At 38.9% G+C, this 144,012-nt stretch overlaps 3 protein-coding genes and 1 long non-coding RNA gene across 8 annotated transcripts; 1 reads left to right on the forward strand and 3 right to left on the reverse strand.

Moving 5' to 3' along the window:
* Nucleotides 1-21,886: 21,886 nt before the first annotated feature.
* LOC116408300 lies at nucleotides 21,887-24,495 on the reverse strand. Its single transcript, XR_004220858.1, has 2 exons — nucleotides 23,793-24,495; nucleotides 21,887-22,394 (listed from the first exon to the last, which is right to left on the reverse strand). It is a non-coding gene; the product is annotated as an uncharacterized LOC116408300 (long non-coding RNA).
* A 2,003-nt stretch (nucleotides 24,496-26,498) lies between these two features.
* anapc10 (anaphase promoting complex subunit 10) lies at nucleotides 26,499-55,329 on the reverse strand. Of its 4 annotated transcripts, none has more exons than XM_012962253.2 (6): nucleotides 55,016-55,125; nucleotides 51,597-51,646; nucleotides 50,798-50,915; nucleotides 50,069-50,159; nucleotides 48,964-49,084; nucleotides 26,499-26,997 (listed from the first exon to the last, which is right to left on the reverse strand). In XM_012962253.2, the coding sequence occupies exons 3-6, from the start codon at nucleotides 50,910-50,912 to the stop codon at nucleotides 26,767-26,769; spliced, it is 558 nt and encodes a 185-aa protein (XP_012817707.1). In that variant the 5' UTR covers nucleotides 50,913-50,915; nucleotides 51,597-51,646; nucleotides 55,016-55,125; the 3' UTR covers nucleotides 26,499-26,766. The 4 variants fall into 4 exon arrangements, with proteins under 4 accessions (XP_012817707.1, XP_012817701.1, XP_012817704.1 ...); XM_012962247.3 differs by lacking the exon at nucleotides 55,016-55,125 and adding an exon at nucleotides 55,126-55,329 and having other exon boundaries at nucleotides 26,501-26,997; XM_012962250.3 differs by having other exon boundaries at nucleotides 26,501-26,997; nucleotides 55,121-55,166.
* On the forward strand, nucleotides 55,284-71,952 carry abce1 (ATP binding cassette subfamily E member 1). 2 transcript variants are annotated; one of them, XM_031897540.1, is made up of 18 exons: nucleotides 55,284-55,421; nucleotides 59,061-59,215; nucleotides 59,529-59,614; nucleotides 59,828-59,925; nucleotides 60,392-60,509; nucleotides 61,022-61,159; nucleotides 61,341-61,410; nucleotides 61,880-61,976; nucleotides 62,560-62,649; nucleotides 63,496-63,617; nucleotides 64,064-64,285; nucleotides 67,905-67,964; nucleotides 68,044-68,102; nucleotides 68,311-68,421; nucleotides 69,130-69,272; nucleotides 69,352-69,474; nucleotides 70,601-70,712; nucleotides 71,544-71,952. In XM_031897540.1, exons 2-18 carry the CDS (start codon nucleotides 59,113-59,115, stop codon nucleotides 71,589-71,591), a joined length of 1,800 nt encoding a protein of 599 aa, XP_031753400.1. In that variant the 5' UTR covers nucleotides 55,284-55,421; nucleotides 59,061-59,112; the 3' UTR covers nucleotides 71,592-71,952. The 2 variants fall into 2 exon arrangements, with proteins under 2 accessions (XP_031753400.1, NP_001005628.1); NM_001005628.1 differs by having other exon boundaries at nucleotides 55,290-55,408.
* A 6,515-nt stretch (nucleotides 71,953-78,467) lies between these two features.
* Nucleotides 78,468-121,562, reverse strand: otud4 (OTU deubiquitinase 4). Its single transcript, NM_001079130.1, is given in 20 exon segments — nucleotides 78,468-80,875; nucleotides 81,105-81,145; nucleotides 84,773-85,027; nucleotides 95,372-95,501; nucleotides 96,482-96,528; nucleotides 96,716-96,836; nucleotides 97,357-97,495; nucleotides 98,216-98,396; nucleotides 98,492-98,616; nucleotides 99,125-99,225; nucleotides 99,669-99,733; nucleotides 107,622-107,733; nucleotides 108,138-108,195; nucleotides 108,836-108,980; nucleotides 109,532-109,613; nucleotides 110,948-111,020; nucleotides 111,603-111,649; nucleotides 112,304-112,354; nucleotides 112,831-112,914; nucleotides 121,043-121,562. Coding segments are annotated over 20 exon segments (3,156 nt in total). The 5' UTR covers nucleotides 121,184-121,562; the 3' UTR covers nucleotides 78,468-79,717.
* Between the last annotated feature and the right edge of the window lie 22,450 nt (nucleotides 121,563-144,012).

Raw genomic sequence — 144,012 nt, forward strand, 5'->3', positions numbered from 1 at the left:
AGAGGACAAAATGTCACTGCCGCTTGCCTTTCTCTGTGCATGGGGCATAGGCTGATGCATAAGTGAGAGGAGCTGCATAACCTACTCAATACTATTCTGATCAACTCCCATATACAAACTCACTCAATGTACATGGCACCCTATGAGCCAATCAGCTGGATAACTGTAAGGTCAACCTATGTATTGTCATATTAACTTATTATACTCATGATAAATACTGCTCCTTAGCAGAATTTTCTACTGATCCTGTCACAACACCTATATTTAATATCTGCATTGTGAAGACAAATCTTCACACCTTTTCATAACCACTTACCAACCCCTATCTGTTCTTTTAAGGTATCATTACCCAGAGGTTTAAAGAAAGAGGCTATCCTAAGCATTTGTTGGAGGACACAGAAGGAGGTGGCAGGGTAAAATAGAGGTGAGTTATTAGAAAGGATTTGCACCTTGGTACCTGTCTGCCCCCCCCCCCCCCCCATTGTTGCCCCTAAGCAGGTGCCTCTTCTGCCTAGCCCTAGTTCTGGCCCTGCCCCAAGGTATAGATCCATGCACTCTTCCCTACACTGCACAACAGAAATCACATTACTTTTCTGGTGCTTTGGTCTTTTAGTGGTATCAACATCTGCCAAAAGGTGTTGCTTGGTAAAAAAAAAGAAAAAGACAGGAGTGTGATGTTTCTTATTTAATGTTTCTCAAATTTTACAGCCACATATATAATGAGTTCTTTGGGGATGCCAAATAAGAGCTAAGATTGGCTATTTAGTGCCCCCTGCAGACATCTGGCTTGCAGGAGGCTCAGCTTGAACTAAAACCGTGTCTCTGTGCTTCCCAAACTTGCCTCTAAGCCACATATTTAAAAATGGGCACCTACTTTGAGGCCACTGGGAGCAACATTATGGTGAGCAATATGTTACTCATGAGCCAAAGGTTGGGGATCACTGCTTTAGATGTATCTCCACTAGATACTGTATATCATGACCTGGATAAATGAAAACCTTCATAGACAATATATGCACCATGTTCCTTGCCATTTATCAAACCTACAGGGCTTAAGAAAAGTGAGAAGTATATCACTTTAGACATGGGGCATAATAGTCTAGGGACATGTGTATCTGTGATTAGATATAACATAACATAGTGTGTGAAATCATGTACTAGTTAGCCATGGTTTATATCCCACTTCCATTCCAAATTATGTAATCCCATAAAATACATTGTAATGACGGTGATGCAAATTGAACTTGAACAATCAAGGTACTTATTGAGTGTTAGCAATTGCCTGCCAGATCTCCATTATTACATATAGGCAGCACAAGTATTAAGTCATATATCTGCAGCCAAGACAAAATTAAGGTCAGTCCTATTGACTACAATGCATAGTATATTTCAGCTTGGAGGCAAAATCTCTCTTTTTTTGTTTGACAACTGTATTTTTCTTGCATGATGTTATTGGCCTGTAAATCTGGCAAAGGTTATCACACAAAGAGCCAGATTATCTGGGTCTGGAGAAGAATCATGATTCTTACATCTTGGCCCAACTTAGAAGTAAGGAGAAGCCAGCCACTCCTGTGCAGATGTGGCCATTAATTCTACTAGTCAATGAACAACATTAGTACGGGGTTCAAACAAGTCTCCACCACACTATTAGAAACAAGGATTATTTTGCGAACCCTGAATTGATATGAAATGTACCTCCTGGGGTGTAAATGCCCTGACATCTGATGAAATTTAGTTATTTTACATTAGTTGAATAGTTCACTCGTAAGTAAAATTCCTTATAAAAACTATTTATTTATGGCAGTGATAGAAATGATGCAGGTCTTTAGGACCCTGTACCTACTTTTAAGAGCCCAGTGCTTCCTCGCAGTACATACAGGGGGCAGTAGGAAACAGAAGGGCCTACAGAACCGACTCCTTCAATAAATGGTAGAAGTGTAGTATATATGTAGTATCTATGTAGAATAAACTTGTCCCTCTCATCTGTCTATTGGGTCTTATACATTTCCTTTTACTCAGCTGAAGTGCTAATTAAAATTTACTTCTGGAAAAAGCCAAAACGTGACCTTCAAAAGTTATGTATCGAATTTCATTTGTTTTTAAAATAACTCTATGTTAATTCGAGAAGCTTTGACCTTGTGTTAATTGAACTGAGAAAAATAAAACATGCAAAAAGAACACAGAGTACAAAGAAATAAGAGAGGTTATCTGTTTATGAGCAACTCTGACATTGCAGAGCACCCACATTAAATGTAATTTTCAAGATACGGGTACAGGTATGGCATCCTTTATCTTGACGTGAGCAACGTCGGATCTTGACCCGCCTTTCTCCCAACCTTAACCCTTTTCCTCTTTTACTTACCGATCCCAATAAACACACGGACACCAATTCTTGGGATAAAATGCCCGCAGAACATTTTATTAACAACAATCAAAGTTTTAATTTAAAACATATCATAAAGAACAAAATGATATACAAAATATCTCATGAACACAAAAACAAATGTTTGTATAACAAACAACCAACTTTGAATAAACATACACCATAACAAGCCAAAATAACTGCGCAGCGCAACTGGCGCTGCCAGCTGCCCTTCCGGCCCGGAACCCCCTACCCAACAAAACTCACCTCCTGCTCCACTTACTTACCCCTGAGGTTCCAGGCATGCCCCAAACAATTCTCAAACTCCCTTCCTAACCCAACCATTGTTTTCCCCCAACTCAATCACCCCGCCAACACCACTCGTTACTTCCACCTCTATAGGGAAGGAGGGTGGGCGTTTTACTATGCTGCCTAAAATGGATGAAGAGCGGGAATGGTTCCAACTATTTATACCCAATACAAAGCAACCAATCACATAAAAAATGGGAGTGGCTACATCAGCCCTAAGTCTACGTCATGCCCCTGCTTCCCTACGTTTCCCTACGGGTCATTGGGCTACTGGAAATCTGCTGCACAAATATCTCCAAATTATGGGAAGACCATCTTTAGAAAACCCTATTTACACTGTTGTAAATCTACACCTTAAGTTTCCCTACTCTCCAGTATTAATGGATAACATTGTTAGATTATGAATCTTTCTGTTGACTGTCACAGACAACAGCAACATCCAGGAGAAAGTGTAAGCACCAAGAACCAGAATAGTGAAACGTCTCCAATAATTACTCAGCAAGTCCAGTTGCTCTAGATTTACTTTACTAAATATGCCATGACCTGGATGAATGAAGACTTTCATAGACATAAGTTTTTTGTCATTGTACGGGACTGTTTGGAGAAAGTTTCTACTCTCTTTGAAGGCAACTATTCCAAGTGTCCGTCCTAGCAGTGCAATCGCCGGGGTTGGTTCTATTGCCAGAACCATTATCTTATATAATGAGCATTTAGGTGTAGGTTAGAGGCGAACCTACAGGTGAAGCTTGGACAATGTAAGGAGAGAGTCCTGGAGGCATCGTTGAGAAACACTGTTTGTGAGAAGCAGAGGGAGAGAATCTGCAGATGTATTGTGCATTGTATAGCTATCGTCTTTGAGTTGGCAATCAGTGCCCTGGTCTGTAACCTGGCTCCCTGCAAGAAGTAGTTTACTATAGTGTGCCTGGTTCATACAGCTGCCACCCCCCCCCCCCCACCCTATTTTATCGGGAGCCACCCAATTCACTATTTTGACATTTTGATTATAAAAATCTTATATCTATTTATGTGTGAATTTTCTTTCTTTCATTTTTTTTAATTTACCTGTGTTGGAGTTTTCCTATAAACTGTCGATTTATTTTAATGCACAGAATTCGCTCTCTGGTAAATATCTTAATAATGGGAAGAATATATTTCCTTTATATTATCATTGAGACCCTGTACATTCTTCCCCATTTTGCTATGAAATCACCAAATTTAATTGTGTTTATACTATGAATTGGCTCCATAGTATCACAGTGCCACACAAGAACCTGCTTTTCTTTCAATGCCACCCTGTGGTAAAGACTGGTGGCACATGTATTTATTTAGATACAACATATTTATACTCTAACCATGTGTAGGTTTGCCCAGGGGCAGTAACCCATAGCAATTAATAAGATGCTTTTAAACAGATGACCAGTAAATGCTACCTGCTGATTGGTTGCTATGGGTTACTGCTCATGATGTACTTCCTAACCACAGTACCGTATATACTCGAGTATAAGCCGATCCGAATATAAGCCGAGGTACCTAATTTTACCTAAGAAAACTGGAAAAATGTATTGACTCGAGTATAAGCCTAGGCTGATACCTGATCAGTATTGCTAATAATGGGAAATACTGTACTTAAAGGAACAGTAACACCAAAAAATAAAAGAGCTTTACAGTAATAAAAATATAATGCACTGTTGCCCTGCAATGGTAAAATTGGTGTGTTTGCTACAGTAACCCTACTATAATTTATATAATAAGCTGCTGTGTAGCCACGGGGGCAGCCATTCAAGCTGGAAAAAAGGAGAAAAGGCACAGGTTACATAGAAGATAACAGATAAGTTCTGTAGAATACAATAGTGTTTTATCTGTTATCTGCTATGTGCCTGTGCCTTTTCTCCTTTGAATGGCTGCCCCCATGGCTACACAGCAGCTTATTTATATACATTATAGTGACTTTCTGAAGTAAACACACAACTTTTACCAGTGCAGGGCAGCAGCACATTATATTTTAGTTAGTTTTATACACTTTCATTTTTTGGTGTTACTGTTCCTTTAAGTACTAATTATAGGTAATTATTGATTGACTGAAGTTAAACAAATGATATGTGTTTAACTTCAGTCAATTATGATTAACTATAATTAGGATCTATAGGAAATATATACTACAGTATTATATATATGTAATGTACTGTATGTAATATGTCACATGTAAAGTAATGAGAACAGTTATATACTGCCCCCGCCAACCCTATAGCGATTCCCGCAGCTCCCACCATCTCTATAGCCCACAAGCACAGCACAGACAGTCTCTCAAAACGAAACAAGTCAGTCTTACACAGTGGCGATTTAAAGCTCCTTCAGTCCCGGATAATGTCGCTCTCAGCATGCCTATGTCGGCTTCCCACAGAAGTGTAGCGCTGCGATAGGAACACAAGACCTTCTACAATAGCCTGCTACCTGTTGGTGCGTTCCACAGTGGCGCCTGGGGCGGAAGTGACGTCACGCGCCCCTTCAGGTTGTCATGGTGTCACGCGCCCCTTCAGGTTGTCATGTCTTCCACACGGACACGGATACTGTCTATCGGCATGCTGAGAGCAACATTAAACGGGACTGAAGGAGCTTTAAATCGCCACTGTGTAAGACTGACTTGTTTCGTTTTGAGAGACTGTCTGTGCTGTGCGTGTGGGCTATAGAGATGGTGGGGGCTGCGGGAATCGCTATAGGGTTGGCGGGGGCAGCAGGATTTGCTAGCATGGGGTCTGGGACTCGAGTATAAGCCGAGGGCACATTTTTCAGCACATTTTGTGTGCTGAAAAACTCGGCTTATACTCGAGTATATACGGTATATTAAAAAAGGCAATATATAAATATATACATATTAATATATACATGGAAACCCCATAACTCATAAATAGGCCCTGCTGGTGGGTTGCTATGGCTTACAAGAACTGGAGCAGATAATGCCTTTGCTATTACATGGTTCCTTATACAAAAAGAAGCAAACAAGTACATGCCCTCTGTTTCCTGTACAATATACTAAATGTGCCGATACTGTCTTTAGACACAAAGCTGGCTTAAACACAAAACCCACAAATCTATATATTAATTGAAAGAAAGATGAATAAAAAAATAAACAGTACAAATGCTAAATTTAAAACTCTAGCTAAAAAAACAGAAAGAAAAAGAATTTGGATAGGAACTAAGGGTAAGTATACAGTGTGCCTTGTATTACATTACCAGTATGATCTGTTAATGCTGGCAAATGCCACAGGGGCTGCTGTAAGATGCCATAGACAGTCACTAATTAGTGGGCCTATGGGGGCTGTTTTGGCCTCTGTGTACTTGAAATTCCAGGGCCTATTTTGAATCCCAGTCCGGACCTGTTTCATAAAAAAATAAGAAATGTGATATAGATCCATGTGCAAATAAATTAGAGTTATATTTTTTTATTTCTTATGGAATCCTTTGTACCTAGGAATACTCGTATACCCCCTGTGACAGCTCTGACTATCTGTTCCCATCTTTAGCACCTGGGTTGCCATTACCTTAAGTCAGAAGAAAACCTGAAAGATTTAGTCCCCCAAACCTAAGCTATATTGGATATGTTTGGCCCTCTATGTGGAAAACATTAGACAGAACTGAGCTAAGAGAAACATGGAGGGAGGTTTCCCTATTCCCCAAATTACCACATAGTACTGAAATGCATTGTATCTTGGCTGCAAGAAGCTTTCAGTGCCTTGATATTTTAGGTGTGTTTTGGCTAAGCATAAGCCACCTCTTGTGATCACTCACTCCAAATGTCTATACACCATTACACACAGAGGGAAATCATATTTCATTCATTAAACTAATTTATTACATCATTAGATTTGGATCTTGCATTTTTTCACCCTGCTTTCTAAGGAACATTTTTTCAGCACCTCTTTTAAAAATGACTGAAAGCCCTTTTCCATGCAGTTTTGATTGATGAGATAAAACAAGTATGTCTTGTTGGTGAATCTTCCAGCAAATAATTTGCATCCTTTGCTCCCAAACAAACAATCAGTTATCACTTAACTGAGTTCATCCACTATGAGTAATGGAGAACACTGAGGCTGCTTTGGGGTCCAAAGCATTTAAGAAATAGACTTCATGAGCGTTAAAGAGATACTAACACCAGCTATTAAACAGTTTTTTTTAAATATATCACAACATTGTCTTTGCATGATATTTATAATTTTGCTATAAAAGTATTTGCCTGATGTTTTTATATCATGTTCCTCTATGAGGGGGCGGCCATATTTATGCACCAGGAGTCCATTAGCATTAGACGCTATAACTGACAGGCTGAGAAGGGACAGTCAGGCTGGCAAAACAATCAGGTTTAGAAATTTTATGTAACAATTACTTACAAAAGAAGACCTGTCGGTGAAAAATGATCAACATGAATTATATGTAACTTTTTATGTACATTAATATTTTGAAAAGTAGTTTTTTCATGTCAGTATCACTTAAAGCACCAGGTTATTCTTATACCTCTATCTAAACACATAAAGTTACCTTGCTCTGGAAGTCTAATAGGTCACCTAAAGTAAAGTTATCACAATATTTCCTTTAGTTCAGTCCATGCACTAGGACTATATATTAACAAATAGGAAGAGGTGCAGCCAAGTTTGGGTGCAAAAGTGGAAATAGCCATGCAAGGTAAGGCACATCTTTAACTATTCATTTAAACAGATTATGCAAAAGAATAACTCCTCATCTTAGATTTATAAGACTACCTATAGGTTATTTAAATCCATTGCAAGGTACAAGTTCTAGAATGGTGGGATCAAACAAATGGACCAGGAAGTATATAATGTTGGCTGTTTTTTTCTCTATGGAGGTTATTGGCAACCAATACTGGTGGTTCAGGCTTGGACACTCTAAACTGGATTCTAGCTAGTGGCTTCCCCATATAGGCTGCAGTGGATATATTTACTAGGTGACTACAAAGTATACAGGCAATAAATCCAGAACCTTGTACTGACAACAATAATATCCAGGAAGCTCCACAAACTTAAATCAAACGACAAAAACAATGGTATAAATTATCATTAATGATGAATTTGCCTTTATTTTCATTTGTTCTTATGAAACATTGTTGCTATAGGTATAAGAACCTTTTATCCAGAATAATCTGGACCTAGGGTTTTCCAAAGGGGTCTTTCCGTAATATGGATCACCATAGTAAAAAAGAATGTAAACATTTATCAATGGTCGTTTTTTGTTTTTTTTCATTTGGCGTAATGGTGTAATTTACTAATTAATCCAGACCTTGAAAACATCAATATTTTTTAAGCGTAATAACCACAAAAAACTGTCATGTAAAACTTCTCCATCTAAAAGCTGGGAGTTTTTATTTCATAAGGGGTTTTAGAAGTTTCCAGGTTTTTTTCCATTTGTGAAATTCTTACAAAACAAGGATTTTGAGGTTTTCGTATTCTTATTAGATTTTGTTTAGCATTTATATTCATTCATGCTTTTTATATTCAGATTTTGTAATAAATAAGCAGACATTCATGCTTTTTTTAAAAAGTGAGTTTAAATGTGGTAGAAAAAATCTCTAAAATGATACAAATCTGAATTTTAATACATAGGCCTCTAAATAAACCCAATATAATTGATTTATTTCAATATGGATTCATGCAGCTTAGTTGGGATCAAGTACAAGGTACTGTTTTATTATTACAGAGAAAAAGGAAATCATTTTTAAAAATATGAATTATTTGATTACAATGGAGTCTATGGGAGACGGGCTTTCCCGTAAATCTGAGCTTTCTTGATAACAAGTTATCGAATAATGGATCCCATACTTTTATATACCGTATATACTCGAGTATAAGCCGATCCGAATATAAGCCGAGGTACCTAATTTTACCTAAGAAAACTGGAAAAACTTATTGACTCGAGTATAAGCCTAGGGTGGGAAATGCAGCAGCTACTGCTAAGTTTTAATAATCAAAATAAATACCAATACAATTGCATTAAATGAGGCATGAGTGGGGTATATGTTTTTAAATATTTATTTCAAAGAAAAACAGTAAATTAGCTCTGTAAGTGGAGAAGAGGGTCAACAAAAACAATATGGCATCAATAATGATACCTTAAGAGTACTACCCCCTTAGCTCAAGCTGCAACCCAGCTAAAACACAAAGAGTTAAAATCCTTCAAAACTATATATAGATTATATAGAATATAAAGTGCAATGTATAGTGCAGAATGGGACAGGTGAGGATGGTAGATGAAGATGAATTTGGGAGTGGGCCAGGGCACTGGAGGGTCTGGTTGCAGGTGGCCTAATTTGCACACAAAAGCAGAGGGTGCTAGTCTGGAGGGACCCATGGCACCCAACTCAAGTATAAACCGAGGGTGACTTTTTCAGCACATTTTGCGTGCTGAAAAACTAGGCTTATACTTGAGTATATACAGTAAGTAGTGAGTAGTGAATAGCTTGTAAATCATATTACCTTTTCAGGCAGGCCTAGGAGAGGAGAATTCCTTCAGGGCATAGGTGATATATTTGGCTATTATCCCCTCTTTCTATCTATAGAATGAGGAGGGAGTGAATATTTTCCAGAGAACTGTTCCTTTTTTATTTGTCCCAGATATTTAAACTGTAAGTTAGGAAAGTGGAGTATTTGGCTTTTTAAAAGTTTTTTTTTGTAGTGTTATGCACAGAAAGAATTTTAAAGGACATGATCTGACTGTTCTAGTGTCACCCTTTTGATGTGTGGTAATAGGTCCAGTGTGAGATTCTCAGAAGAGTGCAGGCATTATGGTAAAATAATCCAATATCATATTGTCTATTGTTAACTTCTGCTCTGCTGATGTTGGGATTATTATGTACTGAATTCAGCGGTGGGACAGCACAAACGCAGTGCATATAGCATTATTTCAGAGGCTACATGGCAACCCTAGCACCACCTCACTATGGCATTCTTTAAGTGGTTCTTTATTATAACCTAGGGATGGAAACATCTGGTATATTTTTTATATATACCTATGCCACCCTCTACATATTCTTCTTTTTTACACTAAATTTTACTGAGCTTTTTTTTTTTTATTAGTGTACTGTATAACACGTACATAGTAAAAGCTATGGAAATGAAGCCTGTATACTTTCTACACATATACGTCATGGCAGAATTACAGCGGTATTAGCCAATCTCTGATTTGTTTGTTGAAGTGGGAAATAAACAGAAAACCAGATACTGCAACAATGCCATATATTTTAAAGCATTTCCTATGTAATATCCATCTCTTCCCATTCTTACAATTCCTGTAGGTCAGTGTTTCTCAAACTGTAAGGCCAGACCTACAATCCAAGGCTGATGGCACTGAGACTTGTTGGATTCCTTTCTCCCCACACATGGCAATAGCTGCTGCTTTTTTTCTCTAATGCTCCAACTACAAGCCCTTGTTGCTTGTTTATTACATACTTGTTTATTAAATATTTATATAGCAGTGTTTAGATGCCTGCAATTACCTGCAGTGATGATTCAAATAGGTATGGCCGGAATATGCAGAATCCATGCACTACTGCTGGAAGATTTAGTGTGAACTCCCAGAAGAATTAGGGATTATCAAAAACTTCACCTCACACTCGATCCTTATTTTCACCATCTCTTCATCAGTTCTATTCTGATACTAAAATATATATATGTAATGCTTCTCTGGGCTGTGCAATACCCAACCATTTATTCCTAAAAACTTTTGTTATACAGCGCCCCCTAGTGGTATCAAAGCACGTATTTGTCAATAATGTTCTATTTAAGAGCTTGGATGTGAAAAATGGATATATTTTTATTTATATAGTGCTATTTGTGCATGCTGTGAAGAAGAATACATTAAGAGAACAGATAGAGGTCAATACAATAGTAATACACAAATAAATGCAAATTTACATTAGCATTCAAGGGTTCTAGAGAGAGCTCTAGAAAGAGCTTACAATTTAAGATGTTAGAAACAATAAAAAAATAATATAATAACTTACACAGACAATGAGAAGGAATAAGTAGCAATTAAAGGCTTAAATAACTACTTTTCAAATGAAATAGTTCAGCAAATAGAAAATAGTTTAGAAAACTAAAAAAGCTAAAGAATGTATAGGTATTAGATTCCTTATACAGAAACCCCTTATCTAGAAGGTTTCAAATTATAGGAAGGCCATCTTCCATAGACCCCATTCTAATAAATTTTAAATTTTGAAGGTAATCAAAGAATAATAAAAAGGCCAGTAACCTTGTTATAGATCTACCATGTTCCAATGTGACTAGAACATGCAGGTAAAAGGAACATAATAATCTTTGTTTTACCTGCATGTTCTAGTCATATTGGAACATGGCAGATCTATAACAAAGCTCAATGCCCATTATTTTCCACTGTTAAATGTTTTTGCATATCACTGATTTAATGTTTCATGCACTGTTTCATTACAAAGCATAAAGGGAATCATTCTGCATTGGGGAGATCAGCAGGAGGGTCAACAGAAATATATGGATGTGAGTGATAGTAAAAGGCTGAACAGAGTGATGCTGCCTATGCTCTGCAAGTACATTTCGATCAACAGATCCCATTTAGCAGAGGAAACAAAGGACTTTCTTCTGTCGAATGGTTATTATTTATTGATGACATGTTTAATTGAAATCCACCATTGCCAAGAGCATAATTTCGTCATGGCTTAGTTGTCCTTAATTTACAGCATTTCATATGCTAACAATGTTTTGGTCTAAGGATGACCAAGAAAGAGGCTTACGCCTAGATTTAGGCCACCCTTGCTCCTGACACTAAATCAAAACTGTCTTCAGGGTGGTAATAGATGGCTATCCTCCAGCAATGGATTCCAGAACAGGCTTGTAATATGATTTGTGATTTTAAGCTAATCCATATGAGCAGGCCAGATGATATGCTACATCATATAAAGTCCTAGCAATTAACAACAAAGTCTGAAGCAGAAATGAAAAATCGTTAAGGGCAAATCAAGCTTTCACAATGATAACACAGGCATACAGCCAAATGGGCAATACAGAACATTCTTACATAAAAGACTATTTTGTTTATAATAAATATATATATATTAGCCCAGGAGTTGCACCTTGTCTCCTACAGTACAAAAGAAGATCTTATTGTGCCAGTTAAGCCAGCTTATCACTAGTAATTGCAAGGTTCTGCTGGATCTTGAACCAGGCACCTTCTGGTTGCCCTCCCTAGTCACTACACCATGAGAGCAGCCGTTAAGTGCTCATCTTCCTTTCTATCTCCTATTCTTTTTCCCTCTTGTTCTTTTACCTGTTTATGTTTTGTCTCTCCTGCAGCCCTATTGATGGTTTCAGCTCAGCCAATCAGGTCTGACCCCACCCTTCTCTCACTCCTTGCCTGAGCATTAATTTACTTGGAGCACTGTGGCATTGTTCCTAGCTCCCAGTTCCCTCTTCTGGCTCCTGGTCCTACTCTGATTCTGCTCTAGCTCTGTCCTTGTTAAGTTCCTGTTCTTGCTCCTGTCCTGTTCTTGCTCCTGTCCTGTTCTTCCTCCTGCCCTGTTCCTGTTCTTGCTCCATTCCTGTTCCTGTTCTCGCTCCAGCCTTCGTTCGTTCCTTGTTAAGTTCCTGTTCTTGCTCCAGCCTTTGCCCACTCCATCTTGTTCCTGTCAGCCTTTGCCTGCTCTGTCCTGCTCTTGCCCCTTTCCTTGTCTGCACTGTTGCAGTTCTTGCCTGAAGACTTCCCTTTTCCTTCTCCTCTTTAGTGCCCCCTACCTTTCCTTTACAGTAATGTCTTGAGTTTTGGAATTTATCCATAGTCTTTTATCCATAAGAAAACTTGTTTTAGCATAAATGGATTTTTAAAGAACCCGGACACTAAGGACATGATACAGAACTAATAGTAATTTTTACTGTCCAATTTCATGATAAATTATACCTTATTTCAGTGTTTTGGAAAAGCAGTAGCCAGTAACTGTACATCTACTTAAAGGAGAATGCAAGTCAAAATTTAAAAAGCATACTGCCCAATAGTCCTCCTATTGTTTAGTAAAAACGCCACACTTTTGGCTCACCTAATCAAATATTTACTCAGTCACACTTACTTCACATTTTCTAGAACAGGCAGCCATCTTCCTTCCCTTCCTTGCTTCATACTGCACATGTGTTTCATTCCCTCCCCCCCTCCCCTCTGCCAGATCCGCTTTTGATTGGCTGGTGGGCATGTGTAGCTCAGAACAGGAGACAGGATCAAGTTACACACATGCTCAGAGAATAGGAAGGCTGCCGCTGGCAGCCTACAGGAAGGGAAGAGAGATTTCAGTGATGTCACTGTAGTCTTCACACTGCTGTAGGCTGCCAGCACCATATCTCAGAGAAGCAAGCAGGGATCTGGGAATTTAGATATGCAGTAAGTACTTAAAAAGAATGCCTTTAGACTTACTTTTAATTTATATTAACCTTTCCTTGTACTTTAAAAAAGTAGTCGGCCTAGTACTGTATGAATGCTTTTACTCATCCCTAGGTTTCTCTTCCATCCAATAGTATAACTAAAAGTTACTGGGGTTATTTTTAAATTTGCACCTGGGCAGAAACTCTTGGCAACCAATGAAATGATTGCTTTCTGTGTTCAACCTGTAGCTGGCTGGAAAAATCTAACCACTGACTGGTTGCTATGGGTTACTGCCCAATAGTAAAATGATTTTTGCCCCCCCCCCCCAAACTGTGGTAAAAAGATATTTTCCTTAAACATACACTGAAACTGTTTATCAGTCAGTGTCCCACAGGGCCTACTATTCCTTCTACAGATAAACAGGTTCCGCATCCTCTATAGTTACACCCTGCTTCCATCCTCTTCCTTGCTCCAACTTATCTGTGCCCCCATAGCATGTCCAGAATTACAGGGCTGCCTGACAGCATTGGCCCCACCTTTAGCTGTTCCCCTTCTGTTCCCAGCCGCCATCTTAGTAAGCAGCACATGCACACTGGCACCCAAACTGGGATATTGGGGTACAAGGTTGGACCGGCCCCCAACAGGGCACTGGATAAAAACCTGGTGGTCCCTAGTCCTGTTGGGCCCCTTTTTGCCAGGCATGTTGGTGAGTGGGCCGGATTGCTGCTGACCAGTAATGAGTAGGGGCTAGAGAAGAAGGTATTTAGACCCTTAATTACACAGAAATATAAAAAACATTAGAAAGCCCAGATGTCCTGAAAAAAATGATGTATAGTTTTCCTAGGCAAACTAAATATACCCTTCAGGAAATGCCCCAAAGTGAAATGACAAATGGCATATGAAATGCAAAATCCTGCTGGTAAAATCCTTATCCCAAGGCTCCTGTAGCTGAGGGACTGGGTTTGGTGGCACCGACAGATTTACTAAGAGCTAAAGGCAAATTCATAAAAAATTGTCGGTAAAATGACAAAATCTGAAAATTGTCTGTTTAAAAGACAAAGTCACAAAAGTGGAGACAGAGATTTGTGAATTAGGTAGTAAATCCGACAAATCTATCTCCACTTTTATTTTGTCTCAATATCATCACTTTTATCACTTTTATTTTGTCTCAATAACACCACTTTTGTTAATTCCCCCCATCAATGTGTTTAATTTGCTCTCAGTTTAACCCTGCAATGCCCAGGGCTGCCCTGCACTATTAGGAATGAATGGGAATAAATGTATTTAACATTTGCCCAGTTTGTGTTGCGACCACTGACTGGACAGTGTTTTGGCAAATAAAACCTGACCACTTTATTATTCCTTTTGTATAAAGACGAAAAGGCAATTCGCTGCTCAGAGTTCATTAGTAATCCATTTAGATTTGTCTCGATATCATCACTTTTGTGAATTCCCCCCCTATGAGCCTTGGTGCTATTCCCCCATGCTTGTAATTCCAACTGTGTACAGGTATGGGATCTGTTATCTGGAAACCCGATATACAAAAAGCTCCAAATAATGGAAAGCCTGTCTCCCATAGACTCCATTTTAATAAAATAATTCAGATTTTTAAAATTGATTTCCTTTTTCTCTGTAAAAATAAAACAGTGCTTTGATTTTGATTGATTGATTGATTTGATTTGATTGATTGATTGATTTTTATTTGATCCCAACTAAGATATAATTAATCATTACTGGATGCAAAATAATCCTATTGGGTTTAATTAATGTTTTGTTGATTTTTTAATAGACTTAAGGTATGAAGATCCAAATTACAGAAAGACCCCTTATCCGGAATACCCTTGGTCACGCGCATTCTGGATCACGGGTCCTATATCTGTACTCCAAATCCATGTATACAACCAATTCCATCAGGTACCAAAAGATCTGGAGATTTTCAAAGATTTTACACCAAAAAGGCATTGAATTTTACAGATGGGAAAGGGGCTAATGGGGAAAGGATAATAGAGAGGGAATATCTACTTTGCATGTTTGGGGTAGGAGCAACTGGCGGCATAAATATATCCGTATGCTATTGTGAGAGGGCCTACATCTTACTTGTATTACAGCATTATCCAAACACATTGGGGATACTATAAGGTAGTTTAATAGTATTTAGTAGAATTATGTTTAAAGAACTGGACTTTCTGATTTTTCTTGAAAGCATTTCACCACATCCGAGTGGCTTCTTCATTTAATCTGAGTGATAGGAAATTCCCTGGAATTTAAACCCTTAAGAGTAGTGCAGTCACAGACATCCAGTCAGGATGGTTCCATTGAACTTATTCAGTTAGATGTTAGCAAGCGAGAAAACATTTAAAAATTAAATAATCCCAACTGGATTGCATTGCCACCAGTAGGAATTCATACAGCTTAGGCACCATGTAGTACAAGGTACTGGTTTACTACTGCAGAGAGTTTTTTTTTTAATTAGAATTATTTGTCAAAATGGTCTTTATGGGAGATGGCATTGGTAATTTTAAGCTCTCTTGATAAAGGGATATCATTTCTCAAACAAATGTTTTTAGAATTCACCACCATTCGTGGAAATGGTTCCCTTTAAGAAAAATCTATGTTATTTGTTTTTTCCTGCAAAAAATGTCAGTTAATAATTTTTGGATGAATACAGTCAGAATGTATTAATTCCACACTGGTTTACTGGTAGTCTGACATGGGGGTGGGGAAGGGGGAGATACCAACATTTAGCACAGTAAGTGTGGTCCAAGATCAGTCACTTCATAGCAATATCAGGGAAAAATAATTACTAGTTGTCAAATATACAATTCATGAAACAAGTGTGTTAGCTGAAATAACTCCAGCCCAAGCTGAAATTTTATTAAGTGTAAGGGCAGTTTCTTGGCTGGAGGCTTGTGGAAGGCAATTATGTACAATGGCAAAGCAGTGGCGCAGTCTGACTTCAGCGGTCAGCATGTCTAACATGAAAAATCACATATTCAGAGACAATAAAAATAAAGCTTTCTGTAATTATTTGTCCTATAGAACTGACAAATGGAAAATAAGTCAGGTTAATTAATTGTATTGTAATTATTGCTGGAGATGCAATATCCCAACCCTGCAGTATTTTAAGGTGGGGTCTCCTAGAATGGAGCAGACAACTGAATAATACCCTACCTGAACTATGTTACCTGCAAGATTCTCTTACTGAAATGCTGCACTTATAGAAATTGTACTAACAAGGTTTCTTAACAATTCTAGCTGATTATTTAAAGGAGAAGGAAAGGCAAAGTCACTTGGGGGTGCCAAAATGTTAGGCCCCCCCAAGTGACTTCAATCGCTTACCTTTTACCCCAGGCTGGTGCCCCTGTACGGAAAGAACAGCACCAGCCCGGGGTAGCAGCGAGCGCTTCCTTCTTCCTGGTTTGCCGCGCGCGCATGCGCAGTAGAGTGAATAGTGGAACTTTAACAGAGAAGTCGGCTCTTCACTCTTCACATACTGCGCATGCGTTTGTCCGGGTCATTCGGCTGCAGCACGAGTAAGGAAGCGCTGCAGCTACCTCAGGCTGGTATTGTTCTCTCCTAACAGGGGCACCAGCCCGGGGTACAAGGTAAGCGATTTAAGTCACTTGGGGGTGCCTAACATTTTGGCACCCCCAAGTGACTTTGCCTTTCCTTCTCCTTTAAGAGATATCTGGGACTTACACAACATAGAATTCTTCACATCTAAGCACATATTGGGTCGTATTTATCAAAGGGCAAAAATAGAGTTCACCACAGCCTGCCAGAAGGGGGAATGAAAAATTCTCTATATGCGATTTTTTTAGGGGCATTTTTCTGAAAGTGAAGCAGTAAGGCATGATGGAATTCCTAGGTTATCTAATGGTCAAACCCTGGTGTGCGACTGTGTAGACTACAAAAAGTATACTATGCATTTACTGTAAAAAATAACATCAATAAGAGTTTAACAGAGGCAAAGCTATGCAAAGGAAAGCATTTTGGGATTATTGTGTTAATTAATAATCCAATCCTGATTTGGCTCCTAAAATATCTACTTTTGTGGCATATCCTAAGACTAAAAATCACACACAGGGTTTTAAAGCACAGCCAGGGCAGTTAATAATCAGAATAGATGTATTCGTTGTATTGGGGCTCAATATAATATGGTGTTTTAATCAGTATAGGAGAAGCCTGGAACAAGCTGTCTCAATAAGAACCTCGATAGTCTGTAGAAATCCAGGGGCACCTGATTAGGTCTTTCTGTAAATGATCCCAGGTTCCTTTGTATAAGACATGAATAAAATATAACCTCTGCAATCTTCCCACCAGTCTGGACATAATAATGACAAAACATGCCCTTAATAAGAGGGTGAAACTAATCTAGTTTATAGGATACACATTTTAGATTGGTGGGTGGGATTTGTAAAAAGATCATGAGAATTGTAGGACCAAGAAACAACTAATGGTTCTCTGGAAATATTCAGTCAAAAACACAAATCACAGTACAGCAAAAGCAATGGTGTATGAAGAGGTACTGAGATATTAGCCTGTTCTTTCTGTATATTATCCAAACACTAAAAGAAAGTTTTACCAATAACTGCTGTTGAGATTTTGCCACAAATCATGCATAATCACAGCAAAATAATTTTGCCCTATTTATAAAAACAAATGTATTTCTTTCAACGAAAAACCTGTTGAGATGCCATAGAGTCAATGAGAAGTGCATCTTTAGCATTAAACTAAGTTGCAAATAGAGGGTTTTTTGTGATTTTCTTAATCATGGTCACTATTTGTGTGATTTTTGATAGCTGCCCCTAACAGTAGGATATGAGCATTCCTTGGAAGAGCCCAATGAAAGTTGTGTTATTCTTGGCAAATAAACTAATTTGGTGACATTCCTTACTTAGCATAGCATTCACGCACACTCAATATTATCAATAACACAAATGCATATGAATGGTTATTGAGTAAAACATGTATTTAGGAATATTCGGCTAAAGCTTAGAGGAGGGCTTCTTGCTTACTAAAATCAGATATAAAAATAAATCCTAAATCTCTCTTAATCCAGCATAAAAATGCACTTTAAAGCCATTAAAAACAGTTATGCTTCCCAGGGTATAGGAAAGCATGTATAAAGTTTTATTGTATGTGTAAAATGTGACATGAACTTGGCACATTATAACGCAGCAGCAAAGGGCCACACGAGGATGCTGTCAAAAGTTTTTTAAGGTTACTGGTAGAGGTGAATTAAGGTTTGTAGAGATAGTGGAATAAGCGAGCTCTAACTAATCCTAGGCATGTATTTCACACGGGCAGGACAACTTTAGGCACTATTTCTTCACTTCATAATTCTTCATGCTTTATTTATTGGCAGGGAAGTTGACAAAGCCAGCACTTATTTCATTTTACTGTATGTGGAATTGATTTTGCTTTCTCTACAGTTAGTGCCAGAAGAATAACGTCTCTCAGCAAGGGCTATTTTCAGTAGGTGTAACTGAGGTACAGACAAGCTATCTTCACATCCTACTAAACAAGTAAACAAAAATGTCCTTTGAAAATGTTGTATTTTTGGAACCTCTTATTGATATGTTTTTCCAAGGGCCTAAGCCACCCATGCACATTTAAAGAGGTAAAATAAAAGATTTATTTTAGTATTGTAAATAGTTGGGCAATGTGCAGGTTCAGCCAGCAGGTGGTGCTAAGCCCCCTTGCCGTAGCGTATATATGAGAGTGCTTTAGGTGGGCACTTCCTCTCTTTGGCCTGGAAACATCTACAGAGAAACAGACCAGGTAGGTACCAGATCCTTACTAGGCTAGAGAGAGAGGTAGGAGATTGTAACTAGCTCCTTCTAGGAGAGAGAGTTAGATAGGATAGCTAGCAAGGGTAGTTTGAGACAGTGTTAGTGCTCGGAGTAGAGCCCCAAGGCGATAGTGCGCAAGATAGGAAATGAGAACATGTAGAACTAGGATAGAGTATGTCAGTGGAGCTGTAAAGAGACAGCTTGGGTGAAGCCTGGGCACTGTAAGGAGACTGGGGCCTTGGAGGATTCAGAGAAGACATGCTACATGTATGTGTGTGTGATAGAGAGAATCCTATGAAACTGCAGATTCCTGGTCAACTCCAGTCTGCCTGCTAGAAGCCTACAATGAAGTCTGTTCAGTGCAATATTTGTGTCATGACTACCTCTCACAGTAAAGGCCTTTGTTGGTCCCAGGCTGAGGACATACCAGTCCCAGGTACTAACTTTACACACAGCATTCTGTATGTCTCACTATTATCACTGTTCCCAATCACTTTTTGGATGATCTGAAAGCCCCTTGCTATTATGATCCTCATAGGAGTTCTGAATTCTCCCCTCTGCCAGCCACTCTTGTGTTATGCCTGTTGTGTTTGCGCTGCGTCTATGTTCAGGTAGCGTTTAATTCTCTGTAGCAACTGTGCAGTGATTGTCAGACAACAAAATATAATGGGCAAGTCAAATTATAGATCACTATTTGTGCTGTATTGTTTTAGCTCTTTCTTCGGCTGTTCCTCATCAGCTATTAGACTTATTACCCTTAAACAAAGAGGGCTTTACTCAGGAGTTAGAATTTGCACCATTTCTGGGTTAAGGTCAAGTATCAGACTTCCCTTTACAATAATAAAGTTGTAAAATACTGGAGCCTTATTTCTCCTGTGGCACTCATGGATCATGTTCACGATCTTGGGAAGAAATTTTATTATTTATTTTAGACCGTAGATCTGATAATTTGGGGCTGATTTACTAACAATATTGTGGTCACTTATTTAATGAATTAAAACTGCACCTGTGCTGCAGCTCACTGTGTCTAAATCTGTGTCCCCCGGTGTCTGCTCTGCATTATGGTTGGACCCTTTACACGTCTTTGCAGATTTTTGTATATTGTTTATTTTATCAAAAACGTTTCTTTTTTTACTGTTCATTAATTTCAGTGTTCCTTGTCATACCTGGGAAGAGCTGCTCCTCTCGCTTATATCTTTTCTTTATTTTTCCCAGTGCAAAACATAAATAGTGCGCACAATGTTTCGGGGTGCTGCCTCTATTACTCAGAAATGTTTGAGCCCTGAAACACTTGTAATAAATATACAAATTAGGGGTGTCCCCGGTATTTTCTTGGTAGTGCATGCCTTGTGTATACTATACTAGTGGCATAAATAAGGCCCCTGCAGTGCTGCTGGGCGCTGGATCCTGAAGGGCCACTGCCATCGCGATGGTCTGAAGGGACCCTACAGTGCCTTCCCCACCTGCGAACCAATGCATGGCCATCTTTTACAGATTTTTTTACAGGTGCAGCTATGCAGAGTAGGCAGAGCGAGATAAGCAGCATTGGGACAGAAGAAACATTTGTGGTACTTTGTTTGGGTGAGGTAATGCTTTCATTACCATTTATGGAGTGTCCTTACTGGCATGTCTTGGGTTAAAGGAGTGCTCAATTGCCATCCATACAGTAATCATACTGGCATGAAATGCATGCCCCACATTGTGTTGTGGGGTGCTTAGGGCCACAATATGTCATGAAATGGTTGGGGTGCAATTAATGCTTCTGATGCTGCCATTCCAAACATGGAAAGTGTGGGTTTTTGTAAAATGAACATGGTATTTGGGGTTGTGGCCAACATTTTTTGCGAAGCTATGCACACACCATTATTCCTCTCTTTTTATTTTTAAGTGTTGGGAGGTATACATCTGCCAGCCAGAGTTTGCTTCATTGGTCCTCTAAAGGGGGAATGGGCACCCAAACTCTAGTTATGCCACTGTGCTATAATCTATGCAAACTGACAGTTGGGAAATGAGCCTAGGCGGCTCTGGGCAATAGTCAAATAGGACTCTAAACCAGGTCAAAGGGGTTCATAATAATCTTGCATGTACTGCTTGGAGGTCAGGAGGTAAACAACCTCTGTTCTGTACTGCATGCCAAAAAATGCCGTTGCTATGTAATGTACTTGCTGTAACCATGTTGATTAACAGTTTATGTGCTGCTGGGAAGATAAACACACCCATAAACAACTAGGTTTGTCTCTGTCCGATTCCTTCTTGCAGCAAAGGCTTACATGAATGCAATGGCTCCTTACAACTGTAAGGGGCACATTTACTAACCCACGAATCCGAATTGGAAAAATTCAGATTGGAAAACAAACATTTTGCGACTTTTTCATATTTTTTGCGATTTTTTCGGCGCCTTTACGACTTTTCGGAAATTGACGAGACTTTTTCGTTACCAATACGATTTGCGAGAAAAAACGCGAGTTTTTCGTAGCCATTACGATGCGCTCGTATCTTGTCGCGACTTTTTCGTATTGAGCGCTCGTAAGCGGCGGGCGAAACTTTCAGACTTAGCATGATTTTGGAAGCCTCCCATACGACTCAATGGCACTCTGCAGCTCCAACCTGGCCCAAGAAAAGTCACCATACTGAAGCTTGAATGAACCCGAATCTTTCGTACTCGGCGCGAAGGCTACGAAAAAGTCGTGACTTTTCGTGCAAGTAGAAAAAATCGCCAGATTTTGCGCAACATTCGAAATGGCAATGAAAAAGTCGCGACAATTTTCAGAAAAATCGTCAAATACCGATCATTCAAAAAAAAAAACGCTTTCGGACGCATTCGGCCCGTTCGTGAGTAAGTAAATGTGCCCCTAAGTCTGCTCAGGGTTCATACCAACATGGGTAGATGAGTATGATGGAAGGAGGAAAATGAATGTCGGGCAGCACCAATAACCAGCCCTTGCTCTCCTTCAGCATGTACTAAAGAAAACTCCAAACTGATATGGCGGCTACAAATACTTGAGCTAATCTTTGGAAATCATGGAAAAAAACACAATTCATTAAATGTGTATTTTAAGGATACACAGGGGATGAAAGAAAAGCAAAACTGTTTGTTCCATCTGCTGTAATCTCCCTTGTACATATTTTGTGGCTTTCCAAAAGAATGTTTTACTGCTTCTTCAACTCCACAAAATAAATTAAAAATTCCCATTCCATGGACTATTTTTTTTTTTTTTTACTAGTTTTTGAATCACCAGAGGAAGGATAAAATATCAGCTTGGCTTAAGTGGGAGAATTCTGCATCATCATTCAACACAGGTGGCCTCTCTTCTGTCGTCTGCGCTGCCACTAGAATGAATAGGGGCACAGACATGTGATGCTTACATGGTTAGTAACATGGAAAAACCACACAACTGGCTGGACTTCCAGAACAGTTTCTGCTGGGTGCACAATCAGATTTCGATACTGTTACGGTAATTACAGGAAATGATCTGCTATAACTGCGTTCTCCAGATGTTGATGAGCACCATTGTTGAACGATAGATCTGTTCTTATATTTAAATCTGTGAAAACAATTTTGGAAATTTTAATAGGTCTTCAGAGAAGGGCTGGCAACGGGAGCTCAACAGGAGTCATTTTAATGCACCGTGTATTTGAATTCTAAACTAGCAGCTGTTAAAGAGAATGGTAAACTACTGAAAACATTTAAGTATCATGGGCCCATCCAGCTGTCAGTTTAGTAAAATTGCCACTTAGAATAGAATTTAAACTAAAATGACATCACAGGGAAAGAACAAGCAGGTGGTGTCTATAAGCATGCGTGCTTCCTGCAATCACACTTAATATAATTGTATAGAATATGTTATAAAGCCTTCTTGAGGCCATATATTAAGGGGCTACAGTCTGCCACACTACTCTTTCCTTTTTACCTATTTCATGTGTTACTAAACATACACATGACTCTTTACATACTGTAAAGGCAATTTTCTGTTAAATAAATACAAATATGGGCATGGTGGGAACCCTAGTGCTACCACTAGGACAGGGGTGGCCCCTAAGGAGCCCAATGAAGTCTAAAATATTGTCATATTGGGTAGCCATTTTCTTTACTATATAAGCTGTTGACCCCTGGTGGGTTGGTTCTATACATTGCTTGGTACGTAGCACCCACTGAGTTTGGATATACTTGCAGGAATAATTAGCAGTTTTTGAGTTTGTGAATTCGAGTTTGCTTTTCTAAATTGAATAAACTTGCATGTTGAATGTTTGCTTATTTTTTAATGTGGTAAACTCATTTGAATCTTGAATACCTTGAATTTGAGTTTACAAACTCAAATAAAACTCTGAAACTCAAATATCTTGTATGAAAAATATGGCTGGACTTCACCTAGGACAACTCCCATTGACTTCTATGGAAACTCATAAGCTTTTACAATCATAATTTAAATTTGAGGTTTTTTTTAGCACACAAAAACTCAAATCATAAAAAAGAATCAAACTTGAACATCAATCACCCCATTGGACAATAATGTATTTCAATGCACCATAATGGAGAGCTCAATGTTCCGTGTTGGGTGCTTAACCAGAAGAGCTCTTCCTTGCATGGGGTCAATACATCAATGTATAAAAGTTATTTTTTCGATTTTCCTTTTGATGTGCTATCTGCCACTGTTAAAATAAACCTACCATTGAAATGATACTGTTCTGAGACTTTTCATTTCTTTGTCATTGGACAAACTTACAAAATCAGTGAGGGGTCAAATAATTATTTCCTCCACTGTACATACAAAAAAACAAAGGGCCCTCTGGGCCCTTTATCAAGCCCCTTGGACAGTAAGGTAAGGCAAAATTATTAATTTATGTTTTATTTTTTACGGAGAGTAAAAGATTTAGCATGTGTTTCCCACATTTTCAAAACAACATTTAAACCACTACAAATAATGAAATAATAAAATACTCACTGGCTATTGTATCTGGCATGAGAAAGAAGGGTCTCTACATTTTCCTCCAATGTATTCTGCATCTGTTTTACTGGTTTAACTGCAGATTGTGTGTACAAGGAAGGCTGTTTGTTTAGAGAGGATGGGGATATAATGCTGCCTGTTACCTTAAGCTGCAAAATATAATTACATTATTATGCATGGAGCAGATTTAGAATCTTGGCACTCTCTACTTGGATCAAATGTTCTCTAAACTCAAATTTCAAAACTCCCCAACACTTGGTTTAATATAATCCCCCAATTTAGTACAACTGGTTTAACATTTCTCTAGCACTGATTGATCGGTCTGAGTCCATTTTATCATATGCTTAAAAACTGGAATTCTTGAACTTTACAGTCTTTCCAAGCATCACATGCAAGCCTTAGAATGAAATTATAGTATTGTGTAGGCAGTAGTTGTCTAGAAAAAATGCACTTTGTCTTTTATATTTGGGGTGTTTTGATTTTGACTTTTTTCGGTGGCTCACGACTGGCAATTTAGACTGGTACCTGGTTGCCAGAGCTTAATAGCCCTAGTAAGCAGATAGCAGCTTGGAAGTCAAAATGAAAAAATTAATAGGGCCCAAACAGAAATATAAGCAAACACTGCAATATAGTTAAAGCCTCACGGTTTGTGATTTCTGGAGTCAGTGACCTTGACAAACAAAGTATTTTAAAGGAAAACTATACCCTCAGAATGAATACTTAACCAATATACAGTATATATCATATTGAGTGGCCTATTAACTTAACAAACTGGAATATATATATATATATATATATCAATAAATACTGCCCCTTTTACATCTTTTCCCTTGAGCCACCATTTTGCTTTGCTCACTGTGCTCTCTTAGAGATCACCTGACTGGAAATAATGCAGCTCTAACCGTAACAGGAAAAAGTGTAGGAGTTAAAGACAGAACTTTGTCCATTAATTGGTTCATGTGACTTAAAGGAGAAGGAAAGGCTAGTAAAGAGTTAATCTCAGGCTGCAGGCATACCTTCAGATGTCTCAATAGTGCCCTTAAGTCTCCCCATATTTCTCCTGTTCAGATCATCAGAAGCCAAACAGGGAAAAAAAACACTGAGCTGTGTAAAGAAAGTTCCCATGCGCATTAACTTACACAGCGCCATGTTGGACTAATTTAAATATCCAACATGGCGGCCACAATACATGATAAAGAGCACTTCGGCAAGTGCTCTGAAAATACTTACAGAAAAGATAAAAAAAAATGTAGTGATCAGCTACAGGGACATGAGGCCTATGTATGGGGTTGCACTTTTAACCCTTTCCTTCTCCTTTAACATTAGTGAGTAAGCACCCTGCAGGCTTGCACCCATGGGCACCCTAAAGCATAGGAAATGTGGACTATAGTGATGCATATAAACAGTTTCATTTATTTAAATGTAAATGATTTTTAATTATCAGGTAACAAATAAGCATTTACAACTAGATTAGCGCTCCTTTGATTTTGCTTTTGTTTGTTTAGGGATGAATCACTCCATCCTTGATTATTGGAGCTACAGCCATCACAAATAACACTTTAATAACTCCATATACCTACTATGTGTTAAAATTTCAGTTCTTAGGGAAAGAGATGTTGATATACAATATTTGCATTTATTGGGATCTCAATATGTTTCCAGGGTTATTTCCCTTCCTCAATTGTTCTAGAACACTGGAAAATAGAAAGATAACCCCTGAACCTGAAACATTGTGCTAAAAATCCCAATAAATGCCACATTGCTCATTGGTGTAAGCTATTTCTATTTTTTATATGGTATTCCATGATGAATCTGCTGGCATACAAGCGAACTGCCCATGCACATACGTCCCTCTAAACCAGTGGTTCTCAAACTTTACAGTACAGTACATGTTAATCCCAATCTCACCCTTACTGATCTTGAAGCTCGGTTTCAGGTGTATCTAGGAGAGCCGGCATCCCCAGCTCTAACTCTAACTGGCCTTTATGTTGAACCATCCCCCCACGTTGCCCTTGCTCCAAGCTCTCCCTATAAGGAGCCATGCCTACAGTTTGGCAACCACTGCTCTAAACAAAAGATGTGTAATTAGATAAAGCCTGTGTCAGATTTTATGTTTGAGCATTGACAATACAGGTTACTGGATTAGTCCTAACTAAATGGGCCATAAATGGGCCCAGGCCAAAACATGAAGATGAAGAAGTACAGGTATAGGACCCATTATCCAGAATGCTCGGGACCAAGGGTATTCCGGATAAGGGGTCTTTCCGTAATTTGGATCTCCATACCTTAAGTCTACTAAAAATTACAAGGTACTGATTTTTTTTCTACATAGAAAAAGGAAATCAGTTTTAAAATTCTGAATTATTTGATTAAAATGGAGTCTATGGGAGACGGGCTTTCCGTAATTCGGAGCTTTCTGGATAATGGGTTTCCGGATAAGGGGTCCGATACCTGTAGTAGTAGTAGTAGTAGTTCAGTTACTGCTGGAATTCTCTTACCTTGTAATTGTTTAGATGGCTTGTACAACAATCACACACACACAAAACAGTTTTGCTGTAGTAAAAATGAATACTACACAATTAAAATTTCTTTAAAGACACCAGGATGGCAGAAAATACTCCATTACCATAAATGCAATATTTCTAATGTCAGGAAACAAACTTAAATTGAACTAGAATTGCTTCTGATGGAACTACACACCTGAAAATGTAAATATTTAACTTTTATTATTTTTTTAAAAAAATGGTAAAAGATTTATTAAACACAAACATAACATTAAAGTGTGGGCTGATTTAAAATACACATTATCACATTCTCCATTAATATTTCTTAACAGAAAACTGTGATGTTGAGAATTAAAAATAACAGGTAATAACAAAGTAAAATATTTCTTAAATAAAAATCAAAATGCTAAAAGTGTTCACAATTGAGCAAATGATCTGAAAGCCTTTTATTGATCCTGATAAGGCTTTCACCTGATGAAGCGGTGCATCATAAAATCAATGGTTGTACATCTGGGAAACCTGCCAATTGAGCTTTCTTCTACTGGTGTAAACACTTTGATTTGCCTCATGTGAGTATCTCTCCCATTCTGATGGTTCGCCAAAACAGCAATCTGAATCATAAAGGTCCGAATTGGCTTTTTATGGGCATCAGTTAAAGGGACATGTATCCATCCACTAGGTTCCACCAGTTCAAGTTGCTGGAGAGTAAAAGGGAATAAAAAAATAAATGATAAAATAGTGGTAAGATTGAAGATAAATATATAAATTAAACAAAGCTAATAATATTAATTTTAAAGGAGAAAGAAAGGTAAAAACTAAGTAAACTTTATCAGAAAGGTCTATGTAAATACAGCTATAAGCACTCACAGAAACGCTGCACTGACTTCTCTGTCAAAAGATTTGTTGTCTCTGTTTTGCTGTGCCAGAGACACGCAGCTCTCTCCCCTCTCCTGCTCCCCCCTCCCTCAAGAATGCTAAGACCTCACTCCCCCCCTTAGGAATGTGGATCTGAGCCAATCAGCAGGAAGCTGACTCTCAGGGGCACATTTACTAATCCTCGAATCCGAATCCCGAATGGGAAAAACACAGATTGGAAACGAAAATTGTGCGACTTTTTCGTCGCTGTCGCGATTTTCCATATTTGTCACTACCTTTTCGGCGCGACTTTATGGTATTTTGCTATAGTAAACGGCGGAAAAACCAATCCGAATTTTTCGCGATGGCGCCGAAAAAGTCGCAGAAAATATACGATAAAGTCGTAACGGCGACGAAAAAGCCACGCAGAATACTAAACAATTGCGACAGCGACGGAAAAAATCGCAAAAATACCGATCATTACGAAAAAAACGCATTCAGGCGCTTTTGGACGTTCGTGGATTAGTAAATGTGCCCCATAGTCTTAAAAACTGAGCATGTTCACTTGGTCTGGGTGTCTGTGCAGGAGCGAGGCATTATGGGAACTTTCTTTACCCAGCTCAGCGTTTTTTCTTCCTGTTTGGCTTCTGATCATCTGAACAGGTGAAATATGGGGAGACTTAAGGGCACTATTGAGACAACTGAAGGTATGCTTGCAGCCTGAGATTAACTCTATTAGCCTTTCCTTCTCCTTTAATGTTCAAATATGCAGAAATCATAACACTCGGATAAAGCTTTTAGCACCTTTGCAATCCATAGTGTTTTAACATGAAAGCAAGATATTAAATACATTTTTACTGAAGGTAGTGATTGGGTCATAAAATATTGGATTAGAGAATCTGAACTTTTCTTAAAACTGTGGTGTGCTCATTGCCAAGTGTCAGTAATTAATTTTATCATGGACTACTTTGCACACAAGGATTCCTGGACAAGTAGGGACAATAGTTAGTGCTTTAGTCATAAAGTAGGCATACCGTGCGGGTAATCCATTTTGCTAATGTTCTTTTATTGTTTTATTATATAGTGTTATTTTCAAGTGTACTTTATAAATAAAAGAATTTCTTATGGTGGAATCCTGGAGAGTGTTGAATTAAAGCTCTATTTGGGCTCTATGTTTCTATTTTGGCCTTAAGTAAAGGATTTTGAATACTGAATTGCACTCTACTTCTGTTAAGGTGCCCAAACAGGCCCATCCTGTCAAGATCGAGAGACTGAATCAGCCAGTATTCCCTGCTTATTCAACACTGGATTTGGCACATTCAGATATGTTTTGGTCGCGTAAAAAGAAACTATTAGCCAAGAACATCATTGAACTGTAGAAATGGTTTTGAGTGGGCCATCCATGTGATCTTATTGTTGGCCGGAGGGCCAATTATCCAAATGGTGGTTTGGCCCCACCATGGCAAGATTAGCTCATCTTCCTTTGTATGGCTGGCTTTAATTGGTCATTATTTTTATAGTCTTGTCGTTTTCCATTTTTAGCAGTTATCAGCCTGTTGCTTTTGGGTTACTGTGGTCAATGTCCACTATGTCAATTTTACCATTATAATTGATTTTAAGTTAATTAAATTTTTTTCTATAAATTGCTATTCACTTTCCATTTTCATATTTTTGCCTGTTGCCAAATTGTTCGATGGCCAAGATGGAGATGTGTAGAAAAAAAAAAGATTTTTTTTTTTAATAATTATATATGAATGCCCCAGTTGAAGGATCATTTATTAAGATTTTTTTACAGGTACAGTTTCGCACATTCTGACATAATGGTGCTTTCTCACTTAATGAAGACGCAATTCAACATACAGGTCAATATTTAAAGCGGACCTGTCACCCAGACATAAAAAGCTGAATAATAAAAGTACTTTTCAAGTTAAACATGATACCCAAATTCCTTTTTTTTTTAATAACACATCCATACCCATTATAAAGGCATTTAAAAATCCTAGCTGTCAATCATATATTGCCTGCCCCGCCTCTATGCCTTAGGCATAGAGGTGGGACAGACAATACCTTTAGCTTTCCATTCAGCAATTCCTAGATGTCACTGCACTTCTCACTTTCCCCCTTCCTCTTCATCACCTAATTATGTAGCCAGTGCATGGGCACCTGGCCCTCCAGCAAGATTTCCGTGTGATACAAAGCTTGCCTTACTAACAGTGTCCACAAAATGGCAGCTGCCTGCTTGCTGTGATTGAATAGTTCCAAGACTAAAGGAAACAAGATTCATACTATCTGTATAGGGTAAATGAAGTTTATTTTGCTCAACAAACATGATAGAAAAGAATTTGGAGTTTTTTCTTAGGATGACAGGTCCCTTTTAAAGCTTTTGGCAACCTTTACTTTTGACTAACATGGTGCCAAAAGGGTGCAACAGCAAGCACTGCATATAAAATATAATTAACAGCATATAATTTGGGGGGATAAGTCAAAAGGACAAATGAGTAAGCTTTAAAATACTGCCTAACCCTTAGCAATGACATTCTATTGTTCTGATGTTTGATATAACTTTATGCTGCTACCATCTTTGCACCATCCTGCTTTGTTTGCTGGTAAAGGTATTTGTCATATTAGACTAGTAATTTTGTTATGGTTATTCCAACCTGTGACTTCTGCATCCACATTAACCTTACTTGTTGCTGTATTATATTAGTTGTGCACAAGTTGTGTCAGATTTTTCAAAAATTAAATGTGTAATTCTGAAGGAATCCTTATCATTTAATCTTTGTGGGACTGATCAAATGTCCTACAGATTTCTGTGTCATTATGTGTCATTGTGCAAGATTCATCAGACCTCCAAAACAACACGTGGTCTGTGGTACAGAATTCCATAGGCGGCTACGGAGAAGTTTTTCAATGGGATTGGATCAATACTGATTGAATCTAATTTTCTGGAAAAGTGAATGTGCTTTCAGTGATAAAACTTGTGTGTTTCCTACAGTAACACTACTATAGCATATAAATAAGCTGCTGTGTAGCCATGGGGGCATCTATTCAAGCAGGAAAAAAGAAAAGGCACAGGTTACACATCAGATGAGCCCTGTAGAATACAATAGTGTTTTACAGAGTTATCTACTATGTAGCCTGAACAATTTAGCCCTATTTCAGTTTGAATAGCTGCCCCCATGGCTACACAGCAGTTTGTTTATATAAAATATAGCAGTCCTTTTAAAGCAAATACATCATTTTTACCAATGCAGGACAACAGCACATTATCTTTGGTGTTATTGTTTTTTTAATAAAATTAAGCTGAATCAGAATAAGTAATTCTGAAACTATATTTAGATCAAAATGTAAATTAAAAAAAAACACAGCTATTACATACATATAAAGAAGCATTAACACCATTCCAAAATCTATTATACCCTTACTTTTCTAAAGATATCATTGATCTGTGGCATAGAAGAAACTATTTTAAATGTTTATGAAACAAAAATATATAAAAAAAAAAAACCCACTAAAGAAGGGCAAGTTATCATAAGTGTTATTGTTTATTTGACCTCCAGTATCTCGTGTGTATGTTATACTATGTAGCTACCTACATATTTGGCAAGTTTACTTATTAAAAAAAGACAACCTCAATAAGTAAATTCATTTAATGGGATCTATAAGAGGTGGACATAAGTAATCATATGTCTATAGTGACAGTATTTAGAGGCAAAGTAACAGACGTTTCTAATACAGGTATGGAATCCCTTATCCGGAAACCCATTATCCAGAAAGTTTCAAATTACAGAAAGCCTGTCTGCCATAGACTCCATTTTAATCAAATATTTCAGAATTTTAAAACTGATTTCCTTTTTCTCTGTAATAATAAAACAGTGCCTTGTACTTGATCCCAACTTAAATATAATTAATCCTTATTGGATGCAAAACAATCCTATTGGGTTTAATTATTTTTTTTTTATTTTTTAGTAGACTTAAGGTATGGAGATCCAAATTACAGAAAGACCCCTTATCTGGAATACCCTTGGTCCCGAGCATTCTGGATAACAGGTCCTATACCTGTAATGTGATGCTGCACTGTATCTCAATGAGAGAGAAAGCTTGAATCTGCAATGTGACTGCGCTTCTGGGAAAGCGGAAAGAAACTGCTATTTCACTTTTAGGAAACATCATATTATTGGCTAAGATTCAACATTTATAACTTCACATTGGTTTTAGTCAAAGGCAAAAGAAACAGTCTATATCAGTTAAAACCATTAAAGGCAGCAAAGAACTTTGTTTAATGAAAAAGTGCCTTTATGTGGAAAAATCTGAGAGAAAGGGTTAGTTTAGGAAAAACAAAATCACCATGCCAGAAGATCTACATGTACGTTTTCCTGTCTGGAAGCTAGTCAGTCTAACAAGTGTCTAAGACACACACAAAAAAATATGAAACAAACATTACAGGTTAAATCTAGTGACTTGTCCTTTAACAGATACCGTGGCTGAGCCACCGAACTATACCTGTCAACACTTTAAGTGTTACAGTCTGGCCAGCAGCCACCCTTTTTTATGTAGGAAGAAGACAAACTTGTAGAAGTGAGGCAGTAGTTCCAAAAAGGGAGATGATATCTGATCCAAAAGAAACTTCCAAAGTTCCAACCAAGTTAAAAGGAGAGCCCCTACAAGAGACGCTTTAAGGAAAAACCCAAACAAAAACAAGCAGAATGGATTCTACTGAAAGAGTCAATTGTAGGAAGAAAGCACTCTTATGGCAGCAAACAGTTATGAGACATTAAGACCACCAAGTAAGAAGATGACTTGTGCATCTTTGGCAGTTTCCTGTACTAGATCAAACGCTTTGATTTTTACTTGAAATAGCTATAGAAGGTAAAGTGAAGAAGGATGTGCAACACTGACTTAACAAGCTTGGTGGCAGACACGAGGTAAACAAGATCTTCATGAAAAGCAAGTTATATAACAAACCTTAAAAGTAAGACTAAAGGGAGATGCTAAGAAAACTTTTAAATAAATTGTATTTGGGGCAATATATATATACAGTGGAGGAAATAATTATTTGACCCCTCACTGGTTTTGTAAGTTTGTCCAATGACAAAGAAATGAAAAGTCTCAGAACAGTATCATTTCAATGGTAGGTTTATTTTAACAGTGGCAGATAGCACATCAAAAGGAAAATCGAAAAAATAACTTTAAATAAAAGATAGCAACTGATTTGCATTTCATTGAGTGAAATAAGTTTTTGAACCCCTACCAACCATTAAGAGTTCTGGCTCCCACAGAGTGGTTAGACACTTCTACTCAATTAGTCAACCTCATTAAGGACACCTGTCTTAACTAGTCACCTGTATAAAAGACACCTGTCCACAGAATCAATCAATCAAGCAGACTCCAAACTCTCCAACATGGGAAAGACCAAAGAGCTGTCCAAGGATGTCAGAGACAAAATTGTAGACCTGCACAAGGCTGGAATGGGCTACAAAACCATTAGCAAGAAGCTGGGAGAGAAGGTGACAACTGTTGGTGCGATTGTTCGAAAATGGAAGGAGCACAAAATGACCATCAATCGACCTCGCTCTGGGGCTCCACGCAAGATCTCACCTCGTGGGGTGTCAATGATTCTGAGAAAGGTGAAAAAGCATCCTAGAACTACACGGGAGGAGTTAGTTAATGACCTCAAATTAGCAGGGACCACAGTCACCAAGAAAACCATTGGAAACACATTACACCGCAATGGATTAAAATCCTGCAGGGCTCGCAAGGTCCCCCTGCTCAAGAAGGCACATGTGCAGGCCCGTCTGAAGTTTGCCAATGAACACCTGAATGATTCTGTGAGTGACTGGGAGAAGGTGCTGTGGTCTGATGAGACCAAAATAGAGCTCTTTGGCATTAACTCAACTCGCTGTGTTTGGAGGAAGAAAAATGCTGCCTATGACCCCCAAAACACCGTCCCCACCGTCAAGCATGGGGGTGGAAACATTTTGCTTTGGGGGTGTTTTTCTGCTAAGGGCACAGGACAACTTATTCGCATTAACGGGAAAATGGACGGAGCCATGTATCGTGAAATCCTGAACGACAACCTCCTTCCCTCTGCCAGGAAACTGAAAATGGGTCGTGGATGGGTGTTCCAGCACGACAATGACCCAAAACATACAGCAAAGGCAACAAAGGAGTGGCTCAAGAAGAAGCACATTAAGGTCATGGAGTGGCCTAGTCAGTCTCCGGACCTTAATCCAATAGAAAACCTATGGAGGGAGCTCAAGCTCAGAGTTGCACAGAGACAGCCTCGAAACCTTAGGGATTTAGAGATGATCTGCAAAGAGGAGTGGACCAACATTCCTCCTAAAATGTGCGCAAACTTGGTCATCAATTACAAGAAACGTTTGACCTCTGTGCTTGCAAACAAGGGTTTTTCCACTAAGTATTAAGTCTTTTTTTGTTAGAGGGTTCAAAAACTTATTTCACTCAATGAAATGCAAATCAGTTGCTATCTTTTATTTAAAGTTATTTTTTCGATTTTCCTTTTGATGTGCTATCTGCCACTGTTAAAATAAACCTACCATTGAAATGATACTGTTCTGAGACTTTTCATTTCTTTGTCATTGGACAAACTTACAAAATCAGTGAGGGGTCAAATAATTATTTCCTCCACTGTATGTGTGTGTGTGTGTGTGTTGTTTTGATGATTTGTGTAATAAATTGAATGTAATGTATTAGGAGACTAGAGATAGTGCTTCTTCCATCCTTCTAAACTTGTGTGTATTTTATGGTAGTATGCAATTGACAACTGGGAAATAGTAGCATGCCTTCTTTTCTAAAGTAGATGGAAACAATAGTGTTTTTTATACACAATGTACCTTGCAAACCCCAAATTGTGTCTTGTGACGGGAAGGCATTGCTGCCATGAGGTGAGTTGAGCCACTTGCCTCAAGTGGCAGCGCCCAGCAAAAAGAGCCTAAATTCCAATTTTCTAATAATTCGGCTCTTCTAGTACAGAGTACAATAGCGCCCTCTCTGCTCAGTGATCTGTCATACAAAAGATAAAGGCAAATATAGTGCCTCAAATTATTATATATTATATAACTGATTAAGCTAATGTTCTAACTGCAAGCTGTTTGCTCCTGGCTCTCTGCTAACCTGGATATCTCAGGTCAAAACCTGAGACCACTGGATGAAGGAGGATAGGTAAAAAGCTTTATCAGAAAGTTCTATGTAAATACAGCCATAAACACTTACAGAACTGCTGCTCTGAGACCTCAGTGAAAAAAGAACAACACATTTCTTTCCTTATATTCTGTATATATGATCTGTATTAGACTTCCTACTCTCCTACTCCTACTTCCTCTCCCTTCTGCTCTCTCCCCCTCCCCTCACTGCTGTAATCTGAGCTGAGAGCTGTTCCCTGCCTGCATGCTGCTGCCAAGGTAAAATGGCAGCTGTTATCTTAAATAGAGAGAGCTTCTATGGCTGTTTACTTAGGCATAGTAAAGCATTCTGCGGAATAAATATGGTGTTATAGCTTGCACTATTGGGACTAATCTATTGCCAATAAAACACCAAAATGCCTTTCCTGCTCCATTGACAAGAAAGTCTCCTGAATAACATACACATCTTTCTTGCTAACCTTGAAGAGAATACTCATTTCCGAGACAAAAGTTTACATTTCTGAACTTTATGATGTCATGTGATTATGATTAGAGTTCAGACGTATACTGGTTGGTTGGTGACAGAAGTATAAGGAAGAAGGGAAGGGCCAATGTATTAAAGGTTAATCATACCTCTAAAAGCATCATACCATGCTTCTTGAAACGTTGGGCAATGCTTTTGGTAATGGGATCATAAACAGGTGCTTTGTTGCCAGCCCAACTGCTTACAGATATTGGCTGCTTAGGAAAGACTAAACCGCAAATATTACTCAGCGACACCTTCTTAGCTTTAGAAAATAATGCAAATGAAAAATAAATACTTTCAGCTTTTAATCCATATAGAAAAATATAAAAATACCCTTTCAAATATAAGGCGACACTGGCTTATTGCGCTTATATTTTATGGATTAATTTAAATCAATTCCTGAGAGATAACAGATTCCTATTAACATTACTGTAAACTGTAAAGAAAAACACCAAAGCAAACAAGACATCTATGAGCTAGAACTGCAAATCATTATTTTGACATATTCTTTCTAAGCTGGTACTACCCTGTGTCTTACATGAAAAGCACGACTTTCCAACGTCTTACAGCAACTGATTCATAAGGCATCACTGATGTCAACATGGGAAGTAATTAAGGGAACTGCCCTCTTGGCTGTATTGCAAGTGCCACACACAACGATACATGAAGTGTCTGTGTATGCAGACACATTAAACATATCCTCAGGGTAGACTGTAAATGCATATGGGAACACTGTCAGGCAATAGTACTTGCATTATCTTTTATGGCTTCGGCAAGAAATGTCTGTTGGCATGCTGCCCTTATGCTTGGCTGTGAACAACAAGCTTACTTGACAGGTACTGGTGTCATGCTTGGACTGCATGGTCCATTTACTTGATTTCTACTACAGCAAAGGCACTGCTAAGAAAAATAAAAAAACACAAAACATGACTAAATTATGTTTGAAATTTAGAGGTGAAAAAAAAATGATGAAATACTTTTAGCACGTGCCAAAACTGCATAATGATTTATATGCAGGACAAATGACTGTCCAACCTTACACGGGGAAAAATTGATTTTTGGTGCAACTGTTCCCAATTCAGGGAACAAAAGTACCATATATATGTGAACATATAGTAAGCTATAAACTGGCTATACACTGAAAGATCTGCTCATTCGTCAACCTCGGCAAATCAGATGGGCAATATCAGATTCATCTAATAGTTTGGCCCTATGTCCAAATGACTGGATTACAACAATGGGGATACAGGCCGCCGAAGTGAGGATCACATCAACAAGCCAATGCAGTCATTGTGCCAACAAGATTTTTAAATGTGCCTAGATTCTGGCCTGATATATTGGTTGGGTAGGCCCGACAGAGTGCCACAAAACACAGGCAGATAAACTGACAACTCGGACCGAAGGAGCCAAATCAGCAGCTAAAATCCACCCATGTATGGGCACCTTAACATCAACTAAACTATGCAGCCTGGAGACTTACTAGGGTTCTTTAATTCATTGCTTATTCAACCGATTTCATGTTATTGTGTCAAACACCACAGTGTAAAAAATAAAGAGCATATAGGTATCTAATCACCCACAGCAAACAATGAGCAGTTAGCATTAATGATACCCTGCTTAAAAGCAAACATCCTATTGGTTGCTATGGGTTACTGCATCTGGGCAAACATTGGCCTTTTATTGCATATAGGGGTTAGCGTACTACTTGAAAGGACTCCCAGCAGTTTGGTCTATTTTACAACATAATAACACTTTCCTGTCAGGAACATCTCTCTTACCAACAGGACCAGCTGTAATAAACGGACACATTTATTAAAGCTGTTACCAGTGTTAGTTTGTATGCATATTTGCATGGTGTACTGTATATGGGCACATGGAGGGTGGAAGCTGCTTCAACATTTGGACAATTAATATTCAAGGCTTTTTTTGCCTGTGCATATTATGCTAAGACTAACGGTCCTCATCTTATTTTAACCCAACATGTTTACATTTGCTTACGAATCAGTTACTTACATCAGCCCTCCGTGATTCTCCTTTATACTAAACACGCAAAGATGTTAACATTATAAGAGACAGCGCGTGTAAAGTAATTGTACAAGTTGTAGTATATATAGCACATGGCTGCCATGCAATAGAGGAAAGATAGATTTCATGCTGCAGGAAAGGTATAGGCAGAAGGTCAACTGTTGCTAACACTATTAATAAAGAGAATAACACTAGTAAAATAACTATAACTTACAGATCTTTGACAAGACATTAATTCTATATAGCATAAAAGCACAGATCAAAGAAAGACTCTCGACCTCAACTTGTGCTTTATAGAAAATGATGAGGTCATTGGTGCACTGTATATATGTCTCATCAGTTACAATAGATCTGTGCTGAAATACAAAATAGCTTGGTCCCCAATATGTGCAGAACACAGGATTAATTGCTGTTCATTTCTAAAAACAAGGGGTACATGGATGTACTATGGCATCAGACACTACTCAGTGGTAATTGATCTATATACATACTGTAGTTACATAGTTAAGCTGGTTTAAAAAAAAGTCCATCATGTTCAACCCCTCCAAATGAACCCTAGTGCATATATACACACTCATACATACTGACCTATCACACTCATATATAAACTATATAAACTAAAATCTACACTAATTTTAGATTTTAGTATCACAATAGCCTTGGATATTATCATCCAAGCCCCTTTTAACAGAATTTGCCATCACCCAGAAGGGCATTCCCCAACCTCAATGCCTTCACCGTGAAGAACAACTTACGCTGCTTCAACTGAAAGTTCTGCTCCACTAATCTAAAGGGTTGGCCTCTGGTGCGCTGATCGTTTTTAAGGGAAAAAAGATTCCCTACTATGTGCCTATTCCAGAGACAATCACCCTGACAGACTACCCTTACAGTTTAAACCTTCCATCCCTTTATTAGTTGCACCAGTTTTCGGATAGCATTTTTTTTTGGTCAGGAAGGAGCATACTGGTATAGTTGCCTGCATCAAAATCTATGGGTTTAGCAAAGGCTTCAAGGCTTTTCACAGTATCAGTGCAAACAGCAATGGGCAGTGGGGGGGATAACCAAGGGAAATAGGGGTGCAATTGTGCTTGGTGAACACCAGAATGCTGCAGCACACTGTTTACCTAATTATCGGTAAGGATAATGAGGGGAAGGGGCCTTTAAGGCTATTGTTACATTACTGGCAGTGAGGTAGTTAACAATACTGACTGACCAGACAGGTGATAGCCAGTAGTAACACAGAGGTTCCCTCATACACTAGGGGAGATATGCCAGGGGCTCCACACTTTACTTCCTATATGCCTCCAAAATACTACTTAATGCAGCTTGCACTTCACTAAATCAAATTATGGCACTCAGATTCACAACTAAAGGCAATCACCAAAGGGACTCTAACAAACAGTTTTGGTGTAATATGCCATTTTCTACTTATTCATGAGTTAAACCTTCAGCAGCAAGTTAAACAAAATTCACTGCAAACTATTAAGTAAAAATTTAATTTTCAGAACAATACTTGACTTTTTCTTTACTATTCTAAAAGTATGTTGACACACAAGCAGTGGATTTGCGTAGGGTCCATAAATGATAAATCAACAGAAAATGAAGGCAGGCTTTCAGCTAATAAGAAGCAATTGCAATGAAAAGTTAAATGCAGTAAAAAAAAATAAATGAAACTGCTGCCTTCACAAACACAGAACAACAAGTGTCCCATTGCCCTTCAGTAACACAGAGCCTTTATTCCAAGAGGAACATTCTGTGAAAAATGATGTGTGAACAGCAAGCACTGATGTTCACACAAGCGTTCTGCATACAGCCCAGCAGGCTAGATTTTTGGACTGTGCCCTTGAGACGCTGGCACAATGGAATTTAAATACCATAATTGCTTGTTTCTGTGGATGCCAGTCTCTGAAATAGCAGGTACAAAATCCATGTAAATGATGACCATGGTAAAATAAAATGCATTCAGCTGTTCCGCTCAAAAGATGTATTTTTTAATCATAGCACATCAAGGACAGAAATAAAATAAAGAAGTGCAGAGAAACGCAACCGTCCAGAGGTTCATTTTACAAGGACCTCACACAAAGTGTTTTTTTTTTCTTCTTCGTCTTATGCAACTCTTACTAGAAACAGCATTATTTGCTAAAAATGTTATTGCTGCCAAAAACGAAAATCCATCAAAAGAAAAAGCACTTTTGAGATGAAAACAGAATGTAAATTAAGAAATTGAGAATTATGTGGCTCCCCCCTCCTCCAAAAAAAAAGTAAGTACTGAATTAAATCACTATCTATAGACTTTGCAGTGGTCATGCTAATATCTAGTATGAGGGCATTCCTATAATTGCTGTAGCAAAATGACTATATTTACTAGTTATTTTAATACATTCTAATTAAACTGTTCTCATGGGGTTTTGCAGCACCTTAAAAAAAGGCTTTGGTTCACATGATAGAACAATGGGAAAATTTTACGAATGGCTGCACACTAACCCTGACAAGTGTGCAGAGCCAACTACAATACATTATATAGTAGCAGGAGCAGCCACCCACGTTGTTGAGAGAACAGCTTTCGAGGACATGCACTGAGCTGTAAAACCACACAATCCCTTATTACACATTGTATTTCTCAGTTTAGGTAAAATACACCATTTTGTTTCCATTGGCAAATTAATGTTTATTTTTAGTTTGCATAATTTTGGGATCTATTAAAAAAAAAAAAAAAGAAGAAAAGCAATTGGCCTTTATTTCAGATGTATTATTTTTCCAAAGGAGGAAAACAAAAGTAGAAACATATTGTGGTTTGACATCTCCTACCTAGCTCTCCTCAGATTTACTATAACACTTCATTTCCTACAAATCAGGAAGTATAAACAAGTATCATTTATACTCACTCAACACTGTTCATTTTCACCTAAACCTTCACTCTACAAGCCAAAGCCTTCACAGACAACAGAAATACAGAAAAAACATCCTGTCTTTGCACTATGTACAAACAACTGATACACTTGCATTTTGGGCAAGTTAAGCCATATCGCAAGCACTGAACCTGTCCCTGCCACGTGCAAATAACTATAATATTTTATCTGCAGGATCTGCTTTATGCTTTGCTTGTGAGCCAGCAAGTGTGTTCAGCATTCAGATAAGCCCTACATTCAGTGCACATTCAACATGTGGTGGACACACTGTGCAAACACACCTCACCTTGGGTGGATCTAAAAAAAAAAAAAAAAAAAAAAAAAAAAAAAAAGAAATACAATACTTCCCCTAAAGTATGTTAAATTAAACTGATGTTATACAGAAACAATAGATATTATAAGGTTCTATACATAAACTAAAATACCTATATATTCTAACCAGTCAATTGAGAATGCTGTCCAGGACACTAAAGGATGCTACACTTACTACAATCTACCCAGAGGCCAGCTGTAAGAGTTGGCCTTATTTACTAATTATTTAACTTCTTATCCAGAAATTTGATTTTAGGTTATTAAAGGAAAATTACCTGTACAGGCCCTCTCTCAATTATCCCATATACTTATCAAATAAAGGGTTGGGCATTGCTGCTTTATGACACATTCTACTAACCTCATACACAGAGATGACGCTGCACTTAGTCTGTCATTGGCTGCCATCTACATACATAACTCGGAAGACAGGCAGCTTGTTTTGTGTATAGAAATAAGACTGGGATAGATTTAGGGTCTAGCTGTGCTAAAAAAGCACACCAAGCGGATGATATTATGATGTTGATTAATGTTTGTTCTTTTCAAGAAATGTTTGGTGAAAATGAGTTTTCCCACAAATTATATCAAGAGACAGAACAATTCCCCCTGGAAAAGGTAAACAAAAAATTCCTTTGTGGTCTAATGATACACAACATGGCCAGACATATTGTGCATTGTCTGGATTTGTATTATGCTTCACAGGGCAATTCTGTTTAAATGATTTACTCTTACTTTTCAGACTGACACAATAATAAACTTTAAATGTGTTAAGGTCAATTTCTGAATGTAGTTCTGAAAATAAATATTTACATATAAGCTTCTCTGTAAAGTCATATTTATATTTCTTAATCGTTGTGCCCAAGGCAAGTCAATTAAAGCAGGTCAGTCATACATATAAGATTTATTTTACCATACCCATTTATAAAGTTCAGAATTCAAAAATATACATTTTATACAACAAAATATTGGGGACCTCTCCTATTTATAGTTTGGTTTTCTCATGCAAAACATATTTAGATTTGCTGAATTATTAAACCCCAGATTACTCAGATTTATCAAACTTTCAGAGTTTTCAAACTGGAATGACAGATAATATATCTAAATATCTGCATACCCTGGAGTCTGCTGTAATCTTTGGTACTACCAATTGTTCTGCTTGTGAGTGTTTATATTGTTAGTAGTTTGCAGCACAGAAAAAAAACTCCCCAATAATTGTGATTTTGTGAAACGGATACATCTTCCAATATATTTTGCTAGATTTTTAATAAATCCACAGTTGCCCTCAAATATTGGATTTTCAATTATAAAAAGGCCAGCCTGTGTAAGTGTCCTGTAAGCTTCATAAAAAGCATGTGCCTCTGCAAAGTATACAACATTTGAAGTCAACAAGCAATCGGTTAAGTGGATATGACTATAGTGCTCATCTCTAGCAATTTAGACTGATAAACCTTTAATACTGGAGGACAGAAATTTTACGTCAGCTGAAAGTGAAGAGATTCCTTGAATTTCTTGGCAAAAGTGATGTGGTCACTAAACTGGGTAAAACACCATGCCAAACGAACAATAAAAATGTTTTAAATTGTTCCCCAGAAGTGTAAATAAAAGCCCGTTTTAATAAAATGTATATAATTAGTCTCAATAACCCTTTCTCTACAGCAGATTCCCAAGTATTTTCCTTTTCTTGTCATTTCACTCACCTTTCAGTCTTATGATCACTATTCACATTTTCCCTCCTTCGCTGATCTCAGTACCCACACCCTGTACCTTCCCTGATGTGCTATAACCCTTTCTTTGTCCATCATTGATCTCTAAGCCCCCCTTCTCTGTTTCTTCATTTATCTCTGCACAGGTATCAATAAGAGAAGAAGTGAGTATACACACTCTCCCAGCTCATTGCCCAAGCTGTGTGCTTTCCTCTGCTCCATCCATGATCTTCACACACTTCTCTCTCTCCAGTGTATGTGCCTTTCCCTATATGATTTCTGCAAGCCTTCATCACTGATCCCCTGCTCCTTAATGGATCTCTTTGCATGCTCACCTGCTTCCCCATGTTGATTTTTCTTAGCTACCCCAACCTGCTATTTCTTCCGTTATGGTTTGTTGTCCCATCCTTCTGAATAAGAAATTCAGTTACGTATTGATTTCTAAAGATAAAAATTGTTCGCATAGAAAAAGAAGGGAAGTAGGTATGAATTAAAGAGAAAGAAAGTTTGCCAGCGCTTAGTTTGCCTTTAAAAATAATTTTTACAAAAAATGAGGTGTTAGTACCACACTTTGGCCAAAATATGTAAGCTCACGTGCCACGTCAAGGCCCCTCATTGTCCTACACTGTCTAATGACTTTGAGTTTGTGATGCAATTAAAATAAAGTCCCCCAGAAAACAATGTGACTGAGTAGTAAGACCTATTGCACCTACCTTTAGCTCAAAAAGGCTCTAGTGGGAAAGCAGGGAGCTTTTAAGTCCCAGCTCATTAGCACACACATGAAAGTGATTCATTGGTTTAAAGGCTACATAGCAGCTAGAAGCAAAATTTGGCTACAATTTGTACACAAAACACAGAAAGAAATCGCTAGCGCTCGGTCTAACCCGGTTGTCCCATCCTTCTGAATAAGAAATTCAGTTACGTATTGATTTCTAAAGATAAAAATTGTTCGCATAGAAAAAGAAGAAGTGAAGTAGGTATGAATTAAAGACAGAAACACAACTGTGGAAAGCTCCAGGTCCAGCTATAAAATGAATGAGTAAAAATTGTTTTTATAAAAGTGGTTTGAAAATTTTAATCTGAATAGTAGCAGGACAAACTTTCTCAGATCTAATAGCCCCGAGCAACTAAAATTTGCTTTCGTTATTCGGACAGTACTATACCATAAAAAGTTAACGAATGATTGGTTGCTGCTTACTTAAACCTGGGCAAGCTGTGCTCTGTTATCAAGTTGTTCAGTACAATCCCTTAGTAAACGATATGTGCAATTTTCAGTTTATGACAAGTAATACGTATTAAACCGTGAGTAGGGAAATTAATATATGTATAATACTGTATATGTTATTTGTTAAACACAAAAACAGTCATTACAAACTGAAATTCAAAATTAAACTAACATTTGCTATTTTAGTACATAGTAACATAAAATAGTAAGGATCAAAAGAATGAAAATGAGTTTCTCTCTTAGCCAGGTAAGCAGCTGATCTGATCTCACGGTTGTTCTTTAAAACCCAGCAGAAAGCAGCAGTCTTTAGAGTATTCTAAGAAAACAAAGTTTAGGAGAGGAATATGGTTTCCTTTCCAGGATTCCTGCTGATTTCCTTACCTACTTACCTTAAATGTCCTGAAATAAAACAGGCATTTAAGAGGAATATATTACTTCTAAAAGGAAGAAAAAAAATTACTACTATTTTATGTTAAGCAGTCAACTACAGCATGTAAACCAAAGCAACCCTGACACCTAGTGGAGCTAACAGGACAGACTACTGTTTCATAAATCAATCTGAATATTGTTGGAAATCCCTACCATAATAGATACAGCTTCAGGCGTTCCTTAACTTCCATTACTGCCAGGCTGTCTGCACACATCCTTCCTTATCAATGTTTTTAGCCCTTTAGCAGTCTTATAATTGCCTTACAAGAAGCAGGTAGGGGGCAAAGCCAGACACCATTTAGGACATTTAGCCAATTTTTTTTTTTTTTTAATTATAGTAGGAACAACTACCTAAGCTTGTCCATATCCCTTTACATTTGATATATAATACATAATTACTTGAAAGTTCAGATGCACTTGAACATAAATATATTCCATCAAAGGGGTCTAGAGCAAAATGTATACATTTTTTTTTTTTGCACCTTGGCAAATATAGTTATTGGCTTAGGCACACACATATTGCCAGGCTTATTGCCTAGGTGCAAACAGAAAATTTATACAAAACTGCAAGAAAGGCTGATGCACACTTTTATTGGATAAATGTTTTGTCCTCACCTGGGACCTTTAAAAGGACACATGACTAAAGCAAATGGAAGTTTCTGCATATCATGGTGACCAAGTAATGAACAGAAAGCAGATTGGAAAAAACATTAATGAAATTTGTTATTACTAATAAATTGGCTGTACTGACTTCATAACCTGGCGAGTTTTGTGTTTAATATATATATATATATATATATATATATATATATATATATATATATATATATATATACTCAATATTTTGACCTGTAAATCATTTCTACTCACCTGTCTTATGTATATTTTTTTTATTTTGGTGGATTTAGTATATTCACTTTCTCTCTGAGCAGATTTATTGGATAGTGGTACAATACTGTGATACAACACTTTAATTGCACATTTATGTAAAATTAGCAGCTCTATATTAGAATTTACCACTACACTATAAAGGCAATACTTGGGAGTTTTTGTTTTTCTATGGTGTACTTTAGCAGTTTCCTTCTGCTTATTGTCCCCTTTTGGAGTTCCATTCTGTGCCCACTTGGATTACTAAATGAATTCCTATACATCTGCTAGATTTCTTTATATGTTAAAAAAAACTTAAAAGTAAAAGTTACCTGCACACATGATCATAAAAGTGTGGATCCATCATATTCCTGTGCCTATATACAACCCACAGGGTCAGTTATTTGAGATACTTGTCCAAGGCCCCACCCATGGACCACTGGCCATCCAGTTAAGCTGCAACAGACTTATTGGGGTGGCTCACCTAACTTTAAGTATGATGTAGATATTTGCATTCTAAAACTACTTTCAATTAGTTTTCAAAAATAATTTTGTAGTTTTAGTTATTTATTTTTCTGTTCAGCAGCTCTCTAGTTTGGAATTTCAGCAGCTAGTTGATAGGGTGCAGGATAGCTTAGCAAGCAGGCAGTGGTTTAAAGGAAAAGTAACGCTAAAGATTTTTAACTAAAAATCTATTCTACCCTCCCCCAATAATTGCCCTATCCTGAAAACTATTTGTTATTTATAATGCTTTAGAAGAAAATACCTGTAAAAAACTTGGCTTCCGGTCATTTCAACAAAGGCGATATGGCGACACAGGGAAAGTTTCAGGGGAAGCGTTCACTATGCGACGATCGACTGATCGAGTCTAGCCTTACTTTTGTATAGGAAGGAGTCAGGCTAGACTCGATCAATCGATCACCGCATAGTTAAACTTCACCCGATACTTTCTCCTGCATGGCCATTTGCTTTGTGAAATGACCGGAAGCCAAGTTTTTTACAGGTATTTTCTTCTAAAGCATTATAAATAACAAATAGTTTTCAGGATAGGGTAATTATTGGGGGAGGGTAGAATAGATTTTTTAGTTAAAAATTTTTAGCGTTACTTTTCCTTTAAATGAGAGACTAAAATATGAATAGAAGAGGGCCTGGATAGAAAGAAAAGTAATGAAAAGTAGCAATAACAATAACATTGTGTCTTCACATAGCAATAGTGTTTTGACAGCTAGTGTCAGTGACCCCCATTTTACAGATGCAAAAAAGTAGAAGATGAAAAATAGTTTAAAAATTATAAGGATTAAAAAATGAAGACCAAAAAGCTGCTATGAATAGGACACTCTATAACATACTAAAAGTTAACTTGAAGGTGAACCTTAATTAGATAGCATGGTTGATACATGTGGCCAGCTGAAGAAATACTTAGTATGGTTTTGGTATAACCAGCTATGTAAAATTCCAGTAACATATGCTTGTATATTGTGTACTGTGGTTTAAGTCCATTTGAGTGGTGATATCTATGTCATTGCAAAATATGTATGAATATTGAAATGAACCAACAAAGGATCCTTAGCCGGACCTCATCCATGTGTACAGACACACAGCTGTGTGTACCAAGCTTCGGTTTTATAATTTATTTTCATATTCAACCTACTCAGGAAAAGTCCACATCTCCAAAGGAAAATGCATGTAAAATAAATCCCTAGAGAGCTAGAAATATCAGAGAATTGAGCATGGTTCCATATTCATAAACTGAAATTCAGATCCTTTGCTACCCTTAAGCAAATTTTAGTAGAAAATTTCAAAATGCTTCTTGATTTTAGTAATCCGAATGCAAAATACTGTATAGACCTTGACTATACAAGAGACCCGGACTGGCAATCTGTGCATTTTGGCAAATGCCAGAGGGACTACTGTAAGATGCCATAGACAGGCACTACTTATCGTGCTAGTGGGGAGCTGTGTACTTGAAATGCCAGGGCTTTTTTTTTTTTTAATCCCAGTCCAGACCTGCTTGGCATAATATATAAAAAAGAAGGGTGCCAGCAAAAAGGTGGAATTTGTATATAGAAAAGGCTTCAGCCTTCTCGCAAAACAAAAACAATGTTTTCATAGCTGAAGCAATATGCACAAAATTGGAAACTATTTTAGTGAACCATTAAAATACTATAACACTTGCACTTAAAACCTACCTAATGGCATATAGAAACAATTATGTTGTGAAGGAACAACACGAAAAAAGTAGGAGCAAATCAGGACAGTTAGCAAAAGATACAGGATTAAAAAGCTATTGACATTAAAGATAACCACTCCAATAACCCATTACATATTAACCATGTGAACAAGTATAAAAGAAAGAAAGACACAAAATAAAAACTGTATAGTACATAACCATTTCATTGCTATGCAGATTGCATTCTAACATGCAACAATCCTTTTACATGCAATTAATCCTAATAAGTAAAAGTGCTTTATGGGTTACTGCCTTTTACATATTACTGTTTTATCTGCTGATACGTGAATAGGACAGATTATATCATGCAACTATGTCTGATTAAAGTATCTTGCTTTGAAAGTCACATAACTCATGTCACATGACAAAAAAACCTTAAAAATATATATTCCAGCTGCATGGTAACAAACAAATTCTAAGCCTGGGATATTGCTTTTGATGTATATGTTACTATTTATACATTAATGTAAGAATTACTGTGCAACAGTGCAATATATTAAACATTGCACAATGTCATATTTCTAAAGAAGCTGCATATATATTGTATAGCTTATTGATATCTGCTGCCCAATTCCCCCACCCTATCTGTGATCTTAAATTAAAATGTCCAAGTAACACCCATTTAAATATCAAGGAACTCAAGTCACAGCTGTATTCCAGGTTCCACCCAGTATTACTGCAGACCTGGAGTCCCCAACCTTTTTGACCTGTGAGCAACATTCAAATGTAAATGGAATTGGGGAGCAACACAAGCATGAAAAATGTTCCTGGGGAATGCCAAATAAGGCCCATAACTGGCTAGGTGGCTGGCAGCCTACAGGTGACTCTGTTTGGCAGCATCCCTGGTTCTTATGCAACCAAAAATCTCCAAGCCAGAAATTCAAAAATAAGCACCTGAGTCCACTGAGAGCAACAGCCAGTGGGTTAGTGAGCAACCACTGATTGTGGATCACTGCAGTAAACATTATATAAGTACATTCAATAAATAGAGCAAATATTAAAAATGTGTTCTGTTCATATTTTTTAGTAAATAATACATATGTAAAGAGAATATCTGAACCTGTGTCCAACACAAGTGAACCGTAATTTTATATGCAAAATATATAATGAAAAAAATCCCAACATTTGTCAATGTAATATTAAAAAAAGGAATAGGTATTTTACCTATTTTCACCCTTTCAACAATAACATAAGCCAATTATTATAGGAAATTACGATTTGCACTGCAAGTGCCCCTACCATTGCTACATACATTTGAAGGGTCAAACAAAAATTAAACCCAGCTAAAAGCACCTGGGAAGAACAGTGACACAACATAACTGATCTCAAGAAATTACTTGATGACATAGGCATGGTGTGCATTGGTGGAATTAGACACCCACCGGCCCAAAGCAAAATTTGTACCATGCTTCCTTGCACCCTCTGCCCCACCCTCTGTCCCCTCCCCCCCAGTAAACAGTGATAGAGGCACAGAAGACTATTTTTATCTAGGATATAAGCAGGCCTAACCTGCAAAACTTGAATAAATGGCCCTAATTTTCCAGTGGTAGGCAAACAAAAATGTCAAGCAAGTTACATGGTCTTTCACTAAAATCATGAGTTTTCAGTTTACTAAATATGATGAACTATATATGCTTTCATGTGCCCAATATCTACAGTTAGCATTAATGTTTGTATATATAGTTTATGTATGTGAGTGTATAGATTGGCAAGTTGAACTTGATGGACTCTGGTCTTTTTTAAACCCTATGTAACTATGTAATACAGGGGATTTTTTTTACATATGCTATAGCAGTGATGGGCAACAACAATGACAATAATAGAACTGGAGAATATGCCATTGCAAAATGGCCACTGTACTCATATCTCCCAGCTCAAAATTGGCAGGCCATCCATTAATTGATCATGAATATCTCAGCAAGTGAAACTATATAGTTGTTTCTGCTGTTTGAACTTAGTCAAAAGTCTGTAACACTGCTTGTAAGTGATGTGTCAAATTGCTCTTAGCATGCACTGCTCAGTAACGCGTCCTTATGAAAGTTTTACTTACATACAGTCAGCTGCCCCTCAGACAGGTGTTCTGGTTTTAAAAGTGGTTTTAATTGTGAATTGTAGTCTGCAGTGCATAGCTTTGTATTAATTATGTTAACTGTTTTGTCATGTAAACTGTTTTGACATGTCAACAAGGGTTACTTTAAATTCATATTTCAGTGGTGATTAGCTCAGCAGTGACTGTGAAGTTTTATCCTTTGGCCCACACTGTCACTTATTATAACAAAGCCAGTCCATCAAAACCACGAGTTCAGTACTGGAGTGGAAAGGGTTAAAATGTGTTCAAAAAAAAGATTACAACGACCTTCAAACCAGCCAGCTTTTCTTTTGATTAAAACTTAAAGGTGAAGAGTCTTTTCGGAAATAAAAATATTGCAAGTAAATAAGCCTACCCGAATCTCTTGGAGGTTGTGAAAGTTGTTTCCCACTCTGACCGATATTTTACTAGGAGTATAGCTCTCGTCTGATTTGTAATCAGCATAAATGCACAAAGCCTTAACAGTTGTCTTCCTTCTACAAGAGAAATAGAAAATATCATTATGACACCCAGTATTAAAAGTCTTTCCCCAGGGTCTGACCAGCTAAAATGGACACAGGATACTGGAGAGTTCTATCTGTCATTGATGTTAGGCTAGAGGTTGCGTGATCTTGTAGCAGGCAGAGTACGAGAGTAAACAGTACTCCAGCCTGCCAGAGGAACACATTACCCCAGCCTAGGGTGAATGACAGATGATTGAAACATTGACCAGCTAAACTGTACAAGACACAATCACTGGCTCTTTGTATTTATCTGTAATTAGATCATATCACTGATAGGAACGTGGCTATAATATTGAACTGAATGCCTATCTTATTATTAACAAAGCAACGGTAATGCATGTATGCAAACCTGTATCTTTTTTAAATTCCCTATAGCACAACAAAAATCAACAATATAAATACATGTCACCCTACCGGGGACTGTTGTGCCTAGTTCCAAAAGCTAAACCCTATTTCTTTTTGCTAAATATACCCCTTATTCAGAAACTTTATCCTTTTTATACTACTTTATTCTCCTTCAAAATATGCAGAGAAGTTAATCAATCTTCCTATGCCTTAGGAAATTAATTTAAGGGTTACCTTAGAAACATAGGCACAATTTGTTCTGGTTGTGTCACCCATACAAACCAATGAATAGCTAGCAATAGTTTGTGCACCCAACCAGTATATGAATTTGTGTGTGTTTACAGAACGTTTATGCCCTTTTTCCTTTGTGGTTAGTTATAGAAATGAGTAGGATGTAACCACTGATACTATATAAAAGGTACTGGATAGATTATTGGAAAAACCTAATATAAAGAAATTCTGATTCAAAATTTTTTTTCCATTTTTGGCTCTTTGGACTTAATACATGGTGGTCCACACTGTGGAAAGATCTCTTTTTCTGGAATCTACGGTGTCCAAAGTTGTGATAACAGAGCCTGTGACTTGTATAACAACCATATATTATGCATTTACCGAAACTGTATGTTGACTAAATGAGGCTGCGATCCATCTGACTGCCAGTAGGTTTCTAAATTGTCATCTCTTAATTGGTCAACTCCAAACCCTTGAAAAAAAGAAAGGAATAGGAATTAAAGAAAAATGGATATAGGAAATAGACTCTTTCACAATTAATATTAATGATACCTTACAAGCTACTCTTCTGCTGTGGGTGCCTCCAAGTAATACCTAGTTGATGGCCTTCATTTTTTGTTTCTTTATTCTGTGTTTCTGACAAAGACCCCTATTTTGAGGTAAAAAAATACTGGGAGCATGTTGCATGTTTTGATGCTATCTTAGGCCAATATAATTTTTCTCTCATTATTTGCACTATGATGTGTGTTTTTCTGTAATCCCACCACCATATTCTGAGTTATCATAGTTATGATCAAAACTTGGTATAAGATTCCCTGTCAAATTACTCTGTCTAGATTCCTAGAAGCTTGAGTGTAGACAATTACATTTTTCATTCATTTATTTCTTCAGTTATTACTTTATAACTGAAAAGTAGTTGTTCTTAGTCTTAGGCCACCACTAACTGACTGGACACTGGTTAGGTGCATACTGAATTTGGTTAGTGATCATTTATTGGTCATTGATTATCATCACAGAGGTGCACTACCTTGAAATATGTAAAGAGAAATAAGCTTCAGGTATGGGTCTGCTGACCAATTAAAATAAACAAAATAAGCACAGTAAAGGTACCTGGTTTACAGGACGATAAAGACCAAACAGCTTGTGAGCCTATTTCTCGAACAGTGCCAGTCCTTTTTAGCTGGTTGGGATCAGCACCAGGGGGAGTTTTGTTAGGTGTTGTCATTTCCTGTAAGAAAAAATAAGAGTGAAAAGGGTAGGAGTAGAAGGAAACATTTTTACCACAACTCTGTATAGTGACATAGAATGTATAACTATTTATCTAGGTAACTGTGCACTGGTTCTAAAGTTTTTAAATCTATCTGAATACAAAATTCATTCATTCAACACTGCAGTAATTATGAACTAAAATTTGCATATCTGAATTTGAGAATAATCCATATAGCTGCATTACCTGCAACTATCACCTTACATTGTTTATAGCTTTATAGTCACATGATATTAAAGGAGAAGGAAAGGTAAAAACTAAGTAAGCTTTAGTCGATCAGGTTAGAAAATTTTGGTCAGATAACGATAAAATCTGTGCATGTATTGTGTATCTGATTATATCCTTGGGGGAACCTACAATGCATTTCCAGGAAGTCGCTTTTGTACGACTGGTGCCAACTATTTCATGTTCAGAATGATTTCTTGTTTTTAGGGCTTTATTCTACAATTTCAGTTTGAATGGTAGTTTCAGATTGTTGCATTAAATTGTATGATCAATATCCGAACAGCAGTAGCAAAATTGCATTGTATAAGCCTGTTTAATTAAAAGGGTAGAAAAAGAATTTAAAAAAAAATCACATGCATACACATACAGTGAGAAGGACATTGGTACGTTAATAGTTATAATATAAAAATCCCACACCTGGTTCTTTTTGGAAAAAGGCAGTCAGATGTAGCTTTGAGTTGTTGAACCTGAGAAAGAAAAAATAATAACATTTCTATTTAAATGGATGTTTAATCTATTAGAGATTTATTTGCCTAACTCAGTGCTGTCCAACTTCTGTGGTACCGAGGGCCGGAATTTTTCCGGCCTACGTGTTGGAGGGCCGGTAATGGAAGCCAGTTTTGACCACTCCCCCTTTTTAAACCACACCCACTTGAAACCACAACCATGTTATCACATGACCATACTCAATGGTACAGCAAAAGCCTGCCATACTCTGCCTGCCCTACCCTGCCTGTGTGTGCCAAACTCTGCCTGCCCTACCCTGCCTGTGTGTGCCAAACTCTGCCTGCCCTACCCTGCCTGTGTGTGCCATACTCAGCCTGCCCTACCTTGCCTGTGTGTGCCATACTCTGCCTGCCCTACCCTGCCTGTGTGTGCCAAACTCTGCCTGCCCTACCCTGCCTGTGTGTGCCAAACTCTGCCTTCCCTACCCTGCCTGTGTGTGTCATACTCTGCCTTCCCTACCCTGCCTGTGTGTGCCATACTCTTCCTGCCCTATGATGCCTGTGTGTGCCATACTCAGCCTGCCCTACCTTGCCTGTGTGTGCCATACTCTGCCTGCCCTACCCTGCCTGTGTGTGCCATACTCTGCCTTCCCTACCTTGCCTGTGTGTGCCATACTCTGCCTGTCCTATGCTGCCTGTGTGTGCCATACTCTGCCCTCCCTACCTTGCCTGTGTGTGCCATACTCTGCCTGTCCTATGCTGCCTGTGCATGCCATACTCTGCCCTACCCTGCCCAGTGATGGCACACACAGGCAGCCTACAGTGACACAATGCTGGCACTGCTCCTACAGTCTGCACAATAACTATATATTAAAAAAAACTTTTTAATTGCTGTACCACCTCAGTATATGTTCTTTTTGTAGTGTGCAGGGTTTATTTGTGGGTTTCTACTGCTCTGAGGTGTGAATAGGTGAACAATTTGGGTGATTACAGCCTGAGCCTGAGGTGTGAACACTGCAAGGGGTAAACAATGCAGAGATTAAAAGGTGTGAACACCACAGGGGATTACATTTTTAAACAATACAGGGGGATTACAGCCTGATCTGAGGTGTGAAACATGCAGGGGTGGCAGTTAATCACAGTACTGATACCATTTAAAGCTTACACAAGAGTAAGCCATCAAAGCAGCCAGACAGGTGGGGGGCCACACAGAGGGGGGTTGCGGGCCGCCAGTTGGACAGCACTGGCCTAACTAATGGAGTAAATTTTAAGTAATGTTGGTAGAACTCTGTGTGTTATCATTTTGTGTAGCTATATCAGTGCTGCACCTAATTTAGAATTGTCTTCTTTGGGACAACTATGCAGTAAAGGGAAAAGAAAAAACAAATGTATAAATGCATCCCAAAAAAGCAAAATAAAACAAACAACAAATGAACAGTTCTTGAGTCAAGTGGGTGAATACTTATTAAAGCTTAAGTAAATAACAGATAGCCCCTAGGATGCGAATACAGTACAGTTTCAATTTTGTTTTTTTCAGGGGACTAGAAAAAAAATATGTAAAAAAAATGTAAAATTAGGAAAATGTGTTTAAGCAATGTAATCTTCAAAGTACTCAAAGGCTATAAGCACAGGAGTTAGTTTTACTTAGAAATGAAATATTTACTGTGTTAATAACAAGGGTTAAGCAGTTCAGCATTAATGTTAAACTATGGGGGGGATTATGGGCAAGAATACTCAGATGCACAACCTAAAGCAAGAAGTGATTTGTGTATGACTGTATGAGGTGCAGACTAAGTGGAACTGACTACAGACAATACAATGGAAAAGTATTCATCTCAACTTCACAGAGGACATATTCACAGATATGAAAAAATTTAAATGTAAAATCTTGGAAAACATTATGTAAAATCAGGGAAAAGTACTCATTGAAATTCATTATAAATTGATGGGACCACAAAAAACAATGTTAAATGTTAAATTTAAAACCAGGGTACTTAAAATTGAGGTTTTACGGTTTATTAGGTGATGCATCTGTCTATTATTTTACACTCTCTTTAAAATGGTCCATAAATTAAACCCTTACTAGGAATATCATTTAGATTTGTCTTGTGATAATAGAAAGTAAATATATGTAATGATATAGCACTGAAGTGATTGAAATGCTAGCCATACACAAACAGACACTGACTGCAAGCTTGCTGGTCCATGTATATGATCAGGGCTTCAGTTATTGGGTCATGAATGTTGGAAAACCCTGTTGGTTGAGGATTACATTAGGCTATGGATGTGGTTCTCCTACTGATGTTCGGCCAACTGCTGGATTAGCTTCATAGGGCCCACCACCAGACAGCATGTCTGGAGGAGTGGATTGCACTGAGGGGATTAGAAGGTGGGGGTAAAAGTATTGCCAGCACCCAATTTATAACAGGCACTGCCCTAGGCATAGGCCTTAGACTGTCCTCTCATCTACAAGACTGATGTATGCACAGGGCAGTCTGTGGAAAGAAGATGGGCACCCCTCCCCCAGCTCCAACACTTGATTTAACTGCAAGTGTCCTGCAGCTGGATTGGGGTTATTTGATTTAGAAAACTGATTTTATTTTTATTTTTTTATTAATATTGTGGGTTTTATGCATACAATGTCAGTGCCACACTGCCAAGCCTTCTGCCATTCTCTGCACATTTCAGATTCTATTGTTAGTAAGAAGGTTGATAGCATGTAATCAACTACGTCATGCACAGTCCACTGGCAGCATTCATTAATCCAGGATTTTGTGGCAGATTTTTTATGAAAACCCAGATAGCAACAAGGCATGAAACACTCTGATTTTAAAGGGGATACAAATCCAAAAATGTTATTTTGCTGAATGGTGAAAATTTTAAAGTTTAAAATATATGATTAATTAGATGTCAGTTCTATTTTCTGCCCTGGTGGTTATGACTTGAAACATATCAGCCAGCTTATTAACACAAGGGTGAAGAGGCATGTAAGACCGAATTCTATTACACTGTTTTGAACGACAAAACCAGCAGTGTAGCAAGGGCCAGGCGGCTTTCAATGGAAATAACAAAAGTAACTGAATTTATTTAATGAATTTATATTGGTAAGTTGCTTAGAATTACATTTTATTTCATTAGGCAAATTTGTCTTTAAAGTTTACATCTCCTTTAATGAGTGGCAAACACTGGGAGCACAGAGCCAGTCAGATTCCCAGACAGTGTAAGCAACGTAAGGTCACGTACACAGCAAGCACTGCCAGAGACTAAGTGAAACCCATACGGACCGAACCAGTGATTCTGACAGGGGGCCCCTGGGTGAGCAGATATGGGGAACAATAACGTAACAAATGGCAAAATGCTAAAAAAAAAAAAGCAACGAATCAAGCTAACCTAAAAGGCAATGGAACTAACAAAGAAAGCATGAGAAATGACTACAGCGCTTCTGGCTGTGCCCTTGAAAATAACAGCAGCCCACAAGCCAAATTCAAAACCAACCCTACCAGACCGCCACTCCTCTGTTCTTTCCGCGCTTCTCGATGACGTTAGACAGGCGATGTTAGAAGGAGCCGCGTCGTGCGTTTCACACTGGCACGCAACGCTTTCCTACGCCGGGCTAGCGCGAGAAGGAAAGGGGCGCCGGCCATTTTGGCCGGTTTCTCATCGTGTGGCTTCCACGCTGCTGGCCGGGGAGAAGAGGGGAGGTGGTAGGCCGCTTTATCTCCCTCCTTCCCCCCAGTGTTTAACATTTCCGCCGTCACCCATAGCTGAATATCTTTTCCTGCGGTAAGTGGCCCGGGTGGGTATTACAGTAAATGGTTGCGTCTAGCTAAATGAGTAGGTGTAGACACAACGTGAGGCCGCAGTCAGCTGTGAGTCCGTCTAAGCCGGCTCTTTTGCAATGGCTAGTTATTTTGCGGGGGATTCGCTTTTTTAATTAACTGCGTGAAAATTCTAATAGGGTGAGTTGCCGTCGGGGGTATCGTATGAAGAGGTTTAGTTTAATGGAATGGCGTTTGTTATAACCCATGCAGCAGCGAGTGTGAGTCAGGGCATCCATGCAACAGTGAGTGTGAGTCAGGGCATCCATGCAGCAGTGAGTGTGAGTCAGGGCATCCATGCAGCAGCGAGTGTGAGTCAGGGCATCCATGCAGCAGCGAGTGTGAGTCAGGGCATCCATGCAGCAGCGAGTGTGAGTCAGGGCATCCATGCAGCAGCGAGTGTGAGTCAGGGCATCCATGCAGCAGCGAGTGTGAGTCAGGGCATCCATGCAGCAGCGAGTGTGAGTCAGGGCATCCATGCAGCAGCGAGTGTGAGTCAGGGCATCCATGCAGCAGCGAGTGTGAGTCAGGGCATCCATGCAGCAGCGAGTGTGAGTCAGGGCATCCATGCAGCAGCGAGTGTGAGTCAGGGCATCCATGCAGCAGCGAGTGTGAGTCAGGGCATCCATGCAGCAGCGAGTGTGAGTCAGGGCATCCATGCAGCAGCGAGTGTGAGTCAGGGCATCCATGCAGCAGCGAGTGTGAGTCAGGGCATCCATGCAGCAGCGAGTGTGAGTCAGGGCATCCATGCAGCAGCGAGTGTGAGTCAGGGCATCCATGCAGCAGCGAGTGTGAGTCAGGGCATCCATGCAGCAGCGAGTGTGAGTCAGGGCATCCATGCAGCAGCGAGTGTGAGTCAGGGCATCCATGCAGCAGCGAGTGTGAGTCAGGGCATCCATGCAGCAGCGAGTGTGAGTCAGGGCACCCATGCAGCAGCGAGTGTGAGTCAGGGCACCCATGCAACAGCGAGTGTGAGTCAGGGCATCCATGCAGCAGCGAGTGTGAGTCAGGGCACCCATGCAGCAGCGAGTGTGAGTCAGGGCACCCATGCAGCAGCGAGTGTGAGTCAGGGCACCCATGCAGCAGCGAGTGTGAGTCAGGGCACCCATGCAGCAGCGAGTGTGAGTCAGGGCACCCATGCAGCAGCGAGTGTGAGTCAGGGCACCCATGCAGCAGCGAGTGTGAGTCAGGGCACCCATGCAGCAGCGAGTGTGAGTCAGGGCACCCATGCAGCAGCGAGTGTGAGTCAGGGCACCCATGCAGCAGCGAGTGTGAGTCAGGGCACCCATGCAGCAGCGAGTGTGAGTCAGGGCACCCATGCAGCAGCGAGTGTGAGTCAGGGCACCCATGCAGCAGCGAGTGTGAGTCAGGGCATCCATGCAGCTTACCAATTATACACAGCCCCTGCCCCAGGCATGTTTCACTCTAACATTTGGGCACTGCTACGAGCCAGCCTCCCTCCATAGGGGCGAGCGGCAGCTCCCAGCTCTACAGGCTCATCTCATTCTGTACCAGCTGCACAGCCGCAGGGGAATTGTGCCTTCATACACTTACTCTTTCTCAATGTGCCCAACATTCCATGCCCAGCCTGTACTGCAGAACATTGCTAGGCTGAATAGGGCCTCTTTTATTGGAATAATAGTGTTTTGGGCATGACAGCTGTGAATGAGAGGAGTGTGTGCTTGCATCAGCATGTGTGGCTTTGGGAGATAAGGCTGCAGAACAGTCTCGCTTGGTGCTGGCTAATGAGTGCTTACCTTTGGCAGATATACTCACTAGATCTTATTTGTGGAAGTCATTATTCCCATATCCAAACGTCTTTATGTAGAGAAGTAGTAAACTCTAAAACTGTTGCTTTTTAAATGTTATTTATGCAAATTAGAAATGAATTCACTTTCTAGTACTAAACATGTGCTCTGCTATATGTTTCCACTGAGTAGGTATCATATGTAATGGTAAATGTGACATGCCTGGATTACTTTTCATTCTGCCAAAGTTCCTTTTCCTGGCCATTCCGCCTTGAGCTTCACACCCCTGTATAGGAAAATACTTGTGTTTTGAGGCTAGCTTGTCAGACCGAATACCTGCTGATCATTTGTCATTAAGTGGAATGATATGCAGCTTATAGAGGCGGCAGATAATTGGAAAGTGACTTGTTTTAGTGATGCAGGTAAGGGAGGTAGATGGTGAAGAAGCACAGTGCCTTGGTAATTATGATGGTCTGTGTATTTACATGATTCAGTGTTACTGGATAAAGTAGATAGCATTTTACACAACTGCCAGCTTGCTATTGCTTGAAGGATCTTATCTGGGTCTGCATGGAGAGAGTAATAACACGGGAACTAGCAGAATTCTGAGAATTGATTTAGTAGAGCTATAAACAGAATATTATACAGGTATAGGATCCGTTATCCAGAATGCTCGGGGCTTGGTGTTTTCCATATAAGGATATTTCTGTAATTTGGATGACCATACCTGTACCAGACCTAAGTCTGCTATAAAAGTGATTTAAACATTAATAAACCCAACAGGAATGTTTTGCCTTAAATGAGCATTAAATATATATTACACAAGTACCAGGTACTATTTTATTACAGAGAAAAGGAAATCATTTAAAAAAAAAAAAAAAAATTGATTTTTTTTTTTTTTTTATTAAAATGGTCTTTATGGGAGATGGCATCCCTGTAATTTGGGGCTTTCTGGATAAAAGGTTTCAAATAACTAATCCCATACCTGTACTGTTCTTATTACAGCTTTGTGGAATATGTTTATGCTAACAAAAAACACAGGTATATAGAGATCAAACTGTTAGATACAATCTGTATCCTTTTGTACTGATTATTTACAATTAATTACTCTGACAGTATGGGAGCCAAGAATCTCCAGATTGTTCCTTTCCAACCATACCAGACTAATGAGGTGCCATGAGTTGTAGCAACTTGTTGCTGATTCTTGTCTTAGAACAATACATTTGTTGACATGCACTAAACCATCTACCCCTCTCTGTCTGCTGATTCAGATCAGTGTGAATTGCACTTGGGTTTGCAAACATACTTTGATTCATATATTTTTTGACAGCTAACTTAAAATGGGGTCCATAAATTGCTTAATTTCTGTAAAATGTAGAAGGCCTACTTTATAAACATAGGTGCTAAATTACTTAAGTGTAGTTACCTGTAGCAACCTTGCCTTATCTGTTCCATTGCACATCAGATGGGTGCTATGGCATCCCATTCACTGAAGTCACTCTGAGGAAGTCAGCCTTAGGGCTCTGGCACACGGGGAGATTAGTCGCCCGCGAACAGGGAGTTTTGCCGCGGGCGACTAATCTCCCCGTGTGCCAGAGCCCTTAGATCCATCTACCTTCTGTGTTAGAAGTTCCGGAATGTAATAAAAGCATTTACTAGTGTAACAGAAAACTCCATTTACCTGATGGTTCACAGTTTACCTCACTGGCACAATGCCCTCCACCACAACATGATTTTTCTTTTTCCTCTGATTTTCTCTTTTAAACATTTTGTTTCAATAAAAGCACTTGAAATTAAATGGTGCTTTTTTTGTGGCAGTTTACCCTAAATGCAGTTCTGACCCAAAATTTTACTATTTTGTTTTCCCAGGTGTTAAAGTTGGTGTCCATTGAAAAACAAAGCTACAGTTATACCAGACAATATGGCAGACAAACTAACGAGAATAGCTATTGTCAATCATGACAAATGCAAGCCAAAGAAATGTCGTCAAGAATGCAAAAAGAGTTGCCCTGTTGTAAGGATGGGTAAGTGACGTTTCAGTTCGGTTATGATTCAGATTTAGATTTAATTAAGAATTTAAAAAATGTAAATTAGTGTGCAGCTCTTTGGGGACTGGCAGCATCCATATTAATTGTGTATTTGTGTAATGTCTTTTAAAAAACTTTTTTATAAGCTGTGATATTATTTTTGATAAATTGTTGTTGGTCATAAAGTAGCACAGAAAAATAGAATATATAGAATCAGTATTCTGTATATTCTATTTTTCTGTGCTGCTTTATGCCCAACAACAATTGAAGTGCTTAGTTTGTAATTAGTGCATTTATTTTTTTTTTGTAGGAAAATTGTGCATTGAAGTGACTCCACAAAGTAAAATTGTATGGATATCCGAAACCTTGTGCATTGGATGTGGTATCTGTATCAAGGTAAACAATTTTTTAATTTTAACATTTACAGTAGCTAGGGACAGCTGATATTGGCAGCAGACATTTTTTTTCAGATGTGTATGTATGCTAGTTGATTTTGTGGAGCAGGGCTGTTGCTTAAGTTGAGCCTCAAGTGTGAATATTGGTAAAATAGAGTAAACGATTGCAAGTAGTTAAACCAGTTGTGTAATATATTATTCTGTTTTCTTACAGAAATGTCCCTTTGTAGCATTGTCAATTGTCAACTTGCCGAGCAATCTGGAGAAGGAAACAACCCACAGATATTGTGCCAATGCCTTTAAACTTCACAGGTGAGTGATTCTTGAATATTTGAGTTAGATGCTGCAAATTACAGAATTGAATTAAGGTGGAAAAATAGAAACATTTCATTTGTCTCTTCCTGAATTATACTGTGTACATAGGAAGTACCACTCTGTGGATGCTATGAGCTAGGTTCTTTTTAAAGGGGCATATCTATCAAACATGAAAGAGTTCACCAGCAGTACTTCTGGTGCTTAGATCTTTACTGTCCTCATGGAGGACCCTGGACTTGGTGTACCACTGCAAGGCATTTTTATTTCTCCCCGCTTGCCTGTGGGCTCCTTAGTTTGCTCTGTATGACACTATCTGTTTATATAATCTGGCCCATGAGCAAGTACTATGTCACTACCTGGAAATAGTTGGACAGTGCTGACTTTTTTAATTTTTTTAATTTAATCTGCAGCCATGAGGATTACAAACTGTATATATTTTAACAAATGATTTGGTTGTATAAAGGTTGCCTATTCCCCGACCTGGAGAAGTACTTGGGTTGGTTGGTACAAATGGTATCGGAAAATCTACAGCATTGAAAATTTTGGCTGGAAAGCAGAAGCCAAACCTTGGAAAGCATGATGTAAGTATAGGCTGCCAAATTTCAATGACAGCTGAATAATATAATTGGTATGCTGGTTGACTGATTTCATTCAGTCTATGGCGGTGTTGAACTCTTCTGTTTTCAAAGATAGAATGTGTTTTTTTTTTTTTTAATGTGATTTTTAGAGAGATCTTAAAGGACAAGAAAACCATAATTCATTGGAGCTGTGCCACTGTATGCTCCTTCAGTGAATTAAATCAGTCACTTTCCCCATGGGCTGGCATTTTTCCTGGGGAAAAAATATACCAAGAAGGCGGAGCATTGTGTCGCAGGGTAGTGCCACCTTCTTACCTGTTTTTTGGGGGGTTTTTTGGAATTTGTTTTTTGCCCACAGTTTAAGTTTCTGAATAGCATTTAAATTGATGCGAAGAGCTTGTTTAGTAATTTGCTTGTAGTGCTTGTTTTCCATTCTGTGTGTTTTTTTTTTTTTTTTCCTCTCTAAAGAGAACTATAATATAAATAGTTTCCTCATTATTGTATTTATTTTCAAGGATCCTCCAGACTGGCAGGAGATCTTGACCTATTTCAGGGGGTCAGAGTTGCAGAATTACTTCACCAAAATTTTGGAGGATGACCTGAAGGCCATCATTAAACCTCAGTATGTGGACCAAATTCCAAAAGCTGCAAAGGTAATTGCACTTTTTATTTTCTAGAATCTGTTAACTACATTTTAGTTTGGTATGAATTGCTTGCTTAATTATTACTATAGTGCATTTACAAAATTTACAGAGATTTCCTATAACTGTAGGATGCACTGTTAACATTTATGTAATAAAAAAACTTTTTGTTTTCTTTTAATTATGTACACAGGGACCTGTGGGTACCATATTGGATAGAAAAGATGAGACAAAGACACAGAAATCTGTATGTGATCAACTAGGTGAGTATAAAATCTTTAATATAGGCTGTACATTAATGTATGGTCATGTATTATTTCCCCTGCTTTTACCGCTAGAAGGTTCAGTGCAGCTCTCATAAATCCAGCAAAAAACCTTCTAGCACTTGGTGGGCTCTGAATAACTTATTGATATAATGGCTCACTTGAGAACTTACACTATAATAACCTATAGAGAAGTGCTCAGCCTGTGGCCTCATAACTGGTTGTATGATGCTTAAATGCCCTTTACCATGGATGTTTACATATTTTGTATATATGAGCCACATCAGACTTTTGACTGGCATAATGACAGAGCAGCCTTTGATATTGTTTCTTTGTATTGTCACAGAACTTTTTAGTGTTTACTTAATTCAATGTAATTCCTAAATTTTCCAGCACTTGTTCTCTTGTCGAAAGATACAGTATGCACAGACTTGGAGGAGATTACTGCTAATAAACACATGTTTTACAGACCTTACTCATCTGAGAGACAGAAACGTGGAGGATCTTTCTGGGGGAGAGCTACAGAGGTTTGCTTGTGCGGTTGTCTGTATCCAGAGAGCAGACATGTAAGATTTATTCTTATGAGTTATTTGGCTGCTTAAATAATTATACAGTAAACTTGTGGTTTGTAGATTGGGAAGAATGACAAAAAACAGTTCTGGAACTCATAGCTCATGATAAAAGACTTGCATATTTAACTCACTAAATTATTTAAGGAAGAAAATATCCATCCAGTGTGATGGGGAAATAAGAAATCAAATACTTAAACATCGCTATACACACAATATTGAAAAAATACATCTGTCTTTTCTGTAAAAAGTAAGAGAATGTAGTTATAGGTTCTTAAATTAATTTTTAAATGTAGCTTTAATATACTGTAGATTAACCTGCTTTATTTATGAATTTTCAACAATAATCAAAAGAAATAGCTTTTATGTAACTGAATCGTGTAATGCCAATGATATCTCATGTTAAAAGGGAAGTATTTGCAAATGGATAACTAATGTTAACCAAACACAGTTTCCTGTGTATTAACTACTAGGATCAATGATTATTCAAGTATAAGATTCTATCTCTTTATACTTACCAGATTTACTCATGTAAGTTTTACATGTATGATTTGGTGATGTTTCTATTTTCTTATCATAGTTTTATGTTTGACGAGCCATCTAGTTATTTAGATGTCAAGCAACGCCTCAAGGCTGCTATTACCATCAGATCTCTGATTAATCCAGATCGGTAAGACTATTTTATGTTTTGCATTTATATTTACAAGATATTATAAACTATTTACACACAAAGCACATCTGTTTAATACATGTTTTAGTTCATTCTGTATGGAATATTTTATGTTATATATGAAATAGACCACAGACAATAAGCTTCTTTAAACCAGGCTTTATCTGCACATTCTTAGTGTAAGTGATTGCTTCAAAAGATTAATTGTCACTGTGCTGCTTTTTATTTCCAGCGCAGGTAGGCCAAATGGGTCTTTATTGGGGGTGCATTGGTGTGGTTTTATACTTTTTGTTTTCTTTAAATCTAAAGTCACATTAAGCATTGACTTTCACTTCTCTCCGTCTGTGTTGTGGATGCAGATGGAATGAAATAGACCCGCTCTCTTCTGTAGCTTCTTGTAGTTGCACTGACGGACACAGCTTTGTTCAGCTACATGGAGCGTAGATTGGGCCGAAAAATGCGAAAGCAGTCTGTTCTGTGTAGCTGCGCTCAGGCCAAAACTGTGCCTGTCGGTGCAGCTGCATGGAGCGGAGAGAAGCAGAACCAAGACTTAATATTCCTATACTCACAATATACATATAGTTGCTGGGTAAATAGCTATTTATAATGTCAGCACTATAGACAAATATAGTTTGCATGCTCCATGTCTGTTTGAGCCTGCCTGTAATCTCAGCAAATATCTTGTAATTTAAGATGAAGTACAAGCTACTAAAGCCTAAGTAACATACTGCTTAATGTGTCACCCTATATTTTTTCCAGTTTGCTTCTTCATTATGTTTTCATGTATATATAATTGATGTGCATAAGCACCCTTACCCTCGACTGTGTTCTTTTCCTTTCCTTAAGCTACATCATTGTTGTGGAACATGACCTCAGTGTGTTGGATTATCTCTCCGACTTTATTTGCTGCTTGTATGGCGTCCCAAGTGCATATGGTGTGGTAACCATGCCGTTCAGTGTCAGAGAAGGTATTTTTTTTTTTTTTTTTATCTTTTAACATAAAAATTTACCTGCAAAATAAACATGCCCTAAATTAAAAACTTAGTAGCTGTGGTTTAACATTGATGCCAAACCCTGACTAAACTGGTCTCTCTGCATCAACCCCCACCACATGATTTTCACCATGATTTGGTTTATCCAAACATCACTTTTAGGGAGCAGGCTGTGACCATCGTTAAAACAGACAACAGGCCCTCACTGGTGAGCATGTGGTCTCCTCTAGTCTCCCCAATTGCCATCGCCTATCCTAGGGCTGTGGTAATAGCTGCTGAGATAATCGGCAAGTAGGTGCATTGCTACTTGTGGTAATGCAGTGTATTCATAGGTGAATGTCTATTGTATATTATACCTGTAACGTTTGCTACAGTCTCTCTAAATGGCATTTTATAACAGGTTTGTGTGTATTTCTCAACAGGCATAAACATTTTCTTGGATGGCTACGTTCCTACTGAAAACTTAAGGTTCAGAGACACTTCTCTGGTTTTTAAAGTGGCTGAGACTGCCAATGAAGAAGATATCAAGAAAATGTGCATGTACAAGTACCCCTCCATGAGGAAGTTGTTGGGAGAGTTCCAACTGAGGATTGTCGCTGGGGAGTTTACAGACTCTGAAATCATGGTCATGCTTGGAGAGAATGGTAGGCTTTTTTTTTTTTTTTTTTAAATCAACACTATGCTGTAATTTACTGTTTTTCTGAAAATTTCAATGTAGTTTAAAGAGATGAAAAGTTGTCCATGATCTAATTCCGTCTTTCTGTAGAAGTGGTGAAATACTGCACCTTTTGATAAAAACTCATTCTGTTTGTTTGAATAATAGAGAGAGAGGTAGATAGGTAAAGTTATATAGATAGAGATCATACAGCATAAACTTTTTACACAGATGTGCATAATTTATAAATGAGAGAAGTCATCATAATCTGCCTTTGACTTGCATAGAACGTTTGTCCTCACCTCTAGAGGCTATACGTTATTCATCCCCTGCCCTCATGTTTCCCATATTGAATTGATGGATTGTGAGACAATAGGGGGGATTCACAAAAGTGGTGATATTGAGACAAAATAAAAGGAGATAGATTTGTCGGATTTACCACCTAATTCACAAACCCCTACCGTGTTTCCCCCGAAAATAGGGCATCCTCCGAAAGTAAGGCCCCCCCCCCCCGAAAATAAGACACCCACCGATGGAAGCCATCTAGCGATGCGACCGCTGTGCGCTGCCTGCGTGGTCTCTGTCGCGCCGTCACAGCACATTGAGTGGTGACGGTGCAACGGCGCGAGAGAGACCATGCAGGCAGCGCACAGCGGTCGCATCCACACTGCTTCCACACAGGCAGTGCACAGGAGAGAGAAGGCAGGAGTAGACGAGGGGCAGGTACCGGTAAGAATGAGAATGTGACACAGGAGGATTGGGGGCCACAGAAAGAGGATCAGAGGACACAGAAAGAACAGAGGGGGCAATGGAAAAGGCACATGAGGATCAAGGGGGCATTCAAAGGGCACATGAGGATCAAAGGGGGCAATGAAAGGGCACATGAGGATCAAAGGGGGCAATCAAAGGGCACATGAGGATCAAAGGGGGCAATGAAAAAGGCACATGAGGATAAATTTCCTTTTTTTTTTCAACAACAAATGTGTACTGTATTCTTCATGGAAAAATAAAACATCCCCTGAAAATAAGACCTAGTGCATATTTTGGAGCTTAAAAAAATATAAGACAGTTGTCGTTATGACTTTTTCAATGGCTATATTTACATTTTCCGACAAATCCTCTTTTTTCCCACTTTTAAGGGCAGCTCACGATTTATGATACAAGTATCATGAATTTTATCCAGAATGCTTGGGACCTGGAGTTTTCTGGATTAGGGATCTTTCTGTAATTTGGATCTCTATACCTTAAGTCAACTAAAAATAATTTAAACATTAATGAAACCCAATAGGATTATTTTGCCTCCAATATGGATTAATGATATCTTAGTTGGGATCAAGTACAAACTCACTGTTTTATTGATACAGAGATAAAGGAAATTATTTAAAAAAATTAGAATAATTTGCTTATAATGGAGTCTATAGGAGATAGCCTTCACGTAATTTGGAACTTTCTGGATAATGGGTTTCCGGATAATGGATCCCATACCTGTACCAGCTATCAAATTGCCCACCATAAGCATGCCTGCTTGCCCCTGTCACGGCGAGTGGAATCGTGCTGTCTATGGCAGCTGAAAGCTACTGTCATGGGAAAAAAAATACGTTTCTTATCACTGGCAATAATAAGCCAATTGATAGGTGAGCTGAGCTATAGCACAGGGACAATGGGGACACCAATGCCGCTAAAATCAGCAAGTGCATTTTAGGGTTATTTTTGGGAATTTGATTAGGATATATGGAAATAATCATAGAACAGAATCTACACTGGGGAGCCGATAGGAGATATTCTCTGATGGAGATATTCTCTGAGCCATATAATAGTGCCCAGATGGTATGTAATACAGGAGATATCCTGTGAGCGCTATCTGTTATCCCCTGCTGGTATATGGTACAGGAGATTCACCCTACTTCTATGCATTATCAGTAACTCTTCAGCCAGTATATAATTCAGCAGGGGGTACGCTAACCATTTTGTCCAGACAACTGCCCCAGTATTGAGTATGTTGCAGACTACACTGATTCCCAAGCAGCCACGGCTCATGTATCTAAATTGATTACTAATAAACTCTGAGTAGCGAATTGCCTTTGCGTCTTTATACAAAAGGAATAATAAAGTGGTCAGGTTCCATTTGCCAAAAAACTGTCCAGCCAAGTAAGGATTTTACCAGCAGGATTTTGCATTTCATTTTGTCATTTCACTTTAGGGGCATTTCCTGAAGGATTATTTTACTTTGCCTAGGAAAACTATACATCACATTTTTTAGGACAAGCCGGGCTTTCTAATGTTTTCTAAATTTCTTCAACAAGATGTAAGGGTCTAAATACCTTCTTAGTGGGGAAAAGTGAATCAAGGGCCCACCCCCTGCACTAGTCTGCCACCGCACTACTTCTCTAGCCCCTACTGGTTACTGGTCAACCCACATGCCCAGTGAAAAGGGGCCCAACAGGACTAGGGCCCACCAGGTCTTTATCCAATGCCCTGTTGGGCCAGTCCAACCTTGAACCCCAGTATCCCAGTTTGGGTACCAGTGTGTATGTGCTGTTTGCTGATCACCAATATGGCTACTGGAAACAGAAGGGGCACAGTTAAAGGTGGGGGCAATGCTGTCAGGCAACTCTGTAGTTCTGAACATGCTATGGGGGCACAGATAAGTTGGGGCAAATTTCAGTGAAGTGATTAAAGAGGGGGGCACTGCTGCTAAAACTAAAAATTTGCCAGGGAAGCTTTACTTTTCCTTTAAATAAAATGTATACAATATATTTGCTCAAAATGTTATTGCCTCATTTATTAAACTAAAACTAGCATTACAATGCAAATGTGAGGTAAAAATGTTTAACATATAGGATATAGATTAAACTTTTGTAAATCAGTTTTTTTTACTTGTTTCTAAAATGTTAATGCGGCTTTTTGCACCTATTGTTGTAGGGTTAGAAAGAAACTTGTCCCCTAACAATGAGTCTGATAATCCCCATTTATATGTTCATGATCCCCTAATGGGACCCCTACCAGAGGTGTGTAATGGAGACTGGTGAAACAAAACAAAACAGGAGAGCTTAGAATTGGTCTGACAGAGAGTTACACTGAGCTTTACTCCATTTTGAAAATGTTGGGAAAAATTTCGGGAAAAAATGTCGTTAAAATGTGGTATAAATGCCGTTTAAAGGACAAAGTGTTTTCCACCAGTTCCACCAGTTTTACTCCAAAAAAGGGCTACCTCCACTTTTGTGAAATCCCCCCATTGAGTCTCAAGTTTTTCAGAGAACATATGCTTTGCTCACCATAGAAAGGCGCAGAGAGACTAAGTACTAAGCTTTCTGTTTAGCCGTTTTTGTCTTCGCTGTTCTTTCATTTTACCTTTAAGTTTAATGTCATACACAGTGGTTTCTGTGCTGGTGGATAAATCACGGATTCTGCTTTATATATGTCCTTTATATCTGCAGTGACGAGAATGCAATTTGCTTGTCACTGCATCACGGAGGCAGATTTCAGCCCAAACATGTGCATGTCTAGCTGTGCGCACATACACTGGCCACTAGTAGATTAGCAATTTCTCTATTGGCAGAAAATCCGCTGTGCGTGATATCAGATAAAGAGTGTACCTCTATTTCTAGGGACCGGAAAAACCACCTTTATCCGAATGCTTGCTGGGAGGCTAAAACCTGATGAAGGGGGTAAGGAGAAATACTATATTAATTGCTTGCCCAATATGCGTGTTAGACCTTCTTTAACTTTTATGTTTACTATTTTCAGGTGAAGTGCCCGTTCTTAATGTGAGTTATAAACCGCAGAAGATCAGCCCCAAATCATCAGTAAGTTCTCTATTCCATATTTCTTTTTAAGTTGTTTAACATATTATGGGGCAGTTCATATTGGTATCTGTCAGATATATCTGCACCAGGTTGTGAACATGATCTTTATTGTACTGCGTTTTGTACTATAGATAATCTGTAAGGATTGAGGAAACCACAGTTATATCAATATAAATGCAAGCGTCACTGTACATTTCTGTTCAATTAGGGAACTGTTCGCCAGTTGCTGCATGAGAAGATCAGAGATGCCTACACTCATCCACAGTTTGTGACAGATGTGATGAAGCCAATGCAGATTGAAAGTATAATAGATCAAGAGGTAATCTGGTGCACATTGCATCCTTTATTTGTCATTATACAGCAAAGATTCACAAAATATGATTTGTATTTCTAAGATAGACTGTGATATTAGATTTTTATGTTGCCATGTTAAATCACGCCACAAATCATGCGTTAGAAATGCAGTTCCGAGACGTTTCAAAATCACACTGTTCAGTCAGCTTTTGGATTGAGTCAGTAGGGATTCTTTTCCTATTTTCACATTATTTGTAACCGAACCAAAGTGAAAAATAGTGTATGATTATCTGTATGTAGGTATTAAATATATTTTCCATTTAGTAGGATTGAGTGCAGACACAGTTCTATATTTGCCTTTGCAAACCACATCCCTGGTCAGATTTGATGTGCTTTTGAGGCATATAGCTTTGCAGCTTTGTCACATATTCAGAAAACATGTTCGGGACTGTTCGTGGAAACTCTTTACTGGTACTTTGTTCTATTACGTGGGTGGGTGTTTATAGAACCAAATGATCTTCATTTACTATTATTGAGGTAGTGAGTTTTAATCATCCTGCTTAATTTAGACTAATTAAACAAATTGCTGCACCAATGAAACTTTACACTTGTAAAGAGCTGCGCATTTTAAAGTTCCATGCTAAGGGCCAGACAGACCTGGAAAATTAAAGAACCAGTACCAGTATATTTTATTAGTTAAATAAAACCTAAAATCTTCTCCTGTCCTAAATAGGTGCAGTCTTTGTCCGGTGGTGAGTTACAGAGGGTGGCCTTAACTCTATGTTTAGGTAAAGCTGCGGATGTGTATCTAATTGACGAGCCATCAGCATATCTGGATTCTGAACAGCGTCTCACAGCCGCCAGAGTAATCAAAAGGTAATGTTTCTCATGGCTTAAATGTAGTTTGGCATATCTGCATTTCTGTTCTTATCAGTAACACTCCGTTTCCTTTCAGATTCATTCTCCACGCCAAGAGGACGGCTTTTATTGTTGAGCACGATTTTATAATGGCGACTTATCTTGCTGACAGAGTCATTGTGTTTGATGGTATACCTTCCAAAGATACTGTTGCTAACAGGTAACACACAAATGCCTTTGCTCTCATCTTCTACATAATGGGCATCGCTGTATTAACTGGTGCTAAAACAACACCACCCTATCTTTGGCTTATTTAGCTTAATTATATTCTTAATTAAAATAGAATATAACTGGTATACCCTTTAACAATGGTTTAATATATAGGGCTTGTGCTGAACATAAATATTATTTTCCTAATTATTTCCCAATTTTATTGCACAAGAAGACAAAATTGTATTAATTGCTTTTTAAAAAGATAACAGGCTGTAGCTGGGTGAAGGGAGGGGTTATTTATAAAGGGGGCTTCATTGTGGGCTGCTACCCTATTCAATGAACTAATGTTGAAAAGGGGGTGTACCGGCCCTTTAAAGGTATTGCGATTTCATGGGAAAAAACTTTTAAAATTGTTGGCTTTAAAACGTTTTGTTTTCCTGTTTAAAAAAAATCAAGCATTTGGCTGCAATTTTTTTGGAATCTAATGGTAAAGAGTATGTTTTAAGTACATTTTATGGAATTATGTTTTTATGTGGATTTCCATTTTTTATCCATAGTTATGAGTAAGCATGTGGAATTGAGTTACCCAGTGTAGCCAGCCCATGCAGTGGCTCTCTGATTGTACTAACTAATTAAAAATATTTAGCAAATGACTGAAAGCATAATGATTCTGAAAAAAATTCATACTTCCTAACATTTATGTGTAAAATAGCATATTTTGGCCTCGCCTATTAACAATCATGAACGTGTCCCAAGTCAGTCTCCCTATTTTTTGTCTAAAAAGTGGGAGTGTCCGAAAAAAAAAAATAGGACTGGTCGGAGGCTCTGTCATTGTTTTTATTTAAGATTTGAACTGTGCCTTAGGATCCTCCAGATGTTTAACTTCTTTTTTTTTTCAATACTAAAATAATCTACTGAATGTAAAACTAACACAGTTACTACTTCACTAGCATCAAAGGACCTGCTGAACACAGTTGATACTTCTCATTTCATGGTGCTTATTAATAGCCCCTCATCTTTAACAGTGATTGATTAATAACTTGTTTATAATAACTTCTTTATCAGCAAAGAAAAAAAAATACTGCAAAGAATTATGCAGGGTTGCTGAAAATGTTGTGTTTATCTATTTACAGCCCTCAAACACTATTGGCTGGCATGAACAAGTTCTTGTCACAGCTGGAAATCACGTTTAGGAGAGATCCTAACAACTACAGACCAAGAATAAACAAAATGAATTCTATTAAGGTAAGAAAATTGCACGTGTGTATTATACTGATTCATCTATTACCAAACACAGCAGAGAAGTTACTCTGGTGTTCATCTAGGCTACTAGTGCAACAGAAAAGAGTTGTCTTGACAGCTTTTTTTTTTTTCAAAAAATGTTTTATGAAATTAATTTTCATTTCTTGTTAAGTAGATAGTAGGTGTCTCATAGCCTAGTGACTGGGGGATATGACCTGCTAGCCCTTGGCCATTAACTCTTTGCTCTAGTGCCATACATTTCAGACTCTATGGTGCTGGCTCCAGAGGGCCATAGTTCCCATTACCATAGATTGTGCTTCCAGTTGGCGCTTTGATTTATGCTACGCCAAACTTCAAGTTGCAACACACAGCAGACCCACTAAAAGGGTTTACAAAACTTTTATAAGGCAGTAGATCTTTATACCTTTTCCAATAAGCTTTACAAAAAGAAAGAGAATAAACCTGTGCCAGGATGCCAGTGCCTTACCAAAAGCAAGAGAAAATATAAGCTATACAAGGAGCTGTGCCTACTGTTGCTTAGAACCCTGTCCAATAGCTGTGGGGCATTTTTTCACTTTGCTGTAGACTGTTCTGATCTCTACCACTAATGTAGACTATTAGCATACCTCTGTATTGAACATATCTACCTCCATATTCTCTGTATTAACTTTTAAACCCACAACAACATTGGAAATTAAAAAAATCTCTTAAATTCGTCAAAAGGGAGATAGCAGGGTTCACAGAAGAGGAGCGAGAAAGCTCAAAAGCTGCTTCCATAGTGAATGGCAAGTGATTTCATATGGATGGTGTTTTAACTTGTGTTTTACTTCTTAGGATGTGGATCAGAAGAAGAGTGGCAACTACTTTTTCTTAGACGACTAAGCTAAAACCCACACCTTTCTACAACCGAAGAAATCAAGCCTCTCTGATGTATGAAACATTGTTTCATACAACCTTCTGCATTATGTTGCAGGATAAAGTAAAACTGACCAAGAACTGTTGTGATTGGCCACATAAGAAAAGTTCATAAAAAGTGCAAAGTACAATTTATTGTATGGATTGAGAACCTGGCAATCTAATTTATTCACTTTTCAATATTCAGATTAATTGTCCCCAATTTTAGACCTTTGTAAACTGGATTTCTTTGATGGTTTACATACAATGCTGCCATAAAGAACATGATCTTATTTTAAAGAGAGCCTAAACTTCAAGGTTTTGAAAAATAAATATTACCTAAAGTGAATCTGTGTTGATGAGCCTTTTTCATTTTACTTGCAAATAGTAATTCAAAAGGTATGCTTTAGCAAGCTGCATGAGAAACATTTTGGTGGGGGAAACTTACCGTACACTTGGGGTGCAACATAATTAGACCTCCATGCTTACCCCAACAGCTAAGCATTTACTAAGAAGCAAAAAGGGGTAGTAACTGAGTAGAATGTGTCCTTTCAACCAGTGCTGGACCAGAAAAGCCTAAATAAGTTCAGTCCCTTGTGTATGTTATCAGTATCTGCCCCACTTACTCAACACCAGTTAGCGCATCAATACCAGGCAATGGTATACTCTCATGGATTTATCCATAGTTTCTTAGCCCTATTTCACATGCAACCCATTCAGCTAGAATTCATCCCAAAGTAGGACAAAGTCTCCTAAAAGGACAATAAATAATGGTTCAGCCAGATAATGCAAATTGTATATCATCCAACAACCTGTGCTCACAGAAGAGCAATCTGGATTGTTTTGTACTAGCATTGCCCGGAGTCCAGCAGTTCCTTGTGCCCACCCAACTCTCCTCCATGCATGTACAGTTACCTAAGCACTATAGAGTTGGTGCGTGGGAGATTTAAACAGCTGTCAAATCTCCTGCACACCCAGTCACCCAAGTGCTCCCCGAATGTATGCAGAAGCAGCTGGGCTGCATGCCGCCCCTACAGTGGACAAACTGCTGCCACCTAGTGCCAGCACTCTACATTCCAAGATAGTTGAATTGGTAGCGGAACTATTGGAAGTTGCAACTTTCCTTTCCTTCTGCATGGCAGTGGGCACTAATGGGTTAACCCCCTCACAGTGCAGGACAGGAAGACATTAAAAGTAAAACCCTGCCCCTTTACCTCTTCTTTTTCTCTTTCTGTCCCTCAAAGAAGACTGGATTTTCCCCTGTGTTTTCCAACATGGATCTTGTCTCTCTGCGCTGTAAGGCTGCTGGCAGGTGATAAGCTTGGAGGGACCCTTGATAGCCAGGGGTCAGGTGCAGAAACACAATAAGCTGCCATTATGGGCAATGGAAGATGCAAGTGCGCATGTAAGACTGAGACCATTTGGTGCAAAGGTTAAAAAAATACTTGGAATTACTTTGTTTGCCCAGTACTGCACCCTACTGCCATGCTGCTACTTCTGTAAATTATTTATTGCCTTATTTGTGTTTTTTTTTATAACTTGCATAATGAGCTCCAGGAGCCATAGGTCTCGCTCATCTAAAGTATTGTCTTAAGTGGGTGAGCTAATTTAATTCAACGAGTCACCCAGAAGGTATAGAGAAAATCAACACTTAAGCAAATTAATTGAATATGAGTGGTGCTATAGAGGTTTAAGAGCTGGATGGGGATAGCCCTTTTGATGTTGATCTAGTGGAGCTGTTTATTTAAGAATTGTTGTCAGGGTCTTCCAGCTTCAAGGTCGTCTTCATGCCCTTAATTAAGAAGACAGCAGCACAGTTTCTGAATAAGCGTCTGTTTCTTCACATTTATTTACTGGAATTTGCTTTATTGTGGGACCTGAAGCTAAGGAAACAGACACCATCATTGTATATCCACAACCACAACAGGTGAAATTCCTTTTAATAGGCCATTTAATATAATATACACTAAGCTGGAATATGAAAATATATATATATATTCATATATCAGTAAATATTGCCCTTGTATATTCTTTTTTTTTTGATCCCCCATTTAGTGATGGGCTGTGTGCTCCCTCAGAGATCACCTGACCAGAAATAATGCAGCTCTAACTGTAACAGGAAGTAGTGTGGGAGCAAAAGGCAGAACTCTGTCCATTTATTGTTTGTGTGCACTGTGAATCCTATGATCCCAGGAGGCGGCCCTTAATTCCTAAAATGGCAATTTTTTTTATTTAGTAATAACAGTACATACTATGAGAAAAATATTTTTATGAAAATGGTTTATTTAGATGAAGCAGAGTTTTACATATGAGCTTTTTTTATGCAATATATTTTTTATAAAGACCTACATTGTTGGGGGGGGGTAATAGCTTTACTTTAAGTGTGTGCCTACTCACCCTACACTGCCTCTGCCTGCCCTATGCTCCATGTGTGTACCATCCCCTATGCTGCTTGTGTGTGCCATACTCTGCCTGCCCTACCCTACACTGTCTGTGCCATACTCTGCCTGCCCTATGCTGCCTGTGTGTCACATAGTCAGCTTGCCCTATGCTGCCTGTGTGTGTGCCATACTCTGCCTGTCCTATTAAAGGAGAAGGAAAGTCTAAAAACAACATGAGCTTAATTTCTTTCACATATGAATGATGTTAAGTGAGCATCAACTGATTGTCTTTTTGGTCTGCTACCGCCATTAATATGGATATGGTATTAAAACGGTTTATGTTAATATGGGGTTTTTTTTTGTTTTTTAAAAAAAAAAAAAAAAAAGGGTGGGGTGAGTGGCCAAAACTGGCTTCCATTATCTGCCCTCCACCATGTAGGCCAGAAAAATTCTGGCCCTTGGTACCAAAGAAGTTGGACAGCACTATCCTAGGTCATACCATAGATCCTGAATCTTTGTTCTTTCCCCACCTAACTAGAATAGTTGGTTGGTTGGAGGCTAATTTGGAACATATTGCAATGCTTTTTGAAATTTCTAAAGTGACCCCAGCAGCCAAAAATATATTACTCTGTGAGACTTCAATTTCATTGTAATTGTTACTTTTTTACAAGTTATTTTTCTATTCAGGTCTTCTCCCACTTATATACTAGTCTTTCATTCAAGCCACTGCCTAGTTAAGGACCCTAGCAACCAGATAGCTGCTAAAATGCCAAACTGGAGAGCTGCTGAACAAAAATGATGATAATTGAAATTCTTTTTATATGTGCTTTTTTAATGGAGATTGACTCAGAATACTACTCTCCACATCATACTGAAAGTTAATTTAAAAAACCTGTTTAAGGGGAACTGTTAAAGCCAAGGCAACTGCTTGTATGCTGCCCAGAAAGGCAAACGCTCATATGACTGCAGGGTTGGCCAGCACAGTAGTGGTGTTGCACGTTCCATCAGGAGGAAGCCTTACCTGTGGCCTCTTACCAAACACCCCCAACCTGAGGTATACAGAACAGCATCTATACAAACCAGCTGCCTTTTTGGAAACATGGACTGTGGACTGGTTAAGTTGAAATAGAACTATTTGTACAGGGTTACCAAAGGTTTGTTTGATGAAAACACCTAGCCAACTCTTAACCATGGGCATGCGTATATTGTGTTTTGGAGTTGTGTGGCAGCCAGTGGAACAGGAAATGTACATATAGATGGAAGAAAAGATTCCACCAAATAAAAGCTTAAAGGAAAAGGAAAGTCATTTTGGCATTTTATTGCCAATAGATTTGCCACATTAGTGCCACCTAGAACAATATATTTATTCTGCAGAAACCATTACCATACCTGAGTAAACCGCTTTAGAAGCTTTTTCCAGTTTGCTTTAGATAGCAGCTGCCATTTAAAGTAGCTTCCTGCCTGCAGTCTAGCCGTTATAGCTCAGATCACACATTCCTAACGTAGTTATTAGCATTCTGGTGGGAGGGGGGAGCAGGAAAGGGGAGACAGGAGAGAACTGAGCAGACTCTGGCCCCAGGAATTAAGGTTGTTTCTGAGAGAGGACTCAGACACTGGAACATCATGTTTAAAAAAAAAAAAAAAAAAAAAAAAAAAAAAGAAATCCTTTTTCTGTTGATAGAGGACTCAGTGCAGCATTACTGGAAGTGCTTATGGCTGTATTTACATAGACCTTTCTGATAAAGCTTACCTAGTTTTTACCTTTCCTTCTCCTTTCAGTGACAATCCCCAATTCTACAATTTCCATAAAGAAAGTGGTGCTTGAAAGACCTGGAATTGTTTTGGCTTAAGGTTCCCTCTAACTTCCACCTGGGCTAAAAGAGCGGATCTTAGCATGTATGGCCACCTTTACACATTAGAAATGCTTTCAGCTAACCTATTCTTTCTCCTACTCCCATGTAACTGGAGGAGTCCCAAGCCAGACTTAGATTTCTTACAATTAAAGGAGAATGCAAGTCAAAATTTAAAAAGCATACTGCCCAATAGTCCTCCTATTGTTGAGTAAAAACGCCACACTTTTTGGCTCACCTAATCAAATATTTACTCAGTCACACTTACTTCACATTTTCTAGAACAGGCAGCCATCTCTAAAAAGGTATTCTCCCTTCCTTGCCCTCCTTGCTTCATACTGCACATGTGTTTCATTCCCTCCCCCCCTCCCCTCTGCCAGATCCGCTTCTGATTGGCTGGTGGGCATGTGTAGCTCAGAACAGGAGACACACATGCTCAGAGAATAGGAAGGCTGCCGCTGGCACCTACAGGAAGGGAAGAGATATTTCAGTGATATCACTGTAGTCTTCACACTGCTGTAGGCTGCCAGCACCATATCTCAGAGAAGCAAGCAGGGATCTGGGAATTTAGATATGCAGTAAGTACTTAAAAAGAATGCCTTTAGACTTACTTTTAATTTATATTAACCTTTCATTGTCCTATTCTGATATCTACTGGGAGCTGCTGTCTTGCTCCCTTCCCATTGTTCTGCTGATCGGCTGCTGGGAGGGAAAGGGAGGGGGTAATACCACTCCAACTTGCAGCACAGAAGCTGAGGGCACCTGGGAAACAAACACGACTAGCCCCACATGAAATTTCAAAACGAGATATAAAAAAAAAAAAAAATTGCTCTTTTAAATACCGGATTTCAGATCAGAATTCTGCTTGAGCAGCACTATTGACGGATTTTGAAAAATTTGTGTTTTTCCCATGACATAACATCTTTAATAAACCCAACAGATTGTTTGTCTACAATATGGATTCATTACATCTTAGCTGGGATCAAGTGAAAGCTACTGTTTTAAGATAACAGAGAAAAAGCAAATTAATTTTAAAACTTTGGATTATTTGATTAAAATGGAGTCAATGGAGCTTTCTGGGTAATAGATCCAATGCCTGTATTGTATTATCCCTCAGATCAGTGATCCCCAACCAGCTCAGGGGCAACATGTTGCTCCCCAACCCCTTGGATGTTGCTCTCAGTGCCCCCAAACCAGGGAGTTATTGTTGAATTTCTGACTTGGGGGCAAGTTTTGGTTGAATAAAAACAAGATTTCCTACCAAATAAAGCCCCCTGTAAGCTGATAGTGTGCATAGAGGCCCCTAATAGCCAATCTTAGCCCTTATTTGGCACCTCCATGAACTTTTATGGTGCTTGTGTTGCTCCCCAATCTTTTTATATTTGACTTTGGCTCACAAGTAAAAAAGGTTGGGGATCCCTGCCTTAGATATTCCAGTTTGACTTTTTATACCTATTACATGTGTAATTGACTATTATATGAGAAGTAGGGCCTGTGTTGGAAGCATATTCTGACTTTAAAGAGGTTGTTCACCTTTGTACAACATTCACAAATCTAACAGTTCACATTAATAGAATAATCTGTACCATATACATATTTAACAAAAAAAAAAAATGGACATTGAAGGTGAACAACCCCTTTAAAAATTCCAACTCATTACCTGTTTTTCTGCCCCGCCCTACAGAAAACTGAATGAACTCCAATTAGATATTGATTGGGAAAAAGCTTACTGTAGCGCCTACATATGGAAAAATAAGTTGCCAATGCAGTGAAGAAAATCAGCAGCCAATATCAGTCCGTGTTCTTGTGAGAGTCTCTCATTAGATATAATATACATTTACACACACTGTTTCCTGGGGATGTTTACCTCAAAAACAATCTTTTTACCTTTAGCGGAAAAGGAAAGCCCTCACTTGGGGGTGATAAAATGTTATGCACCCCCCCAGAGAATAAAACACTAGGTTTGTTTCCCAGGTCAGTGCTCCTGTTAGTAAAAAACTGCACCAGCCTGAGAAATCTTAACAGGTTCCCCGTCAGCCCTAGACATGCACAGTAGCACAAAGTGAATTGAGCTTTCCTTGTCCTTCAATAAAAAGGAATTTTTGTATTGGGCTCATGACAAACTTACAGTATGTGTATGTTGGCCACTTGCTGATCCAATATCCCTCTGTTTTCATCCGTGGGTTCTGCCACTGCATGGCGTATATGCAAGTCACCATGAATACACATATGTCAGGTCAATGGATGGATGTCTATTTTTTTTAATCCGTATGCATTAATGAGATAAAAACAAACAAAAGAATCTGTAAACATAACGGTGCAACAGGCTTTTTCCCTATATACACTGCACTCAAGAGAAATGATTTAAAATGACAACACATTACAACTTCTGAAAAACATCTGTTGGACAAAAGATCCATCAAGTATCAAGTGCTTCATACATTTTGCAGTGATAAGGATAACATTCAAGAGTCCACCACAAGGCAAAAAAAAAAAACAAGATTAAGAAGAGGTAACAACTAAAACATCAATTAAATAAATCACCAACAAAAATGTTATGTTAAACTCTGCAGCTTAAAAGGTTTGTAACAGAGATGTTCAACATTGGACCTTACATAAAGTTTTTTTTTCTCTTTTTCTTAAAAAAAGGGGGTGGCGAGACCAATGTTTTCTATCCCTGTTGTAGAACTTGAAAAGCAAAACAATGACGTGTGTCTTTACCAGCACGGCTGTTAATAAAAAACATGGGTGGTGTGCTTGCACGCCTTGTTGAAAAGTCTGTAAGGTATGTCAGTGCAAAATGTAGCATCGTTCATATCAACTCTTGCTTTGCGCAGGAACAAGAATGGTCACTCAATCCTGAATCTTAGTTATTGCTAGCAGCTATCTCTTTCAGTCTAAAGTTGCCCTTTCAAGGAAAGCGCTTTTCAAGGTGCTTGCAAAAGCCTTGCATAAAATACTTGCGACACAACTGTAACTACCATTTCTAATAGCCCAATTTCTCAACTAGTCACCTCAAGAGTTCCCAACCTGCAGTCATTCGATCTGTCCCCAAACTGCAACTTCAATTATGCCCAGTCAGGAAGGAGCCAATAGCTGACTGGGAATGAAGAGAGTTCAACAGTAACAGGTTGGATATACTTGAGTTATTAAGTATAAAGAATATTGATTGACAAAGACATTAAAACAATATGTAATTTGGGAGAAACAAATTAGCTGGAGCCTCAGGTTTTAGATTTTTTCTTCAGTAAACTATTGGCAATTTACAGCATATCACAAGAAGTAATGATGTCCATTTTTTGAGTTCTGTGTTACCAGAGTCTGAAGATCCCAAGGTTAAAGGCCTTTGGAATGGAAGCACAATCCAGAGTTAGATGGTCCTGTAGAAAAGAACCCCAATATAACTCTAAGGCATTTATACACTCAATTGAACACATATTTTTGGTGTCCCAGTAGAGTTTCCACGGCAATAATATCATGAGAAAGGTCAGTGCCCCAAGAGTAGCAGACAGCCGCCTCCTCTGCAGCAGAAATGTATTCTCAACACCCTACACTTCCAACAAGGACTACGTATGATATCTCTACTCCTAGTTAAAGAAAGAAGCATGACCCAGTGGTCATATCTTTATTCGAAACATTTCTCAAATATCAAAGTCTATTAACTGTAATAGCATCACTTTTAAAGAAAAAAAAAAAAAAACAAACACAGTACAAACTAGTCAAAATGTCCAAAAATATAAATTGGGGTTTTACAACCTCCCCAATACTCAAACCTTTCCCTTTCCTTGAACTCAATCAAAAAAAAAAAGCATTTTACTTTTTAAATTTCTTTTAAACATACTTTTCAGTGAAATAGAACAAAATAAATCCACCCCCTCAATTGCTATTCTTGCTGTGCTCTGTAACTGTCCCCCATAGGCCGTCTCCTATAAGGCCGTCCCCTGTAACTCCGATGATGCTGAAAACCATCATCTCTACCTCTCTGTCCTCTCCAGCCCTCTTCACCTCTGGGATGTTGGTAACCACCTCGGTTGGGCTGATAATACTTTTCACTTCTAGGCCTCCTAGTACTGTAAGACTGACTATAAAAATTCTTTGATCTGCCACTGCTCAACATGTTTGACACTTCCCTCTCATCCTCCGAGCTCTCTTCCCTGGCTCTAAGTGCTTTCTCTTCAGAAACATTTGCCTGTGTACTTCCTAAAGCCACTGCATTAACTTCTGACCGTTCTTTGTCTTCTGATGATCCATAAGCAGTTTCCTTGGTTTCTATTGGTGTTGAAGCCAAGGGGGGCACCAGGTTATCCTTCATCTTAGATGGAAGGCTCTTGTGACCAGTGAGCACTTGTGGAATGTTCACATTCATCCTTTGCTCTGACTGGACTGTGGAGGCATTAGAAATAAGCTCACTACCCGTGCCACCAGTAGAAGAAGCAAGAGGCAGGTCAGGTTTGCATTGTTCTTGTAAATCCAGAGATTGCCTTATTGCTATTTGATTTGATGAATTATTTTCCACAGCCTCTGAAGAAAGGTTTTCTGGCAGATCTCTGTCCTGAGGGGGTATATAGACATTATGTCTTATCACAGGACTTTCGATATACCCTTGGTATGGGTATCCATACCAAAAGTGAGGGAAATAAGGAGTGGCAATTGGGACAGCGCCCATGTACGAGCTTTGCGCAAATGGAGGTTGTGGAAAAATGGTCTTGCTTGTTGCTGGATCTTCAAAATCAACATTTGTGTGTAAGGCTTGGTTAATTACCCCAGATTCACTCTGATTTGGTATTTGACCCACAATGCCAGGGACCTGGACAGGTGAAGATGATACAGTTAAAGGCTGTGAACCCTGACTTTCCATTCTGACTTCGCTGGGATGGGAAAGGAGTGAAGGGTCTACTTCACTTTGGTTTTCAGATGTTTCCTGGACCCAAGAGCCTTGCGGATATACAGGAATGTTTGGATACATCCTGCACATATTTAAATAAGCTTGATGAAGAGGGTACAGATGAGTATGTGGTGGCCACATAGGATATGTGTATGCCTGCAGAAATAAATCATTTAAAAATAATTTTTATGGTAGCTTTCCCAAAATATAAAACCAAACTAAAATTATGCCTTATTAAAATAAATGTAATCCTAAGCTATCGTCAATTATACAATCATTAAAAATAATGGTTTCTAAGGTCAAGCACAACTATAGAGCTGTTTGTCAGATTGACACATAATATTCTGACATATAAGGAAAATTACAATACTGTTACCACACTAACCTTTAGACCAAGGTTGAAGAAGAAGCGAAGGATGCTTTTATCTAAAGGATAAAGAAAATGAAAATGCATGTCATTCATGACCAATTATATTAGGAGATATATTATTTCCATCTAAAGGATGTTAACATTCTTTGCATGAGAATCACACAGAATACGGAGAATTTAGAAATACAGTAATCACAATAATGACAGAATCAAATGAAAAACTGAGTTTTAAAAGAAATATTTATCTGTAACAACCTCCATGGTTCATTAATACATGTAAGGGCATATACAGTGGAGGAAATAATTATTTGACCCCTCACTGATTTTGTAAGTTTGTCCAATGACAAAGAAATGAAAAGTCTCAGAACAGTATCATTTCAATGGTAGGTTTATTTTAACAGTGGCAGATAGCACATCAAAAGGAAAATCGAAAAAATAACTTTAAATAAAAGATAGCAACTGATTTGCATTTCATTGAGTGAAATAAGTTTTTGAACCCCTACCAACCATTAAGAGTTCTGGCTCCCACAGAGTGGTTAGACACTTCTACTCAATTAGTCAACCTCATTAAGGACACCTGTCTTAACTAGTCACCTGTAGAAAAGACACCTGTCCACAGAATCAATCAATCAAGCAGACTCCAAACTCTCCAACATGGGAAAGACCAAAGAGCTGTCCAAGGATGTCAGAGACAAAATTGTAGACCTGCACAAGGCTGGAATGGGCTACAAAACCATTAGCAAGAAGCTGGGAGAGAAGGTGACAACTGTTGGTGCGATTGTTCGAAAATGGAAGGAGCACAAAATGACCATCAATCGACCTCGCTGTGGGGCTCCACGCAAGATCTCACCTCGTGGGGTGTCAATGATTCTGAGAAAGGTCAAAAAGCATCCTAGAACTACACGGGAGGAGTTAGTTAATGACCTCAAATTAGCAGGGACCACAGTCACCAAGAAAACCATTGGAAACACATTACACCGCAATGGATTAAAATCCTGCAGGGCTCGCAAGGTCCCCCTGCTCAAGAAGGCACATGTGCAGGCCCATCTGAAGTTTGCCAATGAACACCTGAATGATTCTGTGAGTGACTGGGAGAAGGTGCTGTGGTCTGATGAGACCAAAATAGAGCTCTTTGGCATTAACTCAACTCGCTGTGTTTGGAGGAAGAAAAATGCTGCCTATGACCCCCAAAACACTGTCCCCACCGTCAAGCATGGGGGTGGAAACATTTTGCTTTGGGGGTGTTTTTCTGCTAAGGGCACAGGACAACTTATTCGCATTAACGGGAAAATGGACGGAGCCATGTATCGTGAAATCCTGAACGACAACCTCCTTCTCTCTGCCAGGAAACTGAAAATGGGTCATGGATGGGAGTTCCAGCACGACAATGACCCAAAACATACAGCAAAGGCAACAAAGGAGTGGCTCAAGAAGAAGCACATTAAGGTCATGGAGTGGCCTAGTCAGTCTCCGGACCTTAATCCAATAGAAAACCTATGGAGGGAGCTCAAGCTCAGAGTTGCACAGAGACAGCCTCGAAACCTTAGGGATTTAGAGATGATCTGCAAAGAGGAGTGGGACCAACATTCCTCCTAAAATGTGCGCAAACTTGGTCATCAATTACAAGAAACGTTTGACCTCTGTGCTTGCAAACAAGGGATTTTCCACTAAGTATTAAGTCTTTTTTTGTTAGAGGGTTCAAAAACTTATTTCACTCAATGAAATGCAAATCAGTTGCTATCTTTTATTTAAAGTTATTTTTTCGATTTTCCTTTTGATGTGCTATCTGCCACTGTTAAAATAAACCTACCATTGAAACGATACTGTTCTGAGACTTTTCATTTCTTTGTCATTGGACAAACTTACAAAATCAGTGAGGGGTCAAATAATTATTTCCTCCACTGTATACTGTTGTGTGAAGCACAATGGAAAACAATGACATAATGAAAAAAAGTTATGCACTTTGGCAGAAATAATATAAACGCAAGTTATATGCTAAATTGTAGCATGTTGGGGGGAACCTTAATTGAGAAGGATCTCAGGGGTTTTTGTAGATAACAAGTTGTCTAATTCCAGGCAGTGTCATTCTGTGGCTGCTAAAGCAAATAAAGTGCTGTCTTGTATAAAAAAGGGCATTGACTCAAGGGATGAAAACATAATTTTGCCCCTTTATAGGTCCCTGATAAGGCCTCACCTTGAGTATGCAGTGCAGTTTTGGGCTCCAGTCCTTAAGAAAGATATTAATGAGCTGGAGAGAGTGCAGAGACGTGCAACTAAACTGGTAAAGGGGATGGAAGATTTAAACTATGAGGGGAGACTGTCAAGGTTGGGGTTGTTTTCTCTGGAAAAAAAGGCGCTTGCGAGGGAACATGATTACTCTGTACAAATCATTAGAGGGGATTATAGGTAGGATAGGGGATGTCCTTTTTCCTCATAAAAATGATCAGCACAGCAGAAGTCCCCCTTTAGAGGAACAGAACTTTCATTTGAAGCAGTGTAGGTGTTTTTTTATGGTGAGGGCAGTGAGGTTGTGGAATGCTTTTCCTAGTGATGTTGTAATGGCAGATTCTGTTAATGCCTATAAAAAGAAGCTTGGGTGATTTCTTAAACAAGCATAATATCCAAGGCTATTATGATACTAAAATCTACAATTGTTACTGATGTTGGTATATATAGTTTATGTGTGTGAGTGTATACATAGGTTGGTATGGGTCTGTGTGTCTTTTTTTAATCCATCTTAACTATGTATCTATGTAAGTGCAAGAATACTATGAGAGCATTTAACCATATTTTGGAGCATATCTAACCATATTTTATCATCAAAGCATATTTGTAAATATTGCTCCAACTGTTTAATGAATTTAAATTTTTTCAGAGGGACTTTATAAATTAACAATCATATTTCCCCTGGTTACTCCATAAAAACGACCCCCAACTATTCATGGCTATAAGAACTTAACCACTGTAACATACCTTCAAACACAGAAACTGGCAAAAAGCATAAGAGGAATATAACCCCACTCTGCCAAAACAATAGGGCCCAACCGCTACAATACTGTGTTTCATTGTTATTTGTTATTGTATTTTATTTTCCTTATTTACCTTTTTTTTTAAAATTTTTTTTATCTATTTCTTTTTATTTCTATATCTGTATCATTACTCATGATGCCACCTAATAACAGTTTTGATAACGCAGACTACTGCCAAAGTTGTAATGCACAATGACTAGCAAAACCAATAAAAATTGTCAGTTTAATAAAAAAAAAAAAACATAACAATATTTCCTGGAGATTACGCTGTGTGCGCTGGAGTTTGCTTGAAAGGGCTGAATGTTGCCCATTATTGGAATGAAGCAGGAGTTAAGCTTCTATATACAATATATGGGTCACATATTTTTGTAAAAGTATTATATCTGCCAGTGGCAATACTGATGAGCCATTCCATAATTAGGTAGTTGTCTAATCTAGTTTTGATATCAAGTAAAGGTCCAGGCCTTCGCTATAGATTGTTTGGCTGCAGAAAAAATATATTTGACTAGTGCCCGTGAATCTTTATTTCCTCCTATAATTCTCCTTTAAAGCAAAGCTTCTGTTGGGGATTTCCTATGTATGAAGCCCATTGTAACCATTATATAAATCCTGGTCCAAAATCTGATTGCTTTTGGACATTGCCACCATACTTACCATCAGGAAGATCGCCTCCATTCTTACAGAATGAATAAGACGGTACAGTGGCTCTTTCCCCCTTTTCATTTAAAGGGAAGCCAGGATAGAGAGGGTCCTGAAGAGCACTCAGCGTCTGAGGTAAAGGCAGTAAGGGCTGGTTAACTGCTGGCACTGAAACTGGAAGTGGTGGGTATGGAGAGGATGTCACCTGAGGTTGGAGCACGCTAGAATCAGACCCCGTTGCAGACATAGAAGGTATCTGTGCTGGAATACCTGAGGAATGTTAAAAAAAATGTCAGCCATTGCCTTCTACTACAAAACTTCAAAGTACTATTTCATTATTTTATACAACATGTGATAATGCATGTTAACCTGGCCGCTCTTATTAAATGCATTATTGAACTGAATTCTTTAGGTGCTTTGTCTAATGACTGCTGTGAGGACCCTTAAGCTACAGCCACATTTAAGGTGGCAGTACCTCCTAGGTTCCCCAGCATTAATAGGTGCAATTCGCACAATTTGCAAGAAGAGGTGGGATGGACACAGCTGGGCTATGCACAACTAAGTGGAAGAAACTTTGAATTTGAGGACCTTTAATAAATGGTATTGTTTGTGCTCAACCATAACTGCAGTTGCAGCTGTAAATGAGCCCTGTGGCGTCTCATAGCCCAGGAAATACTAAAAGTGCAAAGTGAGCGAACATGGAACTTGACTGGTGGTGGCCTGCGCCTAAAGTAGTAGGCCATGAGTGGAATGAATCCACTTTGCAATGGTCGCTTTTGACACCTTTTGGCCCTGTTGTTGTTAGCCAAGACAGTAATATACTTAACTGCCAGCCATAAAACATGCACAGTCCTTGTGGTTGCTCTGGTGGCTTAGCCGCAGCACACCTCGGTGGACCGAAAACCATTAGTCCTAGAGGATAGGTGCTGATGCCTGTAGGACTACGTAGAGTGGAAAGGGACTGTCCAAGTCAGATCAAATGTGCTTCATAGAAACAGAAGCCAATTCTGTGGCTGGAGGGGCTCTGGAACAAGTTTATGGCCCCTAGGTGGCATGACCTTTGGACCATGGTCCTGCCCACTGCACCCAGAGCCGCACTAGGGGACCGATTCATTAAAACAAAAGTTCGAATCCCGAATGGGAAAAATTCGGATTGGATACGATAATTTCTGAAGATCACAAATATCACGAAAATGCTTACGAATAAATCGTATTAGTCACGATAATATCGTATTGGCGATCCGAAAGTCCCGAAATTTTCGTACCAAACGATTGTAAACAGCGGCAGAACCTTTCCGAATTTTTCGCGCTAGCATACGAAAAAGTCACGCAAGCGTACGAAAAAGTTGCGCAGGCGTACGAAAAGGAGATTTTGTGATACTCACCGTTAAATCCTTTTTTCTCAGGAAGTCTGTGGGACACAGGGACCATGGGGTATAGTAGGTACCAGCAGGAGGCAGGACACTAGAATAGGAAGAAGAGGCCTAACCCCTCCTCCCTGCTGATATACCCCCTTGTACTTCCTGTCTTAGCCAGTTTTGTCAACAAGAACCATCAAGGTAACGAATAACTAGTAACTATATACATGTAGGCAGAGAGAAGTTCAGGTGATTTCCGCTTCCAGGGGGGGAAGCCCTGTATCCCACAGACTTCCTGAGAGAAAAGGATTTAACGGTGAGTATCACTAAATCTCCTTTTCTCTAGCAGTCGTCTGTGGGACACAGGGACCATGGGGACATACCAGAGCTGTCCCGTAATTCAGGGTGGGAGAAGCGGTCTGATAGGTTAAGGTTTAATTGACTGCCGCTTGTAGAACTTTTCTACCAAAGTGCGCGTCAGATGCTGCAAATACCTCAAATTGGTAGAATTTAGTGAAGGAATGGATGGAGGACCAAGTAGCGGCCCTGCAAACCTGTTCGGCTGAGGCTCTGTTGCTGAAGGCCCAGGAGGTGCCTATGCCCCTGGTGGAGTGCGCCGTGATTTGTATGGGGGGAGATCTCCCTACGGGTGATGCAGGCTCTTCGTATGGTTTCCCGTATCCAGCGAGATATGGTGGTCTTAGATGCCTGGTGACCTTTTCGTTTTCCTGAATGAAGGATAAATAGAGAGGTCGTCGCTCATATGTCCTGGGTGCGGTGCAAGTAGAATTTGAGGGCCCTCACCGGGTCCAGGGAGTGCAAGGCCACCTCTTTGGGAGATGCTGGATGAGGACAGAACGAAGGAATGGTGATGTCCTGATTGATGTGGAAGGTCGAAACAACCTTGGGAACGAAGGATTGGAGGGTTCGTAGAACTGCTCGATCCGCGTGAAATATCAGAAATGGATGCTGACTGGAGAGTGCGCTAATTTCCGACACTCTGCGAGCTGAAGCAATGGCCAGTAGGAAAACAGTCTTCCAGGTCAACCAGGCTAGTGGAATGGTGGCTAGTGGCTCGAATGGAGGAACTTGCAGTGCTGATAGGACCAGGTTGAGATCCCATGGCGGCAGGGGTTCTCGGTAGGGGGGGCAAATGTGTGATACCCCTTGGATGAATGTGGCAACGTCGGGAAGGATGGCGAGCCGTTGTTGGAAAAGGATGGAGAGAGCGGAGATTTGAGATTTTAAGGAGCTCAGTGAGAGGCCCTTGTCCAGGCCTGACTGCAGAAAGGATAGTAGTCGGGGGACTGATAGGTCCTGGAAGGAGTTTCCTGTCAGACTGAACCAGTCACTGTACGTTTTCCATACGCAATGGTAGGTCTTAGATGAGACGGGCTTTCTTGCCGCCATAAGGGTGCATATGACATCTTGGGAAAACCCTTTTCGGGCAAGGACTAACGACTCAATCGCCACGCCGTCAAATTCAGGAAGGCTAGATCGGGGTGGAGGATTGGCCCTTGAGTGAGAAGGTCGGGAGTGAGAGGTAGAGGCAACGGATCTGCTCTGCTGAGGGCCACCAGCTCGGTGAACCAGGCTCTTCTGGGCCAATGTGGAGCTATGAGTATGACTGTGCATCTTTCGGATCTGATTTTTCGGAGAAGAAGACGTAAGCCAGGTCGAAGTCCCACGTGGCCGTCAGAGCATCCGCTGCTAATGCTAGAGGGTCTCGACATCTGGACATGAATCGTGTCACCTTCCGGTTCTGACGAGAGGCCATGAGGTCTACTTCCGGAAGACCCCATAGGTCCACGATGTCTTGGAAGATCTTGGGCTTCAGGGCCCATTCCCCTGGATCGATCCTTTAACGGCCGAGATAGTCTGCCTGCCAGTTCTCGAGTCCCGGAATGTAGATTGCGGTTAGCCGGACGTCTCTTGCTTCTGCCCATGTTAGGATGCGACTGACCTCTTTGAGGGCTTGCCGACTTCTTGGGTCCCCCCTGGTGGTTTAGGTATGCAACCGTGGTTGTGTTGTCCGATTGTATCTTGATGTCGCGCCCTGTGAGTCGGTTCTGCCAATGGCATAGAGCTAGGTGTACCGCTCTGATTTCCAAAATATTGATTGGAAGTCGGGATTCTGCTGCTGTCCAGGTTCCCTGGGCTGAGAGTTGTCCCAGTACTGCGCCCCAACCCTGGAGGCTGGCGTCCGTGGTTAGGATAATCCACTGTGGTTCCTGTAGGGAGCGTCCCTTCTCCAGGTGAGTCGGGTTGAGCCACCAAGACAGGGCCCACTCTTGTACTGGGTAACAGTTTGATTGGCTGGGAGAGGGAGTTGCGGTTCCATTGATCCAGAATGTTCCACTGTAGAGTCCTTAGGTGGAACTGGGAGAAGGGAACTGCTTCTATAGAGACCCCAGCACTTGCATGGCAAACCTGATGGAGGGCTGAGGGGTGTGGATGAGCTGGCGGACTAGGCTCTGGATTCTGCCAATCTTTTCCGGCGGGAGGTAGACCCTCTGCTGCGCCGTGTCGAAGAGCATCCCTAGGAAGGGCATGCGTTGGGCTGGCGTTAGCCGGGATTTTGGTATGTTGATCTTCCATCCCAGGGTGGTCAGGGTGTCCATGACTAGTGAGAGCTGGGATGTGGCTGCTGGACGAGAGGGAGCTTTGAGCAGTAAATCGTCCAGGTAGGGAGTGATGGAGACTCCCCTGGATCTCAGAGAGGCTGCCGACATGATCTTGGTGAATATTCGGGGGGCCGAAGGGAAGTGCGGTGAACTGGAAGTGTTTGTTTTTGACCGCAAAGCGCAAAAACTTCCAATGGGGAGGGAAAATGGGCACATGCAGGTATGCGTCTTTGATGTCCAGGGCCACCAGGAATTCGTAGGGGTTCATGACTGCAATCACTGACCGTAGGGATTCCATCTTGAACCGCGAGGCACGAATGAAGACGTTTAGATGCTTCAGGTCCAGGACGGGTCGGAAGGATCCGTCCTTTTTTGGGACAATGAAAAGGTTGGAATAGAAGCCGCGAAACTTGTCGCTGGGTGGAACCGGAACAATGACTCTTTCCTCCAACAGGTCCTGGATGATAGAAAGAAGAAATGATTCGGTGGTCCGGACATGAATTCGAGACGATAACCTGAGGTGATTATGTCGTGTGCCCACGTGTCTGTGGTGAGGCGAAGCCACTCGTCTCGGAAAAGGCGAAGCCTGCCTCCGACCGGTGTGTGATCTTCTAGTGGAAGGTAGTCATGCTGTGGAGGACTTATCGGAGGGTTTGGCTTGAGGCTTTTTGTTTTGCTATGAGTACTTGGGACGGCCTTGGAATCTGGGCTTGCTCGAATTCTGGGATTGGTAATCCCTAGAGGGTGGTGCCTTGGATGGCCTTGTGCGAAAGAAGCGTCCTCGACGAAAGGAGGTACGGGTCCTTGGTTGCAGAAGTAGAGTGCTCTTTCCCCCGGTAGCCTGACTGATAATTTTGTCCAGATCTGGGCCAAACAGGAGTTTACCCTTGAATGGAATGGTGGTAAGCGATTTCTTGGACGAGAGGTCGGCCGACCACAGTTTGAGCCACAGGGAACGGCGTGCCGCCACCGATAGTGCCGATGTTCGACTGATGGCTTGGACCGCATCAAGGGATGCTTCGCAGAGGTATTCGTGGCGTCCTTGATTTGGGATGCCAGGGTTGCCAGTTCTTGTCTAGGGGCACCAGAGTTTATGCCATCAATTAAAGAGGTAGACCAGGATTGGATGGCCCTTGCTACCCCCGCCGATGCGAAGACGGGTCTCAGACTTTCCCCGGACGCTGTGTATGCGGCTCTGAGGAACCCTTCCGTCTTTTTGTCCATGGAGTCCTTGAAAGAGGAGGAGTCGGGGACCGGAAGGGCAGTGTTCTTGGAGAGGCGTGAGACAGGTGCATCCACAGATGGTGGAGTGGACCACTTGTGAAGAGATTCCTGAGGAAACGGATATGAGCCCTGAAACCGCCTAGTGGCTTGGAAGCGCTTCTCTGGGTGATCCCACTCTGACTGGATGATACTATCCAACTGTTCGTGAGTGGGAAACGTGGATAAGAGCTTCTTCTGGCGCTTGAATAGGGATTGCGCCGAAGTCTGAGCCTCTGGCGCCTTGAGGTCAAGGCAGGATATGACTGCCGCAATAAGGGAGTCTACTGCTTCCAATGGGGTTTTAGACGTTTCCTCAGCTTCGGCAAGGTCATCTTCATCTGAAATTTCCCCTTCGCTTAGGGATTCCCAAGTGGCCGAGGGCTGAGGTGAATCAGAATCAATGTATTCTTCAGTGTGAGTCGGCACGTGACGTTTAAGGGATTTGGTTCGGGGGTCTGCGTCCTCCCGATCCAACTTGTCCAACAGTTTGTCCAGGCATGCTGCCAATTTGGGAATGCCTGTAGAAAGAGAGACAGCCCATGATGGAGGTTCCTGGTTGGAAACCGTTGGCTGTGGCTGTATTGCGTGTGTTTCCGCGGGAGAAGGCCCGTCCCTTGGTTCCTCGGTTTGGACTGGAGGCGTAGGTTCCTGGGCCTGGGAAGTAGTCTCAGCTGGAATTTTGGAAAACAAACGGTGGCAGGCTGGCAGAGTTAGGTAGGGCAGTAGAGATCCTGTCTCCTTGTGGGGCACTAGAAAAAAAACTGGCTAAGGCAGGAAGTACAAGGGGGTATATCAGCAGGGAGGAGGGGTTAGACCTCTTCTTCCTATTCTAGTGTCCTGCCTCCTGCTGGTACCTACTATACCCCATGGTCCCTGTGTCCCACAGACGACTGCTAGAGAAAAAGTCGCGCAAGCGCAAAAAAATCGGCAGGAATACGTTTGTGTCTTCATAAATCTCCCCCTAGGTGTCCATCTTTCTTCAAAGGACACTAAAAGGAAACTGAGGATTAAAATTAGGGCAGGAGGTGGAGTTAAATTTAGGTGTTCATTCTTCAGTTAACCTCATGGTTACTGTGTATTTCCAGAAAGATTACTTCCCACTAACATATAGTGTATATCTGCATAGATGAAACAACATTATTCCTTTGTTTTGCTTCAGACAACAAAACTTAGATAGGACATTCTACAAGATAAGATGTCAGGGCTCAAAAGGCTGTCTGTGCGATTTGAGTGTTGTAGTTCAACAAGTTACCCATGCTGTCACTAGAAAATTAGAGTGTATCCCATGGGTATCAGATAGAACTAGTGGGGTCAGATAGTAGGGGGGGAGGGGAACAGCAAAAGGATGATAGGGCAGTAAGCTGGGTGACAGTTAGAAAATCTAGTGTGGGGAAAAGGAAAAGGGAGGCTGCTCCAGGGTTTGCGCATCCCAACAGATTTGCCAGATTGTGTGAAGAAGATGGGAGTGTGAACTCTGGATTGGCGGTTCTAGGTGAGGCTGATCTCTCTAACAGCCGGGAGACCAGTTTCACTAGTAGTGGTGGGGAGGAGAGCAGAGCTAGGCCTAAACAGATGGTGGTTATAGGGGATTCGATCATTAGGAAAGTGGACAGGGTAATCTGTCAAGCGGATCGCTTCAACCGGACAGTTTGCTGTCTTCCTGGTGCCAGGGTTCGGCATGTGGTTGATCGGGTTGACACATTATTGGGAGGGGCTGGGCATGACCCGGCTGTCTTGGTACATATCGGTACTAACGACAAAATGAACGGTAGGTGGGGGACTTTAAAGAGTGAGTTCAGGGATCTAGGCTCTAAGATTAGGCAAAGGTCCTCCAATGTCATTTTTTCGGAAATTTTGCCGGTGCCACGTGCAAGTTTAGGGAGACAGCGGGAGCTTAGGGAGCTAAATGCGTGGCTAAAGTCTTGGTGTAGGAAGGAAGGGTTTGGGTTCCTAGAGCACTGGGCTGACTTTTCCTTGGGGTACAATCTATACAGCCCTGACGGATTGCAACTCAATGGAAGGGGGTCTGCTGTGCTAGGGGAGAGAATGGTTAAGAGGTTGGAGGAGTGTTTAAACTAGACAAGGGGGGGGTGGGTGAGCTAGAATTCCATGGGAAAATTAGTGTAGACGGGGTAGGGGGACTAGCAAAGGGTTGTGGGGGAGGAGTGAGGGGGGCATATAGTTTATCAGATAAGGAGCTTCCGTTACAAGGAAAGCAGTCTCAAAATTGCCTTAGCTCTAATTCTCCCTTAGCTAATGTAAACATCAGAGGGAGAAGTAAAAATCTCCGCTGCATGCTGGCTAATGCGCGTAGCTTGTCGGGTAAATTAGGGGAGCTGCAAGCTATTGCATGTATTGAAAATTATGATTTAATAGGTATCACTGAGACCTGGTGGGATGATAAATGCGACTGGGCTGCGAATTTAAATGGTTATACACTTTTTAGGAGGGACAGAGAGATTAAAAAGGGTGGAGGGGTTTGTCTTTACGTAAAGTCAGACTTAAAGCCATGTAATAAAGACATTACCAATGAAAACGTCGAATCTCTTTGGGTAGAAATTTCTGTAGGGCTGAAGGTCACAAAGAAAATGATCATTGGTGTATGCTATAAACCACCCCGTATAGATGAGGGGGATGAGGCCCAGCTATTGTTGCAAATGGAGGAGGCTTCAAAACTAGGTCAAGTTGTTGTTATGGGGGACTTTAATTATCCGGACATTGACTGGAGTAATGGGGTGGCTAAGTCAGAAAAAGCTAGTAGGTTTGTAAATATGCTAAATGACAACTTTTTATTTCAGGCAGTTCAAGAACCCACTAGGAATGACGCTATTTTGGACCTGGTGATTTCTAATAATAATGAACTCATCTCTAACATTTGTGTGGGTGAGCATTTGGGGAACAGTGATCACAACATGGTCTCCTTTGAGATAATGCTGCAGAGACAGCGCTATAAGGGAGTAACTAATACGCTCAATTTTAGACGTGCAGACTTTGCCAGTATAAGGGCATCTCTGCAATGTGTCAACTGGGAAAGGCTTTTCATGGGGTTAGACACAGAAGGAAAATGGAACATCTTTAAAACATTGCTTTGTAGGTATACACAACAGTATATCCCCCTTGTAAGCAAGGAGAGGCATCGCAAAGCAAAACCTTTATGGCTGAATAAAAGTGTTATTGTCGAGGTTGGTAAGAAAAAAACGTGCTTTTAGGGCATTCAAGTTAGCTGGGACAGCAGAAACTTTCATCAGGTACAAGGAAGCAAATAAAGCATGCAAAAAAGCTATCAAGCAAGCTAAAATAGAAATGGAAAGGGATATTGCTGCTAGGAGTAAAAAGAATCCTAAATTATTTTTTAATTATGTGAATAGTAAAAAAATGAAGCAAGAAGGGGTGGGAACTTTATTATCACGGGGGGGTAAGTTGGTTGATGAGAATGGGGAAAAAGCTGAAATTTTGAACTCTTATTTTTCATCTGTCTATACATCTGAGGAGCCAGATAATGAAGGCTTCCCTTTAAATATGCCCAGTTCTAGTAATTTAGCTACTGACGCGTGGGTCACTCGGGAGGAAATTCAAAAGAGACTTGAACATGTAAAGGTAAACAAAGGTCCAGGGCCGGATGGGATTCATCCCAGGGTATTAAATGAGCTGAGCGCTGTGATTGCCAAACCTCTTCACTTAATTTTTCAGGATTCATTGAGGTCGGGCATGGTGCCAAGAGACTGGCGGATTGCTAATGTGGTGCCGTTATTTAAAAAGGGATCCCGTTCTCAGCCTGAAAACTATAGGCCTGTTAGTCTGACATCAGTAGTAGGAAAACTTTTGGAAGGGGTAATAAGGGATAGGGTACTTGAATACATTGCAGTTCACAATACTATTAGTTTGTGCCAGCATGGTTTTATGCGTAACAGATCTTGCCAGACTAATTTAGTCGCCTTTTATGAGGAGGTGAGCAGGAACCTCGATGCTGGAATGGCAGTTGATGTCATCTACTTGGACTTTGCTAAAGCGTTTGATACAGTACCTCACAGAAGGTTAATGATCAAATTAAGGAATATTGGCCTAGAACATAATATTTGTAATTGGATAGAGAACTGGCTGAAGGATAGATTACAAAGAGTGGTTGTAAATGGAACATTTTCTAATTGGACCAGTGTGGTTAGTGGAGTACCGCAGGGGTCAGTCCTTGGGCCTTTGCTTTTTAACTTGTTTATTAATGACCTGGAGGTGGGCATAGACAGTACTGTTTCTATTTTTGCTGATGACACTAAATTGTGCAAAACTATAAGTTCCATGCAGGATGCTGCTGCTTTGCAGAGCGATTTGACAAAATTAGAGAACTGGGCAGCAAACTGGAAAATGAGGTTCAATGTTGATAAGTGCAAAGTTATGCACTTTGGTAGAAATAATATAAATGCAAACTATCTACTGAATGGTAGTGTGTTGGGGGTTTCCTTAATGGAGAAGGATCTAGGGGTTTTTGTTGATAACAAGTTGTCTAATGCCAGGCAGTGTCATTCTGTGGCTACTAAAGCAAATAAAGTGCTGTCTTGTATAAAAAAGGGCATTGACTCAAGGGATGAGAACATAATTTTGCCCCTTTATAGGACCCTGGTAAGGCCTCACCTTGAGTATGCAGTGCAGTTTTGGGCTCCAGTCCTTAAGAAGGATATTAATGAGCTGGAGAGAGTGCAGAGACGTGCAACTAAACTGGTTAAGGGGATGGAAGATTTTAACTATGAGGTGAGACTGTCAAGGTTGGGGTTGTTTTCTCTGGAAAAGAGGCGCTTGCGAGGGGACATGATTACTCTGTACAAGTACATTAGAGGGGATTATAGGCAGTTGGGGGATGTTCTTTTTTCCCATAAAAACAATCAGCGCACCAGAGGTCACCCCTTTAGATTAGAGGAAAGGAGCTTCCATTTGAAGCAGCGTAGGTGGTTTTTCACGGTGAGGGCAGTGATGTTATGGAATGCCCTTCCTAGTGATGTGGTAATGGCAGATTCTGTTAATGCCTTTAAGAGGGGCCTGGATGAGTTCTTGATCAATCAGAATATCCAAGGCTATTGTGATACTAATATCTACAGTTAGTACTAGTGGTTGTATATATAGTGTATGTATGTGAGTGTATAGATTGGTAGGTGTGGGTTAAGTGTGCTGGGTTTACTTGGATGGGTTGAACTTGATGGACACTGGTCTTTTTTCAACCCTATGTAACTATGTAACTATCAACCAGATATATCTTATCTTTGTTTTTTTCCTAGGTCATTTTGATTCTCAGTAAATTTGTAAAGGTTGGAAAAAAAAAAAAACACTGCAAAAACCAAATAACAATATCCTTTAATGAGACACCATATGACTGGACTAACCTGGCCAGGATGTTACAACTGAGGGAGTAGAAGGCACTATGGGTGAAGCCTGGTGCTCAGCAGATGTTCGAAGAACAGGCGTACTGGGCAAATCATCTGCATCTGAGGAAGTTAACTGCTTAACTGTTTCCTGTGAAATAAAAAGATAAATCAGCATTCCGCTACAAAACAGATCTACACAAAAAATTTTTTTTTTTCGTTTTTTTTTTTTTTAAAAAAATGTAATAAGTAACTTTCCAGTATATATTAATTAAATGGTTTTAAAGGAGAAGGAAAGGCTAAAAGAGAGTTAATCCCAAGCTGCAGGCATACCTTCAATTGTCTCAATAGTGCCCTTAAGTCTCCCCATACTTCACCCGTTCAGAAGATCAGAAGCCAAACAGAAAAAAAAAAACGCTGAGCTGGGTAGAGAAGATTCCCATAATGCATCGCTCCTTCAAGACTTGGCGACTTGTTACTGCAGGCGGCGCATGCGCACAGGGCAGGAGCGTCCACTTGCCATGGCGACATAGCGTCCTGACAAGCAGGTGGGGGAAGCGGGGGGGCAGGTGCTGCGAGCAGCGGAGGGTTTGTGGCAGGAGCGGGGGGGTTTGTGGAGCTTGAGGGGGTTTGTGGCAGGAGCGGGGAGCTGCAGCATCTTTGTGACAGGAGCGGGGAGCGGAGGGGGGGCTGGCTTGTGCTTTTCAGCCCATACAGACACGCTGGACAAGATGGCGGCGCCGTTCACTGAAACAAGTATGTAAGTTCTAGTATGTATATCTCTGTAAATCTTTCATTAGGCAAGCCAGGAATATAGCGTTTTTACACAGCAATAGTAGTACTATTTAATAGTGTGCTTAATAGATTTTGACTTTCCTTCTCCTTTAAATGTATTTGTAAAACAGAATTACAATTGAAAGCAGTATCTTTTGTTTTGACTATTAAGGCAGTATAGCAAAAGTCAATCCTTCAGTTCTCTATCAGAAGGATCCTACTACACTTTTCAAGAGCCAGAACCAGTAGTTTTTCATTATGCAAAAATATAATTTGGGAGTCATTCTCCCTAAAAAAAAAAAAAAAAAAAATAGAAAAAAAAATTAAATACAAATCTCCATTCGGAATTTTACTTACATCACAACATTTTTGATCTCTGCCTTTTGTTGCTTGAGCTGTAGAAGCTGAAATTAAATGAATGAATATAATTACATATATCATCAATTTTTCCTAACCAAAAAATATTTTTATACTTAAAGACAGCATACCAACATGTTACACAGTAACACTGAGCTAGATCTATGCAACTGATGTGCTATAATGCATGTTATTTTTATTAAAGTAGCCCTAAAACATGGTTAGAAATAAAACCTTTATCTCTCTGATCTTCTCCTTCTGACTTTCTCCTGGTGTTCTCAGTGATCACATTTGGTATCCTTTTCACAGGGAAGACCTCAGTTTTTTGAACCGCTCGCTCACCTATAGGCAAAGACTAAGAAAAAATGCAAAAGAACCGATTAATAAATCTGCATTTGTGAAGCTGTCAATAAAACTGGATAACAAATTGCTGGGGGCTTTAAAGAACAAGTAAAGGCTTAATCACTTGGGGTGTCAATGTTAGGAAAATCCTAGTGATTATCATAAAAATACTGAGAGTTATGTATCAAAAAGGTGCAAAGTTTGCTATAGCTCTAGTTACCTATAGCAACCAATGAATACCATTTACTGGTATACCTTTTGAAGCAATTATCGGATCAGTTGGCTGTGTGTAACTAGACCTTGGAAAATATGCCTTTTATTACATTAATTACAAACATAGCAACACAACACATCTAACATTTATTTGTGTACACCATTCTTAAACCATAAAACATCATATCATACTAAGCACAAATGGTCTCTCAGTGTTTAATTTTTCCAAAGATCCTTCTTAATGGGTTTTATATCACTTCACCTCCTCTAACGAAGCACCCCATGTCATAACATAGGACATTAAATAAAGTATTACTCACTGAAAGGGCAGGGAACGCATCCTTGTCCATGCTCTGCATCTCATACAAAGACTTGGATTCCTCAATGGCCTCTTTCTCCTTGCGTTCTTCCACTGTCAAACCAAAGGTGACATTCTCACTTCGCTCCCGCTCCACTTTCCTGATTAAACAAAACGCAGGTCTATAAAATCAGTTGATAGCACAGGTGGGCGAGCACTGAAACCAGCTGAACAAGAGAAACATCTCAACACAGCCCATACAGAAGAACTAGATCAAGTCTAAGACTAAACTCACTGTATTAAATAGGGTTATGCAAGCTATTACTAAACAGCTTGGAGACCTATTTCTCAGTCATGACCATTAGCATAAAATGCCTTTTCTAGAATATGGTATCCTATTCGACTCTTGACTGTACCAGGGCAACCTGACATGATTGTTAACTGAATTATCTGTTTAAATTAAAAAATTGGTGATGTGAATTCATTTCAACACAGATTCCCATTGTGTATACCCTATAAAATAAGCATAGAAAATATTAACTACAATAATCTGTGCCACAGACCTCACCATTTACAGTGGAGCTTTAAATAAGTTTCTAATTAGGATGTGTGTGACAATATTTGGAAGTACATGGACCTGAAGCAATTTATAAGGGAGGGATAAAGTCTTTCTAAGCAAATATGTTTTTGTAGCATACGGATGAGACAATGTTTACATATTCTTGTTTCAGAAGCTGGGTTCAAATGATGACTGTTCTAGTCTACTAGGCTTCTTATACAATTCTCTGTTCTCATCACACTGACTCTGAAGCCTGACAATTTCTTATAATGCAAGAAACAACCTAGCACTTAGCATTTCTCTCTCTCTAAGGTGTGTTTACCTTCCAGGCACTTTTGGGGGAGTTTTGCTTCTTCCCTTATTCTCAGATTGGGGTGCTTGATCGGACAACTGAGAAGAAAGCCCATACTGCTTGTTTCCAGCTGCCTGCTGTTGTCGAAGAGGTTGGGCAGCCTGCTGTTTCACTGGTTTGCCAAAGCCCTTTTGTCCTCTGTAATCCTTCTCTAAAAACATTAATAAGGTATAGATCATTTTATAATGAACTTGTTGAAGCAGATGCTGACCTTATTGATGAGAAGAACAGAGGCAAGTTTCTTACCAGTTTGTGCATTTGTCCCACTTGGAAGAGCCTTTTTCTGCTTTTTCCCTGCTACTGTGTTCCAGCCTTCTGTACTAATGATTGTCTGAGGAATGGGCTTAAGGTGTTTCAGTTGAACAGCGTGTCTTTAAAAAGATAAAATGTTTCACTCGATAATTAATAGTTCTTCAGTCAAAACATGCCAGTTACCAGAGTTATATTGCCATTTTAATACCTTGACAACACTGAGATATTTTTGTGTGCATGTATATACATATATGTATATACATATACATATATATATATATATATATATATATATATATATATATATATATATATATATATATATATATATATATATATATATATATATATATATATATACACACACATACATACATACATACATATACACACACACACACACACAAGTAGGAATAGTACACTCTAGTTTACATCCAATATTTCAGTCCTTATTAGGACCTTTATTTGTCATACATATATACATACGCACACATAGATCGATCTTATTTTTGCTTATGTCTGCACTATGCTTACTTGACAATATATTGTTTCTGAATTTAGCACCCTTTGCGAAAGAACATGCCCATGAGTTAATTATAGTATATTGTAAACTGAAAATCAACCTACTTTTCTCCAAGCTCTTCGACAAACACAATAACTGGTCCAGTTTCTGTACCAACTTCTTGTATGTGGGCATTATAAAACTTCCCACCTGGCTCCACACGAACCTGCAATCGTCACACAAGCAATTTAAATTATTATACAAATATATACAAAGTTAATAGCTACAATTAACTACATTTTTAAGGGCTTTTGTTGTCTGAAGTCAATGATATTTGGTCAAAATCCCCTAAACCTGCCCTCTATACCAATTGCCTAAACGTTCTAGTGCAAGCAATAGCTTGGAAACTTTCACATTCTATCTGTCTTACATTTTGGACCCCCAGCCCTCAGCAAATTCACGTAGGCACTGACATTCTCTGTTGGTGCATGAAACACAGCACATTTGATGGCATGCTTTTAGTCTGATAACAAAAGTGGACTAAACCAAATAATTTGTGGCAACTTCAGCACTGTAACACACTCTTAATGCCCCCAAAGAAGACCACAGCAAGTTACCAAAACAAAAAGGCATAACCAGCAAAGTACAAAACCATTATATAAGTCTTACCTGGCATTTGTCACCGACAGAATACTGCATGCCGGCAGCAATAGAGAAATCAAGTTTCTGCTGATCTGAAGGGGAAAAAAAGTTGACAAAACTGAAAATGCAAAAATGAACAAAACAACAGACATTTTAAATAGCAGTATTAACCATGTCAAATATTTTGTTGCATTGTCAGAAGCATTTGCATACACCTGAAACATTGTGTCAGAGAGTCAAATTCTGCATTTGACTTAAGGCTTGTGAGGCATTCCCAAAAGATATCAGTAAAACTTCATCCTATGTGTCTCTAGTAAGACAAACCAAGCAGCCCCTATGCTGTCATATTTTTATAGTGTATTGAAAGGGAAGTATAAAGAAACCCTTTAATAGTTAATTAGGACAATATCTGAAGGCACTAGATAATGCACACAGCACATGGCCAGACTGGCTTAAGCTAATGAATAAAAAGGGCTAGAATTTCTCTAAAAACCATTCCTTTCAGTTGCATGCAGTGTTCCCTTTAATTGCTTCTTGGCTATGTGCACAAAAAAATTATTTTGTGCCCACATTTTAAAACCGGGTACTCGCACAAAATTTGCAGTGTGCAGTGGCCTCAACATAAGTGTGCATGGACAGCTTAGAGGAAACATTTGTGCCAGGAGAACACTGCCTGCATGCATAATGCAAAATTTCACCAAAAAGAGTAACGGGGCATTCATCAACATTTGGATTTTGTGGTTTTAGAGTTTTTTTGAAACCACAACTAAACTCATTTCTACAAAATCAGGAATGTCTAGTAATCCAAATTAAAAAAACAAACAAAAAAGACATGAAAAAATGACGAAAACTGCAACTTTTTCTTATTCACCCACAAATTAGCACATTAAAAACCTCCAAAAGCATTTAAACCACAAAGCAAAGACAGATCTTCCAGTTGTAAAAAGAACACCTGTCGTTGACTTCTACATGATCTCGACAGTATTTAGGTGATGTATTTTTACTTTCACATTTTTGTTTTCCATGACAAAATCATATTTTTGTACAAAGAAATACAAATCACGGAAAAGAAAAACCAAGTAAATGCCCCCCCCCTATTTGTATGGGACTGTTTCCCATTCTTTGGGACAGAGCTCCTGGTTCCATTTAAGGTTTTAACCTTAAAGGAGAAGGAAAGGCTAATAAAATGTTAATCTCAGGCTGCAGGCATACCTTCAGTTTTCTCAATAGTGCCCCTAAGTCTCACTATATTTCTCCTTTTCAGATGATCAGAAGCCTCATAGGAAAAAAATTAAATAAAATTGCAATCAGGGCAGCATTTCTTTAGCTCAGCTCAGTTCATCGCTAGGTAATGTCTTGCTGTTTGTCCCAATCTGCTGCTTCATAGGCAAATAGGACAGAGTTAGGAGCCTGTCTGAGACAGCTGACAACTGGTGATCTCTTCGACAACTCAGTAGTAGAGCATGGACTGTAAAGGTCAATAGCATCCTGAGGACATACAGTGGATACAAAAAGTCTACACACCCCTGATAAAATGTCATGTTCCTGTGCTGTACAAAAATGAGACAAAGATAAATCATTTCAGAACTTTTTCCACCTTTAACCCTTTAAGTGCCAGCCGAATTCGTCATTTCGGTTCCCCCCGTGCCAGATGTTTTTTAAGCATTTTGTACTCATTCACTTTAACAATGTTTTTTGGTAGGAAAACCTCCACGAAACTAGGGAAATTATATATCGTTTTTTTCGTCACAAATTGGGCTTCGACATACATACCAAATTTTATAACTTTTCTGGAGATATGATGTGTATTTTGGGTGAAATATGTAAAAAAAAAAAAAAAAATAATGAAAAATTTCTGTATATTTTGAGTTTTTTTTCCATAGAAAAGTTAATTTTACACACTTTTTTTTGTTGTTTGTAAAAGCCCTGATACTCCCAAGTCCAACGATACCAAATATGTGGTGGTACCCCACAGTTCCTGTCCAGAAGTAACCCCCAAACTAAAGCAATACTTAGTACAATATCACACCAGAACAAAGCGGAAAAGCGCTTTTAACAGTTGATGCAGCATAACTTATATGTAAATCTAAAATATCCCCTCATGTTTGGTATCTTTTGAAACTACAGACCTTCAGGTTTCTAGGTGCAATGTAGTTTTCACTCAAAAGCCAAATACCTTTTGTCAGTGCATTGTGAAATTTGGAACTTTTTTTGACATTTTTTTTTTTTTTCTAAAACGTAAACTTGGACGCATGATCAAATGTGGATTTGACAAAAAAATCTCATAAAAATTTTCTAACAAAGGCAAATTTGAAAGACAAACTTCTACTGAATAAAATGATGCCCCATATGTATGGGTGCACATAAAGACATGGGCACCAAACACTCCAAAGCAGGGGCAATGCACAAGGGCAATTACAGCTAAAAATGTGGGTGCTGTGCTCTATGTGCACTACCTGCAGTTTTTCAGTGTTAACCCCCCCCTACTTGTGAAATAACCCCCACAAACTATATATTTCTGAAAAGTGCACACCATCAGCTATTCAGAGACACCACTCTTCTCTTTCTACATAGAAAATTGTGGCCGCAGTCCCTTGCAGAAGTCAGCGCTTTGGTCAGAAATCGAGGAAAAACCAGATACAAACCTAGATTTCTCCCCAAAATCTCCATGGCAACTACCAAAAACTTACTAAACATCAATCTGCAAGTTCCCCTGAATAAAACGATACCCCATATGTATGGGTGCACATAAAGATGTGGCCACCAAATGCCCCAAAACAGGGGCAATGCATAAGGGCAATTTCAGTTGAAATTTTGGGGGCTGCGCTCTATGTGCACTTCCTGCAGTTCTTCAGTGTTAACCCCCCCTACCTGTAAAATAACCCCCACAAACTATATATTTCTGAAAAGTGCACACCTTCAGCTATTCAGAGACACCACTCTTCTCTTTCTACATGGAAAATTGTGGCCGCAGTCACTTGCAGAAGTAAGCGCATTGGTCAGAAATCAAGGAAAAACCAGATACAAACCTAGATTTCTCCCCCAAAATCTCCATGGCAACTACCAAAAACTTACTAAACTTCAATCTGCAAGTTCCCCTGAATAAAACGATACCCCATATGTATGGGTACACATAAAGACGTGGCCACCAAATGCCCAAAAACAGGGGCAATGCATAATAATGGGGCTGCAATTTATGTGCACATCTCAAAGCTTTTCAGACAAAATTGCCCCTTACCTGTGAAAAAAACCATATAAACTGTATATTGATTAAAAATAGACAACTTCAGCTATTTAGAGACACCACTCTTCTCTTTCTACATGGAAAATTGTAGCCGCAGTCCCTTGCAGAAGTCAGCGCTTTGGTCAGAAATCAAGGAAAAACCAGATACAAACCTAGATTTTGGTCAGAAATCAAGGAAAAAACAGATAAAAAACCTAGATTTCACCCCAAAATCTCCATGGCAACTACCAAAAATTTACTAAACCTCAATTTGCAAGTTCCCCTGAATAAAACGATACCCCATATGTATGGGTGCACATAAAGACGTGGCCACCAAATGCCCCAAAACAGGGGCAATGCATAAGGGGGGGCTTTGCTCTACCTGCAGTTATTTAGTCTAAACACCCCCATACCTGTGAAATAACCCCCGGAAACTACATATTTCCAAAAAGTGCACACCTTCAGCTATTCAGAGACACCACTCTTTTCTTTCTACATGGAAAATTGTGGCCGCAGTCCCTTGCAGAAGTCAGCGCTTTGGTCAGAAATCAAGGAAAAACCAGATACAAACCTAGATTTCTCCCCAAAATCTCCATGGCAACTACCAAAAACTTACTAAACATCAATCTGCAAGTTCCCCTGAATAAAACGATACCTATGTCTTGTTGCACATAAGTACATGGCCGCCAAACCTGAAAATGCAAAATATTGGGGCTGCACTCTATGCACCCTTTTTTTTTTTGCCTGCACCCGAATGAATGGAATACGCTCGGGTGCAGGCACATGTAGCCGATATACGCATGAAAACGCGTGAGAATGCAAAGTCTCGCGTTTTCATGCGTATATCGGCTACATTTGCCTGCACCCGAGCGTATTCCATTCATTCGGGTGCAGGCACAAGTAGCAGACGTAGGGCTGAATTTTCGGCAAGCGTTTTTCCACTTGCTGAAAAAATCAGCCCTACGCCATGTGTGGCATCAGCCTAACCCTTGGCAATAGAAACTACCAGAACAATCTTAGCACCTGTGGACCTTTCTAGAACAACTGAAATCAAATGAAGTTAAAATGGAATAAAACCACTAAAAGCAATCAAAGAACAATAATTGCAATGAAATCGGTGGTAAGAGCCCTGGATCCACCAATGTCACTGCAAAAGCAACCTTTTTGGGGGCACTAAACACACAATAAAGAACAATGCAAAGATAAAACACCATAAAATCAGTAAAATCCAATAAAACCACCTAAACCAACAGAAGAACAATAATTGCAATGAAATCGGTGGTCAGAGCCCTGGATCCACCAACGTCACTGCAAATTCAGCACCCAATAGCAATACAAAAGTTACAATACAATAAAATAATAAAAAAACAGAAATCAATTAGGAAAATGCCAAAAAAAACACTAAAATGCAACCAAATAAATCAGATAATTATAGAGCAAGATCAGAAATAAAGTTTTAGTAAAAAAAAAAAGACTGCCAAAGAAAGCAAAGAAAGAAAGAAATAAAAAAAAGTGTAAGTGTGTGTGTAAGTGTCTGTGTGTGCTTGGGAAAGTTGTAAATAAGTGTGTATGTGTGCAAAAGTGTAATAATGACAAAGATAGAAGAAAAAATGGAAAAAAAAAATTTTTTTTAGACAGTTGAGATAGAAATAAGCAAAATAAACAGTGGTAGAGAGTTGTAGTTCAGCTTACCCAAGGCAGGCAGGCGATCAGGGGCGATCAATCCAGCAGGAAGGCAGCAGGGGAGCTCCACCATGTCCAACGTGCGCAGCAGGAGTGAGGAGCCGACAGTAGGCGGCGACTTTTAAAGGGACAGCAGTGGACACGTCATCAATGCGTGTCCACTGCTGTCATTGGCTGGAGCGACGATCGGTGCGGCTGGGGGACCCGGATCGGTGAGTATGTGCTGCTCTGCTCGTTGCCTAGGGGGATCTGAGGGGTTTACAAGCGCTGCGCTGCTTTAAAAGCGAGCGCAGCGCTTGTAAACCCGATAGTGCCATTGGACGTAGATTCTACGTTCTATGGCACTTTGGTCCCTTGGTACCTAGGACGTAGAATCTACGTCCTATGGCACTAAAAAGGTTAATGTTAACTATAAACTGTACCACTCAATTGAAAAACAAACTGAAATCTTTTAGGTGGAGGGGAAAAAAACCAAAACAAAAAAAAAAATAATGTATTTGCATAAGTGTGCACACCCTTAAACTAATACTTTGTTGAAGCACATTTTGATTTTATTACAGCACTCAGCCTTTTTGGGTATGAGTCTATCAGCATGGCACATTTTGACTTTACTAGAGTTGCCCACTCTTCTTTGCAGAAACACTCCAAATCTGTCAGATTGTGAGGGCATCTCCTGTGCACAGCCCTCTTCAGATCACCCCACAGGTTTTCAATCGGATTCAGGTCTGGGCTCTGGCTGGGCCATTCCAAAACTTTAATCTTCTTCCGGTGAATCCATTCCTTTGTTGATTTGGATGTATGCTTTGGGTCATTGTCATGCTGAAAGATGAAGTTCCTCCTCATGTTCAGCTTTCTAGCAGAAGCCTGAAGGTTTTGTGCAAATATTGACTGGTATTTGGAAATGTTCATAATTCCCTCTTTCTAAGGCCCCAGTTCCAGCTGAAGAAAAACAGCCCCAAAGCATGATGCTACCACCACCATGCTTCACTGTGGGTGTGGTGTTCTTTTGGTGATGTGGAATATTGTTTTTGCGCCAAACATATTTTTTGGAATTATGGCCAAGAAGTTCAACCTTGCTTTCATCAGACCATAACACCTTTTCCCACATGCTTTTGGGAGACTTCAGATGTGTTTTTGCAAAATGTAGCCTGGCTTGGATGTTATTCTTTGTAAGAAAAGGCTTTCGCCACTCTACCCCATAGCCCAGACATATGAAGAATACGGGAGATTGTTGTCACATGTACCACACAGCCAGTACTTGCCAGATATTCCTGCAGCTCCTTTAATGTTGCTGTAGGCCTCTTGGTAGCCTCCCTGACCAGTTTTCTTCTCGTCTTTTCATCAATTTTGGAGGGATGTCCAGTTCTTGGTAATGTCACTGTTGTGCCATATTTTCTCCACTTGATGACGACTGTTCCATGGTATATCTAATGCCTTGGAAATTTTTTTGTACCCTTCTTCTGACTGATATCTTTTAACAATGAGATCCCTCTGATGCTTTGGAAGCTCTCTGGGGAACATGGCTTTTGCTGTGGGATGCGACTAAAAAAATGTCAGGAAAGACCAACTAGAGCAGCTGAACTTTATTTGGGGTTACTCAGAGGCACTTTAAATGAGGGCATGTGTATGCTGACTCCTATTTAACAAGATTTTGAATGTGATTGCTTAATTCTGAACACAGCTACATCCCCAGTTAGAAGAGGGTGTGCACACTTATGCAACCACATTATTTTAGTTTTTTTGTTTTTCTTCCCTCCACCTAAAAGTTTTCAGTTTGTTTTTCAATTGAATGGTACAGTTTATAGGTCACATTAAAGGTGGAAAAAGTTCTGAAATGATTTATCTTTGTCTCATTTTTGTACATTTTATCAGGGGTATGTAGACTTTTTATATCCACTGTAGTTCCAATTCAACCTCGATAGCAATCTGCCTTTTTTTCACTGGGTGAAAAAATAATGCCAACCCAGCCCATAAAAAGATGCTTGATTGTAATCTTAGTAGTAGAGAGCAAAGATGAAAAATATATGAAGGCTGGCTTTTTTTCCCGAAAAGGTAGCAACCCTAGACCTTACATGTGTGTTTGTATCTGCATTTGGCAGCTGGTGGATTCTTTTATGTTGGAGCTATGAGCTGATTTGTGTATCTCCAAGGGTCTGTACCCAAGAACACTGTCAATGCAGATGTAATTGCCTATGTTGCCACATGATGGAACACATATAAAATCTACCACAGCAAACACAAATGCACATAGGGCACATTGAGGTAGGTGATTTGTTCTCTACTCACCCATCAGTGGGTCCTGTGGCACTGAATTATAGGGTTGCCACTAGTGATGAGCAAAACTGCCACATTTTGGTTGCCAAAAAATCTGCAAAACCATGGCAAAATTTGCGAAATGGAAAACTTTTGCCGTATGTTTTGATGTCAGTGGGTGTTTTTTTCGAACACCAAATGCACTAGAGTCAATGGGTGTTTTTCCATGTGTTTTTTCTCGTGCCAAATACATTAAAGTCAGTGGGTGTTTATCAAATTTTATTCCCTATGCATTAGCATAAATGGTGTTTTATACTCATGTTTTCTTTTAAGAGTGAAAAAAACCCGATTTAGCAAAATAAAACGTATAGTGAAATTATAGCACAGATTTATGAAAATTTTCACCCCTCGCAAAATTGCTAAATTTTGCCACAAACCTATATTAAAAGGTGACTAAAGAGGAGTTGGGAGTTAAGTAGGAGGAATGAGTATTAAAATGTAAATATCTTCAAAGTGGAAACGTTTCAAAGCAAAACAAACCAATATATCTTTGGTAAGTTTTACTTTCCCTTGAAATCTATGTGTATCTGGCAGCTTTCACAGCAAATAGCAGATGCAGCAGTTATGTGAAGACAGATGTTGGAAAACTTTTCTATGAAACCAAGTATCTAGCTTGCAGCCTGAAGCAGTACCTGTTTGTCACTACATTTTTTAGATTAATACAGTACATACAGCACCAAAACTGCCCTGCATATACAACAAATATATAACACAGCTTAGAGTTAACATTGGTTGCATGCAATGCCTCTTAATGTTCTTACCTCTTTGAGTCTTCAGCCAAACCTCATACTCTACATTTCTATACTGTGTTGTGTGAAGTGACCGAAGAACACTTGGCAACATAGTGGGTTCTTCTTTTTTTTTTTGTGGACACTGCAGTAGAAGACAGTTTGAAACACATAAAGACATTGGGCTAGAACAAAAATGCAGTGGGCAAAACACCTGATATCTCCAAATGCCCCTAATGATTTAATTTCCTATTTGTGTCTATCTCACTTGCTGTCTAGGATAAAGGACTCCCTATATGCTACAGGTCACACAGTACACAATATAAATTTTGTAAAACATTTATACAAATACATAAAGAAAATTCTAGACATAGCTTAAGCTACAAATAGCCTCTTCATATAAGGGTAATCTGAATTTTTGCTATTTAATTCAATTTTTTTTATTAAATTAAATTGTTTAAAACACAGAAAATGTAGTTAAAAAAAATAAACTCTTAAGTCGGGTTACTGGTTGAGTTTACTTAAATAATGTGTATATATTTTGCATACCTTATCATCTTTGTGAGGTTTAAATCCATTCATATCTGCAAAATTTGTTTTAATGTTCCTGCAGGAAATGAAAAGCATTAACATTACTTTTTGCACACATACTAAATTTGTTACACAAAAGCCACAAATAACTTGTAAAATGTATCTTTATAGATGGGGATAAATTTATCATCAATTATAACAGGAGCTTAGTGGGTCACTGAATCGTATGTAGTATTAAAAAAAAACAAAAAACTATTTAATAAACAAGGATATAATTGACCTTAAAATTCCATGACAAGCACTTGGTGGGTAACAATATGCCTTTATGTCCATTTAACAGTAATGGGTATATTATTACATCCATATATTGTTTCCAGAATGATTAGTCCCAGTAGGTCTTTGTACCCTCTGTTGGCCAAACACACCAACAACATGAAACACAAGAAAGATGACCCCCAGCTTCACAGATACAATACTTGTCCTTAGAGGACTTGATACTTACACCATTGCTAGAATACATTTGGCCAAAACCTTGTATGGTCATGACTTTCTAAACAGTTAATTAGAAGCTACTAATACAGGAGCCAAACTACTACAGTCAAACAGAAATCACCATGCATTAGGTAAAAGAAAGAAACAGAGCAAAACAAAAACAAACAACAATATTAAATTCTTCTGAATAAATTGATAAAGTTTTATAATGGAAACATACTTACTTGGAAACATCTTCCCCTTCAGATCCTGACCCATCACTGCAATATACCTCTCCTGTAGCATTGGGGCCACAAGTGTCCTCTTCTACCGTGTATTTTCCAACATTTACTCCCATTACTTTTTCATACAGCAGTTCATAAATAATAGCTGAATACAAAGCAAGAAAACCATGGCATTACCGAGTATAAACACTTGGGTTATAAAAAATCCATTGAGATGACAAGGAGTTAGGGGCCATCAGAAAAGGCACAACTGCCAATCACCTAGTGAACATGGGAATGTATTGGTAAATAGTAATTAAAAGTATGTCATTACAAATTTAGGCAATCCTGTTAAGTTTAATGTGATATAAGATTAGCTGCTTCTGCAAATGCAGGAGACTGTGTGTGTAAAATAAAAATAGAACTACATTAACCAGATGTACAAATTGCCTGATTTATCAGTCTTTGCAGAATTGCAGGGGTATTTGAAAAAGTTGAAAAATGGGCACGTAACTGGAAGTTGTAATTCAACCTATTCTATTAAACATATTATATATATATATATATATATATATTTGTTTAGAGAGGAATCTGCTTTATCACTTGGGCCAGAATATTACACATATTCTGGCAGAATATTCTAAAATATTTACAGAAAATTATTATTTGTAATATATTATTCAATATTATTTAAAAAAATAAATAAATAATACTCACATTGGCACATAGCGGCACTTTCAGCAAAACCAATAGGGTAAATTATGTCATAATGATTCCCATTAGAAAAACACAGCATTATCTACAAAAGGAAAGTTACAAAAGCATCAGAATTCATTCTTTATGATATATGCTAGGATAGAAGTTAACAGTTAATAGTAAAACTGTTAATTCTTTTACCCATTTCCACAAAAGGACACACCAAAACAGAAACATCTGTAAACTCTTTACCAAGACCAATCAAAAAAGATATCTTGATAAATGATGCACAAACCATTTATTTATAACAATATTATGTAAAATATTAATGATAGACCTGCACACTGGGAAAAGGCTATCTGCCTGATATGTTTTTATAGAATTATACTGGAGAGCAGTGTTTTATTGAACAAAAGATTTTTTAAATGTTTTTATAAACCATTATAGGCATTCGCTAGTTGTTTTCCTTTTTTTTTTCCTGTTTGAGAGGTGTCCAGAAAGGCTGAGCTGCCTGAGATAAAAACTCAAGGGTGGAATTTGAATATACAGACAGAGATGGAAATAATACTCTCTGTCCTTATTCAACAAAACCTAGAAAAGCACCTAATAAGAAGTAAGAACAACTTTTTAATTGGACCATTTAATTTGGAAAGCACTTATATCCAAGGCCAATGCACAAACAGTAGCCCTGCTACAAATTTAAACTCGGTAAACATACCCCACCTACCCAGTTAATAAGACTGGATCATAGATGTACTGGCAAAATTTTGTCATGGCAGCTTATATGATTAAGCAGAAGGAAACCAAAAATAACTGTGATTTAGGCACCCCACAGTGACTTTAATTGTCACTCTCTTATCCGTGCCAGCATTCTATTCTTTACATCATGTCCTGGGGTACTTTCGTATATACTGCACAACTTCTGCCTTGGCAGTTCCCATGAATTCCCTTTACAAATGCATACACACTGCAGAACTTCAGCAATTACATTACAGTTTGTGCCCAGGTTGAATTAGTAATGTACAGCCCATGACCAGCTTGAATCGGTACAAAAGATGTGGTGTCTGCATGCTCTGCAGAAAAGTACCCCAGGCCTGAGCACCTGACTGAGACTTGCAAAAACTGTTCCAGTTTGCCACTGTATTAGGTTTGCATTTTGGCATATTTGTTTTGCAAATTTAATATTGTTCAGTTTTTGTGACCAATCGAATTGCAACTCAGGCACTAACACTACTACAGCTGACTAATACTGCTTACTGGCATTGAGCCTAACATGACGCACCAGGATTGAGGATATATTTGTGATTACTTTATTATTTTTTCTGTATGGGAGGGGCAGAGGTATATGAAAACTGTATTGTGCTTCAGTATCCATCTCACTACAAACTGCGCTAACATGATTTTAGTTAGACAAACTGTACATCCTTCATTACTTACCTTTTCTGAAAAGCCATTCTCAGTGACACAAGCAGGGGGAACATTAGGCTCTTGATAAATAATAAAATCTTTCCTAAAAAAAAAAAAAAAAAAAAAATGAACTCAAGTAAAGTAAAATTCAAAACTGTTACTCAATTGCATACTTGCATAGGCGCAAGTCTAAAGGTGGCCATACATGGGCAATAAGTAATTTAAATTAAAATGGTGGGTATATGGGCCATCAGACTGCATCAACAAGCTGATGCGGTCCCCGATTCGATGGGAAAATCAAACCTGCCCAATCGAGTTCTGGATAATTTAGCTAGGCTAAATATCGGTCAGGTATACACAAGCAGATAAACTGCCGAATCAGTCTGAAGGACTTGAATCAGCAGCTGAAATATGGCTGTGTATGGCCACTTTTAGTCTGCCTAGGGACATCTAGATAAGACAGCAGTGCAGCACTGTACTAGAAAGATCCCCGGGTCTCTGCATTTTTTTTTCCAAAAAGGAGCCCAAAACAATTTAACTCAGTGGAGGGTTGAGAATCTATTGGCACCCCCCCCCCCAAGTGTATTTTGCAACCAAACACCAATATGTTACTATGTTAAAATGTCATGCTAATAAAAATATCAGAATGTGTTTATATACCCATGTATACACATAAACATCTTACTTGAACATAAGAGAAAGGGCACTTATTTCCACTTGGCCAACCCACTCCTGTACAAAAGGAATACAAATGGTTTTAAAATTTTGCAAACATACAAACGCCTAGCATATATGAATTTAAAAAAAAAAATATTATATATATATATATATATATATATTATATATATATATATATATATATATATAAATGTTAAATATGCATGTGCATAAGTACAAGAAAAACATATCTCACTCACAGGACAGGTGTAAAAATTCAAAGAAAATGTATTTTAGTATCCCAATGTTTTGGTCACATTTCTCAAGGGAGAACATATATATATTATTATCCATTATATCCATTCTCTTGCAAATAAAAAGTACAGAGCAGACAGTACTGCTTATCAAATATTTGCTTTAACTACTATGCAGACACTGAGAGGACTGTTAGCAAGGATGACTGTAAGGGGACATTGCCAACTGCTTGTCTGTGTAAATAAAAACTAGAACTTCAACAACCATGGCTGCAATAGGTATGGAGCTCCATTACTTAAAAATAAGGTGCAACTCTTAAAACTATAAAAATAAATACTGGTAGCCAAAAAACAATTCTAAACACATTTTATTTGTCCTGGAAAATCTACTGGTGTAAAAATATTCCTCTCAAACTATATTAAGTACCTTATTATTATTATCAGGTTAGGTATGGGATAAACAATTGCAACATACCTGTGGATTTTCTAAACTTTTTAGATAGTCTTCAAATGATCCCTCAATAAACTGTAAAAAAAGAAAACAAGTCAGAATTTCTTTTTTTACCAATCAGTAGTCAGCACTACTTGACCATTCAATAAAACCAGGGATAACCTACAGTCCGTTATAAATAATATAAAAAAAAAAACAAGTAGTTTAGTGCAAAAACAACTGGAGGATGGCAGGTAGGATATGAATAATGTTGTTTTCTGTCAGACAAGGCTATTATATGCACAGAATATTTATGTCTTCCCATGCCACAAAAATGTACAGGCAAGTTAAAGGATAAGGAAAGGCAAATTTTAACTCAAGCAAGAGAGCCAGTGCTCCAGGGCACCCAGGGCTGCCCCTCCTTTATGGTTACTTGGCCAAAACAATAATATTGGGAGTTAATAGTACAGGTCATGGAGAAATTGATGGAACTGTAGTAAATATCTATGCATTTATGGGCAGCCTACATTTTAGTAAAAATTCTGAAGAAAAAAATTGTAATCTGTAATTACCGCTTCATATTGTCCACGATTTTTACGTAAATAATTTATACAGGATTTTCTTATCTTAAGATGTTCTGATTGTGAGTGCATAACCTACAAGAAAAAGGTATATATCAGAAAACATAAACATTTATATGAAATATTCTCACAATGAGGACATTGTTTTTGACCTAGGACACGTTCCCAATTAATTAGGCACAGCACCCAACCTGGAACCAATTTCAAAGTTACACATGTTCATATATTATTTTTGAACTCTATTAAGTGTCTAGGGCACAAAGGACACTTTAAAAATCCAATGTAATAGTAAGAATACTGGGCCAGTTGCACTTGGGTCAGATACATGCCCTGGGTCAAATCTATACAGCCTGGCTTTAATTACAGAGCACTTTCACTTAGTGCGCTCACATACAGTTTTCTTTTTAACATTAGTTTAATAAATAGGGCTTGTCCATAAAACTTTTTGTCTATTGTTTTAAATAAATAACAACTACTGTTTTTTATTACTGTAAACAAGTACTACTTCCTGTTCTTATGAGCACAGCAAAGCAAATCACTGGTCCACTGAGAAGCTCAATGTTTAATGAGTTATTACTTATCGCAAAGCCTAAGGCTCATGCCACACCAGGCGTAGGGCTGATTTTTTCGGCAAGCGGAAAAACGCTTGCCGAAAATTCAGCCCTACGCCTGCTACTTGTGCCTGCACCCGAATTAATGGGATACGCTCGGGTGAAGGCACAAGTAGCCGATATACGCAAGAAAACGCGAGACTTTGCATTCTCTCGCGTTTTCATGCGTATATCGGCTACTTGTGCCTTCACCCGAGCGTATCCCATTAATTCGGGTGCAGGCACAAGTAGCAGGCGTAGGGCTGAATTTTCGGCAAGCGTTTTTCCGCTTGCCGAAAAAATCAGCCCTACGCCTGGTGTGGCATCAGCCTAACAGCAGCAGTGTTGAAGGAAAGACAGGGTTTTTTTTTTTTTTTTTTTATACAGATGGTTTTCCTGTGATCTGCTGCTCTGTTTTGACTGATTGTAAGAACCAGGAAATTGGAATAGAACTTGCTTCATTTTTAGCATGAAAAAATATCTAGTGCAAGCCCTGTTCATTGAACTTGTGTTGAAAAGGGGGGATACTGTTACTGTAACAATACAGTATGCCATTATTGTACTAAGGTCAAATGCTCTGCAATGTGTATATAATTCAAGGCAGGAAGAAAAAAAAATTGCACAGTACTATACAAATAGTTGCTAAGTATTCATACCAGGGGAAAACAAGAAACTGCATGTTACATAAATACAAATCATGCAGTTACCATTAACTGTATATCTTATAATAACAGATGCTTAATTGCACCAGTTCCATCATCTAGGTGAAGCCAAGTCCTATTGCACAAGAAAATATGACATTCCCAGGTCAGAGCTGGTAAAGACTTGGCAAAGACTAAAGTATAGGTATGGGACCTGTTATCCAGACTACTAGGGACCTGGAGTTTTCCAGGTAATAATATAATATTAATTAATGTGAAATAATATTAAATAAACCCAATAGGATTGCTTTGCCTCCAATAAGAATTAAGTATCAATCTCAATTATCAATATTAGTCAATCTTAGTTGGGATCAAATACAAGGCACTGTTTATTATTACAGAAAAAGAGGAATTAATTTTCAAAAATGTTAATTATTTAAATATGGGAGATGACCTTCCCGTAATTCAAAACTTTCTGGATAATGGGTTTCGGTATAACGGATCTCATACCTGTACAAATGTCATTGTTGAAAAAAACTTTGCACAGCAGCCAACTGGTAATGTGCACTTATCTGAATTCAGTGACGTGATTGGAAAGTCTGCAATTAAACTCAAACTGCTGCAGTAAAAGTGTTTGATAAGGAGATTGCAGGTCATGATTTACAGGGAGACTTGATTCAATGCAGGTATCATCACTGAAAATGTTATCCAGTATCCCCATTAACTACCAATGATTAACATTAAAATTACATTCAGGATAACATTTTTTGGGCTAGGTTTAACTGATCAAAACACCCCCCCCCCCCCCAACCACACAAGTAGGAAACATTGGTTGAGTACCTCCAGACTAAAACTGCATTGCATGTTGAATATAGACAGATCAAGACCTACTAACTAGAACAGAAGCTAGGGCAGATGGGGGATAGAAGAGGGGCTTGCTGGATGCATGTGCAAGACAGGCAGAATACAAATAAAAGGTAGCCTATATAAGGAAAGGATGTATACTGAAAGTTGTTAGCAAACAGAACTACAGGAGTCTTAGGCACCAAAAAGGCTGAAGCCAAAGAAACAGCCGAAGCAGGACAGGTAGGACCAAAAAAGAGCTTGTCATGGAAACAAAGATCATTATATGAATCAATAGGAGGAAAATGTCCTCGTCTTTAGTAAACCCTTAGCAGAAGGGATTAAAGACGAGTATAATGTCTAGCAGGTCATGGTTCTGAACTGCACTGATGAAACGCATATGTATAAATAAAGCAGTTGACTTGTGACTTCTGCTGCATAAAATCAGACAGACACTGTTGGGTGACTATCTACAAAGATGACAGGGAAAGCAAAGACAATTCTATGTTGCAGTTGCTGCTGTCTGTACAAGCATGTTAGGACAAGTAACAATATTGCATGTATATATAACTATATATATCATAATCAGTTAACAAATCTAAGGCCTTCTTTCTGCTGACTATATCTAATTCCCAACAACCACAGAAATACCTGGAGGAAGCTGACAAAGATTACTGTAATGCAATGCATAGACCAGCCAGAGCATTCTGAGGCTGTGACGTCAGTAAGACTTGCTCTGCATTTTAAATAATTATGCCTTAGGAAAACACAGACATGCTGGTACAAGAGTTAAGAGATATTCCACAGCTGGACTAATTTTTATGATGCCGCTGGCAACAAAAATACATACAGCTGAAGCCGCTCAGACTGGTCATCTGCTGTCAGAGGGGTTCTAAAGGCAAAATGTTTTAACTGACTATTGCCTTCTGTATGGCCTTCAACTACTTGGCAACATATAACTGTTAAAAATTCTGTACTAGTTTTAAGTATGAAGCATTCATAATTCACATTTCATTAATGTCCTCTGGCTTGTGGTCTGCATGGATGCCCAGTACAATCAGGTGGTCATCGGCTGTGCCTTTCTCCTGCTTGTCCCACCCGCTGATAATCCCACTGATAATGTTAATGCAGGAATGTTTACTATGTCTCCCATGTGTGCTGTGTGGACAAGCCTTTATTAAAATTATTAGCAGCATTATCTGTGGTTGGGACAAGCAGGAGAAAGACACAGCCACTCGCTGTCTAAAGGTGCAGAGCGGACCTTTGTGAAATGTGAACTTAACAGTAGAAAATTTTTACAAATATTGCAAAATAGTTGCATATGCCATGCAGAAAGCATATATCAATCAAAATATTTTGCTTTTGGAACCCCTTTAATAAGACGAAACATTGGAAATTAGAACCAAGATTTCAGATTAATGTCTAATTTTCCCAGAATTCAAGGCTATGATTAGAAGACAGGAAGTATGCAAATCAATGTGAATACCACCTTTAGGCATCAAAATGTGCAGAGCAAGTTACTGTGAAGAATAAAACATATATGCATTTTTGCTACCTGAAATTAAACACAAATAAATCTAAATGTGGGAGAAATACATGTGTAGTTAGACCCTTTAATAGTCACATTCAGGTAATACAGTAAAGGATTAGTGACTATTAAAAATAAAAAGTACAGGTATGGGATCCCATATCTGGAAACCCATTATCCATAAAGTTCCGAATTACGGGAAGGCCTTATCCCATAGACTCCATTATAAGCAAATAATTCTAATTTTTAAAAATGATTTCCTTTTTCTATGTAATAATAAAACAGTACCTTGTACTTGATCCCATATAATTAATCCTTATTGGAGGCCATACAAGCCTATTGGGTTTCTTCAATTCCTAAATGATTTTTAACAGACTTATGGAGTTATGGACATTCAAATTACAGAAAGACCCTTATCCGAAAAACTCCAGGTCCCAAACATTCTGGATAATGGATCCTCTTATTTAAAAAAAAAAAAAAAAAAAAAAAAAAAAAAACTACTTTTACTTAGGGCCCAATTCATATTCCATAGTGTACACAGAGCAAGGAGGACACAAACTGGCACCTGGTGTAGGACATTTGGCGGAAGCAGAACCCTATAAGATGGTTCTGCTTTTTTATTATAGTCAATATGTTTCTGTTTTAAGAACTGGTCTGTGCCCAAAATAAGTGAACCTGAAGAGCTAAAGAAGGCAAATATAAAATGCTCTACAAAAAACAATAAGCATATATAATATCGTAACAATTAACTGTTGCATAACTCCCACCAACAAACTGTGTTTAAGTTTGTGATTATTGCTGAACTACACACCACAGTGCTGATGAATTGATGCTGGCTTATTTCAAATAACAAATAGCAATATTATGAACTTGAAATGAATTGACAGACTGATTTATTTATACAGGTATGGGATCCGTTATCCAGAATGCTCGGGACCAAGGGTAATATGGATCTCCATACCTTAAGTCTACTAAAAAATCAATAAAACATTAATTAAACCCAATAGGTTTGTTTTACGTCCAATAAAGATTAATTATTTCTTAGTTGGGATCAGTTACAAGGTACTGTTTTATTACTACAGAGAAAAAGGAAATCAGTTTTAAAATTCTGAATTATTTGATTAAAATGGAGTCTATGGGAGACGGGTTTTCCGTAATTTGGAGCTTTCTGGATAACAGGTTTGCGGATAAGGGATCCCATACCTATACTATGAAGTATGAATTGTCCATTATTAATTTTTTTTTTTTTTTAAATATAAGGGTTATTTTCTATATATATTTTTAATATTTAATTATTTATTGGATGGTATATAGCACACTGGCAACTAATCATTGAATGTATTATGTGAATGTTAATGTGATCCAATTACACATATATTTCTATCATTGTATTATTCCCTTGAGGGAATTATATTTTTGCGATTGATATTATAATAGCAAAGGTACTGAGAATACAGTATTGCGTGTTTCAGATCTAAATGTGTTGTCTGGTGTTTAATATAAACGCAATATGCAATTATACAACAATATATTTTATCTAGGAACACCTAACAACGAGGGTGCCATATAATAAAGAAAACCCTAATCCTAAAGGTGGGTCAAACTGACAAGAAGTGGTTTGCTCTCAAGATAAAGGAATGTATCACAAGAATCCTCAGAAGTCCAGCATTCAGACCAGCAACCAAGATGTTGGCTGACTGGATTATTACCAAAAAATGGCAGGGCCGTACAGAGGTTAGTGAAGGTTGACAGGCCATGCAAGGCTAGTGAAGGGTGACACGGCCAGCAGAAGCTAGAGAAAGGTGACAGGGCCACACAGAAGGCAGAGAGGGGACAGGGCCAGAGGCAAAGTGTGAGGGAAAATATAAGAAGCTGGTAAGGAGCAAAGTGGGGGTAAGTAAGAGGCTGATGAAGTAACAGGAAGGGCAATGGGCCAGCTGAGTAGTGATGCGCAGTGCAAGGGCACAGGCAGAGCAAGAGGCTGGGTGAAGAGTGATGGTGTACCAAGAAAATAGCAACGAGCGAAAGGTGTGTTACGGAGATGGGGGGAAAACTGTGGGTATGATTCCAGGGAACACCAAAACATTATGGATGTAAGCTCTTGTGAGCAGGGTCCTCTGATACCAACATTTTTATTTAGCCCTTGATTGTTACATTTTTGTAAGTCCCCTGTTTGTAAAATAATGTAAAGCCCAATTTGCTAATGCTGTATAAATAAATGAGGATGTGCAGAAAAGATAAGGTCAAACAAGGGGTGTGAAAAGAGGTTTAAAGAGGTGTCTTAACTAGTATTGGGTGTTCACAGTGATCTGAAAACACCAAATATTGTAATAGTGTCTGGGAAAAAGAGAATTCTAGGAACAAGGACAGATGTAAGAGCAGTGCATATAGGTACATGTGTGCGCAGTACATATAGAGATGTAACAAGAACATAGGAACTGGTTATAGATGTGACAAAAAAATTTGTAACATTGACAGGTTTGCTAAGAATCTGGGAAGAGTGACCAGTGAAAGAAGTTGTCTCATTACAGAATCTGGAGTCAAGGGTGTTGAGAATGAGGGTGTTGATAATGAGAATCAGTCTAAGGATAGTCATGAAGTCCTAACACAGAGGGGAAGGGTAGAAGGGGTAACAATAAAGTCAGGAACAGAGAGCAGCAGGAGTTGGGACAGTATCTGTGAATGCTATGGGGAACAGAAGTATAAGGAGAGTACAACATCTAAAGTAGAACACAGACAGACTTCTAGCTAGAAGACAGACTTCTAGCTAGAAGACAGACTTCTAGCTAGAAGACAGACTTCTAGCTAGAAGACAGACTTCTAGCTAGAAGACAGACTTCTAGCTAGAAGACAGACTTCTAGCTAGAAGACAGACTTCTAGCTAGAAGACAGACTTCTAGCTAGAAGACAGACTTCTAGCTAGAAGTCTGTCTTCTAGCTAGAAGACAGACTTCTAGCTAGAAGTCTGTCTTCTAGCTAGAAGTCTGTCTTCTAGCTAGAAGTCTGTCTTCTAGCTAGAAGTCTGTCTTCTAGCTAGAAGTCTGTCTTCTAGCTAGAAGTCTGTCTTCTAGCTAGAAGACAGACTTCTAGCTAGAAGACAGACTTCTAGCTAGAAGACAGACTTCTAGCTAGAAGACAGACTTCTAGCTAGAAGACAGACTTCTAGCTAGAAGACAGACTTCTAGCTAGAAGACAGACTTCTAGCTAGAAGACAGACTTCTAGCTAGAAGACAGACTTCTAGCTAGAAGACAGACTTCTAGCTAGAAGACAGACTTCTAGCTAGAAGACAGACTTCTAGCTAGAAGACAGACTTCTAGCTAGAAGACAGACTTCTAGCTAGAAGACAGACTTCTAGCTAGAAGACAGACTTCTAGCTAGAAGACAGACTTCTAGCTAGAAGACAGACTTCTAGCTAGAAGACAGACTTCTAGCTAGAAGACAGACTTCTAGCTAGAAGACAGACTTCTAGCTAGAAGACAGACTTCTAGCTAGAAGACAGACTTCTAGCTAGAAGACAGACTTCTAGCTAGAAGACAGACTTCTAGCTAGAAGACAGACTTCTAGCTAGAAGACAGACTTCTAGCTAGAAGACAGACTTCTAGCTAGAACACAGACTTCTAGCTAGAAGACAGACTTCTAGCTAGAAGACAGACTTCTAGCTAGAAGACAGACTTCTAGCTAGAACACAGACTTCTAGCTAGAACACAGACTTCTAGCTAGAACACAGACTTCTAGCTAGAACACAGACTTCTAGCTAGAACACAGACAACACAGACTTCTAGCTAGAACACAGACTTCTAGGTAGAACACAGACTTCTAGGTAGAACACAGACAGTGCAGACCAGGAATAGTACCAGGCGCATAGAAATGCCTAGAAACTGTGGCAGGAACAAGAAGAAGCCACAGAACTGTGCCAGGTGTGTGTGGGACAGTGTGGGAATAGGCACAGATTTAAAGAGAACTGGATAATAGTGGCAGGTGAGGGGTGTGAGCAGCAGTCTGAGACTAAGCATAGATGCCAGCAGCAGTCTGGGAACAGTGACAGGTGGGAGGAGAGGTCCCAAGACTGTGGCAGCTGTGAGGAAAAAGAGACAGGTGAGAAAAGCAGTCACAGATGTTAGGAGCAGTCAGAAAAAAAGAGACAGTGACAGATGTCTAGTGCACAAGTCTGAGATGATATATTTAGGCTATGTATTAAGGGTATGTACAGGAACAATGCATGCCTTTGTTTTGCAGCTCTGGCCAGCACACAATGATAAAGTACACACAAAGGCTGGTAAGTGTAAATGCTAAGTTTGTGGAGTTTATGAGAGTATGGGGATGGTGGAGAGGTGAACATAATAATTGCAAGCAACAGTACAACAAATCCAAAAAAGGGGAATATTTAACGGTGTAGACAAGTTTCACAAGATTTGACACAGTCTGGTCACTTTTACACACCAAGCACTCACAATCTCATGCACTAGTGCCCAGCCTTTGGCCTACATCTACAGTATAACTAGAATTCCCACAACACACCCTTAGGTGCAGCAGCATGAGGGCCGCAGGCTGAACATGTGACTCGGTATTATAAGGGGGACGTTGGGAGATTATACATTACCTGCTCGGCCACAGCCCTGAACAGACATGAGCCATCCTTAGCTATCTTCTTCCTGTACAGCCCTTCAGATCTCAGATAGGAGTCCATGGCAGCTTCATCCTTACTGTGGGCAACGGTGCCCTTTCCTCCCTGCCCATCCATGGCTGCCCACCTCCCGTAAAGCAAACAGTGAAGCTAAAGCACAGACTAGCAGGCTGCTGCTGCTGCCCCTTATCTAGCCCGCATGGCAGAGGGACAGAGTGGTAGGAGGAGAGGGGCTGTCTGGCATGGAATCTGGCTATGGGGGGCATGGGACGGCACCGGGGGGCACGCACGGCTCTCCACGTGTAACAGCACAGCGCCAGAGGAAAGTGACAGACAGGGCCCCCTGCTACTGTACCGCCGCCAGCAACACTCTCCCGGGCATATCTCCTGCCTGCGCTACTAGCTACGGCCGCCCATTGAAAGGCAAGGCAATCAAAGCAGGCGCAATGACACAACAGACCTGAAACGAAAGTGCTCCCAGAAAAAAAGTTTTGTTTTCAGTTCAGTAGAGTGTGGGGCAGGGCGCTGAGAGGGATGTGTGTGTGCGCGGAGGGGGCGGGGCAGGGCGCTCAGAGGGCTGTGTGTGTGCGGGAGGGGGCGGGGCAGGGCGCTGAGATGCTGTGTGTGTGCGGGAGGGGGCGGGGCAGGAAGTGCCGCGATCACCTTGGACAGGCGCACAGTCTCACTCAGTCAGGACTACAAGTCCCAGGCGCACACTCTGTAGAGCGCGCTTATTACTTGTCAACGGCGCCATCAGAACATAGCTCTCATATTTCTGGCCCGTTGGGTCACACCTTATTGCTCTTTCACCCGTCTATTAAATGCACAATCCATAACAATTTCCTGACGTACTTTTTGAAAGAAATGTAATCCTAAAATCTTTGAAACGCTCATACAAGTCATGTACTGTAAACACTACAACTAACGTTACAGTATTTATTAGAACGTATCAATGGCTATAAACGTGTAATTGCTACTGAATGTAGTAGTTGTCGTATTATGTGCACTTTTTGTTTTAAGTCTAACGTATTAGACGTGCCTGTAATAAAGAATGTACTATGGGAATTGAGCTATGGTTGGAACAACTGTGTTTTGTTACATTCTTAAAAAAACAGTTGTAATATATTGTGAAGTTGCTTAGAATGTTCACAATTTACAACCACTAGATGTGTCTCTGTCCAAGGGACTCCCATGCAATTTCTGGGGCCCTCTTGTCAGATTGGCCCTAGTTGTGCCTAATAGGTAATCCAGGCCTGCCCAGAGTACAAAACTCCCAGTGGTGAGAGGGATCTCTCTGTGTCTGATCGTATGCTACAAAATTAGTTGAACTTAAAACGACTTTAGTATAGTATGGACAACAGTATTCTAGTATGTAATTATTATCTTTGTGTATGTGCTTTTATTTTTATTTAGCTTATGACATAGCAGCTTTCCACTTGTACAAACCACTTTCCAAAAAGTTGGGATGCTGTGAATGTAAATAGAATGTAAATAAAAATAGAATGGGATTATTTGGAAATCATTTAAACTCTGTATTTTATTGCAAATTGCAAGACAACATATCAGATGTTAAAAATGGAAAAAAAATACCCTCATTTTAAATTTTATGCCAATAACACACTTAAAAAAAGTTGGGACATGGGGGAACAAAAGACCGGAAAAGTTGTGTAATGTTAAAAAAAAGTGGTGGAACAATCTCACAGGTCAGTAACATAATTAGGTATAAAAAGAGCAGATCCCAGGTTCAGTCACTCAGAAGAAAAGATGGGGAAGGGTGCACCACTCCACTCTGGGAAACACTTGCAATAATTTAAGAATAAAGTTTCTCAATGTAAAATTGCAAACAATTTGGGGATTTCAAAACCTGCAATACATAATATAATTAAAAGATACAGAGAATCCAACAGACAAAGCCAAAAGTCAATATTAGATGGCTGGGAGCTTTGGGCCCTCAGGCAGTACTGCATTAAAAACAGATAGGATTCTGTAGTGGAAATCACTGCATGGGCTAAGGAATACTTCCAAAAACTATTGTCTCTGAACACGGTTTGTTGCTGCATCCACAAATGCAAGTTAAAAGTTGCCATACAAAGAAGAAACTATATATAAACATGATCCAGAAACACTTGTGCCTTCTCGGGGCCCAAGCTTATTTAAGGTGGGCTGAGGTGAAATGGAAAACTGTCCTCTGGTCTGAAAATTCAAAATGTAAAAGGCCAAAGGCCATTTGGCTTATTGTCAGCGCACAGTTCAAAAGCCAGTATCTGTGATACTAAGGAGGCATTAGTACACATGGCATGGGTAGCTTGCACTGGAAAGGTACCATTAATGCTGAACGATATATATGCAGGTTTTGGAGCAACATGTGCTGCCATCCAAGAAAGGCCTTTCTTACAAGAAAGACAATGGCAAATTGAATTTTGCATGTATTACAACAACATACCTCCATACTAAATTTTGTGTAAAAACAAATAATTTTGTACTGCGCACACCATTTTAAAAAAGCATGCACAATTTAATTTTTTTGCGCACACAGCCAAGAACACAGTTGCATGCGAGGCCTGAACATCCAAAGTCATTGCCCAACTTCACTAAGTACTCATGAGCATTTGTACCTATGGCCCCCTGCAGCAGTGTTCTCCTGCGTTGCACAGTAGGGGAGCGCAGGAAGAAATGCATGTCATTCTTTCTAATGGAGCCGTACTAACACAGGTGCATGTAAGCACCGAACACAGGTGGAATGCAGTATGTTATATGCAGTGGAAAGCAGATAAAAACATTTGTGAGTACAAGCCCTTATGCTTTTGGGGGTAAATCAAGGCAGATCCCACCATCAGTGTTCCAACATATAGTGGAAAATAGTCCCAGCATAGTAAAGTCGATTATAATAACAAAAGGAGGACAGAGCCTGGGTTCCAGAATTAGATATTGGACAGGCAGGTGTCTTGATATATTTGATTCTGTTATATATGTGATTCTGTGAATATTCCATAACCTTGGATGTAATTATGTATACAGTTATGCACTTCCTGTGCTGAGTGAGGTGGGGGTTTTGGTGCAAGGACGCCAAAGGTAAGTTGCTAAAGTAACATCTGTGGACATCTCCAGGAGATCTAAAATGGTGTGACTGTATATGTTCCCCTAAATACTGCTTAAAGAGACTCTTTGTGTGCGACAATACATTTTGATTTTGGCTACATTAATGCACAGAGGCACAAGTACCAGGGTGTTGTCTACGATGCACCCTGCTAAAATTGTATTGAGAGACCTCTTTTACACTGTAACATTGTGAAAATACATCCCACCTTCACTGTAACCAGTTGATATTGCATTATTTCAACATACATCTTAGTACAAGGGTTCCTTAGTCAGCATAAAGTGGTGGAGACAACTAATTTAAAGTCAAAAACTAAAATACAATACGCTTCAGCACTCCAAATACAATACACTGCTGCACTCCAAATCTTTAGATGGCTGCTGGCTTCCTCATCTGCCCATGCCAATGCACCTGTCCAGCTAATGAATTGACCAAAATTCATGGAATATACTGTATATAGCACCTTAGCTTTTTGTTAAATGCTCAATATAGGGAAGAGAAGGAAAAGAGGGACCCTGTTGCATATGAAACATAATAGAGCAGTTGTTAGAACTGCTGCCTTTTAGCCTTGCGTTTGATTCTGACCAGGGCATCATATATCTTGGGCATTCCAGTGTTCAATCATATTTCAACAACATTGTTGGTTAACTGAGTTCTGGAAGACCCTGACACCAGGCAAAAATCTATGAAGGCATATACACTAAAGCTCTGTATAAATAAAGAACAGATAATAAAGGATAATATGTAAGTACTTGGTACAGAAAAATATAGGTTGATTACAATTTGTTCATAGTTAACTATGAATAATTAATAATAATTATTGAAACCAATTACAGCTATTATCTTTCCTTACCACCTCCTAATTCCTTTTCAACGCATTTTCTTTTCAAATCTCTGCCTTGCCCATTGTCATGCTGTATCTAACAATATAATATATCCCTGGAGACAGTTACCTCTGAGACCTTGATGAAGAGAAGTTTGTCGTACTGAACAGGTTTTTCCTGTTTATACATTGCCTAGGAGAATAAAGTGATTATGACATTGATCTTGCACAACTTATATCTGTTCAGTCAGTAGTCTTAATCACCCCCATCCAGGTCTGGGGAGCAGACAGCATGTACAGGTACGGCAATAGGTGGTTGGTGTTTTATACAATAGTTGGCTTCCTCTACTCATTTTAGCTGTCCATTTTAAACTAGGAAGCCTGTCTGAAAAGATTCTGGCAGGAGATCATCAATGCTGCTTACAAGACTTACAGACTTAAGCTCCATGAGATTTTTGCAGGTGTAATATATTATCACTGTAAACTCTTAAGTTTCATGTAAATGAACACTGTTTTAGTACAGGTACTGTACCTCTTATCTGGAAAACTGTTATCCAGTGAGCTCTGAATTATATGTAGGCCATCTCTTACAGTCAATAGCTAATAATTTTTAATTTTCCCTTTATTAATAAAACATTATAACTAATAATGTTAGCATAAATCCATATTGATACAAATAAAATCATATTGTGTTTATTTAATTTTAAAATGTTTTTAAGAAGTGTTAAGCTATGATGATACAATTTATGAAAAATCCCTTATCTAGAAAACCCCGCATTATTTATCTTACAGTCTGTAATATACAACAGTTAAATTGTCAAAGCTACAATCTGGGTTCATAGATTGGTGCTTTTTGTTAAAAAAATTATATCCTCCTTACATCCTGCTAAAGCTAGTGTTTATTTTCTAATTTTTCAGTGTAGATATCTACATGTATATATCTTATGTATGTAAAAGCATCTAAGGCAGTTCTTCTATGGAGGGGTCACAGTTTAGGTCCCTTGAAGATGAGCTGCATACTGATATTATTATTGGCCATAGGACAAATGGAGTACTATGTGTCTGTTTTGTTAATTTTTTGTTTTGTACTTCAAAAGATCTTATCTGTACATAAGCCAAGCTAATTATTGCCAGTCATTGTTCCACTTAAGTCTCTAAGCCTTTGGTAGTGTGTAGTGCACTCTGCTGTAAATAAGGTACAGATAACACTTTGCCACTTTTATATTAGAGATTTATCCATACAGTGGGGGAATACACATTGCAGACTCAACTGCACTGTACATTTCTGACAGTTAAAGGCTGTGAACCTATGTAACTGCAGCATATATTGTATATCCTTAGACAGTACTGTAGTAATCAAAATAAATCAGCAGATGGCACTGTCCTGTCAGTGTTCAGTGAATACTTCATTTTGTCATAATAGATTGGCTACAATAAAATATAAAGTTAAAGTTGAAGAAAGATTATGAATTTTCACATATATGGGCAGCTAAAAATAAATGGTAGTCAAATGTTTATTTGTCCTGCGCAGTCCAGACATATAAGTATTTTTCACTGTAAGCACATGTACTGCTAGATAATGCTTGTTTTGATTTTTAGGCAGCTATCAGCCCGGTAACTGATGCTAAGGTAACAGTTTTGGCAAAAGTATACACCAGTACCCAATTTTAAATGAGTATTTTATACTGTTGAGAGAATTATAGATATTTTTTACTCTCTGATAAGTAATCCTCAACCAGTGGCTCAGGAGCAACATGTTGCTCACCACCCCCTTTTAAATTTGCTCCCAGTGGCCTTAAAGTAATGTGCCCATTTTTAAATTTCTGTCTTGGAGGAAAATTTTGAGACACAGTTTTACTTCAAGCAAAACCTCCTGAAGGCTAGCAGTCCACATGGAGCCAATGACAGCCCTAATTTGGCATTCCCAAAAACTTTCTTCAGGCTTGTGTGGCTCCCCGACACTTTTTACATCTCAGTGTGACTCCCAAATAAAAAAAGGTTGGGGATCCCTGCTCTAGATCAGTATTTAATGACCATTTTTGCAGCACAGTGGCTCAGTGAGTACCATGTTTGCCTTGTAGCACTGGGGCAGTACTTTGCAATATGTTAGATTCAGGCGCTAGGATTGTCAAATGGAAAAACAAAACAGTTGAAACCTTTCATTTTAATAAATAGAAGAGGATAGCTCATTGCTTCATTCAGAAAAAGAATAACACTTATTAAAGTTATACAGGCACTAAAACTACTGTCTAAATATTGATGTACATGAAAAGCTACCTATAGGTCATGTTGATCATTTTTTAACTGCTTTTGTAAGTAATTGTTACTTGAAGTAAACATGTCTGTTTTGCCAACCTGACTGTCCCTTCTCAACCTGTCAGTTATAGCTTCCAATGCTAATGGACTCCTGCTGCACAAATATGGCAGCCCCCTCATAGAGGAAAATGGGGGATCTGATAGGTCATGTAAATGCACCAGTCAACTACTTTTATGGCAAAATTGTAAAATGATTAATTAGCATGCAAAGATGTAGGGGCCCATTGGGTTAACAACTTTTGGGTTTAATTTCTGGTATCAGTATCGCTTTAAGGGGAAGCCATCACTGTTGTTAAAAAAAACAAAAACACTATACTCTAGTGGATGTTTAATATATCTGTTTCACAAATATGTATCTTTTTTTGTTGTTGTGGGTGTATATACACTTACTAATTTATTTGTGAAATGTATGTGTTGTCTAAAAACTGGCCCATGTGACATTAGCGCATGTCTTGATCAGTGAGCAAGTCCTATGACTTGGGAACTGGCCAAGGCATTTTGTAGCATTAAAAAAGTACACATTTTTTAACTACTCAAACATTTTTTAAAAATGTAGTATTTCGATGTCTTAAATAGAAATACAGGTATGGGATCCCTTATCCGGAAACCTGTTATCCAGAAAGTTCGAAATTACGAAAAGGCCATCTTCCATAGACTCCATTATAAGCAAATAATTCTAATTTTTAAAAATGATTTCCTTTTCTCTGTAATTAGAAGCCAGTACCTTATTTGTGATCCTAACTAAGATATAATTTATCCTTATTGGAAGCAAAACCATCCTGTTGGGTCTATTCAATATTTAAATGATGTTTAGCAGACTTAAGTCATGGAGATCCAAATTACGGAAAGATCCCTTATCCGGAAAATCCCAGCTCCCGAGCATTCTGGATAAGAGGTCCCATACCTTAATACAAGAATGACTTATAATGCAGGCTCTCCCAATCAGAATCTTTATCAGACTTTGTAATACACATCTTGTTGATCTACTTTTATCTTTTACTAAAGATTAACAAATGCTTGAGGCAAATTGTCGTTACTAGTAATAACTGCTTAAAGAATGGGGGGAGTTCTTCCACTGAGGGAAAAGCAGGAAAATTAAAGGCTGCATTAGGCAGCTGCAGTGTATGTTCCAGATGGGTGCCAGAAGTTCTTTTGCCTGGAAAATGCACACCTATCATATAAAGCACTGTTCCTGTCACTGTTCCACTGTCTCTAGCTCTGCTAGCTGCAATTACTTTCTTTGTGTTGTCTCCAGCAAGCATTTCATCTGCTGCAACATCTGCTTTGTGAGTGATGACTCTTGCTCTGTTACTGGCACAGCTGAGGCTCCCAACCTAAAAATGCAAAAGGCTTTTAATCATTATCAAGTTCTTAATGGTGCCTTCCAGCAATAGACATTTTTCCCAGACTATAGATACTAGATACTCTTACAATTTTTTTTTTTTTTTTTTTTATACGGAAATATTTTATTAAACATTTGTAGCAACTCTATGGAGAACAAGGTAGCAATATTTGTCTGATATTACTCCAGAGTACTTTTAGAATCTTCTGTTTTTATACAATATTTCCCAAATAATAAGGCTCATAATGAAATCAAATATTTTCTAAACATCTTGAGCCTGGGTAGATCAATTACCAAATTTAATACAAGTGTATTTTTGCATTGTTATACTGGTATGGTATCGCTTATCCAGAAACCTGTTATTAAGAAAGCCCAGAATTACAAGAAGGTCATCTCCCATAGACTACTTTTAAACAAAATAATTCAATTTTTTAAAAATGATTTCCTTTTTCTCTATAATGATAAGACAGTACCTTGTATTTGATCCCAACTACAATATAATGACTCCTTATTGGGGCCAAAATCCTATTGGGTTTATTTAAAGGGAATCTGTCATGATTTTTATGGCATACTTTTTATTACTTTGGTAACAAAGCAAATAATTCACTCTACCATTAAAAAATTTATTCTTGAACCAGCAAATTTATTTTTGTAATTTTAGTTTTAATATTGTGAGTAGAGCTTTCAGAAGGATCCAGCGCTATTGTTTCTCCTACTCCCATGTAACTGGAGGAGTCCCAAGCCAGACTTGGATTTCTCCTACTATTGAGTGCTTTTCTGATATCTACTGGGAGCTGCTATCTTGCTCCCTTCCCATTGTTCTGCTGATTGGCTGCTGGGATGGGTTGATATCACTCCAACTTGCAGCTCAGCAGTAAAGTGTGACTGAAGTTTACCAGAGCACAGGTCACATGGTTGTGGCACCCTGGGAAATAAAGAATATGGCTAGTCCCATGTGAAATTTTAAAATTAAATATAAAAAAAATCTGAAAAACATTTCAATGCAGGATTCTGCTGGAGAAACTCTAATAACTGATGCGTTTTGAAATAAACATGTTTTCCCATGACAGTATACCTTTAAGTTTAAATAATTATTTTTGTTTGCTCAAACAGGAATAACCATCATTAATGATAAAGTATTATAATTATTGGAAAATCATTTACAAAATATATTTAGAACACCAAGATTTTACAATTTTAGTGGATAAACTAATAATTATCCTTATCATTTACAAGTTTAACTGAAGCATGCCACAGACCTTAATGGTAGGTAAACAAACACTATGAAGTATCTGTCAGGCACATTTCTTGCATGTTTTACAAGTGAAAATATTTTAAAAAGGCATTTTGTGTTACATTACAATAAGGTTTTCCTATCAGACCACCAAGTGCACCATTTTTCAGATCATTAAAGAATCCACAAAGAACTCAAACATTAGATTTTCTCCAGATGATTTTCTCCTTTTACTAAACCTGGGATGTATTCTTTAAGCTTGCTGAAAGATATGAAAATTGTTATGTCTCCTGTAGCCACAGGTATTTCTGGCATGTAGCATCTCTGATGGTCACACTGAAACGTTTAGATAAGAGGAGTAAGGTACTTTGGATGTTTCCTGTTTCCTCTGGTTACATGAAACATCGGTTTGACAGTTTGGTACAACTCAAACTCAAGCATTATTTGTCTACTGGTTAAAGCAGTTAAACATAATATATTGATGTAGTTGTAAATTAAATTGTCCTTGCCTTACTTTATTGTAAATAATTATGCAGGAAGCAACAGACAGTCCAATTTTGTACTAACATTTATGTAACATAGTAATTAGGAAAACACTTAGGGCTCTGGCACACGGGGGAGATTAGTCGCCCGCGACAAAACCCCCTGTTCGCGGGCGACTAATCTCCCCGAGTTGCCATGACCCGCCATCCCGCCGGCGAACATGTAAGTCGCCGGCGGGATGGCACACGCGGCGGCGCGATTTCCCGAAATCGCCGGAAAAGACTCGCGAGTCTTAACTTAAGAGTTGCTGCTTTGTGGGTATGAAACCAATAAGGTGTACTTTGCACTGCCCTAATAAAATACCCTTTACCCTTTTTGTCTGTATTTTACTGTCATCTAGTCTAAAAACTCTGCTTCAGATGAAGCAAGGTAAGGAAGATTAAATAATAGAAGCATTTCTTATTGTACAGCACTGCAGAATATGTTGGCGCTTTACAAATACATTTTATTAATAGTAATAATTGTTTGCTCCTTGAGCTCAAGTTGTGGATCCAGTTCTTTATCTACCAATTTATGTGCATATGGTGTCATTCCAACACTCTGATGCACTGCTTTTCAATAATGGCATAATCCATTTGTCAAATAGGCTGAACCAAAGCACTTGCTTAGCACAAGGTGTAAGGTATGGGTATAGGCATAACTGCTGTATCTTTGTGAATAGCTTTTCAGGAACACATAAACACATAAAAATGCACTTTTATTTGTAATTGAGCCCTGCATTAGGATGTAACTGCCATGTGCTCTATACATATGACAAGATAGTTTGATAGATAATTAGCAAGCACTGAGAAGGATACTGAATGGGTTGGGAAATAGTAGCAGATTAGGCTGAAGAAATTACAAATACAGCCATGGTACAAGACACTTGTAGTATAACATGGACAATGCAATACAGACAAAGACTTGAATTCATTAAGTATCAGACAAAGGGCAGGGGAAAATGATCTGAAAAGTTCAAAAATTTCAAGGAGCATTAACAATGAAGAAATGGGTTCAATGCTGCTGCACAATGCACAAGAGCAAAATGAACGTTGAGGCTGAACAGTCTAAGCATGTTTAGAAGAAAAATAGTTTCATGGTTCAAAAGAGTACTGCCTATATAATGCATTGATACAAGAGGGTTGAGCTGAAGCAGTAGTTAAGAAGGGAAGATAAAGACACTTCTTATATGAAAGCATAGGAGAGGAGAGAATAATAGCAGAAGGGGGCAGTAGAAGGATTTTACTAATAAGAAGGAGCAAAAGGGAGAAGTAGAAATGTAGGTTGGGCTTGGAACTCTTGGCTGGGCCTTCAGATCAACTTTTTTTGCATAATCAGTGTTCGCTCCTCTCCATGTTAATTTTTGGTGGAGTCTGCTGCAGTAAGAGGAGTTATCTAGTACTGCTGTACAACTGTAATTGAACATCTTGCTAACTAAACACCGTGCCTAACATGTTTTGTATTAAACAACATCTTGCCACTGAATACACTGGGAAATGGTGCCTATTTTTTAATTTCCTTTTCTGCTCATTCCTTCTAATTTTCTACCTCATTAATTTTACCTTTTCCTATTTCTTCAAAGCATACGAAATAAAGTCACGGTGCTTATAAGGAGTGCAGTGGAAATGAGATTATTCATCAGAATACTTATTCATTTATTTTGTAGATTGCTTTCATTGACTTTTTTCTTCAAATTATATTGCCAGCCCAATGATTAAAGAGCAGTGATTGCTCTGGCTATGTTTATAAGCATACTATTTCAAGTTTAAAAGCATTTGGGAAAAATCTATGTTTAATAAATAAGCTACGAATATGTGAAGAGAGGGTAAGACAATAAGGGTCATTTATGGCAATAACTCCAGGGTTCCCACAGCAGCGAGCATCAATAGGCGCAACACTTCTCGATTAAGAACAAGAAGGTGAAGGAAGTGCAAGGATTGCATGTTGACATAAGTGCCTTTAATGAATGGGGTTTCTTGTGCAACTGACTGAGGGAAAATTCGCAGGCCTGCAACTGAGGTGTGGTAAGTAAATGATCCCTAATGGGATCTGAGAAAATCTAAAAAAATTAATGGGACTGGGTCAAGACAGCACATAGTAAAGTAGGATGAATGTTGGGGATTGTTTAGTAGGAATAAGGCTGTTGATAAATTTGTAGAATTAAGGGGGTGATTTTTAGTTTATTAGCAAAGAAAGGATAAGCAGATAATGATAAATGGTAAAATGGGGTTGGGGGGAGCAAAACTAAAATGTTTGGGGTGCAGTTGATAGCATAGCTGCCTTGCAGCACTGTGCCCTACATCACCGGTCCCAAACCTCTTTTGCACCACGGACCAATGCAAGGCCTGGGGGGCAAAGGCTCTTTGTGGCAATGCCCGCAGTATGCATTTGCCACAGTATGACGCTGTATATAAAGCTGTGTGAAGTATGAAGTGAAGTGTATGTGTCTTATGCGTTGTCATACATGCACCACGTGTAACAACAGCCAGGATCTGACCTAGTGCAACACAGCGCACAGCACGGCACTGGTCTGCGGCCCTGTGTTGGGGAGCCCTGTCCTACATAGTTAAACAGTTAAGTTGGGGTGAAAAAGACCAAATTCCATCAAGTTTAATTCTCCAAAGAACACCAGTGCACATTTATACACATACGTATACACTCACATATATAAACTATATATACTAATACCTAAACTAACTCTACTTAAGATTACAATGGCCTTGGATATTATGCATGCTCAAGAAATCATCCAAGCCACTCTTAAAGGCATTAATAGAATCTACCATCATTCGGAAGGGCATTCCACGACCATACTGCCCTTACCATGAAGAAATACCTTTGTTGCTTGAAAAGGAAAGTTCTGGCAATGAGTCTGCAAACACCATCAAAATATTAACAAAATAAAGTTTACATAGCTCTAGAAACCTGCAATTAGGAGCACTGTTCTCATGAGGAGGGTGTTTGCGTGGCACATTATTCAACCAAAAATACGTCAACCTATTGATGTGTCACTATAATTTAGTGTCACTAAATATGCAAGACTAATGTCAACTGTGGTACCATACCTGACAGCTGGTTTGCTTTATGCAGGTATATATATGCTTTACCTATATGTTCTTAATTACTTAATTCTTCCCTTCTGTACAGTTGCACAAACAAGCAAAATGCTCTGTCCAAGACCTGGAACAATTAGAGCAATTAGTAGTCATTTTAAGATGGTATTTTGGCCATGGGTCAATAAGGTCATTTATGTAACATCTGTAGTTTCTGCCAGGAGACATTAAGAAATAAGGGATTATGGATTACAACTTTACAAAATTGCCATGTCTAGATACATCCTATGCTGCTTTTTTTCTGAGATACAATTTTACAAAATTTATTTTGGTAGTTTTGTTTTAATTGACCATGATATCAATGCAAAGTAAATCACTGAATTAAGTAAAGGCTTCATTCCACCTTAACTTCAACTTTCTAACACCCGACACATTACAAAGCTGAATTCTGCCTCTTCATGCCCTGCCTTTAAAGCAGACTGGGGTGCCTCAGATGGGTACTTGTATGTCTTTTCATGGCACAGAACCCATGGAATGAGAAATTTGTATACCTGGTTAAAGTAAATAACAACCAGGCATTCACATAATTTAAATTATTTTTTACAGTTGTATTTGGAAGGCTAGTAGATACTAAAACACTTTTGGCAGACAAAAGCCTATGAAATTGTCCCTAAGCCACAGGTGATTCTTTATCCTCCTGTTTATTTATATGTGGAGAAATGGTTAAAAGGTGGACTGCTAGTTAGTAGGATCCTAATCCTACAATATGCAGAAGACAATAAAACAGTGATTCAAAGCTTGTCACATATCCAGATAAATATACAATCAACAATAACAAAAACAGGATTGTGAAAAGGTAAGGGGTGGAAAAACTAGACAGCAGCCCTCCACACACAGCCTCCGCAATGTATTAACCTTTCAACAGGGATTCACCGTTATTTTTACAGGGAGTTAGACACCATTAAACCTTAAATGAAATCTAGCTCTCTGTAAAAATACACGCACATCCCAATTTGCCTCTGTCTTTATTTACTTGAGGCAATCAAAATGGTAGGTGGGCTCATTTGTTAAGGTGTCCAAAGCCATTGTGTAACTTCTTCCATTAGGTTTTTATTAATAGTAAACTTGTTTCTGATAATAATTACAGTGGTAGTTACAGCGTTTAGATGCCCTGGCACATTGAATGTTTTGTCGCTGTGATAAATCTGCAGTACCATGGCCAACATAGAGCCTCTAGCTTCATTTCTAAGTAATGTATATCGTCGGTGGGAAGACATACGTGGTGAGGAGTAGCCTGAAGATTCCTCGGGAGGCAGTTTTGGGCTACTTTAGGAACAGGAAGTGACATGTATGTAAGTCTTCCCACAAGAGGTTTACATTATTGCCAGTGGGAAGGAAACTAGGGACATTACATGGGCATGTCATTGGTCATTTATACAGGGCTGTGTGCAATCCTCTGGGAAGCTGGAATACTATTTAATCTCTGTCCTGCAACTGGGATCGGTTGCCCCCATTGTGACTGAAAGATCTAACTCTCGATAGTCAGCATGTCAGAGTTCAGCATGTCTGTGTACCACACAGGTAATGCTGCACTTAGTTCTTATTGTTTGGTAATACTGACACAGTTCCTATTATTGATAAGAAAATACTAAAGCAACTCAAAAACAGTTTTTTGAAATGTTCTCAAGTAGTAGCAGCCAGATGGTGAAGTGTCACCTGAGACACTCACCCAGGGACACTATAGACACAGTGTGCAAAGTGCAAACAAGGCAAGAATGTGTCTCTGATGTGCGCAAATAGCCATAGTCAACTGTTTTGGGGAGGCACGTAGGCACCACCCCACCTGCCCCCTGTCCTCCTGTAACTTGCGCATCATTTATACACTCAAGTAAAAGAGGTAGGGAGGTAGGGTTAGGCAGAGGAGGCACGTGCCTAGGGAGCAATGCTTGGGGCTGCGCTATTTGATTTATAGTTGCAGCTCCAGCAAATTAATTTTGGGGTCAAACCTATTGGATTATTTTACTCATTAATTAGGGACCCACTGGGCTCTCCACACTCCTGGGCACCCCTGCAGCCCCAGCTTCGGATTGAGAATATGCAAAGCATTATACATCATTCAGATTGACATTAGCAACACCAACGTACTTCGTTATGTAGCCTTTAGGCAGGGCAACACTGGGGACCTAGTTGCCCATGCTGTCTCAGCCCAATGTGATATTGAGTCTGGAGCTGCCCCTGCAGCTATAAGATAATCCTTGGCACATCCATAGAAAAATAATGATTAGTGATGGATGCTGAAGCATGACTGTACCACCCCATCCAGGTCAGTAAAGTAGATGAGACAGACAGTGCTTAAATACATAATTATTTACAACAAATTCCAATTTAAGCTATGGTTTCGTGCACAGAAATGTCTGTTGAATGTTGCTGTCATTTTTCAGTATTAATGCTTGTTTTCTTTTTCCAACAGCAAAGTTAAAATCTTTATTTGCATCTTGGCAAATGATCTCCGCAGATCTTAATTAGACTCATACATGCAACAGACAGACAAATGCCAGGAAACTCCATATTTTATCTGCCCCATTAAATTTGAAAAGAGTATATATGGTGCCTGATACAGCTATTTTAAAACCAATGGAGGGGATTTCTGCCTGGCATGCACGTCATAAGATGTGCAAAGTATGAATGCTAGGAATTCAAACCAACAGAGACGGAAAAATATGCATGATAATGTGCACGCTAACATTTTGGTATGCACAGAAAATACCTTAATTTCCTATTGTATTATACAAACGATAGGTTAATGGGTTTCGACCAAACTGGTTCCTCATTGTATGGTATATTAGACTTAGCCAGATTATTTTAATATGATAGTCAACTGATGTATATATATACACAAAGGACTACACTGTGTGTACTTTGCACGTACAGGTATGGGATTGGTTATCCGGAAAATCGTTATCTAGAAACCTCCGTATTACGAGAAGGTCATCTGCCATAGACTTCATTTTCATGAAATGATTGATATTTTTAAAGTAATTTCTTTTTTCTCTGTAATAAAAAAAAAAGTACCTTCTATTTGATCCGAACTAATATATAATTAATCATTATTTAAGACAAAACAAGCCTATTTAGGTTTATTTAATGTTCAAATTATTTTTTGGTAGAGTTAAAGTATGGAGTTATCTGGAAAACTGCCAAGCATTCTGGATAACAGGTCCCATACCTGTACTGTAAATTCCATTAGATTGTTGAACATTCCTAGGAAACTATTTCAGACCTGCATTCCTACTATATAACAGCAAGAGGCAGCAATAATCCTTTTATCTATCCAAGGAGTTTAAAGGCTGCTTCTACACATGTTTCTTCTGTATACCTGCAGACATAACATTGCATGCAATAAAATCATTTTAAATCCAAAAACAGTTGAGACTGTGAGTTTCTGTGCTTTTTTAGACTTCACAAATATGGTAAGAAGGCTTTAACTGCAAAAAAAACTTTGAATGACATTATTTAGCAAACATGCTATTAAATCAATCATAGTGGATAAGGATAAAAGTTTATATATTGTAATGTGCATTTTTTACAAGATTTATACAAATGTACTAAAGTATTAATTTGATAAATGGCTGGAGGAGGGCTGTATATAGCATTATGCACTCGAGGGCTCATGCCTAAGGGGGAAGAACCTTGGGTGACTATATGGTAAAAAAAAATTCTCCTCACCATCACCACCGGCAAAGTATTCTTGGGCAGATGAAGATCACTTCCTAATTTGGGGCCCAGAGTCCTGTTATTCAGTAAAGTGCACTTGGCAAATGGTTCCTATAATGTGCTCAAAACATAACAATTTGCAATGATAATTCTCAAGGTTAAAGGGGTAGTTCACCTTTAAACTAACTTTTAGTTATAGAATGACCTATTCTAAGCAACTTTTCAATTGGTCTTCGTTATTTATTTGTTATAGTTTTTGAATTATTTGTCGAATTATTTGACCCCAGCAGCCAAAAAACTATTGCTCTGTGAGGCTACAATTTTATTGTTACTGTTACTTTTTGTAATTTTATTTTCCATTAAGGCCGTCTCCTATTCATATAACAGTCTCTCACCTAAACAACTCCCTGGTTGCTAAGGACCCTAGCAACCAAATACCTGCTAAAGCGCCAAACTGGAGAACTGAACTGAAAATGAAACAACTATAAATAATAAAAAATGAAGACCAATTGTAAATTGTCTCAGAATATTGCTCTCTACATCAGGGGTGGCCAGACTTATTTTGGTCGCGATCAACCGATGACCGGGGAATGTGGAAGTGCAACGTAAATGCGTACGTATGCAACGCAGTAGCACTTCCGCATCCCCAGCTTGATCGTTTCCCACCAGGAGTCCACGGGGGATCGACTGGTGGACCACGATCGACGTATCGGCCACCCCTGCTCTACATCATACTAAAAGTTAACTCAAAGGTGAACAAACCCTTTAAGCTGGCCAAACATGATAAGTGACTGGTGATCTCTGGATGATTAGGCTGTTGGGACCAGGGCCACATCAGTGAGTCAATGTGGTCTTCAGTCTCACTGGAAAGTCAAACCTCCCCCATTTTTGGCCCATGTGTGTACATATATATATATATATATATATATCCTTAAGGTTTTCAGCTTTAATCTAGACAGCACACAAAGCCTTAGACACTATGCTGCATTCAATTGCACATAAAATAATAAAATATATTCATAAAATTGGTCTGAAATAGTGCAGATGATGTAGACAAGTTGTTACACTGTGTGCACATACATTTCTCAGTACATTTCTCATTTTCAGTTCTTGGTGTGCTCCTTAAAAATTGCTGAGCCTAACAAATGTTACAAACACTCATGCTTTCATGAAATAGTTGGAAAATCTCTCTCGAACAGCAGTAAAACAAATGTATTTTTCCGTTTACCTCAGCTTTATTAAGCTTATGTAAAACCGGGAAAGCTGAATTGTGTGTGTTTCCACCTAAAGGTGATCTATCATGTGCGATTGCTTGTAAATACAGTATATACTAACGCATCAGTTTTATAACTAATTAAATGTAGCATCCATATGTATTTATATTATGCATTTGGTACATGAGGGTGCCTCTGTGGAAATATATGAGGGTTTCCTGCACAGGGCAGCACATCACTAAGTGCCTGAAGGCAACTGAACAATTCCACTTCCTGACAGGCTCTGTAAATTGCTTTTGACACACAGCTGGACTTAACCCTGTAAGGACCAGCAAGCTTGTAAGGGCATTACAACTTCCCCTGAGCACTTGCAGAACTACACTAATATTTCAAAGAGCAGACAACCTGAATTTAGAACTGTACCTGCTGTCATTGATTCATCAATAAGTGATAAAAGTCATGCATGTTAAACTGAGATGCATAATCATACTAATATGTATGTGGTAAAGATCTCTAAGCACAATCACTATAAGAGATTCCCTTTAAAATTGTATTTCTGTTTTTCATTTACATTTACCCAAATACAGTATTTTAAAGATGTTTGGCAGAAACAAAAGTCCATGTTGCTGGTGGTGGATTTCTAAATCAAATAAACTCACATATCAAATGCTTGCTTTTTTTAATAATAAGGCTCATGCCACACAATGCTTATGGCGTATAATTTTGGCAAGCAAAAAAACGCTTGCCGAGAATATGCGCCTACCTGTGCCTGCACCAAAATCGAACTGAAAAAACGCAAATATCTCAAATTGAAAATATGTCTTGACTTTGCCTAGGGCAACCCTCCTTGACTTCTATAGAAACTTGCAAGCTTTTAGATGGCAAATTTTTAGATTCAAGTTTTTGGGTATGTTTCCATGAAATAAATACCAGACAATGGAATATTAAAACCATAATTCGAATATAGTTTGTACTGTACTATATGCCAGCGTGTTTCAAATAATGTTTGGTTCATCTTCATCACCACTTCTCTTTTGCAGATGTGGGCAAAGGGGTGTTTTTATACACATCTGGTGGTCATGTAGGATATAGAAGGATTTCTCAACGATTTCTAGTAATCAAAGGATTCCTAGTACTTTGTACACTGTAGGACTCAAACCACTCACCCACATTTTTTAGTGGCCTTGAAAATAAGAGCTATTTAATAGGAGCCTTTCACAGAACTTATCTGTGGCCAGAACCCTCCCATCCCCTACCTGTCCCCCTATGGCAGGCAGTAAGGACAGTTCTGGCTGGCGCCTTCCAACACTGCACTCTGCACTTTGTGCTACATTTTTCTATATAACACAAGGTTCATAGCACAGTCAGAACCTGTGAAAAAAGTCTATGGAGCCCAAAAGTAGACTAAGGCCATTAAAATACTTTGGAGAGCAATTTTATGGCTTACCTAAAGCTTCATTACCAATGAAATTTGGGTAGTGTATCTTAAAGTCACATTGACCAGTATAGGCAGAGTAGCAACAAGACCTTGCACTGCCAATATTTTTTCTTTTTCATATACATAATTGTTTGAAACATTACACGTGCTTAACCTCAGCCTTCAAATAAATCATACCTACTTCTACTTGAACCTGAAAAATGCAGTAACACACCTGAAGTTATCTCCTATTTCCCTCAAAAGTGAAAAAAGCCTTCCAGGATCCTTAAAGGCTAGACCCTGGAACAATGTTGTACTAAGGGTAGCTTTATGAAGCTCCATGGGGCCTCTGTTGCTATGTGGCAGACCCTTACCCACAGCAGTTCCACTGACCCAGCTAATGGTGGCCCTATATTCATATTAAAATCAGCCAATGTGCTAAATCGTTTACGTTCCATAGATAAAGTAGAGAAGCCAGTTGCTAAGGACTTACATTGTAGTAGTACAGAAGGCTTAACTTGAACAATATCAAGTACTTGATTAATGAAATAGTCCTTAAAGTGGCAGTTCACTTTTATGTTTACTTTTAGTATGTTATATGCTATTCTTAGCAAGTTTATTTTGTTCTTTTTACAGTTTTTTAAATTACTTAGCTTTCTCTTCTGTGTCTTTTTAGCTTTCAAAATGAGTGCCACTGACCCAAGCAGCAAAAAAAGCCCTGCTTTATGAGACTACAAATTTATTGTTATTGTTACCTTTTAATGCTTATATTTATATTCAGGCCTTCTTCTGTTTATTTCCCAGTGTCTTATTCAAACCACAGACTGGATGCTAAGGTAAAACAGACACTGGCAACCAAATAGATGTTGAAATTCATCTGTTAGCTGCTGACCAAAGAAAGGCAAATGCAGCTTCCCTATCTACATCATACTAAATGTTAAGTTAAATTTGAACTACTGGTAAGTGATGACAGGCAGAGTAGAGTATTTTAACTGCTGAATGGCATTAGTTTTTGGTATTCGAGTTCAATAGTCATAAGGCTTCATTCTGGAGCATATCAATTTTTATCTCATTTTTTATCTATATGTAAACTTTCATAAATGAAGGAACGTGTGACAATTCTAGTATACCTATTGGAAAATGTAAGAGGAAGGCTTTAAGCATAAATGATTAATGAAGTTCATTCATAAAGAGTTTTCATTATTTTTTGCCTGGGAAGAAGTTCAACTTCATTCTTTAAGTCATGCACTGAAAGAGAAGGTATAAAAGAAAACATTGTGCAAAGACCCTCATTACATATTTACTTTTCCTAGCAAACACCACCTTGTATACTCATGATTAGAACCCAGATGGTCACTAGTACTTGCAAATATGAGGGATAACCAGGTAAGTAATAACATGGTATAACACCATTATTAAGTCATTCGAGTAGATTGGTTTGGACAGGGGGTTGAAAAGTAAAGAAGTCATTTCAAAGGCTCTACTTATCTAATTATATCAATTAAATGGCCACTTTTCTGCTAAATTGAACTTTGTACAAGGCAATAGTGTTAAGGCTATAAGCAAAGTGTACAAGCCATTCTGGCCAGTGACATTCCCTGTGACATCTGATCATGCTGTTTTGGTATGTAGACAATGACAGCTGGCTACTTTTTATGAGTATTATTACACTTGAGGGGGGCAAGGTGAAGAGATAAGGTAGTTGTGGCTATACAATCTTGTGTAAGGCTAAGTAAAACTTAAAAGCTATGGGAAACAAGATAATAAAAATACAATACACTAAGGGGCTGATTTACTTACCCACGAACGGGTCGAATGGAGTCCGATTGCGTTTTTTTCGTAATGATCGGTATTTTGCGATTTTTTCGTATGTTTTGCGATTTTTTCGGATTCTTTACGAATTTTTCGTTACCAATATGATTTTTGCGTAAAAACGCGAGTTTTCGTATCCATTACGAAAGTTGCGTAAAAAGTTGCGCAACTTTTTACGCAACTTTCGTAATGGATACGAAAAACTCGCGTTTTTACGCAAAAATCGTATTGGTAACGAAAAATTCGTAAAGAATCCGAAAAAATCGCAAAACATACGAAAAAATCGCAAAATGTTCGTTTTCAAGTCGGAACTTTTCCAATTCGGGTCGGATTCATGGGTTAGTAAATCAGCCCCTAAGAGGTGTTTTATTAACATTGGAGACAAACATCACCAGTGATGTTGCCCATAGCAAAATTTTGCTTTTGTTTTCTAACTTGTAGGTGACCGTTCAAATCTATTTGCTGATTGGTTACTATGGGCTGTTGATGTCACAGTTGATGTTTGTCTGTTAACAAATACACCCCTAAACCTGAATTTTTGGTTTTTCATATATGATTCACAATTAATAGTGATGACAGCAGTTCCGCGCAGTCAGGCAAAGACACAGTTGTTAAAGTAGAAATAGCAGAGTAACAGGTACCATTTTCTATTAAAATAGCATTTTCTGACTCAAGTTGCAGCAAGTGTGATAGTGGGTAACTGATTCTTAGCTTTAGGTGTATAGCAAAACACTTACTTTTTACTCAAACATTTGGAAGAACCTTTACTTGCATAGCAAGTTTGATCAAACAGGATAGAACTTTATATGTTGTGTTAGGATTCTACCTAATTTATTTGAAAGCTATACCTATAAAATCCTTATTCTGCAGGGATGATTGCATATCAGTTGCAATATTTGGAGGCGTCCATGCAGCATTACACTTCTCTGTAGTGACCAGTGTTGTTGCTGTTTGAGCCTTAAAATTGAGAAGGCCCTGTATCCCTAGCTGTTCAGTACACCAGCAGTCCCAGACTGATAAAAAAAAAAACCTAACAAATGGCTGTTTGCTCCTTCAAGTAAATTCTTACTTTTCCATTAAAAATCTTCCACTGCCTACATATAATTACCAGCATGGTGTTATTCCACCTCAGTTCGGCCCAGACGTCTGTTTGCTCAGCTTGTCTCCTCTTTTGCCACAAAATATCCTCACTCTTACTACAAGGACCACAGATTTACAAACAATGATTGTTGCTGTTCACTCATATGTCAAATCCTGGGGATTTACATTCCAGCTTAGAATTCCTTATTAAGAATGGTTGTATCAGATATTATTTTTGCTAACCTCAATTTAAATGATCTAAGATTGCTGTTGTAATAAAAGGTGTCTTGCTTTTGCTTTTGTATGCTTTACATTGTGTGTAGGATAATATAAAAATAAACACATAATGACAGAATGTACTGTTGGCTAATTCAGTAGATTCAGTAGAGTCTCAAAAGTGCTAAAATGATTCAAAGCAGAATTATTTTTTTCTCAACTCTTGGGTATTGCTGCCCACAGAACATAACTGGATCTTGAACAAGTATTACAGCAGCCTTCATAAAATATGGGGCAGCATTTGTTATTTCAGCATGGAATCATTTCCCTTCACACCTATACATGTCTCTGGAAAGCATGGCTACTCATGACTCATGACTTACTTGTGTGGAGGAACTAATATATATAAAATATATTCACAGCCGTTGCATCTTTTCTGGGCAAGGAATTCCACAACTTAGTCAAGTTCAGCTCTTAGGAACTGTATCGGTATCCATTAAATATAAAAAGTAAGTATTTTTTATTAATATAAATGTAAATAGGAGGGGTGTTCAGCCAAATACAGACATTAATATCAACCCTAATTTGCACATTAAGATTTTCTGCCTGGTCCTTCTGCTGTGCAAGGTTTCTTGCGTTTTTACAAGTAACAGACATGGAATCATGAACTACTGCTACTGTGTGTGCCCTGTCTCTCCCTAATTTATTTGTAAAGTATTCATTGTTTTTCAGCCAATACTATTAATGCTATACTTATGAGTTGGGAAAAAATTGTGTTGCCCTGACTCTTCCTAAACATCTACTATACAAGTGCTTGTGCCTTTGGTTGGGTAATCAGGGGAACAGTTAAATGGTCCTTATTCCCAAAATGCTTATTTGGCCGACAGGGACAACATTTTTTAAATGTAAGCCACCATTTTAAGAATTTGAATCTGGTTTGGCTGAAAGCAAAAAATACCTAGAAAAACAATACCTAACCTAATTCATGATTCAGTGCATCCATATTAAAGGAGAAAGAAAGGTAAAAACTAAGTTAGCTTTATCAGAAAGGTCTATGTAAATACAGCCATAAGCACTCACAGAAATGCTGCACTGACGCCTCTGTC

Source organism: Xenopus tropicalis, chromosome 1 (genome assembly GCF_000004195.4).
Source record: "Xenopus tropicalis strain Nigerian chromosome 1, UCB_Xtro_10.0, whole genome shotgun sequence".
Lineage (NCBI taxonomy): Eukaryota > Metazoa > Chordata > Amphibia > Anura > Pipidae > Xenopus > Xenopus tropicalis.

Excerpts from the sequence above, each read along its gene's own strand:
- anapc10 (XM_012962253.2), bottom strand. The coding sequence starts at position 50,912 with ATGACAACACCTAACAAAACTCCCCCTGGTGCTGATCCCAACCAGCTA. Across the intron at positions 50,160-50,797 it reads TTTATCGTCCTGTAAACCAG|GGTTTGGAGTTGACCAATTA; the intron begins GTACCTTTACTG and ends CTTTTTTTCAAG. Across the intron at positions 49,085-50,068 it reads TTAGTCAACATACAGTTTCG|AAGGAAGACAACTGTTAAGG; the intron begins GTAAATGCATAA and ends TTTCTCTTGTAG.
- abce1 (XM_031897540.1), top strand. The coding sequence starts at position 59,113 with ATGGCAGACAAACTAACGAGAATAGCTATTGTCAATCATGACAAATGC. Across the intron at positions 60,510-61,021 it reads CAAACCTTGGAAAGCATGAT|GATCCTCCAGACTGGCAGGA; the intron begins GTAAGTATAGGC and ends TTTATTTTCAAG. Across the intron at positions 68,422-69,129 it reads AAAGTATAATAGATCAAGAG|GTGCAGTCTTTGTCCGGTGG; the intron begins GTAATCTGGTGC and ends TGTCCTAAATAG.